Below are 143,799 nucleotides of genomic sequence, written 5' to 3' on the forward strand. Positions count from 1 at the left end.
TATCATGAGAACAGTGCAGGAAAGATCCACCCCCATGATTCAATCACCTCCCACCAGGTTCATTCCCACGTTCTTCCCACGTGGGAATTATGGAAGTTACAATTCAAGATGAGATTTGGATGGAAACACAGTCAAACCATAACAGAGCCTCACACTTCTCATTTTAAATCAAAAGCTAGAAATAATCGGCCGGGCGCGGTGGCTCAAGCCTGCAATCCCAGCACTTCGGGAGGCCAAGACGGGCGGATCACGAGGTCAGGAGATCGAAACCATCCTGGCTAACACGGTGAAACCCCGTCTCTACTAAAAATACAAAAAAAAAAAAAAAAACTAGCGGGTGTGGTGGCGGGCGCCTGTAGTCCCAGCTACTCGGGAGGCTGAGGCAGGAGAATGGCGTGAACCGGGAGGCGGAGCTTGCAGTGAGCTGAGATCCAGCCACTGCACTCCAGCCCGGGCGGCAGAGCGAGACTCCATCTCAAAAAAAAAAAAAAAAAAAGCTAGAAATAATTAAGCTTAATGAGGATGACACATCTAAATCCAAGACAGGCTGAAATCTAGCCCTCTTGCACCAAACAGCCAAGTCATGAGTGCAAACAAAACATTATTGAAGAAAGTTAAAAGTGCTGCTCCAGTGAACAGAGGAATGATAAAAAATAAATAAGTGAAAGAGCCCTATTGCTGATATAGAGAAAGCTTTAGTGGTCTAAATAGAATATCAAACCAGCTACAATATTTCTTTAAGCAAAAACCTAATCCAGAGCAAGATCCTAACTCTCTGTAATTCTCTGAGGGATGAGAGGGATGAGAAAGCTGCAGAAGAAAGTTTGAAGCTAGCAGAAATTGGTTCCTGAGGTTTAAGGAAAGAAGCTATCTCCATAACAGAAAAAAGGAAGGTGAAGCAGCAAATCCTGATACAGAAGTGGCAGCAAGTCATCCAGAAAAATCTAGCTAAAATCATTGATGAAGGTGACTACACTAAATAGCAGATTTCCAATGTAGAAGAAGCAGCCTTATTTTGGAAGTAGATAACAACTGGGACTTTCATAGTGAGAGAGAAGTCAATGCCTGACTTTAAAACTTCAAGGGACCATCTGATTCTCTTGTTAGGAACTAATGCAACTAGTGACTTGAATTTAAAGCCAGTACTTATTTGCCATTGTGAAAATCCTAGGGCCCTTAGGAATTATGCTAAATCACTCTGCCTGTCTTCTATAAATGGAATAACAAAGCCTGGACAACAGCACATCTGTTTACAGCATGACTTCCTGAATATTTTAAGACCACTATTGAGACCTATTGCTCAGAAAACAAGATTCCTTTCAAAATATTACTGTTCATTGAACAAGGCACCTGGTCACCCAAAAATGCTGAAGAAGATGTGCAAGGAGATTAATGTTGTTTTAGTGCCTTCTTACACAACATACATTCTGCAACCCATGGATGAGGGAGTAATTTCCACTTTCAAGTATTATTATTAAATAAATATATTTCATGAGGCTGTAGCCACCATAGATAGTGATTCCTCCAAGGAATCTGGGCAAAATAACTTGAAAATGTTCTGGAAATGATTCACCCTTCTAGAAACCATTAAGAACATTCATGATTCATGAAAGAAGGTCAAAATATTGATATTAACAGGAGTTTGGGAGAAGCTGAATCCAAATCTCATGGACGATTTTGAGGGGTTCAAGACTTCAGAGGAGGCCAGAACTTCAGATGTGATGAAAATAGCAAGAGAACTAGAATTAGAAGTGGAGCCTGAAGATGTGACTGAATTGCTGCAATCTCAGGATAAAACTTCAACAGAGGAGAAGCTGCTTCTTACGGATGATTAAAGAAAGTGGTTTCTGGAAATGGAATATATTCCTGGTGAAGATGCTGTGAAGATTGTTGAAATGACAGCAAAGGGTTTAGCATAAATAAGAAACTGCCATAGCCACCCCCATGAGGCGGCACATGCACGTCATGAGGTGGATGATGGTCTGGGCATGAGGTCCTGCACGTTCTTGTTGACAATGGCCACGTACGAGTCCACCAGGTTCTGAATGGTCTCCACTTGCTGCTCCAGCTGTGGTCCATGGAGTGCATGAAGCTGTCGGAGCCATTCCCCTCGGTCTTGCTGGCCTGTCATGAAGAACACAAGGGCATCACGGTAGGCAGGCCATGTAGCCAGGCTCCAGGCATCCCCTGCAAGGGTACCTGGAACACTGATGCAGAGAGAGAAGCAACTGGCCTAAACAGGCACCCAGATCCCCACATGCTCTAAAGGGTTTCAGGTCTCTGCCTATCCCTATATCTCTCAGGACCCCAGACTCCCCTGATTCAGCCTCATCTTGTTTCTGACTGTAGTACCCAGAGTTTGCCTCCATTTCCCAATCCAGAAATGAGAAAACAACATCTGCAGGTCCTTTGCTTAAAGACCTGGCCAGAGCTGGTGCCAGGCTGCAGACGCCTGGCAGGAAGCAAGAGAAGGTCATACTCCCTTTCTTCTCGTCCTGGGAGGCACACACACCAACATTGCCGCCACTGCTGGCACCAGGGAGCACAGCCAAAGTAGACACACACAGCGAGGAAAAGGGGAGAGGTTGAGTGAAGCTGGGACACTGCACCCCAACTCTAAGGCTCCGCTAGACAGTGCCACAGTGAAATAGGGGAGAAAAGAGGAGGCAGTCACAGGAAACCAGCATCATAGAAAGGGCATGCAGGAAATGCCATCTGTGGCAGAGATGGAGACACAAAACTGCCACTGGAGAAGGATGGGAGGACCAGAAAACTTAACTCTGATCTCACCCCCAGAGTAGATAGTGGGGAGGATTCCTGGTTATTTCTAAGCCAAATAAGGGCTCATAAACATGGCATGACTTGGCATCACTGTAGATGGTGCCCCAGGGCCCCCTAGTATCAGCAGCTTGCCCCTCCTCTCCTTGCCTTGCCGCTCACCCCAACACACTCAAGGTACATGCCAGCCCTCAGAAAGGAGTACTTCCAGCTGTTCACCTCCTCCTGTGTCTCACGGGCCAGCTCCAGCTGCTGATAATCCTTGTAGATATTCCAGCAAGACAGGGCAGGCAGTGAGGGCAGATGGGCAAAGCCCCACTCTCACTGGGGGTTAGGGGCATGCCTGGACTTTGGGGTCATCACACCTGAGGCAAGTCCTGGCTTGCTTATTTCCCAGCTGTGTGATTCTGGGCAAATCCCTTCCTTTCAGCCTCAGTTCCCTTATTGGGAAGATGGGTTAATAATAATTCCTGCCTTGTTACGGTTTGGCTGTGTCCCCATCCAAATCTCAACTTGAATTGTATCTCCCAGAATTCCCACGTGTTGTGGAAGGGACCCAGGGAGAAGTAATTGAATCAGGAGGGCTGGTCTTTCCTGTGCTAAATTCTCATGACAGTGAATAAGTCTCATGAGATACGATGGGTTTATCAGGGGTTTCTCCTTTTGCTTCTCTCATTTTCTTCTGCTGCTGCCAATGTAAGAAGTTCCTTTCGCCTCTCGCCATGATTCTGAGGCCTCCCCAGCAATGTGGAACTATAAGTCCAATTAAACCTCTTTTTCTTCCCAGTCTTGGGTATGTTTTTATCAGAAGTGTGAAAATGGACTAATACGGTAAATAGGTACCAGTAGAGTGGGGCACTGCTGAAAAGATACCTGAAAATGTGGATGTGGCTTTGGACCTAGGTAACAGGCAAAGGTTGGAACAATTTGGAGGGCTCGGAGGAAGACAGAAAAATGTGGGAAAGTTTGGAACTTCCTAGAGACTTGTTGAATGGCTTTGCCGCAAATGCTGACAGTGATACAGACAATAAAATCCAAGCTAAGGTGGTCTCAGATGGATACAGGGAACTTGTTCAGAAGTGGAGCAAAGGTGACTCTTGTTATGTTTTAGCAAAGAGACTGGTGGCATTTTGCCCCTGCCCTAGAGATTTATGGAACTTTGAACTTGAGAGAGAAGATATAGGGTATCTGGCCGAAGAAATTTCTAAGTAGCAAAGCATTCAGGAGGTGACTTGGGTATATTAAAGGCACTCAGTTTTATAAGGGAAGTGAGCATAAGTTTGGAAAACTTGCAGCCTGACTATGTGATAGAAAAGAAAAACCCATTTTCTGGGGAGAAATTCAAGCCAGCTGCAGAAATTTGCGTGAGTAGCAAGGAGCCTAATGCTAATCCCCAAGACCATGGGAAAAATGTCTCCAGGCCGTGTCAGAGACCTTCACAGCAGACCCTCCCATCACAGGCCTGGAGGCCCAGGAGGAAAAAGTGGTTTTGTGGGCCAGGGCCAGGGACCCTGTGCTGTGTGAAGCCTAAGGTCTCGGTGCCCTATGTCCCAGCCACTTAGCCGTGGCTGAAAGGGGCCAACATACAGCTCAGGCTGTGGCTTCAGAGGGTGGAAGCCCCAAGATTTGGCAGCTTCCATGTGGTGTTGACCCTGTGAGTGCATAGAAGTCTAGAATTGAGATTTGGGAACCTCCACCTAGATTTCAGAGGATGTATGGAAATGCCTGGATGCCCAGGCAGAAGTTTGCTGCCAGGGCCCTCATGGAGAACCTCTGCTAGGGCAGTGCAGAAGGGAAATGTGGGGTCAGAGCCCACCCCACAGAGTCCCTCCTGGGGCACTGCCTAGTGGAGCTGTGAGGAGGACAACTGTCCTCCAGACCCCAGAATGGTAGATCCACTGACAGCTTACACCATGTGCCCAGAAAAGCTGCAGACACTCAATGCCAGCTCATGAAAGCAGCCAGGAGGAAGGCTGTATCCTGCAAAGCCACAGGGGTGGAGCTGCCCAAGACCATGGGAACCCAACTCTTGCATCAGTGTGACCTGGATGTGAGACACAGAGTCAAAGGAAATCTTTTTGGAGCTCAAAATTTGACTGTCCCGGCCGGGTGCGGTGGCTCAAGCCTGTAATCCCAGCACTTTGGGAGGCTGAGACAGGTGGATCATGAGGTCAGGAGATCAAGACCATCCTGGCTAACACCGTGAAACCCCATCTCTACTAAAAAAAATACAAAAAAAAAATTAGCCGGGCATGGCACCTGTAGTCCCAGCTACTCAGGAGGCTGAGGCAGGAGAATGGCGTGAACCCGGGAGGCAGAGCTTGCAGTGGGTTGAGATCCGGCCACTACACTCCAGCCTGGGTGACAGAGCGAGACTCCATCTCAAAAAAAAAAAAAAATTGACTGTCCCACTGGATTTCGGACTTGCATGGGCCTTGTAACCTCTTTGTTTTGGTCAATTTCTCCCATTTGGAACAGCTGTATTTACCCAATACCTGTACCCTCATTGTATCTAGGAAGTACCTAGTTTGTTTTTTATTTTACTGGCTCGTAGGTGAAAGAGACTTCCTTTGTCTCAGATGAGGCTTTGGACTGTGGACTTTTTGGGTTAATGCTGAAATGAGTTAAGATTTTGGGAGACTGTTGGGAAGGCATGATTGGTTTTGAAATATGAGGAAATGAGATTTGGAGGGGCCAGGGTTGGAATGATATGGTTTGGCTGTGTCCCCACCCAAATCTCAACTTGAATTGTATCTCCCAGAATTCCATGTTATGGGAGGGACCCAGGAAGTGGTTACGAATCATGGAAGTTGGTCTTTCCCATGCTATTATCATGATAGTCAGTAAGTCTCACGAGATCTGATGAGTTTATTGGGGTTTCTGCTCTTGCTTCTCTCTCATTTTCTCCTGCCACCACCATGTAAGAAGCGCCTTTCACCTCCCGCCATGATTCTGAGGCCTCCCCAGCCATGTGGAGCTATAAGTCCAATTAAACCTCTTTTTCTTCCCAGTCTCAGGTATGTTTTTATCAGCAGTGTGAAAACGGACTAATACATGCCTCTTTGGATCACTGTGAGGATTCAGCAAAACATTATCCTAAAAAGAAAAAAAATAAGTTAAAAGTCTTGCTTAAATATGACAAGCTTATAAAAATTAACAGAAGCGTTATATTAGAATTTCTAAAGTCATTTCCATTGAAATCAAGAATAAGAAAAACATGCTGCTTTCCCCAGTGTTAATCAACGTTATTTAAAATGTTTAGCTAATTAAACTGAAAAAAACAATGAAAAAAAGTATGGTATGTGTATCATACAAAAAAGGTAAAATTGAATATTTTTGCATATAATAGAGAACAGAGAAAATTTGATTTTAATAAGATAAATACTATGCCATTAAAATAATTTAATAAAATACCATAATCAAGATATATACAGTACATAAAAAATATTAGCCTTTCTCAATATGAGGAATAACTAGTCATGGATATAAATTTATTTTTTAAATAACACAAAAAAGCATTATATATTACATAGGAATACATATAAATCCATTATCTATTATTTAGAAATGCAAAAATACATTTTAAAAATGTTTAAATGTCTGGGAATTATACACACTGGCTCCTAGACACTAGCCACATATCTAGAATGGGGGAAGATGAAAGAATGTCATCACATTCTATAAATATGTCAAAATGTTAAAATCTAGTGAGTATGAGAGGAGGGTACATGTTGACTGGAATATTTTGTATATTTCTCTGTATATTTGAAATATTTAATAATACAATTTTAAATTTGAAATATCTTCTTTAAAATCATGATAAGGCTGGGCCTGGTGGCTCATGCCTGCAAATCCAGCACTTTGAGAGGCCGAGATGGGTGGATCACTTCAGGTCAGAAGTTTGAGACCAGTTTGACCAATATGGTGAAACCCGTCTCTACTGAAACTACAAAAATTAGCCAGGCATGGTGGCATGCACCTATAGTCCCAGCTTCTTGGGAGGCTGAGGCAGGAGAATTGCTTGAACCCGGGAGGCGGAGGTTGCAGTGAGTCGAGACTGTACCACTGCACTGCAGGCTGGGTGACAGAGCAAGATTCCATCTCAAAGAAAAAAAAAAAAAATCGGCCGGGTGCGGTGGCTCATGCCTGTAATCTCAGCACTTTGGGAGGCCAAGGCGGGTGGATCACGAGGTCAGGAGATTGAGACCATCCTGGCTAACATGGTGAAACCCCGTCTCTACTAAAAATACAAAAAAATTAGCCAGGCATGGTGGCGGGTACCTGTAATCCCAGCTACTCAGGAGGCTGAGGCAGGAGAATGGCCGTGAATCTGGGAGGCGTAGCTTGCAGTGAGCCGAGATCCCACTACTGCACTCCAGCCTGGGTGACAGAGCGAGACTCTGTCTCAAGAAAAAAAAAAAAAATCATGATTAAAACCAACAATAGGCTGGGTGCGGTGGCTCACGCACGCCTGTAATCCTAGCACTTTGGGAGGTCGAGGTGGATGGATTGCCTGAGCTCAGGAGTTCGAAATCAGCCTGGGCAACATGGTGAAACCCCATCTTTACTAAAATACAGAAAAAAGAAAAAAGAAAAAGAAAACAAAAACAAAAACAACAACAATAATGGCTAAGAATGTTTGTATATGAAGTCATTTTTAAAGACAGAAAACAAGATCTAAGCAAGTGGAGTGACATGCTAGTACTCCAGAAAGGATAGTGTTAATATTAATTTTTAGAAAAATTAATGTATGTGATGCAATCCCCATTAGAATCACATCGAATTACGTCTTGGTCCATTTTGGTTACTGTAACAAAATACTATAGATTGGATAGCTACTAAACAACATAAATTGACTTTTCCTAGTTTTGAGGGCTGGGAAGTCCAAGATCAAGGCACAGGCAGGTCAGTGTCTGGTGAGAGCCCATTTCATTGTTTATTTATGGTGCCTTCTTGTTATGCCCTCAGTGGGGGAAGGTACAAGCAAGCTCCCTTGGGCCTCTTTTATAAGGGGACTAATCCTGTTTATGGGAGCTCTGCCCTCACGACCTAGCGACCTCCCAAAAGCTCTACCTTTTAATACTGTCACCTTGGGGGATAGGATTTCAACATAGGAATTTGGGGAGGGCACGAACATTCAAACCATAGCAAGCCATTTTACAAAAGTACATCAAATGAATGTAAAGTTCAAATAAAAAAATGAATAGGCAATAAAACTATGAAAATAAAAAATAGAAAAAGGGAGAATTGCCCTACTGAATTATTAACCTACATTATAAAGTCACTAAAATCAAAACAACATTAAAAGATGAATACAAATGTCTCTGTGGATCAGAAATTGATCCCAAAATCAATGTAAGTATATATATGAACATAAAATACAGGCAGGGTACTATTTCAATTCAGTGGGAAAAGGTTAATTTTTTAAATATAAACTGGCCATCAATCTAGAAGAAAACACAACTAAATCCACTATCTCATGCCATTCACAAAAACAAGGTTCTGATGGTTTAGACATTTAAATATAAGGAATAAAGAATATGAACAAACTGCGCAGCAGAGAAACATGTGTTTTATAATATTATGAAAATACACTCAATGTCATTAGAACTCAGGAATAAGCAAACTGAATAATCTGTGGTTTTATCAGTAACTTGGAATATTATGTAGTTCTTAAAAATATTGATCCAGAGTCTCACTTACTGGGACAGAGAGATGAAAAAATCACATTGCTTAAGTGTGATTTTTTTTTTTATCAATCATAAAACACTATACTTGGATATACCAATTTTTATAGGTCTGTACAAGTATAAGGGAAGATATGGACCAAGGGACATCGAGCTGTTACTATTGCTTGTTTATGGGGTGAGGATGGAAGGGACTGGAAGAAGGTTATTAATGTTATTCTTATATATATATGAATATATTTTACTTTTTAAAATAAGAAGACTTGATATAATTTTAAAATAATTTTAAATATTTAGGCATATTGAGAAAAGAAAACCAAGGAGGCTTTGCAGACGCCCCACCATCGGGAGCCCGGTACTATCAGCCATGGCTAACCCCACCGTGTTCTTTGACATCGCCCTTGACAGTGAGCCCTTGGGCCACGTCTCCTTCAAGCTGTTTGCAGACAAGTTTCCAAAGACAGCAGAAAACTTTCATGCTCTGAGCACTGGAAAGAAAGGATTTGGTTATAAGGGTTCCTGCTTTCACAGAATTATTCCAGGGTTTATGTGTCGGGTGGTGACTTCACATGCCATAATGGCACTGGTGGCAAGTCCATCTGTGGGGAGAAATTTGATGATGAGAACTTCATCCTAAAGCATACAGGTCCTGGCATCTTGTCCACGGCAAATGCTGGATCCAACACAAATGGTTCCCAGTTTTTCATCTGCACTGCCAAGACTGAGTGGTTGGTTGGCAAGCATGTGGTCTTTGGCAAGGTGAAAGAAGGTATGAATATTGTGGAGGCCATGGAGCGCTTTGGGTCCAGGAATGGCAAGACCAGGAAGAAGATTACCATTGCTGACTGTGGACAACTCTACTAAGTTTGACTTAGGTTTTATCTTAACCACTAGACCATTCCTTCTGTAGCTCAGAAGAGCACCCCCCACCCCATTTGCTCACAGTATCCTAGAATCTTTGTGCTCTCACTGCAGTTCCCTTTGGGTTCCATGTTTTCCTTGTTCCCTTCCATGCCTAGCTGGATTGCGGAGTTGAGTTTATGATTATGAAATAAAAACTAAATAATCAAAAAAAGAAAAAGAAAAAGAAAAAGAATGAATTGGCCTTAAGAGGTATAATGGCTATTATCCTAGTGTCGCGGTAGAAGAAAGGAGAGGATGGAGAGAGATTAAATAAATTAGTTGTTTATTGAACCTTTTTTTTTTTTTGAGACAGAGTCTCGCTCTGTCACCCAGATTGGAGTGCAGTGGTGTGATCTCGGCTCACAGTAAACTCCACCTCCCAGGTTCAAGCCTTCTCCTGCCTCAGCCTCCTGACTAGCTGGGACTACATGTGCCTGCCACCACAGCAAGCTCATTTTTTGTATTTTTAGTAGAGACAGAGTTTCACCATGTTGGTAAGGCTGGTCTTGAACTCCTGACCTCAGGTGGTCCACCCATCTCAGCTCCCGAAGTGCTAGGATTACAGGCATGAGCCACTGTGCCCAGCCTGAAACTTGTTAAGCCCAGGCAGAGTTCCTGGGGCCCAGAGGGATACACGAAATATAAGGCACAGACCTTACTCTCTATTGGCATAAAGTCTGATTGTGGATGAAATTAAAATACTTGAAACCATTTACATATAATGACACAAGCCCCTCCAAAACTGTCCGGTTATTCATGTTTTATATAACGGTAGTTTCCTTTTCAATAGGTGAAAACTTAAATTTTTTTAACATGTTATAGGGTTGAAAAATTGATATGTATGTTTTAGAATCAGGAGTTGTGGAAATAGGAAAACTTGATGAGACCTGAAGAAATAGATTAAAAGCTGTTTGTTTGGGGATCTTTTGGAACGTTCTTGAGCAGATGTGTTACATATGCACCCATTTTGTGGGACAGTGCTTTGCTAAAGTATAAATGATTATATTTCTGTAAATGGACTTTTTCCCCAAATTTTAATAATTTAAGTGTTCTTGGCATGAAAATGTGGAGGAATATTAAATTTTGCTTTTAATTTTAGTAGCATAATCAGAACCAACTCTGCAGTTCACCCCATGTGAACTACTTTTCCATGCATGATCAGGGAGCTGCTCCTTCACAGTTACTGTGAACTTTGCTTCCTGGGGAGAAGCTCAGAAGAGGGAGGTCAGATGAACCTCAACCCCCATCTCCTTGGTTAGTTTTGGAGTTGCAACTGGCACTCATTTCCTCTCTTCTCCACTATGCATTCTAACTGCCCTTTACCCTTGGCTATGACCTCTGCAAGTTTTGGATGCTTACTTGGTGATGGGTTCCAGACCACATTACTACAGAAGCTGAGTCTTGAGTAATCTCTGGCCGAAGTTGCTATACAAGGGGTCCCTTCACAGTACAGGTGGGCATGGGAATACTAAGAGGCACCCAAGTAGGTCACCTGAGTTCCATATGTACACCATGCCTCTGCCCATTGTATAAAAATGTTCTTACCTTTGCTTGCTGATCAAGATAAATTACTCCTGCCAGGATGGTGACTTCTTTTCTCACTTGCTGGTCTCAGGAGAGAAAGAGCCCAAGGTGCCCTGGAAGGCTGCCTTAACCGTGTGTTCAATGGAACTCTGGATTTGCTCCCTAGCTGGAGTGCACCCACTTTGAGGACCAGGAGCTCTAACCCTACAGAGACCACAGTTGTACAGCCAGGAAGTGAAATGTCCCCTTTGAGTCATTAGAAGGGATAAGAAGAGGGTAGAAAGGAAGGCACTCCTGCTCCTGCCCCTTGGTTCCTGGGTCCATGCATTCTTCTCACTGGAGATACAGCTGCATGCGTGAGGACAGGCCTCCACAGGTCTTTGATTCAGTGCATATGCTGCATCCTGGAGGATGACACCTGCTCTTACAGAATGTTGTGTCTGGGCTAGCACTGAAGTTGGGCAGTAAGAAGGTTATTGCAGTGCTCTTTCAGGCTGGCTGCTTCTGGATGGTTGTGGTACAACAAGTTGGCCCTGTGGACATGGGCTTCCTTTAGTCTGAAGTGGGTCTCCTGTTGGATGTTATGTTGTGTGGGATTCCATGCCTGTGGATCAGACATTCCATAAGCTCCCAAATAGGGAGCTTAGCAGGCTGAGGCTCCATGGGCAACAAATGCAGACTTTTACCAGTATAGCTATCTATTCCAATAAGAATTAATCACTGGCCCTCCAATGAGGAAAAGGAACCAATGTAGTCAACTTGTCACCAAGTGGCAATTTGGTCTCCTCAAGAGATAGCGCCATATTGGAGGGTCAGCGTTGGGATCTATTGCTGGAAGATTGGACATTCAGAGGCAGCCATAGCTAGATCATGGGAGTTCATGCCGTTGGGCCCAGCTCTGCTTCTGTGGCAGCTTCATTCATGGGCAGGTTGTGCTAATTCTGGGGCAACTAATGACAAAGGCTGGATAACACTGGCTGCCCAGGTCATTTTTGCCTACTTGCTTATTCAGTGCCTCTTCCTTGGAGAATGCTTTCTGGTAGGGTCATCACTTTCTTCATGCTTCCAAGAACCACACAGACATGAATCTGCCTATCTCCTAAGAGACATGGTGTTAAATCCAATGTCCTAAGACAGTGTCCCAAGACTATGAAGTCTTGCTCATCCAGTCTTATATTCTGGCCTCTTTGATATAACACCCTCAACATGAAATCCGAGGAGTTCTTCCCTTGGCTTCTGCCAGTCCACGGTGGCTAATTCTTCTAGCTGTTTTGGGATGTGATCTTTTTCTTCCATCATCAGGCACAGCATGTCCTTGGAAGTGGTATGCTGGGGTTTAGCCCTGTTTATCCATCTGGCACCAGGAGAAGAGGTAGTATTCTGAGGGGACACTTGTTCTATTGAAGAAAAGAGGCCTCTTCAGTGTCCTCCTTCCTGGGCAAAGATCTCAACTTGTGGGGGGTGGGGCACTTCTGCAGCCTCTAAGGGCTTGGGAGTTTGCAGAGCCACAGTCTTCAGGGGTCCTTCACCCAGATGTCCTTATCCCATGTTTCAGGGTCCCAGCTTTTCTCAACTAGGGCCCTGACCTTAGTGTAGCAGACCTGCCTTGCCTGACCACTCATTGACTTTGTAGTTCTGCAACTCTATGAAATGTTGACTTTATGCTACAGTTATGCCCATTTTGCACTGCTGAACACAAGAATGCTTTGTAAGCTACCAAAAAGGACCTTTGTCTATCATACTTATTTTTAAAATTCAGGTTAAGGTAAAATCTACATATAGTAAAATTTAGATGTATACTTTGATCAGTTTTTGACAAATGTATATATTTGTGTAAGAACCACCACAACTGAGATAGAGAACATAAGCATCAGCCCCCAATATTCCTTCAGGACGCCTCTTTGTAATTAATCTTCTTCCCAACCCTGGCGCCTGGCAACCACTGATCTGATTTCTGTAGCTGTGACTTTTTAGAAGTATCATATAAATGGAATCACTCCTGAGGTCTTTTGCACCTTGCTTTCTTCATTTTAACACATTTGAGATTCATTCACGTTGTTGCACGTATCAGTACTTCATTCCCTTTTGTTGTGAAGAGTATTCCATTGTATAGATGCATCACAATTTGTTTACCCATTTCCTATTAGATGGGCATTTGGGTTGTTCCAGTTTTGGGTAATTATGAATAAAACTTCTAAAAACTTTCACATTCAGGTCTTAGTGTGAAGCTATGCTTTCATTTATCCTGGGTAAATGGCCAGGAGTGAGACTGTTGGGTTATATGATAAAGTGTGTGTTTCAGTTAATTTAAAAATACTCCCAGGCTGGGGGCAGTGGCTCAGGCCTGTAATCCCAGCACTTTGGGAGGCCAATGTGGGAGGATCACTTCATCCCTGGAGTTTGAGACCAACCTGGGCAACATAATGAGACCCCCATCTCTACCAAAAATTGAAAAAGTAGCCAGATGCGGTGGCACATGTCTGTAGTCCCAGCTGCTTCAGAGGCTAAGGTGGGAGGATTGCTTGAGTTCAGAGGGTTGAGGCTGCAGTGAGCCCTAATCATGCTACTGCATTCCAACCTGGGCAACAGAGTGAGACTTTGTCATTTGTCTGTTTGTTTGTTTGTTGACAGGGTCTCACTCTATCACCCAGGCTGGAGTGCAGTGGCTCAATCTTGGCTCCCGGGGCAATCAGGGCAATCTCCACCTCCCAGGCTCAAGCAATTCTCCTGTTTTGGCCTCCCGCTGAGCCTTACTGCCTGGCTAATTTTTGTATTTTTAGTAGAGACAGTTTCACTATGTTGGCCAGGCTGGTCTTGAACTCCTGACCTCAAACAATCCATCCGCCTCCACTTCCCAAAGTGCCAGGATTACAGGTGTGAGCCCCCGTGCCTAGCCAGACCCTTGTCTTTATAAAAAAACAAAACAAAACCAAAAGAAAGAATGAAAGAACGAAAGAACGAAAGAAAGAAAGAAAGAAAAATGTCAGGTTAAAAAAAGTTAAAGACAAAGAGGGAAGAGATGCGGCTATAAAAGAATGGCAAGAGGGAGACCCATGATGATGGTCCAGTTTGAGTATCTTGATTAAGGGGGTAGTTTCACAAGGCTACACATGTAATAAAATTGCATAGAACTACACACACACACACACACACACATCACACAAATGAGTCTACACTGGTAAAATATGAATGACATTGTACCAGTGTCAATTTGTTTTGTTTTGTTTTTGAGACGGAGTCTTGCTCTGTCACCCAGGCAGAGTACAGTGGTGCGATTTTAGTTCACTGAAACCTCTGCCTCCCGGGTTCAAGCAATTCTCCTGCCTCAGCCTCTTGAGTAGCTGGGATTACAGGTGTGCACCACCAGGTCCCGCTAATTTTTCTTTTCCTTTTTTTTTTTTTTTTGGAGACGGAGTCTTGCTCTGTCGCCCAGGCTGGAGTGCAGTGGTGCAATCTTGGCTCATTACAACCTCCGCCTCCCAGGTTCAAGCAATTCTCCTTCCTCAGCCTCCCGAGTAGCTGAGACTACAGGTGCATGCCGCCACGTCCAGCTAATTTTTGTATTTTAGTAGAGACGAGGTTTCACTGTGTTGCCCAGGCTGGTCTTGAACTACTGAGCTCAGGCGATCCACCCACATTAGCCTCCCAAAGTGCTAGGATTACAGGCTTGAGCCACCGTGCCCAGCCTTTTTTTGTTTTCTTGAGGTAGAGTTTTGCTCTTGTTGCCCAGGCTGGAGTGCAATGGTGCCAACTCGGCTCACTGCAACCTCTGCTTCCTGGTTCAAGCAATTCTCCTGTCTCTGCCTCCCGAGTAGCTGGGATTACAGGCGCCCGCCACCATGGCGGCTAATTTTTGTATTTTTAGTAGAGACAGGGTTTCACTATGTTGGCCAGGCTGGTCTTGAACTCCTAACCTCAGGTGATCCACCTGCCTCAGCCTCCCAAAGTGCTGGGATTACAGGTGTGAGCCACCATGCCCGGCCAATTGTCACTATTTTTCTAATTAAAAGTGGCACATCATTGTTGAACATATGATTAGCAACCACAAAAACCCACTGAATGAATATCAAAGTGAATGTCCTGCCTGTAGGGATTCAAACAACATAATTTTTTCTTTTAATCAGTCTTGGAAGGATAAAGGGAATTTAAAATAATAGTACTTACACTTAAAACATGGAAAAATCACACATTATTTGCTAAGAGGTTTGGCAATAACTTGACTGTCGTTTGCCTTAAAGGTGTTTGCCAGCCTGCTCTCAGCGGGAAGACCAGGTTAGACCCTTGTGTAGGAAAATCAGATTATTTCCTGGGTCTCTCTCCTGATCATTAACAATGATTGTTGAATAAGGACTGCTCCTTTCCCTCATGATCAGGAAACCCTGAAGATAAATCTGTTCTGCTCTGTTTTCAAGGCTTTGTGACCACCCAACAGCCTTCAAAGAGACTGTGGCAGCCTCTGCTGATGGCTCTTTGCTTTGTATCGTAAAATCCCAAGAGAAAAGTGGTGTATAAGCTTAACATTTGCTCATTTCCCTTAAGCAGGCATAATACTAATATTCATGAAGGCCTGCGAAGAGCCACTTGATGCAGAAGCCAGGTGACTATAAGTGATAGAGGAAATTTGCCTGAATTGGTTCAAGATGTGTGTTGCTAGGAAACTATGTCCACAGGCGAATAATCACATTGATTCTAGGAAAATGGTGACACGAAGTAAGCGAACAGACAGGTGCAGCCACACAAACTCCATTCAGCCTTTTTATGCTCCTTAGATGAAAGGCTTGCTCTTGTTTTGTATTAAAGTCGATCTTGAGGAAAGAGAAGAACAAGGAATGATTATTTGCTATGATCATCATAATATTATTACTTAGATATATTTACCAAGGCCTTTTGCCTTGGGGTAATTAGATTGGCACCACACCTCCCACGTTTCACTGACACGAAGTAAGTGAACAGACAGATGTGGAGGGCAGGGCCATATCTCTGTTGTGTCCATGGTGCCCTATTGTAAAATGGGTATAACAAGGCTTCCAGGTTTGGAGCCAGCAGGCTGTCACTTGTTAACTATAATGACATTGGGGAAGTCACTTAGGCCATCTGAGCTTCATTGATATATATATGGGGATCATGGCACCCATGTTGCAGACATGTTTAAGGAGTCTGAATTTTATTGCACAATCCTGGGGGTAAGACTCACATTATTTTTCTAAATCAAATTTAACCTGACTTCAAACCCTATATGCCAGGGTGGGGCAATCTTTCCTTTGGAGAGTTAGGGGGCTGCTTTTGGGATGTATGGAAAACAGAGAAAGATCTTTATTACTCAGTCCATCTGATTGCCACTGAGATGCTTGTTGTCTACGCCAATGTTTCTTAGAGTTGTCTTAGAGTCTCCCTAAGGCAGGCAATTTCATCCGTCCTCTGAAGTTCAGATTCTGCTGTCTCACAGCTGCTCCCAAGGCCATGGCTCTTGGTGGCCAGTCCTCTGGTGGCCAGGAATACCACTGCTCAGAAGTGGACCAAGAGCTTCCACCACCCAAGGAAATTCCCTTTAAATCCCTTTTCCTCAGTCCAGGGCAACGCTTCCCAGTGTATAGTTGCCCTGTTATTACTGCAACATAACATGGTTTCAGAGGTATGCTGAGGGAGAGGCTTTTTTAAATTTCAAGAGTTATATATTTAATGTGTATTAACAATTTGAGCTAATATATTAAACCCATGATCTATACCTTCCTTTTAAAATAACTTTAAAATGTCAGTCAATATAAAGTGAAAAATAATAATTTCAAAATATTACCATCAGTAATAGCAGATATTGCAAAAATCTTGAAGAGCTACAGGGATTTCTGAGGTCTGGGAAACATTTGTCTAGACACAGTGCTATTCAATAGAAATACCACATGAAATCAAAAATGCAACCACCTATGTATATGTACTTAAAAATTTTCTAGGAGCCACATACAAAAGAAACAGGTGACATTAATTTTGATAATGTGTTTTATTTAACTCCATATACCCAAAATATTATAATTTAATATATAACCAATATAAAAATTATTTGAGATATTTTACATTCTTTTTCCTTTAATGCAAAGTTTTTGTTTTTTGAGACAGATTTTTGCTCTTGTCACCCAGGCTGGAGTACAGTGGTGTGATCTCGGCTCACTGCAACCTCCGCCTCCCAGGTTCAAGCGATTCTCCTGCCTCACCCTCCCAAGCAGCTGGGGTTACAGGCGCCTGCCACCACGCCCAGCTAATTTTTGTATTTTTAGTAGAGATGGTGTTTTGCCATGTTGGCCAGGCTGGTCTTGAACTCCTGGCCTCATGATCCGCCCTCCTTGGCCTCCCAAAGTGCTGGGATTACAGGCATGAACCACCACACCCGGCCGATGCAAAGTTTTTGAAACCTGGTATACATTTTATACTTATTGCACATCTCCTTTAGACTAACCATGTCCCAGGCACCCAACCGCCACACATGGCTGGTGGCTACTGTACTGCAGCATGCAGGTTTAGGGAAGTGAGGACAGATTCTGCCATTTAAGCCTCCAAATCCCACAATGGCTGTTGCCAAACATTTTTTGGCTCAGGTACCTCCAAAAGAGTTTTAGAAACCTATGTGTCCCCTCCCCACCCTCCTCTGTCTCACAGACACACATTGCTAGATTGATAATGACAAGTTCTTAAGATTAAATAGTTGTTAAGTGTATAATTTGCAGTATCTTCTAAATATTGACTTTAGGCCCGGCATAGTGGCTCATGCCTATAATCCTAGCACCACTCCAGCCTAGATGACAGAGCGAGACTCTGACTCAAAAAAATGAAATAAATAAAAAATAAATATTGACTTTAAAACAAAACTCTAACAGCATTTTTAGAATAGTCAATGGAATGTAAATATCATAGCACTCTGTTCCCTACCATCGTCCAGTTATACAAATCATTAAGGTCTTGCTTTTCTTCATTTTTCTTCTTACACTTGTATTTCTATTTCTCTTTCCTCTACCTAACTTTATCTAAAGTTCTCTTATTGTCTCAAATGAGCCTCTCTGCAAAAGGAATTTATATATAAATTTAAATTTAAGAACGAGTTCCTGTGACCATAAAGTTGTGTTATTTAAACAGTACAATTATTTTGGAAATTCTTATCTAAACAACAGAACTGGTCTTGCCTCCTGCTTTGTTCATGTAGCCGTGGATGAATATTTCAGGTGGGAACAAAGATCAGATCCTACTTTTACCCTGGGGTGTAAACTAAGCCCAGTGAAGGTAATCTTCAGAACTTGTTTAAAGATATGCTTCTGCTCCTTGATAGCTGTCTATTTTTGTTCTCAATAGGTAAGGTTTTGGTTTAATCTTGACACATTAGAAGGAGTCAATCTGAGAAGCTTGGATGGGAGGGTAAGGACAGTTAAGAGTCTAGGATGAGTATGTTTCTGGGTATTCTCTATCCCATTTTGTGGAATCATCTAATTACTAACATCCAAATAAATGCACACTGAAATCAATAAAATCCTATACCCAAACTGATTGGAAAGCTGAAAGCCGGAACAATGAAGGAAAAAAAAATATATATATATGTATGTATAAATGAGGACTTCATTTTAAATGTCTTCTTCCATGAGTTGCAAGAAGCAGGGCCACTAATCAGGATTTGATGAGATCAATAGGGCTTTGTGTGCCCCAACTTTTCAATGAGGAAATTACATAGTGGGAATGCAATTTTATTTAAAATGGACACATACAGACCTAAATGGTGGGTGGATCACAGACTACAGAAAAAAAAGATTTCAGGGCACCTCCAGTGGGACACAGGAACTAGGAGGAGGGCTACATAACAGTAAACTTGAGCCTGTTCTCTGTGCCCTCAGATGTTAATCTTCACAGCTTCCAGTTACATCCCTCTCAGATGCGAATAACGATATTTCTCAAATTCCCATGTGGGCTGTTAATGACATGTTATAGAAGCACAAACTATTGGAAATTTTTTGTTTTGTTTTGTTTTTTTGAGATAGAGTCTTGCTCTATCGCCCAGACTGGAGTGCAGTGGCGCGATCTCAGGACACTGCAACCTCTGCCTCCCAGGTTCAAACAATTCTCCTGTCTCAGCCTCCTGAGTAGCTGGAATTACACGCATGTGCCACCATGCCTGGCTAATTTTTGTATTTTTGGTAGAGAAGGAGGTTTCACCATGTTGGTCAGGCTGGTCTTGAACTCCTGACCTCATGTGATCCACCTGCCTTGGCCTCTCAAAGTGCTGGGATTACAGGGGTGAGTCACCGCGACTGGCCTGAAAGTTTTAAAATTGGATTTCATTCTTACTGATTTCTCAATTACACATATTTCAACAGGCTTTGACATCTAGAGTTAATAACAACCGTTGCTCACTAAGCACCTAGAATCTGTTGGGCACAGTGCTAAGCCATTATATGTGTTATTTCAGCCAGGAGCTTGGATATCAACACCTTGGAGAGAGTTTGATGCTGAAAACTGGCTCCCACAACCTAAACGCACATGATATTAACTGAGTCTCAACTCAGTGGATTCAGTTTCAATGGGGAACATGCCCTCCCGGTGATGAGAAAAGGGTTGTCCATGAGGCATCCCTCCAACCTGGAGTAATAATCAGAAAGTAGCAGACTGAACATGGAGCCAGGAGAGAGAGGTGGCTGGTGCTGAAGGATCCTTCAACCAGACAGGAGGACAAGTCCCCAAATAGCATTGGCTGACCCTCTCTTGCTTGCAATTCTTGGGCAGAATATACGGAGAATGCAACATGCTGAGATGAGGAGAAAATGCCCAGAATGCTCCAGGCTTCGTCTCTGTCATTCCTAGAAGAGCCTGTACTGCTTGGCCCAGCAACCCAAGTGGCCTCTGAGGTATAAAATCAGAGCAGAATGCTTTCAGGGTGCCTCAGCTGTGGTGCTATATTAGTCCAGTTTGTGTTGCTATAAAGGAATATCTGGATAATTTATACAAAAAAGAGGTTCATTTGTTTCATGGTTTTGCAGGCTGTGCAAGAAGCACGGCACCTGCATCTTCTCAGCTTCTGGTGAGGTCCTCAGGAAGCTTCCACTCATAGTAGAAGGCAAAAGGGGAGCCAGCATGTCACATGACATAAGAGGAGCAAGAGAGAAAGGAGAAGGCACCAGATTCTTTAAAACAACCAGATCTCATGTGAACTAACAGCGTGAGAACTCACTCATTACCATGGGGAGGACACGAAGCCATTCATGGAAGATCCGCCCCCATGACCCTAACACCTCCCACTAGGCCCCACCTCCAACAATGGGGATCACATTTCAAGATGAGATTTGGAGGGGACAAATATCCAAACTGTATCAGGTGCAAAGTAGGGCACACACAGATAAGTCTGCATCTACCGTGGGCAGCCTCCCTGAGCCTTGGGGGCCAGCACATCATGGATCCTAGACTTCTGTTGGCCCTTCCTGCCTGTCTGGGAGTACTAAGTTGCTAAGTACTAAGTCTCACCAACACTGGCAGCTGGGTTTGGGCAAAACCTCCTGCTAGATCTAGAAAACTGCTAGATCTAGGAACCTTTGTAGTAGTAGAAGTTGGTGAGGTGTTTAGAGTTCTCCCCTGGGATTAATAAGTACACAGAATTCCCCTGCAGGGATTGATACCCATACACAGTATTCTGTTTAACAGAGACCCTGGTGGTGCTGATGAGCACCTACTGCCCACACTCCACCACACCTTCAGGGAGTCCAGAATATCCATGCCCATCAGAAAGTCAGGCTCTTCTTTGGGACAGTATTAGACTCTAAAAATTATTATGATTTTTTCAGACACAGGGTCTCACTCTGTCACCCAGGGTGGAGTGCAGTGGCACAATCATAGCTCACTATGGCCTCCAACACCTGGACTCAAGTCATCCTGCCTCTTCAGCCCGCTGAGTAGCTGGTACTACGAGTGTGCACCACCAAGCTCAGCTAATTTTTTTTTTTTTTTTGAGAAAGGGTCTCACTATGTTGCCCAGGCTGGTCTCAAACTCCTAGCCTCAAGTGATCCTCCCACCGCAGCCTCCCAAAGTGCTATGATTCCAAGCATAAACTACTATGCCCAGCCCCCTGTAAATTCTTAACTCACAGCCATCTCCATCCTAAATTTGATGAGTTTAGATCTTCTTCCTTGTGTCTCAATCATTCCATCAGATTTTTCAACATATTTTTGCTCTTTTCTAAACATGTAGACAGTGTTACGTCATGTACTGACAAATAAGGATTATCAACGGACACACGTAATGCCAGGGATCCCACGGCTTTCCTGGGAAGATGAGTCTCCTGCCCCTTCCTTTGCAATGTCTTTCAGATTTCATCTCCACTGTACTTACAGAACTGATGTTCTCAGCCCTCCACTCATGGCTTCTGACTGATTCTGGCAGTCAGGACTGCCCCGGGATCCCCACAAATCTGACAGAAATTTATGTGACCTCTTTGCTAGGTCTCACTGGTTATTAGTGAATATATGGTGTGTTATCTTCTCTTAACTAGCTTGTCTTTGGGGGCAAATGCAAAGCAATTCTGTACACCTCACCTCTCTCCATCCAAGCCAAGCCAAGGGCCAGAGTCCTCGGGTGACTGTCCTGCCCTGTGATCAGGCACACCTTCTGGCTCTGCTACAAGGCAAATTTGATCTTCTTGTTTCTGCCAGCCTGCAAAAAAATTAATGATCAACTATTGCTGAGACCAGCTCAGTCAGGGAGACCCTAACCCAGTGGTGCTAGAGGAATTAAAGACACACACACAGAAATATAGAGGTGTGCAGTGGGAAATCAGAGGTCTCACAGCCTTCAGAGCTGAGAGCCTTGAATAGAGATTTACCCACGTATTTATTGACAGCAAGCCAGTGAAAAGCATTGTTTCTATAGATTAGAGATTAACTAAAAGTATTCCTTCCAGGAAACAAGATGGGCCAAAATAAAGTGATGGACTCTGGCTAGTTATCTGCAGCAGGAGCATGTCCTTAAGGTGCAGATCGCTCATGCAATTGTTTGTGGTTTAAGAATGACTTTAGGCCGGGCGCGGTGGCTCAAGCCTGTAATCCCAGCACTTTGGGAGGCCGAGATGGGCGGATCACGAGGTCAGGAGATCGAGACCATCCTGGCTAACACAGTGAAACACCGTCTCTACTAAAAATACAAAAACGAGCTGGGCGAGGTGGCGGGCGCCTGTAGTCCCAGCTACTCAGGAGGCTGAGGCAGGAGAATGGCGTAAACCCGGAAGGCGGAGCTTGCAGTGAGCTGAGATCTGGCCACTGCACTCCAGTCTGGGCGACAGAGCGAGACTCCGCCTCAAAAAAAAAAAAAAAAAAAAAAAGAATGACTTTAAGCAGTTTTCCACCCTGGGTGGGCCAGGTATTCCCTGCCCTCATTCCCGTATACCCACAACCTTCCAGCATGGGCATCATGGCCATCACGAACATGTCACAGTGCTGCAGAGATTTCGTTTATGGCCAGTTTTGGGGTCAGTTCATGGCCAGATTTTGGGGGGCCTGTTCCCAACAAACTATCACAACCTTTATGCCACATTTATCAACCTTAAAGGGATGCCTGGACTTTGAAAGCTTTTTAGCATGGTTGGCTGCCCAAGAAGTCAAAGACCAGACCAGCCAATTGTGTCAAAGTTGACCTCGTTCTTTAGAGCCATAACTAATACTTGTTTGTTTGTTTGTTTTGAGACAAAGTCTCGCTCTGTCACACAGACTGGAGTGCGGTGGTGCAATCTCAGCTCACTGCTACCCCCGCCTCCGAGGTTTAAGCGATTTTCCTGCCTCAGCCTCCTGAGTAGCTGGGACTACAGTCGCATGCCACCATACCTGACTAATTGTTTTGCATTTTTTTTAGAAGAGGCAGGGTTTCGCCGTATTGGCCAGCCTGGTCTCGGACTCTTAACCTCAAGTGAACCACCCGCCTCAGCCTTTCAAAGTGCTGGGATCACAGGTGTGAGCCACTGTGCCCAGCCTACATTTTTATTTAATATGTTTTAAGTCACTGTGCTCAAATAAGCAGTAAGATTTGGAATGTGAGCTACAGTTCTTACTTTGGGGCATCAAGGAAAATTTCCAGCTCAGTGAACAAACAGGCAGTTCAATGTGGTATAGAACAGTGGCTTTCAAACTGGCTTCACGATAAGAAATTCACGTTAAATGATAACCGAATGCATGCAAGTGCACACACACACACACACACACATACACACACACACTCCTACATCACTGAAACAGAAGTATCTTCAAGCAGTGCTGCACTAGAGGAAAATGCACATGAAAGTGATTTCTTAGGAAATATTCCCAGGAGAAAGAGAGAAGTGAGAAAGTAGGAGTAGAAAGAGGCCACGTAAGGATACAACATCAAGCCAAGTCCCAATTGGAAGGCAATTTTGATTCATTCCTGCAGAGGGCTTGGGGGGACATCATAGGTCACACCTCAAAGTCATCCCAGTGAGACGGCAAAAGAGCTGGAGTATGTCTGTCCCCACCCTCGTCAGTCATTGGTTAAGGGCTGTGCCAGGAGGGAAGGGACATAAGTCCTCAGGTGCTTCTGGCTCTTGCACCTTCCAGCAGAATGCTGGCTTTTGTGAAAGAATGCACACTGGAATTCAGCTGGTCTACAGAGAGATGGCAGAGGGATCCCAGATGACATAGGTAGAGCAGGGACAGCTTCTGCTACAGCGCCCTATATTACTTTTGTTTTCTGGTATTTTTCACAGCAAAGCAAACTTTCTTGTTGCTCTGCTAACTTTGTTACCGCTCACACATCTGCCTTCCATCTTCCAGCATTTTCTTGTTAGCTCTTGTCTGCTGTTGCCTCTTCTGTTCTCTTTATCCTTCCAGTTTTTATAAGATTGTTTTTTATTCCTTTTCAGTCACTTCAGAGAGGCTTCAGGATGGAGCTGTGATAAACACATGTGTTCAGTCCACGATGTTTAACAGGGACTGCCTCCTGATTTTTCCATATGAATTACCGAAGAGTAGGTAGCAGACCATCTTGATGCCCTTCCCCATGTCCTCTGGACTGAGCTGACCTGACCTGCAGCTGCAGTGAACTTAGGAATCCTAAGCATGCTGACGGCTTGCCCACTCAAGCACCTGCCTCATTCTGCTTCTCTGACTGAGGATTTCCTCCAGTATAACAAAAGCTTGCCCAATCTTCACAAGGCATCCTAGAATTGCTGGGGACAGAACACCCCTCAACCCATGAAGGATGAGGATCAGTGGATTAATATCCAACCATCCCATACCTTGGTGGGAGGCATTCTGTGTGGTTCCTCAGAGGTCCCAAATGGGAATGAGCCCAAATTGCCCACAGTAATAACCCATTCATCAATTCAGTTTTCTGTTTCACCTCTCTCACTTTCCACACTCACTCACTTGCTCTACCTGGGATCCTCTCCAAGATAGCCTCTTGTATCCAAAGCTTTGTCACAAGGTTTGATTTTAGAGGAACTCAAATTAAGGTAACGGGTACTGGAAGTGACTATAGAAAGTATATTCTCAATGGTATGGTGGCAATAAAAACCCCACTGGTGGTGGTGAGTAAGGTGGTGACAAACCCGGGCACTTCAAAGATTCCATATCTACACTTGACCCATGGTGTACTTGGATGAGGTAAAGGTGAAAGAGAAGCTTAGCTTATGCAATAGTGCTCATCCTCCTGAAGGATATGGGGTTGTGATAGTCACAGGAATTGAAGAGTTGTCTTGTTCTTGTTAACTGCCTTAGAAGAATTGGGAAAAAGAAAGACAGGTTTATATCATCCAACTATCCATTCAGATCATAGTAGTGAAAGCCAGAAGGCCTCCTTGGAAGGATCTAAAGTGATCTCCATTTCCTTAGCCAGGCGTGGGAGCTCACGCCTGTAATACCAGCACTTTGGGGGGCTGAGGCAGGTGGATCACTTGAGATGGGGAGTTCAAAACCAGCCTGGCCCACATGGTGAAACCCCATCTCTACTAAAAATACAAAAATTAGCCAGGCATAGTGGCGCACGCCTATAATCCCAGTTACTCAGGAGGCTGAGACAGGAGAATCTCTTGAACCCAGGTGGCAGAGGTTGCAGTGAGCCAAGAACATGCCACTGCACTGCAGCCTGGGTGACAGAGAGCCAGATTCCATCTCAAAAAAAAAAAAAAAGCCCCATTTCCTGCAATCGGGGGCAGACTGTTCTAAAAAATGACACTCAGGAGTTCATTGCAAGAGTAACAGAACTACAAAGCCGACTGAAGGCACAGTCCAGGCAGTCCTCTGATGTAAAAGACAAAGCCCTAGAGGAAGGAAATGGTCCCTAGAACTACTGGGGTGCAAGCAGGCATCTGGGTAGACATGCTCGAGAACCTTGAACCCCTAGATTCCCTGAACCCTCCAGGTTAGAAGTATCCTGCACCCCATTAGTTGAAGAGAACAGCTTCCCACTGCCTAGAGACTCTACACAGTCCTCCTCTGAAGCAGACACCACCAAGATTGCTTCAAGGTCTGCCACTGCCTGCCCTCATTGCCTCTATTCCAAAAACTAGGAACAAGTCTCAGCAGGCCCTGAGCAGGGCAGCATAGTTCTTGCTGTGAGAGATGTGACAGGTTGTATTTTCTAAAGAAGGCTGCAACAATATCTCTCATCCCAATTGCTTTTCTACGATGCAAACTTGTCATTCCCCTATCAAGAGATGAAATCTAATTTCTTTTTTCTTTCTTGGTTTTTTGAGACAGAGCCTTGGAGCCTCACTCTGTCACCCAGGCTAGAGTGCAATAGCACGATCTCGGCTCACTGCAACCTCTGCCTCCCAGACTCAAGCAATTCTCCTGCCTCAGCCTCCCAAGTAGCTGGGATTACAGGTAGCTGTCACCATGCCTGGCTATTTTGTTTGTTTGTTTGTTTGTTTGTATTTTTAGTAGAGATAGAGTTTTCACCATGTTGGTCAGGCTGGTTTTGAACTCCTGACCTGAAGTGATCCGTCTGCCTCGGCCTCTCAAAGTGTTGGGATTACAGGTGTGAGCCACCGCGCCCGGCCGAAATCTAATTTTAATCCCCTTGAATCTGAGCTGGACTTTACTTGCTTTGACCAGTAGTGTTCAGAAGGGATGCTGTGTGATTCTCACAGCTGAGTCATAAAAGGTGATGCAGCTTCTACCTTATTCCTGGGGACAGTTGCCTCTGTGGCACTGAGCTACTGTGTAAGAAGACAACCTACCCTGAGGCCACCATGCTGAAAGAAAGCAAAGCCACATGAAGACTGAGTAAGCTGGTTGCTTTAGCAAGATCCTTCATACTAATAGTGAATGTGTACTTCTATCTTTCTCTTGTGAATGCAAACTATTTTTGCAATAGTCTCACACTAAGTGCCAAAGACTGTTGTTTTAGTTGAATACATTCTCTTTATCATTCACAACCTGGTCCTAGGAATTTGTTAAATGCTCCTCATTTCTGTTACAATATAGTCTGCAGTCACCTTGATCATCTTGACCTTCTATAGAACATCATCCTGGCCCATTATATTAATGACAGAATAATAATTGGACTTAGTGTTCAGGAAGGAGCAAGTATTCTGGCTTGAAATACTTTATGCTGAAGGTTGAGAGATAAACCCTACAAAGTTCTGGAAGCCTGCCACATCAGGGAATATTTTAGAGGCCCAAAGATCTAAAGGTATGTTGAGACGTCCTATCTGAAGGAATATTTTACATTTCCTACCACTAAGAGAGAGGCACAGCACTTGCTGAGCTGCTTTGAATTCTTGAGGCAAAAGCAAAAACAAAAAGAAACAAACAAAAACAAACCAAAACTACCCTTGAGAGTAATGCTCTGATCCGTTGTATCAGAAGACTATTGGCTATGAGGAGGTCAGAGGAAGCATCTGAATAGCCTTGTAAGCACTTAAGGCATCAATTTAGAAATGACACCTCGCATGGCTGGGTCATTGTCCTTGAGGATGCAGTATGTTTGCTGAACCAATGATCACCATATGCAATCACTGTGCTGTTTCCCCAGCATCTCGAATACACAGGAACGCTAATTAAAGGGTGCAAGTAGGATGAACTTAAACACACTCCCTTTGAGCCACTAGTGGAAATTATGTTTTTAATTTTTATAACTTCAGGCTCTTCCTGATGAAAAGCCTTGGTCTCAGGGTGTGTGGACAGAGGGAGACAGTAAGTGTTTCACTGCATCAATACAGTGTCACCTGACAACTTGGGCATCCCCATGCTGTCAGATCAGCAGGCAAAATGGGCATGATTACACTGGCAGGGGTGACTGACTTTGATTATCTTGAAGAGTTGGAGTTGCTGCTACATAATGGGCCCAAGAAGGAAGATGTCTAGAACTTGGGGGATTCACTTGGGGACCCCTTAGTGTTTCTATGCCTGATGATAATAGCAGAGAAGCAATTGAAGCAACCATGGCCTGACAAGGGCAAGGTAATCAAGGCTCAACCAACTCAGAGATGAAGGTGCGGTCATTCACTGAGCAAGCAACGATGACTAACGATGACTAGTGGAAGTGCTAGCCAAGGATTCGGGAACTCTAGAAGAGGTGGTGGAGCAGAGGGATGATGAGTATAGATTATAGCCTTGGGACCAGCTGTAGCAGTGAAGATTGTGACTTGTTCCACATATTCTTCTATTTTCAGTCCTTTTTGGAGATTGCAGCCAGCTACAACCCTGAAATGTCAGTAACAGAGCAAACTCAGGGTGGGCATGAGAGGATCTGCTGAGAGCAAGGAGTGAACACAGTAGTCACTACTGATACCCTGCCCACGGCCCACCTGTTTGTTCCCCTGCAGCTTGCAAATATGTCCATACACACTGACATCTTCATAACACAAGTGCTGTAACTCTGCTTCTCTGCTGAGGCCCTTCTCAGCCCATAGTGAGAGTAGCCTGGAAGTGCTGAGGGCATAGTGCCCCCAAGGTCAACCTTTAATCAATAAGATTCAAGAGTTAGAAGACAAGTACTCCCAACTTCCCCATCCCTCAGTGAATTCCTCCTGAGGCATATTCTATACGGTTTCTCAGAGGCTCCCCAGTGGAAGTGAGCCCCAGTGGCTTAGGAAAATGGAACCTACTAATTAAGTCACCCCCTTTTTACTTTTCTCCTTTCTTCCTCTCCCTTTCCTCACTCCATCCCATGAAGTTCCTGGGATCACCAAATAAACCATCTGTAATCAAGTCTTTATCTCAGTCTGCATTTTGGGGAACCCAAACAAAGATGTAAGTTTTCATCATAAGTTTGCCTGTCTACATTTATTTCTTATTTGCTACAAATATTAGTAATTTTCTTGACAAAAGTAATATGCTGTCAGTTGATAGGCCCAAATAATACATACTTGTGGTGATACCTGCAGTGAAAATGTGAAGAGCGATTTTTAAAAGTTATTTTCACTAGCTTATGAAAAATAAAGAAATTGAACTTTGAAAAAATGCAACAATACATCCTAACATCATATAAAGAGGAGTATTTTCATAACTGTAGAAATGGTTGGCAGGCTGTCAACTATCCAGGGATTATTTTGAAATTGCTGTCATTGGCCAACTACTATGACCAATGAAATCAACATTTTCATGATGCAGGCAAAATAAACATCATAAGTCAAATTTAATAGGTGTATGTTTTTCCTTTAAAAGTTGTAGAACTATCTAGGATACTCAGCCCTTTATTTTTCATTTTACAGCAGAGTTTTTACATACACAAATACGCATACACACATTTGCATTCAGACATACATGCACACATCTTTTTGTATTTTAAATATTTTCAAAGTTGTAGCTCTATAGACTTATGCATTTTAACTTTGGTAATGGATGCAGTATTCCCTTTGGAATCCAGCTTATGAAGAAATTCATGCTGAGGGCAAGTATATAGTAATTCTTTATCTCCTGCATACTAGGAAACCCTTCAGGAGGGATATTACTAAGACAAATTTAGAAAGACCTCCACATTCAGAGACAAAAATGTCAGTGGCATACTGAAAAAGTCAGTGAGTGGTCAAAAATCAGGAATAAACAAGCTTTGCTCATTTGAACCTATATAAATATTTGTTGAATACATCCTGTTTGTTTTCACTTTTGATGGGATGTTAGTTTGTGAAACCAAATGATATCCAGATTCTTTCTTCCCACAGCCTTATGAATACCCAAATATGGCATATTTGCCTCCATATTACAGGCTTCATTGAACATCAATTGTTTCTCTCTACCTTTCTCCATTTCAATCATGTGATTCTAGTGCGAACTTCTAATTATGGACCCCTGATCTCTCTGTTCCAGTCATAGGGCAGGAACGTTGTTAATTACCATGCATCAAGCACTGTCTTTAGTGATTGTTCAAAGAGGCTATGAAAGCTAAACGAATCAGAAGCCTTCCCCAGAATTCTGAAGTGGAGTTCCACAGGCAGGAAGAGCTTTCTATTGTAGTGATGATGTCTGGAAGCAGCCATGTACCTCCACCACATGGAGAAGGCTGGTATGAAAGAATGAAGCCACATTGTATGGACACATGATACAAAGTGCCAAGTCCTCAGTTCTAGAGCTGGAGAATCCCACTGGCCAAATCTGTGCCCCCTGTCTTCTGGGGCTTGGTCCTTCTCTCCTCCCACTTTCTGGGAGCACCTCTTGTATCTCTCCCTTTGTTCCTCTGTGGTGCTCAAAGTGAGCCAACGTGGGTTCCCACTGTTTACAAACAAGAGCTCTGATAAATGTGCTGCATTTACTTTTGTTATTTTATCATATAGTTATAAACTCAACTGCTTACTTAGGCAAAGCATTCTGCTGCTTTTCCTTTTTGATATCTCAGTAATTGGTTTCTAAGGAATAGATGGCATCTTGCTGGAATTGTTTTCACCTGTTGCTCTTTCACCCAGCCTCACCCAGCTCAGATATTGACTAAAGCTGTTCAACTCAGCTGACCTGGCTACGGAGTACAGAGGTAGGTGGGCACCACGGCTTGGGTGCAAAAGAGACCTTAGTGTCCCAAATTGTAATGTTAGGTTACCAATGCCTAAATGCTATCTATATTTTGGGATTGCATGAGCAATTCCCAGGATACCCTCACCTTTTTACCTCAATGATAAAAACCAGAGATCTCAACAAAATAGCTCTTATCTACCATGCTGCAGACAGACTGACAATTCTTTTTTTCTTTTCTTTTCTTTTCTTTTCTTTTTTTTTTTTTTTTTTTTTTTGAGACATAGTCTCATTGTGTTGCCTAGGCTGGAGTGCAGTGGTGCGATCTCGGCTCACTGCAACCTCCACCTCCTGGGCTCAAGCGATTCTTCCACCTCAGGCTCGTGATTAGCTGGGATTAAAGGCGCACACCACCATGTCCATTTCATTTTTGCCTTTTGTATTGTTTGTAGAGATGGGGTTTCACTATGTTGCCTAGGCTGGTCTTTGGTTCCTGGGTTCGAGCAATCTGCTCACCTCAGCCTCCCAAAGTGCTGGGATTACAGGCATGAGCCACTGTGCCCAGCCAACAATTCTTACAACTATTTTTTGTTACAATTCTGAAGACCTGCTTCAATGTTGGTTTTAGGGTTTGGTTTTGTTTTATATTTTGCTGAGTACTTGCTTTGTTTTTAATCATTTTAGAGCCATTTTGAGGATGCATAAACTTCAACTGTTCTTTAATTGTCAATTTCTCCAAATTAGGCTGGGTGCAGTGCCTCACACCTATAATCCCAACTCTTTGGGAGGCTGAGGTGGGTGGATCACCTAAGGTCAGGAGTTCAAGACCAGTCTGACCAATATGGTGAAACCCCATTTCTACTAAAAATGCAAAAATTAGCTGGCATGGTGGCGTGTGCCTGTAGTCCCAGCTACTCGGGAGGCTGAAACAGGAGAATTGCTTTAATTCGGGAGACAAAGGTTGCAGTGAGCCAAGATCGTGCCACTACACTCCAGCCTGGGTGACAGAGCCAGATTCCATCCCATGAAAGAAAAAAAAAAAAACTCCAAATTTTAGGTTTAAAAGAGGCAGTATCTGATTGGCCTCGCTTGGGTCTTGTGGCCACCTTCGCTAGAAGATGTGCAGGGCACACCCAAAAATGTTATCCATTGGGGAGTGTAATTCTCTCTAAGGAAAGTCAGATGCTGTTGGTAAGAGGAATGGATGCTAAGCAGTAAAATAACCACAAATGCCCACTACAGGGAGCATATGAGAGTATTTTCACCAGAGCTAAGCAGAACATAATTGGATAGTAACTGCTTCCTAAAATACCACATTCACCTGCCATATACAAACAGTTGAGACTACTTCTCTTGAACTTCCCACTTTCATTTTTCACTTCATTTAGCCTAAGGCAGGATTCCTGGTTTCTTTTTTCCTCCCTTATTTATTTATTTTACAACAAAAAAAGACCACATTTTCTTTTTGCTTTCTTTTTTTTTTTTTTTTTTTTTTTTTTTTTGAGACGGAGTCTTGCTCTGTCACCCAGGCTGGAGTGCAGTGGCACAATCTCGGGTCACTGCAACCTCTGCCTCCCAGGTTCAAGCAATTCTCCCGCCTCAGCCTCCCAAGTAGCTGGGATTACAGGCACCTGCCACCATGCCTGCTAACTTTCTTGTATTTTTAGTAGAGATGGGGTTTCACCATGTTGGTTAGGTTGGTTGTGAACTCCTGACCTCGTGATCCACCCTCCTCGGCCTCCCAAAGTGCTGGGATTACAGATGTGAGTTACCATGCCTGACCAAAAAAGGCCACATTTTCTAAAAATTTCAGAAGAAAACCTTCCTTTAAAATATTAATAGATTTATCTTGTCCAATGTGGAAAGCTATGCATTATATACTGCCAAGTAAAAATAATCAAGCAGTAGAATAGTATGAAATTTCACTTTAGTAATTTAAAAAATATATTAAAAAAAAATTTTTAGAGACAATTTTTTGTTAATGTTGCCCAAGCTGGAGAGCAGTGGCTACTCACAGACATGACCAAACCACACTACAGTCTCAGACTCCTGGCCTCAAGAAATCCTCCTGCCTCAGGCTCCCAAGTAGCTGGATAAAACATTTTGAAATACAAATATAACTGCATATGTACCAAAAAGTCTTCCTAGGTATGCACCAAACACATAATGCTGGTTTGGTAAGCAGAATAATGGCCCCTCAAATATGTCCACGTCTTAATCTCTAGAATCTTTTTTTTTTTTTTTTTTTTGAGATGGAGTCTCGCTCTGTCCCCCAGGCAGTGCAGTGGCACAATCTCCACTCACTGCAAACTCCACCTCCCGGGTTCACGCCATTCTCCTACCTCAGCCTCCCGTGTAGCTGGGACTACAGGCGCCCGCCACCACGCCCAGCTAATTTTTATATTTTTAGTAGAGACGGGGTTTCACCATGTTAGCCACGATAGTCTCCGTCTCCTGACCTCGTGATCCACCCGTCTTGGCCTCCCAAAGTGCTGGGATTACAGGCGTGAGCCACTGTGCCCGGCCAATCTCTAGAATCTTTAAATATGTTATCTTACATGACAAAAGGAACTTTGTGGATACACTTAAATTAAGATCTTGGGATGGGAAGCTTAGCCTAGATTATTCAGGTGGGCCCAATGTAATGACAAGGGTCTTTAGAAGTGAAAGAGGTGGCAGAAGAGTCATTTCAGAATGATATAGTAGGAGAAAGATTCTACCACCATTGCCAGGCTTGTAGATGGAATGAAGCCACAAGCCAAGGAATGCAGGCAGCCTTAGAGACTAGAAAAGGCAAGGAAACAGATTCTCCCTTAGAGCCTCCAGAAAGGAACTCATCCCTGCCAGCACCTTGATTTTCATCCAGTGAGATCCATTTCAGATTTCTGACCTCTAGGACTAGGTAATCAATTTGTCATGTGTATTGTTTTTTTAAGCCACTAAGTTTGTGATAATTTGTTACAGCGCCAATGGAAGATGGATGCAAGTGGTTGCTCCTGAGAAGTGGGCTTTTGAGGGGCAGGAATGTAGGAAGAGAGATCAATGTATATTAATACTTCCAAGCTGGGAATTTTTGTAAGAATGTACTATTTGTAAGTTAGACACTAGTATATATATTTTTGATGATACTATACAAATAAGTTAACAACATATTTTCAGAAGGGTTTACTGAATTTGCTGAAATTATCAGTTTCCCTAAGAGAGATTTGCTACTTAATGTTCATAGATATTTTTAAACAAATATAGATGTGTATTAAGAAATGTCTCAGGTCGGGTGCGGTGGCTCATGCCTGTAATCCCAGCACTTTGGGAAGCTGAGGCAGGTGGATCATGAGGTAAGGAGATCGAGACCATCCTGGTCAACATGGTGAAACTCTGTCTCTACTAAAAATACAAAAAATTAGCTGGGCATGGTGGCACACGCCTGTAGTCTCAGCCACTCAGGAGGCTGAGGCAGAAGGATCACGTGAGCCCAGGAGGTAGAGGTTGCAGTGAGCCGAGATTGCACCACTGCACTCCAGCCTGGCGACAGAGTGAGACTCTGTCTCAAAAAAAAAAAAAAGAAAAAGAAATATCTATAGCTGTGTGGATGTGTATATGTATCTGTATGCATGTGTCTGCATGTATACACACCATATTTATTTACTTGACCAAGATGAATGCATGTGTTCATTTGTGATCATTAAGGGAGCATTTTGCTGGGGCAGCAAGCTCAAAACAAATCACCTGTTGCCTCTGACAGCTGAAAGCCAGATGATGCTGAGGAGGGCTGGACAGGTCAGCTGTGACTCTTTTGCTCAACTGTTGGACAAGAGAGTAGGCTTGAAGTTGATAACCTCTATTCCTCTCCTGGGTAGTGCTTCTCAAACTTCAAAGAGCATAGGAATCACCTGGAAAGCTTGTCAAATGCAAATTCGCTTCAGCTGGGCTGGGTGAGCTTGACAGTCCATATGTCTAACAAAGTCCCAGGTAAGCCGATGCTGCTGGCCCACTGACCACCCGCTGGGTAACAAAGCTCTATGGCAGTGGTCTTTACACTTTGCTGCATAATAGAACCACCGGGAGCACTTTCAAAAATCCCTTGCCCATGCAATACCCCATACCAATTAAATCAGAAAATCAGAATCCCTGGGAGTGGACTCCAGGTCCCGAGGTAATTCTAATGTGCAGCTGAGTTTGAGAACCAGAGGTCTAGTGCAGAGATTCTCAAACTGGAGTTTGAATCGGGATCACTTAGAGGGGTGCTGGGCATCACCCTCGAAGTTTCTGATTCAGGAGTTCTAGGGCGGAGTCCAGAGGTTTGTGATATTAGAGACAGAGGGAGAGGAAGAGGGAGTTGGGTGCGAGAAAGAGAGAGAGGAGGGGGAATGAGCAAGAGAAGGAAAAAGAGAGAGGGGAGGAAAAAGGACAGGTTCCTTGTCTTCTGGGATTTTACAGGTTCCTAGAAGAAATAAGACAAGTATTCACATAAACAGAAAACAAGATTAACTATGATACAAAAGCCAAGAGAAAGAATCCAAATGTTCTGGGGGAGAAGACTTCCAGCAGAGGTGATGAAAGGCACTCCCAGGGGTGTGGAACTGGGGACCAAGAAAAGGGACTGGGTTTAAGGAACGCTTTATGGAGAGGGTCTCCAAGGGTGGGCACTCAAACAACACCTGGGATGTTGTCACACAGAGATGGGACAAGGCTGTTCCACGCCAAAAGTTCAGGAGCAAGGGCCGGACACGGTGGCTCACACCTGTAATTCCAGCACTTTGGGAGGCCGAGGTGGGTGGATCACCTGAGGTCAGGAGTTCCAGACCAGCCTGGGCAACATGGTCTCTACTAAAAAGACAAAAATTAGCTGGGCATGGTGGCATGTGCCTGTCGTCCCAGCTACTCATACTCAGGAGGCTGAGGCAGAAGAATCGCTTGAACCTGGGAGGTGGAGGTTGTGGTGAGCCAAGATAGAGTCATTGCACTCCAGCCTGGGGTATGCAGCAAGACACTGTCTCAAAAAAAAAAAAAAAAAAATTCAGGAGCAAAAGGTGAATACTAGAAAACATAGGCTGTGTTCAAGAAACAGCAAGATCTGATCTAGAATGGAGTAGGGATAGAGCATGGGGGGCCGGGGGCGGGAGCAGGCTGCAGGGGAGGTCTGGGCCAGGTCCCATAGGGCTGCAGACTCCAAGCAGAACATGGAGGTCATGCTTGATTTGGTAGACAATGGGAAGCTCATGAAGATTTTTAAGAGGGGTGCCCTATCACTCAGGAAGCAGTGAAAGAGTTACAATGAAGGGGCAGAGGCTGTTTGGCAGCAGCTGCAAGAATTCAGGTGAGAAACACCAAGTGCCTGGATTAGGGCTGGGTATGGAGGTAAAACGTCCTCAGGAAACATTCACAGATAGAGATAAGCTCTGCCACTTAAACTGTTAACATAGGTCTGATCTTCATTAGAATTAGAAGATACATGAATTGTGAGTGCCTGGAAGTTCCTGCTAGATGAACATTAAAAAACCACAGTCTAACCAGTTCTGGAAACATCCCGAGCTGGGTGAATGTGTCCAAAGGTCCCAAGCTGGACAATTAGAATAGAGGTCAAGCAGCCTTATGTCGAGTAAATGTTTAAGAAGGAATGAAGACGAATGCACAGACTCCTGTGAGCAATCATGAGGAAGGTCAGGGGCATTTGTTAAAGACCAACAAAGACAATCTCAGAGGCAGAAGTCGGGGACAGACAAACCCAGGCACCTGGGATGGTCCCCAATGGGCCCCATCTTGGGTGCCCAGTGAAAGATGAAAGGCACAGAGGCCCTGCCACAAGCCAGGTGGGAAGAGCTGTAATCGCCTCTGACGCCTGCTGAGACCTGAACCTCTGCTCTGTGCCTCCCCAACCAAATAACAACCTGAGGCCTCTCCTCAGCCCTCCACCACTCTCTCCTCCACAGTATCTGACTGCAGATCCAAAGTTCATGACAAACTGGTCACCTCCACTAGGAAGGAAGCAAAGACAGCTGTAAAATAGGATGAAGGTTTGCTTATTTTAATAGGAAGAATACAATTAAAAGTTTTTTTTTTTTTCGGGGCGAAAGAAAATCAAGCACTTTGCTTCAAGCAAAACTGGGATCTCTATGCAGAAGGAGACAGGTCTGAGTTTGACTCCTGGCTCCACCACTTAACAGCTGTGTGAGCTTCCTGAACTTGCATTTCCTATCTGTGAAATGACAATGCCAGCCACTCACAGGATTCTTAGTGAGACAGGCATGAAGGTGCCCAGGGCAGGGCTGGGTCACTGCGGACCTTCGGCATCAGTCCCTTTCTCCAGAGGACAGCTCTACTCATTGTCCCAGTCCGTGGGAGTTGTCACAGTCTCTGCCCTAAACCCCCTTCAGTTTCCTTCTCTTTTCTTCTCTCTTCTGAATCCTCCAGGCCAGATGCTCCGGAGTTAGTCACTGTCTTAATTCCATCTGTATCCCCTCCTTCCAACACCCACTAGGAACTGTCACTTACAATCATACATGTGACAGGCTGGGCGCAGTAGCTCACGCCTGTAATCCTAGCACTTTGAGAGGCCGAAGCAGGTGGATCATGAGGTCAGGAGACTGAGATCATCCTGGCCAACATGGTGAAACCCCATCCCTACTAAAAATACAAAAAATTAGCCGGGCATGGTGGCACACGTCTGTAGTCCCACCAACTTGGGGGGCTGAGGTAGGGGAATCATTTGAACCCGGGAGGCAGAGGTTGTGGTGAGCTGAGATCGTGCCACTGCAGTCCAGTCTGGCAACAGAGCAAGACTCTGTCTCCAAAAAAAAAAAATACATGTGACAAAATGCTGAAAAACATAGGCTATGTCTTCAGACACGTGCATTCAAATCTTGATTCTGCCTGGTACAAAGACGCCGATCTTAAGGGATCTCGTGATAATCCTGCTTATATTCCAGGTTGGTGAAGATTACATGAGTTTTCCATATTAGATGCCAAGCATATTTCCTTGCTTGCAGAAAGAGCTTGGGAAATGCTAGCCATTGTGACTATCGGTTCTTTCTCACATGTGTCCCATCTGGGGCTGACCACCATCACTGCACACCTGATGACAAGCCAGCTTCCCAGCTGCTCTCCTGTCCCTACCTCTCACTACCCTAATCAAACCTACATCCTGTTGCCACACTCCGCTTCCTCCCATGCCCCTTGGGCCCTAGTTCAAGAACTGGCTGAGGCCAATGACATTCAGTCCAAGCCCTCACCCACCCTTCCCCTAAAATCTATGTCCTACCACTTCCTAAAACACACTTGCCATTCCAATCAGCCAGCTCTCCTGTCACCCAAAGGTATAAACTACCTTAGCTCTGCCCTTCTGAGCCTCTGCTGAGCACATCTCCTCTCAGCTGCTACACCCTCCTCCCTGCCCTATGCCTTTCCAAATTCTACTCCCTTCTACAACCTCCTGCTTTGGTGTCACCTCCTCCAGGAAGCCTTCTCTGACCTGACCTCTCCACTCCATGCTACCTTCTCTGAACTTCTGTAGTTCTCATCAGCACAAAGACAGCTATATCCTATGAACCCTCAGACTGCTCTACTGGCACAGGTTCATCTAAAGTAAATATTTGGTGATCAAGTGAGTCCAGTTTAAAATGGAAAACCAGGAGGGAGACAGGGCAGTTAAACAACAGGTCGGGATCCCAACACTTATTAGTAACATTGGAGACAAGTAGAGTAACTATTGCAAAGAGCTCAAGTTTACAATTACTATTTTAAGAGCCCAGGATGACTTCATACCACAGAAAGTCTCTAGTCATTAGCTGGGTTACTTGTCATTTATGTTGGTTTCATAAAAATAATCACTTTGAAAACATCAGATTGTTTTCTCTAATTGCAGGAACTATTTGGATGTTTCTTGCACAACGAAGTGAAGGTGACAGAGTGTGGTTTGCAGGGGTCTCCGGCTCCTCCCCGTATAACTTCCATCAGCTTTCCAACCTCTCTGAATCTAAGTAAAAACTGTGCTTACTATGCAAATGCAGCTCTAAGCCCCTCCTACACTGCAGTTCTGGAGCTGACACTACACACAGTGAGGACACTAAAAGGCTGATGAACACATTGATTGCCTACAGACAGAGCAGAGGGATGGTGCTCTCCCCCACTGTGTCTTGGACACCACCTTCTCCTCTGAAACAACACACTCCTCCACCTTGGAAGGGTGCTCCCGTCCTCTCCCTATGAGGTTCTATATCTCACCACTGTCCCGAAGGGTCTGGGTGAAGTCTTCCACCAGGGCTGCTGCCTCCTCACTGTTTTCAGGCCAGTGCTCTTACAGCCAAGCCTGAATTTCCTTGCAGCACAGTCAACATCTGCTCCTTAGTGTGTACCTCTGGCCTCAGCCAATGATGACAGAGCTCTCAGAGGTGGCCAAGTACATTCTGCAGTCCCCTGGTCGCCTCCGCCTGGGGGCTGCCCTTGCACCCAGGAGTCATCCTCCAGGATCATTATGGTGGCCTCCTCCTCTTGTCTCTTTTCCTCTTTGACAGAGCAGGAGCATCGCCATCTTGGACAAGCCCATTCTAAATCCAATCAAAAACCTAAATCCAAAGGGCATCAGCCTAATGGCTAAGGTCAGCATGACCATAAGCCACAAACTAACATCTCTCACCAGAAACATTCCAAACTCCTTCCCAACCAGAGACATGCTAGCCTTGAGATAACCTGCCTCTTTCCGGAAAGATGTCAGCCCCAAGATAACCTCCCTTCTGCCCAGAGACATTCCAAACCCGCCAAAACGTCTGCCCCACACAGAAACATTCCAGGCTTGTAATAAGCACCCTCACCCTAAAACCAATATATATTAGTCTGGAAGAGAAAGGGCTCCTGACTGAAATTGGCCAGAAGCCCCTCTCACGTTTTATCTAAAGTAAGCCTGTCTTTAATTGTCTAGCCATAGTTCATGTTTTTTTTTTTACTCTTTCTTTAACTCTTACACTCTTCAGGCACCTGGACCAAGGGCTCAGCGGAGTGGTCACTTTCGATATCTCTGTGGCCATCATCCAAGGTCCTGGGGCAATCACTTAGGCTTCAAGCCTTGAACCTCAGTCTTCTCCAGCCAGGCTCTGGGGTAAGACACCTCCCTCCTCAAATCGCAACAAGTAGTCCTGCTGAGAAACAAAAAAGAGAACCATAATCACTAAATAGACTGTCCTAAAGCAATCTAACTCACAAGAGCCCAGGTCAGACCACCAGGTGGTCCTCACATATGCAAACCAACAGATGCTTCCTGTCACTCTTAAAGGAAAAATCACTTATTCCTGAAAACACCTCTCTCTGTGGTAAGAGAAGTTAAGAAGTATTACAAGTGTCCAGGTGCAGTGGCTCACGCATGTAATCCCAGCACTTTGTGGGGGCTGAGATGGGTAGATCATGAGGTCAGGAGTTCAATATCAGCCTGGCCAACATGGCCAAACCCTGTCTCTACTAAAAATACAAAAATTAGCTGGGTGTGGTGGCATGCGCCTATAGTCCCAGCTACTCAGGAGGCTAAGGCAAGAGAATCACTTGAACCTGGGAGGTGGAGGTTCCAGTGAGCCAAGACCACGCCACTGCACTCCAGCCTGGGCAACAGAGCAAGACTCAGTCTCAAAAAAGAAAAAAAAAAAAAGTATCACAAGCACAAAAAATACAGCATTGTTCCTTCCAAAACACCAGAGAATGAGTATCAGAAATGCAAAGTCCCCAGAAAAACCCATGACTGAAATACTGAGGACTCTCCTAAGTCAGCTCTGACTTGCACTGTGTGACCTTGACCTAACATACAACTTAGGCACTCAATCTCAGTGACCACTGAATAAAGAGAGATAATAACACTCATCTTCTTATTCTTACAGGGGCATCTTAAGGATTAGCAGTGGATCAGATGTCAAAGCACTTTGAGCTTCATTGGAAGAAAGGCAATATCTCGACTGCATTATTACCATACTTTATGAAGATTAAGACATGCTCATATATCTCCAATCCAGTCTTGGCCCCTCAGTAATTTATCTTAAAAATGTTAGATATAAGTTCCAAATTTATCTTCAAAGAATCAATATGTTAGTATGTTCAATTCTTTGCCTTCTACTTTTAAACTTAACTTCCTCGCAAAGCAACCTTTTTTGCCTATTCCACCCTGACTCATTCAGATTACCTGCTACCTGCTCCACCCTGACTCATTCTCCATCCTGCATAACCATTTTTTCAGCCAAAGCACTCACCCTGTCACTCTCTTTAAATTAGCCAATCGGAATTAGTTTAGCCTGTGCGGTCTAACCCTAGCCAATAGGGGAACAACACAGCAGCAGGGGCCATGTGTGTCAGGGATAAGAACCCCTTCCCCTCCCTGATCCAAGTGTGTGCTCACCATTGCTCCATCTGTAAGGGTGCACCCTTCTATAGAAGTAACTTGCCTTGCTGAGAATTCAAAAGAAAATTTTTTTTTTTTTTTGAGACGGAGTCTCGCTCTGTCGCCCAGGCTGGAGTGCAGTGGCCGGATCTCGGCTCACTGCAAGCTCCGCCTCCCGGGTTTACGCCATTCTCCTGCCTCAGCCTCCCGAGTAGCTGGGACTACAGGCGCCCGCCATCTCGCCCGGCTAGTTTTTTGTATTTTTTAGTAGAGACGGGGTTTCACCGTGTAGGCCAGGATGGTCTCGATCTCCTGACCTCGTGATCCACCCGTCTCGGCCTCCCAAAGTGCTGGGATTACAGGCTTGAGCCACCGCGCCCGGCCTCAAAAGAAAATTTTATATTAGAGTGCTATTTCTTTTGCGGCACCGAAACTTTATATATAACAACAACAAAAACCAATCTTTGCAAAAAGAAATTTATTTGCAAGGACACAAAACCATAACATTATTTCTAATTCCAAAAAATTGAGTCCTTAAGGATCCACCAGCAGGGGAATGGCTAATAAACTACAGCACATCCATATAGTAGCACATATCAGAAACTGTGGTATAATAAAGGCTACTTTTGGGTGGTAATGACAGGGAAGGGGCTCAATGGAGCCATCTGGGATGCTGGAAATTTTCGATATCTTGATTTGGCAATGATTGCATAAGAGCAAACATGAAATTTAACATCTGTGCATTATACTATATGTATTTTTTAATATTTTAAAAATTATACTCACAAAGATTACTAATCACTAATGATTTAAGATAATCCTTCTGATATGAAAATAATGGATAAACGTCACTGGGCATGCTGGCTCACGCCTGTAATCCCAGTACTTTGGAAGGCTCAGGTGGGTGGATCACGAGGTCAGGAGTTTGAGACCAGCCTGAACAACATGGTGAAACCCTGTCTCTACTAAAAATACACAAATTAGCTCGATGTGGTGGTGCATGCCTCTAATCCCAGCTACTTAGAAGGCTGAGGCAGAAAAATTGCTTGAACTCAGAAGGCAGAGATTGAAGTGAACAGAGATTGCACACGGCACTCTAGCCTGGGAGACAGAGTGAGACTCTGTCTCAAAAAATAAATAAATAAATAAATAAATAAATAATAAGTAAGTAAGTAAGTAAGTAAGTAAGTAAAATAATGGATAAACACAAAACCAGCAAGGCAGAAAAACCACAGACACAGTAAGTCCCCAATTCCCTTTAAAAATGAACTCATACACAGGAAAAAAGAACCAGATGGCAGTTAGAAAATATTGAGCAGTGGAATTGCAAATGACTTAAAATAAATATTACAAAAGCAATACAAAATTATTTTTAGGCCAGGTACTGTGGTTCATGCCTGTAATCCCAGCACTTTGGGAGGCTGAAGAGGAAGACTGCTTGAGGCCAGTGTTACAGGAAAGGGGTCTGGATTCAGACCCCAAGAGTGGATTCTTGAATATCACACAAGAAAGAATTCAGGACAAGTCCACAGTGCAAAGTGAAACCAAGTTTATTAGGAAGGCAAAGGAATAAAAGAATGGCTACTCCATAGGCAGAGCAGTCCTGAGGGCTGCCGGTTGTCCATTTTTATGGTTATTTTTTGATGATACGCTAAACAAAGGGTGGATTATTCATGCCTCCCCTTTTCAGACCATATAGGGTAACTTCCTGATGTTGCCATGGCATTTGTAAACTGTCATAGCACTGGTAGGAATGTAGCAGTGAGGAGGACCAGAGGTCACTCTTTTTTTTTGTTTTTTTTTGTTTTTTTTTTTGAGGCAGAGTCTTGCTCTGTCGCCCAGGCTGGAGTGCAGTGGCCGGTGTCCGGAGCCATGAGGCCCGGAATTAGCCGACCTCTGTTGCTTGATCTCCGCAAAGCGGAGACAGGACGGCACATTCCCGGGTTCTTTATTTACAAACCCTTCCCGCGCGCGCCTAAGTTTTTCCCGCGCGCGCCAAAACTGTTGCCGCGGGCGCCCAAAGCTTTTCCCGCGCGCGCCTAAGTTTTTCCCGGGCGCGCCTAAACTGTTCCCGCGCGCGCCAACCTTTCCCGCGTGCGCGCAAACATTTTCCCGCGCAGGAAGATATGCAGCCTAGGGCGCAGGCGCGATCCCGCGCCCGGGAAAAGTACAAACCCACGGCGCATGCGCGATCGTAACTTGAGAAGACCGGCCCCCGTCACCGCCCTGGCCCAACCTCTTCCCCTGCCAGCCTATATAAGGCATGACCCTGCATTCAATAAACGAGACTTGATCAGGCTACTTGTCTTGTCTCCATTTCTTGTGTTTTCTTGTCTCCTCCATTCCCACTCCCCCTTCCAGGGTCTGTTCGACTGTCCTGCAGGTCGGGACAGGCCGAATCTCAGCTCACTGCAAGCTCCGCCTCCCGGGTTCACGCTATTCTCCTGCCTCAGCCTCTGGAGTAGCTGGGGCTACAGGCGCCCGCCACCTCGCCCGCTAGTTTTTTTGTATTTTTTAGTAGAGACGGGGTTTCACCATGTTAGCCAGGATGGTCTCGATCTCCTGACCTCGTGATCCGCCCGTCTCGGCCTCCCAAAGTGCTGGGATTACACTCTTGTCACCATTTTGGTTTTGGTGGATTTTGGCTGGCTTCTTTACTGCAAACTGTTTTATCAGCAAGGTCTTTATGACCCATATTTTGTGCTGACCTCCTATCTCAACCTGTGACTTAGAGTGCCTTAACCATCCGGGAATGCAGCCCAATAGGTTTCAGCCTCATTTTACCCAGCTCCTATTTAAGATGGAGTTGCTGTGGTTCACATTCCTTTGACATTAGGAGTTGAAGACCGGCCTGGGCAACAGCTTGAGAATCAGTCTCTACAAAAAGGAAAAAAAAAAAAATTAAAAATTACTACATCATAAAGACTCAGATGACAATCCCCCTCAATAAAAAGGTGGGGGGAAAGTAGAAAAAAAAGCTTAAAAAGAAAGAAAGATAGAAAGAAAAAGCTACTGGGAAAACTGAAGCTCTCAACATGTATTTTACTCAAATGACTAGAAGAAACAGTGGCATATGGTAAAAGAGAATCCTTCCTACTTGGGAGCCTGGGAAAACTGTGCCCAATCAGCTAAGTTGCCGTCTGACTTGGTGCATCACACGTCCCTTCTGAACCTCAGTTTCCCCATCTGTAAAACGCGTAGGCTGCGCGGGATGTCGTCGAATGTCCCTTCCGGTCCAAAGTCTGCGCTTCCAGGTAGGAGAGGCAAGGAGCGCTCCACCAAGGAGAAACGTCCGGGACGGTTCGCGGAGCGCAGCCGGGCGCGTAAATCGAGGCTGCCCGGGCCCGCGGGACGCGAAGCGCGACCCAGATGCCCCAGCCCAAGCAGGGCTGCGGGCAGCTGGCTCCAGGCCCACTATTCCCTTGCCTCGCTCTACAGCCCGGGGTCCGCGCGGCTCCAGACCTGCCTCTCCAGGTCACCTCTCGGGATACCAGGTCCTGCAGTAGCGGCTGCTCCCCGTGCAAAAGTGCCCCCGGCCTTTTTGATGATATGCTAAACAATCGGCCCGGCCCCTTGCACTCTAGCTCAAGCCCATGGAGCACGGAGAGCCCTGGGCGGGAGAGGTCCGCCCACCGCCGCGCTCATTGGCTGCCGAGAACGGCCCTGGGAATTCTGCCTTTCTATTGGTGGAGACAGCACCCAAAGCTGGAGGGCGGGAAGGAGTCTGGGCCCAACGCATTGTGGGAGACGTAGTCCGCCCGGAGACGAACCCGACCGCGGTCCCCTGAGCAGGGTTGCGGTTGATAGCCTGGGCAGTGCCCTCAGGCCAGAGGCAGGCAAATCCGCAGACTGGCCGTCAGGACCCCAGTGTTGGCCAGAGCTGTGACCTGAGACAAGCCGTTTCACTTCTCTAAGGCCTCAATGTATTTGTCTATAAAAACTGAAAGGTGGATGGACGGACTTGAAGGTCGTTTTCAGCTACGAACCCGTGGCAAGGATTATTGTTAGGCGCCCCCGACCAGCGAGAGAGGACCCTGGGCAGGAAGGGAATCCATGAAGGAAAAAACCCTCATCGTCCAAGCCTGGCGCCTCTTTCCCAGTTTGCAGCTGCACACATGCACCCGGCCTTCGCACACCCCTTTGTTTTCGCACGTGGTATACCTGTGTTTGGAGAAAAGCTCTGCCCGCCTCCTCTGCCGCGGAACTCCCATTCTTTCAGCTCATCCTGGGTGGAGCCTGCCCTGTCATCACCTCCCTAGGCAGAGACACTGCTCCAGCACACCTGTTGGACGTCTTCTAAATTTTATTTTAAAAAATTATATATATATATACACACACATGCACATAGAGAGAGAGCGCGCGCGCGAGAGGGAGACAAGATCTATTTATATATATATCTATAGATAGATGGATGGATGGATGGACAGATAGATAGATAGATAGATTCATCTCTCTCCTTGAATTCCTTGCTTGAGCCCAGAGTCTCCTCGAACTCCTGGGCTCAGGCAATCCTCCCTCCTTAGCCTCCCAAAATGCTGGGATTACAGGTGTGAGCCACTGCACCCGGCTGACTCTCCATTTTAGTACCGACCACCATGTTGCTTACCCGTCATTCTCAGCATGGGGGAACGGAGGGTGCCAGGGAGTGGGAGGCTGGCCTGTATCTTGGTGTTCCTAGGGCTGGCGCTGTTGAAGAAATGGTTGCCCGAACCCTGCTTGAAAACAGGTGAGAAACTGCCTAGAAACTCAAGTGGAAACTCTCAGAATGGAGAGAGGCACCTTTAATGGTCTGTGACGGAATAGTTGTATATTTTGCACAGAGCAATTACTGGAGGCACATTCAGTGAAATAACTGCCCTTTTTTTTTTGAGACAGAGTCTTGCTCTGTCTCCCAGGTTAGACTGCAGTGGCACAATCCCAGGTTAGACTGCAGTGGCACAATCTCGGATCACTGCAACCTCCACCTCCCGGGTTCAAGTGATTCTTCTGCCTCAACCTCCCGAGTAGATGGGATTACAGGCCTGCACCACCACGCCCAGCTAATTTAGTAGAGATAGGGTTGCACCATGTTGGCCAGGCTGGTTTCAAACTCCTGACCTCAAGTGATCTGCTCACCTTGGCCTCCCAAATTGCTAGGAGGCATGAGTCACCATGCCCAGTCCTTTTCCCATTTTTAATTGGATTTATTTGTAAGAGCTCTTGTATATTAAGAAAATTATCTCTTTGACACAATAGTTGCTATTTCTCAGTTTGCTTTTTGTTTTCTGCTATAGAAATTTGAAGTTTTTATGCAATCAAATTTATTAATCTTGTCTTTTTATAGCATCTGAGTTTTGTGTTAGAAAATCCTCTGCACCACTCCAAAGAAGTGAAATTCACCTGTTTTTCACGAATTAACCTCTTTAATCTGAAAAAGAGATGCAAAGTGAGGTTTAGCTAGTGAATCTTATCCAGTACCCTGGAAGCATCTTTATCAGTCCAGACTGACCACATGCAAACAGCACCACCTCCAGGTCAGCCTGAGAAGTCTGCACTAAGCCCCTGGATGCAGAACTCCAGGCCACAACCCGTCCAGTGATTTTTGGGGGATGACATTGTGTTAACAAAGATGAGTTTCCCCACGTGTCCATCCTTACCAGGAATAGAAATTTACACAAAAGAGAAAAGATGCAGGGGAGGGTGGGGATGCACAGCTGGAACTTTCCAGCAGCCCAAGAGTTCATTTACCTCTCTGTTCCTAACCCATGTCGACTCTTGACCACAAGAACTGGCACTAGCTAGTCACTGAAGAGTCCTAGAGAAGCGTCTCCTCTGTGTCTGATTCTGGGAGGTTGGTTCTTGCCAGTGTTAAGGACCCATCCTACATGAAACAGAGAGGAAGTCACACTTAAGATCAATATATGGCATAATGATCCCACTGAGAAGGGCCCTGGTAGCTGAGGCAGTACCCTAAGACCAGCCTACCACAGTGAGGCAAGCCTGGAAACAAAGCCAAGTTCAAGGTTGCTCCCCCAAGAGATTCCTTTCTCTGTTGGCCAAACCACAAGGGTGAGAGAGGCTCAGTTCCACCAGGAAGCATTCTTGGTTAAAAGCTTGAGAACTAATCTAGCTAACTTAAGTAAAAGGGACTTATTGAAAGACTGTCAGGGAACTGACAGAATAGAAGGAAGCTGATGGATCAGGCTTGAGAACAGTTAAGTTAGTGGCTCAATCTTGGCCTACTGCAACCTCTGCCTCCCGGGTTCAAGCAGTTCTTGTGCCTCAGTCTCCCAAGTAGCTGGGATTACAGGCATGTGCCACCACGCCCAGCTAATTTTTATATTTTTAGCAGAGATGGGTTTTCACTATGTTGGCCAGGCTGGTCTTGAATTCCCGGCCTTAGATGATTCACCCACCATGGCCTCCCAAAGTGCTAGAATTACAGGCCTCAGCCACCATGCCTCGTTTAAATTTTTGTTTTTTGATTGTTCTTTTTCCTGCTTTCTTTTGGGTTACTTGAACATTTTTGGAATTCCATTTCTCTTGTTGTATTTTTTTTTCTACCCCAATTCACTATGCCAAAACCATTTTTCTTTATTGTGTTTTACATCTGTTTATTTTAGTTCGTTGATATTGTTTGGATATTTGTTGAACTGAAATTGTTTTTCTTCTTTTTTTGAGACAAAGTTTTGCTCTTGTTGCCCAGGCTGAAGTGCAATGGCACGATCTCAGCTCACCGCAACCTCCGCCTCCCAGGTTCAAGCGATTCTCCTGCCTCAACCTCCTAAGTAGCTGGGATTACAGGCATGTGCCACCACACCGGCTAATTGTAGTAGAGACTGAGTTTGTTCATGTTGATCAGGCTGTTCCCAAACTCCTGACCTGGGGTAATTCACCCACCTCGGCCTCCCAAAGTGATGGGATTACAGGCATGAGCCACCGTGTCCGGCTGAAACATTTTTTTGGAGAGGCCAAGATGGGTTAGTCACCTGGGGTCAGGGTTTGAAGCCAGCGTGGCCAACATGGCAAAACCCCGTCTCTACTAAAAACACAAAAATTAGCGAGACATGATGGCAGCACCTGTAATCCCTGCTACTCAGGAGGCTGAGACAGGAGAATGGCTTGAACTTAGGAGATGAGCTGAGATAATGCCAGTGCACTCCAGCTTGGACAGCAGAGCAAGACTCCATCTCAAAAAACAAAAAACAACCACGAACGAATGAAAAAAGTTTTTTTTCAGTTAATTCTGATGTATCTGTGAGATATTAGAAATAAGATATATCAATGTTTGCATTTGTTTATTGCCTTTTTCCATTCAGTTTGAAATCTTCCAAATTCTTGGTATCTTTTTGGTATCACAAATAACTTTTGATTGAAACCTGCACATTTTTGTGTTGTCATGAGATTATGCGGCTTAAACAACTGTTTTAACTAGTGTTCTCTTACACGATCTAACAGGAGCCAGTGTTGGTGCCACCTAGTTAAGCCAGGTTGGGGATGAAGTTCAGGTTCTCTACCTTGTCTGTGTTGACATTTGAGGTAAACTCCCTTTTAGTTCCTTTTTTTTTTGAGACAGAGTATCGCTGTGTCACCCAGGCTGGAGTGCAGTGGCACGATCTCGGCTCACGGCAAGCTCCGCCTCCTGGGTTTACACCATTCTCCTGCCTCAGCCTCTGGCATAGCTGGGACTACAGGCGCCTGCCGCCACGCCCAGCTAATTTTTTTGTATTTTTCGTAGAGATGGGGTTTTACCGTGTTAGCCAGGATGGTCTCGATTTCCTGACCTCGTGATCTGCCCGCCTCAGCCTCCCAAAGTGCTGGGATTAAAGGCATGAGCCACCGCGCCCGGCCTCCCTTTTAGTTATTTGCAGAGGTGGAAGTTGTGGCTCCGCACCTGATCTCCGTGGTGGATGTGGCCTCATTTGTTACTGTGTGTAGGTGAAAGTTCTGACTCTCTCCTAGGTCTTCTCTGCTACCGCTCCAGTGGGAACAGGGAGGGATGCCTTATTACTGGCGGATGGTGGTGAAGGCCAGGCTTCCCCACGTTTCTCCACTGACACGGTGGGGAGGGGATGCTCATTCACTAGCCATTTGGAATGAAAGTTCCAGTGCCCTGCTTAATTTGCTCTGACACCACCTGTGGGAATCTCGGGTTGTTTTCATGACAGTCTCATAAGGGTAGATATCTAGGTTCTCCATGCGATCATTGCTGGTATGGGTAGGGCTAGGTTTTCTGCGGTGTTAAACTGGATTAGAGCAGTTCTTCTTCAAAAGTTTTCTTTCTGGTGAACATTACCACTTTACTGGTAATTTGGTGTGGAGAGAGAAGGCTTTTGTTGGGGCTTTTTTTTTTTTTTTTGGAGACAGTCTCTCTCTATCACCCAGACTGGAGTGCAGCGGGGCGATCTCTGCTCACTGCAACCTCCGCCTCCTGAGTTCAAGCGGTTCTCGTGCCTCAGCCTCCAGAGTAGCTGGGATTATAGGCGCCGGCCAACACGCCCGGCTTTTATTTTTAGTGGAGACGGGATTTTGCTATGTTGGCCAGGCTGGTCTCCAACTCCTGACCTCAGGTGATCCACCCGCCTCGGCCTCCTGAAGTGCTGGGATTATAGGCGTGACCCACCGCGCCCGGCCCTGTTGGGGATTGTTTTGGTCTGTGCCCATCGGTGTTCCTGATGTACTCACTTCTTGCATTTCAGGAGTAGGATACATTAGTCAAGAAGAATACCCAGGGAATTTACTGCTATACTGTGCCTTGTGTCTTGTGATCCTGAACTGATTTGCCTTCTCTCCACCTTTCAGAGAATATTCGTTTCATTTATAATATTCACTTTTTAAATTTGTACTTAGTGGGAGGAATAGGGAAAAGTATGTCCGTTCCATCCTCCCAGAAGTGTAAGTCTAACCTTTGATTTCATTGAGTGTGCCCTATTTTTCTGTTTCTGTTTCATTGACTTCTGCTCGATCTTTCTTTCTTTTGCTCTTCTAGTTTCTTAAGGAAAAGATGAAGTCACTGATTTGTTTCTTTTCTAATATAGTCATGTAATTGTATAAATTTTTCTTTCAATTACTGCTTTAACCGTCTTAAAAATACTTGATATTTTTGTCTTTTTTTTACCCGTTGGTTATTTTATTTAATTAACTAATTAATTAATTTTATATTTTGAGACAGATTCTTGCTCTGTCGCTCACGCTGGAGTGCAGCCGCCCGATCTTGGCTCACTGCAACCACCACCTCCCAGGTTCAAGCAGTTCTCTGCCTAAGCCTCCTGAGTAGCTACGGTTACAGGTGCCTGCTACCATGCCCGGCTAACTTTTGTATTTTTAGTAGAGACGAGGTTTCCCCATCTTGGCCACACTGGTCTTGAACTCCTGACCTTGTGATCCACCTGCCTCGACCTCCCAAAGTGCTGGAATTACAGGCGTGAACCACCGCTCCCGGTCCCCATTGGTTATTTTAAAAGTATGTTTTGATTCCAAATATTGGGGTTGTCTTATTGATTTTTTTTTTCTGTCACTGATTTCTAAATTAATAACACAGTGGTAAGAAAAAAACTCGTGATAAGACCTGAAACCTTTTAAATTTACCAAGAGTTGTTTTTCTGGTTCGAATATAGTATATCTTGGTAAGTATTCCAAATGCACTTGAACAGAATTTGTATTCTGGTAGTTTGTGCAGAGTATTCTATAGTTAGGTCAGTTTGGTTAATGGTGTTATTCAAGCTTCTGTATCCTTACTGATTCTCTGTCTACTTGTCCTATTATTATTATTATCATTCCTTTTCTTTGAACATGATGTCGCTCTGTCACCTAGACTGGAGTGCAGTGACAAGCACAATCATAGCTCACTGAGCCTCCACCCCCTGGGCTCAAGTGATCCTCCCACCTCAGCCTCCCCAGTAGCTGGGTCTACAGGCATATGCTACCACACCCAGCAAATTTTTTTTTTTTTTTTTTTTGAGATGGAATCTCATTCTGTCATCCAGGCTGGAGGACAATGGCGCGATCTCTGCTCACTGCAACCTCCGCCTCCTGGGTTCAAGCGATTCTCCTACCTCAGTCTTCCGAGTAGCTAGGATTACTGTTGTGCGCCACCACGCCCAGCTAATTTTTGTATTTTTACTAGAGACGGGGTTTCACCATTTTGGCCATGCTGGACTCAAATTCCTGACCTCAGGTGATCCGCCTGCCTCAGGCTCCCAAAGTGCTGGAATTACAGGTGTGAGCCAACACGCCTGGCCCACCCACTTAGTTTTTTAAAATCTTTTTGTAGAGACAGGGTCTCCCTGTGTTGCTCAGGTGGGTCTTGAACTCCTGTGCTCAAGCAATCCTGTCTCGGGCTCCCAAAGTTCAGGGATAACAGGTGTGATTCGCCACGCCTTACCTGGTTCTATCACATAGAGAGGTTTGCTGAAATTTTAAAATATAATTGTAGATTCTTTCATTTCTTCTTACAGTTCTTCCATTTTTGCTTTATTTATTTTGAAGCCCTGTTATTAATAGGTAAATAAATGTTTAGGATTTGTGTGTGTTCTTGACGAATTAAACCCTTAATGTGTATAAAATGATGCTCTTTTTTCCTGATAAAATTTTTATTTTTGTCTACTTTACATGATAGTATTATAACGATTTCAACTTTCTTTTTGATTTTGTAGTGTGTAATAAGATCTTTTTCTTTGGCCGCATTAGAATTTTAATTTCTGATTTTCGTTGTTTTGGTCATGGTTTACCTTATTTTTTGGAGATGGGCTTTTACTCTGTTGCCTGGGCTGGAGTGCAGTGTCACAATCATGGCTCACTATGGCCTCAACCTCCTCCTGCCTTAGCTGGAAGGACCACCGGTGTGTGCCACTACTTGTGGCTAATTTGTGTGTGTGTGTGTGTGTGTGTGTGTGTGTTTTTGAGACGGAGTTTCCCTCTTGTTGTCCAGGCTGGAGTGCAGTGGCACAATCTCGGCTCACCGCAATCTCCGTCTCCCTGGTTCAAGCAATTCTCCTGCCTCAGTTTCCCAAGTAGCTGGGATTACAGGCATGCACCACCATGCCCATCTAATTTTGTATTTTTGGTAGAGACAGGGTTTGTCCATGTTGGTCAGGCCGGTCTCGAACTCCTAACCTCAGGTAATCTGCTGGCCTTGGCCTCCCAAAGTGCTGGGATTACAGCAGGTGTGAACCACAGGGCCAGGCCATTTTTCGTGTGTGTGTGTTTTTTTGTTTGTGTTTTTTTTTTTTGTTTTTTTTTTTTAGAGACGGTGTTCTGCAATGTTGCCCACACTGGTCTCAAACTCCTGGCCTAAAGAGATTTTCCCACCTCGGCCTCCCAAAGTGCTGGGATTATAGGTGTGAGCCACTACACTCAGCCACTTTTCTTCATGTTTCTAGTGACTGATAGTTGATTAATAGAGTGCCATGTTATATATGCTTATAATTTCCATCAAACATGTGAACATTTTTGGCCATGATTTCTAAAGATTTTTTTTTTCTATATTATCTCCTGTTTTGTGGCTCTGGTTATAAGTATGTTTGGCCTCTTGAAGTTATTTCAATTATCACATATTACATTTTTTGGTGTTTTTTTTTTTCTGTGTTTCATTTAGGTTAGTAAGTTTGGTTTCATGTGTTGTAAATTTCAAAGTGTATTTTTCATCTTAGACTTTGTAATTTTTCATCTTTAGAAGTTCAAATTGGCCGGGCGCGGTGGCTCAAGCCTGTAATCCCAGCACTTTGGGAGGCCAAGACGGGCGGATCACGAGGTCAGGAGATCGAGACCATCCTGGCTAACACGGTGAAACCGCGTCTCTACTAAAAAAAATACAAAAAACTAGCCGGGCGACCTGGCGGGCGCCTGTAGTCCCAGCTACTCGGGAGGCTGAGGTAGGAGAATGGCGTGAACCCGGGAGGCAGAGCTTGCAGTGAGCTGAGATCCGGCCACTGCACTCCAGCCTGGGCGACAGAGCAAGACTCCGTCTCAAAAAAAAAAAAAAAAAGTTCAAATTTTAAAAATATTTCATATTTTACTTAATATGTTTGTTTCTTCTAGCCTTGTGATCACATGAAAAAGCATCATAATTGTTTTAAAGGACTTGTGTACTAATTCTATTTTCTGTTTCATTTCAAAATTGGTTTGTTTTTTGTTTCATTGTGGGGTGTAATTTCCTGCTTCTGTGTAAGTCTTATAAATTTTGATTGACTTTTTAACCAGTGGGAATTTTACCTTGTTTTCTCGTTTCTCTAGTTTTGCTTGCCTTTTAAAAATATTTGTGGACTTTGTTCTGTGGTATTATTCAGTTGCTTGAAAACAGTTTCTTTCCGTTGGGTCTTTTATGTTTTCTTTGATTGGACCAGGGCTGTGTTTAGGGTTAATTTTTTCCTCCTTCTAAAGCTTTTTCTTTCCTAGTACTCCAATGTCATATCTCCAATGTGATATAAATTACATCACATCATTTCCTTTTGGATTTTGGGTACGGGTACGATTCACATCCTTATGTCAGTTCTGGATGCTATTACCTCTAATTCTTTTGGTGACTTCTCACCTTGCCCTTGGATAGCTCCTTTACATTGCAAGTGCTGATTTGTCATTCAACCAAAAGTTCTAGGGTAAGCCTTTGTAGGTCTCTTCATTTCTCTCTCTCTCTCTCCAGCTGTCTACTCAGTGCTAGTCTCCCTTGTGAGCTCTAGGCACCTTGGCCTCCTTGGACTTCCAGCTCCATTTCCTCAACGTGGGGAGACCACATGCTCTGCCTGGGTTCCTCCTCCCTGTTCCACCACCTGGAAACTCTCTCGAGGCAGTAAGCTGGGCACGCGTGCAGCCCGTTTGTTTTTTGTCTTCCAGGGATCACTGTCTTTTGTTACTTGTCCAGTATCTTCAGTGTTGTTGTTTCATTCATTTTATTAGATTTTTATTATTTCACGCAAGGAGGCTAAATCTGGTCCCCTTATTCACGCCGTCTTGACCAGAAGTGGTATCATTATGGTTTCCATTTACATTTTCATGAGAACTGGTGATATCGAGCACCTTTTAGCTTGTGTGTTGACGATTTGTGTGCTCTCATTGGTGATGAGTTTGTTCATTTAGCCTTTAGTGTTCTTGGTTTTCTTTTTTTCATCTATTTGAGTTGCAGAAGGTGTTTATATGTCCCAAATACTCATCCTTTGTTAGATAAATGTTTTGTAAATACTTCTTTCCCCAAGTCTATGTGGTTTACCTATTTATTTTAACTGTACCTTTTGATGAGCAGAAATATCTATATCTGATAAATTTAATTTATCAGTGTTTTCTTTTGTAGTTACTGCTTGCTGTGAGCTAAGACACTTTTGCCTAACCTCGAAGTCTTGAAGGTAGTTTCCTTGATTTCCTCTAAAGGTTTTGTTTTCGCTAATTTATATTAGGTCTGTGATGCATCTGCAGCTATTTTTGTAGGTTTGAGTTTTTTGCATATGGCTGTCCAGTTGTTTTTCACCATTTGTTGAAAAGAGTCTCCTTTTCTTGCTGGGTTGCTTTGGGAACATCCTGTGGCTGTGGGATCTCTTTCAGAAATCTTTCTTCTGCTCCAAAAATCTGTTTGTCTAGCTCAGTTAGAGTATTCTGATTATTTTGTAACTTTATATTGTCTTGAAGTCAAAATTGCAAGTCCTTAAACCTTTTTCTTCTTTTTCAAAGTTCTGCATATTCTACGTCCTTCACATTTCCACATCAATTTTAATAATCTCTTTTCTCTCTTCTCCAAAAAAGGCTGATGGGATCATGATTGTAATTTTCTTGAATCTGCTGATCAGTTTGAGGAGAACTGACATCTTAACAACCATTAAGTCTTAATCATTAGTATAGTTTCTCTCTCCATTTATTAGGTCTTTTTTGTTATGCCTGAGCAGTCGTTTGTTGCTTTTAGCCTTTGGTCTGTTTTTAAAATTACTTATTTTTTTTTTCCTTTTGTTGAGACGGAGTCTCACTCTGTCGCCTAAATGGAGTGCAGTGGCACAGTCTTGGCTCACTCCATCTCCTGGGTTCAAACAATTCTCCTGCCTCAGCCTCCCAAGCAGCTGGGATTACAGGCATGTACCACTAAGCCCAGCTAATTTTTATAATTTTAGTAAAGATGGGATTTCGCCATGTTGGCCAGGCTGGTCAACTCCTGACCTCAAATGATCTGCCTGCTTCAGCCTCCCAAAGTGCTGGGATTACAGGCATGAGTCACCACGCCTGGCCTAAAATTATTTTTATTTTTAAGTATTTTGTCCTTTTTTGATGCTATTTGTATTTTAAAATATTAAATACATTTTTCAGCAATTATAAAGTATTATAACATTTTCTAATTTTTTGTTGGAAATTGAATTTTTGTATATTGACCTGTTTCTTACAACCTTACTTAAGTCCTATTAATTCTACTAGTTTTTTAGGTAGATTTCTTAGATTTTCTAATAGATGATTGTCATAAAACACAGTTTTCTCTCTTTTTTCCCTTTGTTAATTCCTTTTCTTCTCTTCCCTTACACAATGGACTTAATCTTGTTTTCATTCTTTGAGGAGAGCATTCAGTGTTACACCATTAATTATAAAACAGCTGTAGGGGTTTTATCGATGAACTTTATCAGATTGTTTTCAAATATAGGTTTTATTACTATTTAGATGTGACAAGGCCAACAGAAGCCCACATGACTCCCATTGAAAAGATAGTTATAGTCACAGACCCCAAGAGGAATAGTCATGCCATGCCATGGAGAATACACAGTTGAGTAAGGTCTAGCCCTCGCTTCCTGAGGGTTTATGTCATGAATGCATATTGAGTTTTCTCAAAAGCTTTTTCTGTATTTATTGAGATAATGCTATATATTTAAAGACATTAATGTAAATTTCATTGTTTTATTTTCAAATGTTATACTAAATGCCATTTGGTGTCATGGTATATTATTATTATTATTATTTTTGGAGATGGGTACAGTGGTGCAATCTCTGCTCACTATAACCTCCGCCTCTTGGGTTCAAGTGATTCTCCTGCCTCAGCCTCCCAAGTAGCTGGGATTACAGGCACGTGCCACCATGCTCAGTTAGTTTTTTTTTTTGGAGACAGAGTTTCACCATATTGGCCAGGCAGGTCTCCTGACCTCAAATGATCCTCCCTCCTTGGCCTCCGAAAGTGCTGGGATTACTTTCGTAATCTGTGTAGGCCACCGCAACTGGCCTATTCTTCTTATATATTGTTGGATTTAAATTGCTAGTAGTAAATACGTCCAGCGAATTTTTTGTATTTTTAGTAGAGATGGGGTTTTACCATGTTGCCTAGGCTGTTCTTGAACTCCTAACCTCAAGTGATCCACCCGCCTCAGCCTCCCAAAGTGCTGGGATTACAAGTGAGGGCCACTGCAGCTGGCCAGACTTTTATAAAAGGTTTATGGTTATAACTGGTTATATAAAATATCTTTGTACATATATTTTCATGTCTTGAAGATAAAGTATATAAATGATATAAAGGACACAAAGGTAATTTATAAATGCTATATCTTACATTATTTGCTTTGGCTCTCTAGAAGTGAAGTAATTATATTGAATTTTTTCTCGATTCTTATTGCTTAATTGCTGTCCAAAAGAATAGGATTATGGTGTCATCAAAATTATATAAAAATGAATATTGAGGTTTTTTTTTTTTTTGACAGAGTCTCTCTTTGTCGCCCAGTCTGGAGTGCAGTGGCGTGATCTCGCCTCACTGCAGCCTCCGCCTCCTAGGTTCAAGTGATTCTCCTGCCTCAGCTTCTGAGTAGCTGGGACCACAGGCATGCACCACCATCTAATTTTTGTATTTGTTGTAGAGATGGGGTTTCACCATGTTGGCCAGGATGGTCTCGATCTCTTGACCTTGTGATCCACCTGCCTTGGCCTCCCAAAGTGCTGGGATTACAGGTATGAGCCACTGTGCCCAGCCTAAGTTTTGAATTTTTAGTAGTGATGGGGTTTTGCCATGTTCGCCAGTCTTGTTTTGAACTTCTGACCTTACATCATCCACCCGCCTTGGCCTCCCAGAATGCTGGAATTACAGGCATGAGCCATCGAATCTGGCCTATTTTTGAAAATTAAAATTTTTCTTTCTTTTTTTTCCTTTGTTATAGCAGCAGTGGGATGTTTGTGGTTTTGTTCCTTTTATCCCTTCATCATGTAGTTTTTGAGTTATTGTGCCTGGAGACTGTGCCTGATGTTGGGGTAGCTACAGCCATAAAATGGAGCTTATAATCTAGCAGAGGAGTTAGCTTAATTGCATAAATAGTTAGTTGTAATTGTAATATATCCCAAGAAGGAAAGCATAGGTAAATCATCATATGGCACCTGACCTCATCTGGAGATTCAGAGACATTGTCTTTGATGGAGTGACTTTAAGCAAGGACCAGAGGGATACATAGAAGTTATCCAGCTGCAAAAGAGGGTACACTGAATAATAATATTCCATTTAGAGTAAAAGCAACCCGTTAAAAGCCTTTGAAGTGGGAATGAGCTCTGGAGAATTTATAGAATTGAAAGAAGAAAAAGCCAGTGTTGCCCATAAAGTGAAATGTTGGAAGGAGGGAAGGTTGTGGAGATAAGAAAGCGTTATATGATATAGGGAAACTATTGAAGTGTTTATTTTTATTTTTATTTTTTATTTTTGAGACAGAGTCTCGCTCTGTCACCAGGCTGGAGTGCAGTGGTGCAATCTCAGCTCAGTACAACCTCCTTCTCCTGGGTTCACGCCATCCTCCTGCCACAGCCTCCCGAGTAGCTGGGACTACAGGTGCGCACCACCACACCCAGATGATTTTTGTATTTTTAGTAGAGATAGGTTTTCACCATGTTGGCCATGATGGTCTCGATCTCTTGACCTCATGATCTGCCTGCCTCAGCCTCCCAAGTAGCTGGGATTACAGGTGTGAGCCACCACACCCGGCTGCTAGTCATTAATTTTATATCTTTTTTTCTGATGTGGTTAGGGAACATAATCTGTATGATATCCATTATTTTCATTTTATTGTGTCCTGCTTTGTGGCTCAGTATGTGGTCTTTCATGGGGAATGCACCAAGTTTACCTGATAAGAATGTTTATAGTGGTTTTAACATTGCTCAGATGATGATGATGATGATGATGATGATGATGATGATTATTATTTGGTCTGGTTTTGTCAATCACAAAGAGGAGTGTGAAAATATCTTACCTTGTTTGGGGCACTGAGTATTCCGAGTGTTTATGCCTTATGCTCATTTTTGCTTCATCTATTTTGAAGCCTTGTTTTTAGGTGCATACATTTATAATTATTATGACTTCTTCATTGTCTGACTTACTGTGAAATGCCCCTCCCTCTCTTTACTGTTTAGCCACTCACCATCTTTTTTTGTTGTTGTTTGTTTGTTTGTTTTGAGATGAGGTTTTACTCTATCACCCAGACTGGAGTGCAGTGGCGTGATCTCGCCTTACTGCAGCCTCTGCCTCCTAGGTTCAAGTGATTCTCCTGCCTCAGCTTCCGAGTAGCTGGGACTACAGGCATGCACCACCATACCCAGCTAATTTTTGTATTTTTTGTATAGATGGGGTTTCACCATGTTGGCCAGGATGGTCTCGATCTCTTGACCTTGTGATCCACCTGCCTTGGCCTCCCAAAGTGCTGGGATTACAGGTATGAGCCACTGTGCCCAGCCTAAGTTTTGCATTTTTAGTAGTGATGGGGTTTTGCCATGTTCACCAGTCTTCTTTTGAACTTCTGACCTTATATCATCCGCCTGCCTTGGCCTCCCAGAATGCTGGAATTACAGGCATGGGCCATCGAATCTGGCCTGTTTTTGAAAATTAAAATTTTTCTTTCTTTTTTTTCTTTGTTATAGCAGCAGTGGGATGTTTGTGGTTTTGTTCCTTTCATACCTTCATCATGTAGTTTTTGAGTTATTGTGCCTGGAGACTGTGCCTGATGTTAGGGATAGCTACAGCCATAAAATGGAGCTTATAATCTAGCAGAGGAGTTAGCTTAATTGCATAAATAGTTAGTTGTAATTGTAATATATCCCAAGAAGGAAAGCATAGGTAAATCATTATATGGCACCTGACCTCATCTGGAGATTCAGAGACATTGTCTTTGATGGAGTGACTTTAAGCAAGGACCAGAGGGATACATAGAAGTTATCCAGCTGCAAAAGAGGGTACACTGAATAATAATATTCCATTTAGAGTAAAAGCAACCCTTTAAAAGCCTTTGAAGTGGGAATGAGCTCTGGAGAATTTATAGAATTGAAAGAAGAAAAAGCCAGTGTTGCCCATAAAGTGAAATGTTGGAAGGAGGGAAGGTTGTGGAGGTAAGAAAGGGTTATATGATATAGGGAAACTATTGAAGTGGTTTTTTTTTGTTTTGTTTTGTTTTTTATTTTTGAGACAGAGTCTTGCTCTGTCGCCAGGCTGGAGCGCAGTGGTGCAATCTCGACTCAGTACAACCTCCTTCTCCTGGGTTCACGCCATCCTCCTGCCACAGCCTCCCGAGTAGCTGGGACTACAGGTGTGCACCACCACACCCAGATGATTTTTGTATTTTTGGTAGAGATGGGTTTTCACCATGTTGGCCATGATGGTCTCGATCTCTTGACCTCATGATCTGCCTGCCTCAGCCTCCCAAAGTGCTGGGACTACAGGTTTGAGCCACGGTGCCTGGCCTATTGAAATGTTTTTAAGTGGGCAGTGGTATATTTGGATTTGCATTTCTGAAGTTCGTTTTGTTGTGAAAAGTTCATTCTGCAGATTGGTGATAGTTGGTTAAGAGTGAATATTAAGAGACTACAGTCATTTTCCATTATCTGCGGTTTTTCTTTCCTTGATTTTAGTTCTCCACGGTCAACCTCTCTGAAAATAGGTGAGTAGAGTACAGTGAGGTAGAATCATGTGTTGTGTCATGCAGGAGGGAGGTATTTTCTTAGAAATACCTCATTAGGTGATTTTGTCATTGCACAATCATCTTAGAATGTTCTTAAACAAAGCTATATTGTATAGCCTACTACATACCTAGGCTACATGGTATAGCCTATTGCTCCTAGGCTGCAAACTTGTACATTTCATTACTGAATCCTGTAAGCAACTTAACATAATGGTAAGTATTTGTGTTTTTAAACATAGAAAAGGTACAGCTAAAATAATGGTATGAAAGGAAAAAAATGCACTTGTGTAGGACTTAACATGAATGAAGCTTGCAGGACTAGAAGTTGCTCTGGGTGAGTCAGTTAGTAAGTTGGTGAGTGAATGTGAAAGCCTGGGACATTATTGTACATTACTGATAGGGTTTGACTGTGTATCCCCACCCAAATCTCATCTGGAATTGTAATCCCAATGTGTTGAAGGAGGGAAGTGACTGGATAATAGGGGCAGTTTCCCCCATCCTGTTCTCGTGAGAGTGAGTGAATTCTCTTGAGATCTGATGGTTTTGAAAGTGGCAGTGTTTTCCTATGTACAGATTCTCTTTCTCTTGCTTGCTGCCATGTAAGACGTGCTTGCTTCCCCTCCCACCGTGATTGAAAGTTTCCTGAGGTCTTTTCAGCCATGTGGAACTGTGAGTCAATTAAACCTCTTATCTTTATAAATTGCCCAGTCTCGGGTAGTTCTTTATAGCAGTGAGAGAATGAACTGCTACAACTACCGTAGACTTCATAAACATTGTGTGCTTAATGTACACTACATTTAGTTTAAAAATTACTCTGTCATTTTACTATGGCTATTACATCACTACGTCACTAGGCAATAGGAATTGTTCAGTTCCATTTAATCTCATGGGACCACCATTGTGTATCTAGTTGTTGTTATGCAGACTGTATTTTGAGAGAGACCACATTCACGTAACTTTTTCATAGTAAATTGTTATAATTTTTTTTTTAATTTTTAAAATGTTTTGAGGTGGAGTCTCTCTCTGTCACCCAGACTGGAGTACAGTGGCACGATCTTAGCTCATTGCAACCTCCCAGGTTCAATTGATTTTTTGTGCCTTAGCCTTCTGCTTAGGTGGGACTGCAGGTGTGCACCACCACACTCAGCTAATTTTTTTGTCTTTTTAGTAGAAATGGGGTTTCACCATGTTGGCCAGGCTGGTCTCGAACTCCTGACCTGAGGTGATCTGCCCTCCCTTGGCCTCCCAAAGTCCTGGGATTATAGGCATGAGCCACTACACCCGGCCTGTTCTATTTTATTATTGTTGTTAATCTGTTACTGTGCCTAATTTGTAAATTAAACTTTTTTATAGGTATGTATGTATAGCAAAAAACAGAATCAAGTGCTCAGTACCATTTGTCATTTCAGACATCCACTGGGGTTCTTAGAATGTTTCTCCCATGGATAACTGGGTGACTACTGCATTTAGGAGGTGACTGAAGTGGTCCTGATGAAAGGCGATGCTGGCTTTAAGTAAGGTAATAGTGGAGATGGAGAGAGATAGGCAGATCTCACCAGTATTGAGGAAGAGGAAGGGCACAATATAGTTATGGATTAAAAGTGAGGTTAGGGCTGGGCGCGGTGGCTCACGCCTGTAATCCCAGCACTTTGGGAGGCCGAGGCGGGCGGATCACGAGGTCAGGAGATCGAGACCATCCTGGCTAACACGGTGAAACCCCGTCTCTACTAAAAATGCAAAAACTTAGCAGGGCATGGTGGCGGGTGCCTGTAGTCCTGGCTACTCGGGAGGCTGAGGCAGGAGAATGGCATGAACCCGGGAGGTGGAGCTTGCAGTGAGCCAAGATCATGCCACTGTACTCCAGCCTGGGCGATAGAGCGAGACTCCGTCTCAGAAAAAAAAAAAAAAAAAAGTGAGGTTAGGGAGTAAGGTTTGAAGTGGTCAAAGATTATGTATACTAGGTGTCTTGCATGAGCAATGGGTCATTGAAAATATCATTACCAATATATGGAAAGAGCAGGAAGAGCAGGTTTTGTCATAAATTGTGGAGCGTTTCAAGTGTCTATGTAGGCTGAGTGCAGTGGCTCACGCTTGTAATCCTAGCACTTTAGGAGGCTGAGGTCGGTGGATCACTTGAGGCCAGGAGTTTGAGACCAACCTGGGCAACATGACGAAACCCCATCTCTACTAAAAATAGAAAAAGTTAGATGGAAGTGGTGGCACACACCTGTAATCCCAGCTCCTTGGGAGGCTGAGGCAGGAGAATTGCTTGAACCCTGGAGGTGGAGGTTGCAGTGAGCCAAGATCGAGCCACTGCACTCCAGCCTGGGCAACAGAGCGAGACTCCGTCTCAAAATAAAATAAAATAAAGTGTTTATGTAGCATATAGAGTTTTATACCTGAACCTGAGGACAGATACAAATAGATAAAATTTGGGATTCTCTGTTATATTTTTATAATTTAGTTGGTAATGGAAATTTGGACAATGAATAAGATTGCCTAGCATTTCATGTGAAATAAGATGACATCTTAGGCCAGAGACCTGAGGAACTTCACCATTTAAAGGTTTGATAGGGTGATCAGAAAGGTGCTGCCAAAGAGGTAATAGGAAAATCAGGAGAGTGAAATACTGAAAGGCAAGAAATATAGCGGTATTAGTCTGTTTTGTGTTGCTATAAAGGAATACCTGGAACTGGGTAGATTATTAACATAAAGAAAAGAGATTTATTTGGTTCACAGTTCTGTCGGCTGTACAAGCATACCACCAACACCTTTGGGCTGAGGAAACTTTTACTCATGGGGGAGTGGGAATGGGGACCAGGAGTGTCACATGGTGAGAGAAAGGAGCAAGATGGCAGGCTCTTTTTACCAATCAGACCTCAAGTGAACTAACACCAGCAACAAACTCACTCATTACCACAAGGAAAACACCAAGACATTCATTAGGGATCTGCCCCATTACCCAAACACCTTTTGCTAGGCTCTACCTTCAGCATTGGGAGTATATTTTTACACGAGATTTGGAGGCACAAATATCCAAACTTTTTATCAATACGCTCTGTAATTTCTTTTTCTTTTTCTTTCTTTCTTTCTTTCTTTTTTTTTTTTTTGAGACGGAGTTTAGCTCTTGTTGCCCAGGCTGGAGTGCAGTGGCGCGATCTCGGCTCACTGCAACCTCTGCCTTCCAGTTTCAAGTGATTCTCCTGCCTCAGCCTCCCAAGAAGCTGGGACTACAGGCACGTGCCACCACGCCCAGCTAATTTTTTGTATTTTTAGTAGAGATGGGGTTTCACCATGTTGGCCAGGATGGTCTCGATCTCTTGACCTCGTGATCCGCTCGCCTCGACCTCCCAAAGTACTGGAATTACAGGCATGAGCCACCGCGCCTTGCCAATAGACTCTATTTTTTTAAAAATTAGTTTTTTGTAGAGATGAGGTCTCACTTTGTTGCTTAGGCTGGTCTTGAACTCCTGACCTCAAGTGGTCCTTCCGTTTTGGCCTCCCAAAGTGCAACGATTATATGTGTGAGGCACTGCACCCAACCTTAGTAGGCTTTTATGGTTTATGCTTTCTGTCCTTTTAAAACTATTTCAACTCAATTTTCTACTCTCATTTTTTGTTGTAATTCATATACGTATGTAAGTGTATATATATTTACATGTAGGGTGTATAATATAGTGTGTGTATATATATAGTATCTGTGTGTATATGTGTGTATACATATATAATGTGTGTGTGTGTCTGTGTGTGTGTGTGTGTGTTTGTTTATTTTCGTTTTTTTGAGATAGGGTCCACTCTGTTACCCAGGCTGGAGTGCAGTGGTGCAGTCATGGCTCACTGCAGCCTTGACCTTCTGGGCTCAATTGGCCTGCTCGCCTCAGCCTGCTGAGCAGCTGGGACTACAGGTGCGCCACCACCACATCCAATTAATTTTTTTTTTTTTTTTTGTAGAGATGGATTTTGCCATGTTGCCCAGGCTGGTCTCGAACCCCTGGGCTCAAGAGATCTGCCTACCTCAGCTTCCCAAAGTGTTGGGATTACAGATATGATCCGCTGTGCCTGGCCTATATTACTATGTCGTATGCTGCAGAACCTCTTTTGGAAACAAACTGGGGTATAAATAATACTCAAGTGCGACTTTCAGGAACTTATTCTTCATAGTAAGACAATGCCATTGAAACTTACTGATCCACAATAAATTTTGAGTACCATTGTGTTTGAACAATAATAGCTGATTAGCCTAATTCCTTTCAGAGGGGAAATCAGCATGCATGAGATCATTTCTTGCCACTTAAATTAAAATTCTAAATTCGTGAGTATGGCTCTTTAAGAGAAACCACACCTACTTGACTGCAGTCATCCTAGCTGGCCATAAGACAGGAAGTAAAGGGCCAGGCGCGGTGGCTCATGCCTGTAATCCCAGCACTCTGGGAGGCTGAGGCGGGCAGATCACAAGGTCAGGAGAACGAGACCATCCTGGCTAACATGGTGAAACCCCATCTCTACTAAAAATACAAAAAACATAGCTGGGCGTGGTGGCGGGCACCTGTAGTCCCAGCTACTCGGGAGGCTGAGGCAGGAGAATGGCGTGAACCCGGGAGGCGGAGCTTGCAGTGAGCTGAGATCGCCCCACTGTGCTCCAGCCTGGGCAACAGAGTGAGACTCCATCTCAAAAAAAAAACGAAAAACAAAAAAACCAAAGGACAGGAAGTAAACAGGTAACAGGCAGATGTTAAAAGCCTTGCTCCATTCTTGTGTTGAGAGGACCTTTTTGTTTTTTCCTCCCTCTCCCCAGGTAAATAATCCCAGCATCCTTGTGTTTTCATTAAAGATTTAAAAAATTGTGGCAGGAGTTTTTTGTTTTGTTTTGTTTCTTTTAGATGGAGTTTCGATCTTGTTCCCCAGACTGGAGTGTAATGGCATGATCTTGGTTCACCGCAACCTCTGCCTCCCGGGTTCGAGCAATTCTCCTGCCTCAGCCTCCCCAATAGCTGGGATTACAGGCATGAGCGGCCACTCCTGGCTAATTGTTTATTTTTAGTAGGGAGGGGGTTTCTCCATGTTGGTCAGGCTGGTCTCAAACTCGTGACCTCAGGTAATCCACCTGCCTCGGCCTCCCAAAGTTCTGGGATTACAGGCATGAGCCACCAAGCCCGGCCCGTGGCAGGAGTTTAAAAGTTAAAATGTACTTTATTTATTTGTTTATTTTATTTTATTTTATTTTTGAGATGGAGTCTCCCTCTGTTGCCCAATCTCAACTCACTGCAAACTCCTCCTCCCAGGTTGTCGCCGTTCTCCCGCCTCAGCCTCCGGAGTAGCTGGGACTACAGTTGCCTGCCACCACGCCCGGCTAATTTTTTGTATTATTTTAGTAGAGATGGGGTTTTACCATGTTAGCCAGGATGGTCTCGATCTCCTGACCTCGTGATCCGCCTGCCTCGGCCTCCCAAAGTGCTGGGATTACAGGCGTAAGCCACTGCGCCCTGCCTAAAATGTACTTTTAAAAAATAGCTTGTCCTCTGAAGAAGATCACATGTCGTCGGGAACAACTGTTTGTGAAGAAAGTTCTGAATATTCTTGGGGGACAGCTAGTACAAATGCTGCTCTCCCATTTTCAGGAGTTTTGAAGTTGTAGGGAAGATAGTACGTTTTTGATCATCTGAAATCTTTCTTCATTACCTGTTTCTTTTTTTTTTTTTAATAGAAATATGAACTGTGTCCCCATCAGGATGGAGCCTAAAAAAGAATAGATAATGGGGGTAAGTGCAGAGATTTCTTGAAAAAATTTTTATTGAAAACTGGGGCAGTGGAGTATCTTCAAATACCTGGTAGTTTATTTTATTTCATCAAATTAAACAGCGTTTTCTACTCATGTTTAACAGTAGTGGCTGTAATTTATGAATCTTTATTGTATTGACCCACAATTTTTCTACTTTGTGAACAAACAAGCATTGGATATTTTATGCAGAATGATCTATTAAATACATACTTCTAATTAAAATTCTTATTTTTTTGGCTGGGCAAGGTAGCTCACACCTGTAATCCCAGCACTTTGGAAGGCTGAGGGAGGCAGATCACCTAAGGTCAGGAGTTCGAGTCCAGCCTGGCCAACATAGTGAAACCTGGTTTCTACTAAAAACAGAAAAAAATTAGCCAGGTGTGGTGGTGGGTGCCTCTAGTCCTAGCTACTTGGGAGGCTGAGGCAGGAGAGTCGCTTAAAGTCGGGGAGTGGAAGTTGCAGTGAGCCAAGATTGCACCATTGCCCATTAGCCTGCGTGACAGAAGGAGACTGTCTCAGAGAAAAAAAAAAAGAAAAGTCTATTTTTTAAAATGGATATAGCTTCTTGTGTTAGGAATTTTTTTTGAAAAATGAGCCACATTTTGTTGTTGTTGTTGTTAGACCTAAAATCTGTTGTTTTAGGTTCTTTTTTCTCTTTTGTACATCTCTAGACAGATGATGTTTCTAGTGAATATTAATTTTATTTAACTCTGAGGATCTTTGTTGCTTGAATATAAAGAAATGTTGACTTTTAGGCTGGGTGTGCTGCCTGACACCTGTAATCCCAGCTCTTTGAGAGGCCAAGGTAGGAGGCTCACTGCAGCATAGGAGTCTGAGACCAGCCTGGGCAACATAGGGAGACCTTGGTCTCTGCAAAAGTAAATATAAAAAATAAAAATAAAAAGACTTAGTTACACATGGTGGCATGCACCTGTAGTTCCAGCTACTTGGGAAGCGGAGCCAGGAGGATGACTTGAGCCTAGGAGGTCGAGGCTGCAGTGAGCCATGGTCATACCACTGTACTTCAGTCCCTGGGACAGGTGAGAGTGACACCCTGTTTCAAGAAAAAAAAAAAAAAAAGAATGAAAGAAAGAAAGAAATGCTGACTTCTGTATCACGTTTTGGTGTGCTTTCCTATGGACTCTTGTGTATGCCTCATTTTCTTCTCCACTTTTAGTTATCTTTGTCAGAGAAACCATATTTTTCTACAACTCAGTACTATTCTGAAATGTGTACATGTGAATTTATTAGACCCTGGCATATGTGATGAGGCAGCTAAAAAAAGTAGAGGTTTAGCTATTATTACTATACCCTTCTCCAGTTTGGGTAGCCACCTCTAAAGTAATTTTGCCGTAGACTAGAGTAATGATGTGAGTAGATAAAAGGGAAAAATACAATGATTTTGGCTAGCTATATGTATTTTATGGTTTAATTTTCAGACTATGTTATACAGTCAGATTGTACAAAATTTGAAAATATATTCAAAATCCTTCCTGTTACTCCTCTTCCTCATCGGCCCAGTTTATCAATAGCTTTCCTGCTACCATGTAATTGTTACTTTCTTGCATGTCTTTCTAGGTTTCTTTTGCATATTCAAATGTGAATAGACAAACATTTACTCCCTCCATCTTTATACAAATAGGTTAATATTATATACTCTTCTGCATCTTAATTTATTTCACTGGACAATTTACCTTGTTTTTTTTTTTTTTGAGACTTTTGTTTTCTTTTTTCTTCAGTTTTTTTTTTTATTTGAAGCTTCGCTCATTCGCCCAGGCTGGAATCCAGTGGTGCAGTCTCAGCTCACTGCAACCTCCACCTTCTGGGCTCAAGCAATTCTCCTGCCTCAGCCTCCCAAGTTGCTGGGATTACAGGTATGCGCCACCACGCCCAGCCAATTTTTATATTTTTAGTAGAGATGGGATTTCACGATGTTGGCCAGGCTGGTGTTGAACTCCTGACCTCAAATGATCCTACTGCCTCGGCCTTCCAAAGTGCTGAGATTACAGGCGTGAGCCACCGCACCCGGCGTGAACAATTTATCCTGTTTTCAGTACAGAGCTTTTTTTTTCCTTTTTAACCATGTTATCTAATTGATCAGTTGTTGATGCACTTTCTGATCATCTACTTTGATGACTAACTCTTGTATATGTGTCATTTTGCTTGTATACAAGTATATCTATAGGATTATTAATTTCCATAGGTGGAAACATTGGGTCAAAGGAGTGTTGCAATTAATTTTGATAGATAGTCCCAAATTATTCTCCCTGTAGTTTTACGAATATATGTTCCCAGTTTTACCAATATACGAATAAAAAAGCTGTTCTTCATACCTTTGGTAATCTAACAACAGGTAAAAGTTTGTATATCCAAGCAGTAGTTTTGCATTTCTGCTAGTATTAGTGAAGTTGACTTTTTTTATAGTTTAAAGAGCAATTTGTTCTTTCTGTGGTCTGCTTTTTCACTTGGTTGTTGATATTTCTTTTTTTTTTTTTTTTTTTTTGAGACAGGATCTCCCTCTGTCAGGTATGCTGGAGTGCAGTGACTTGATCTTGGCTCACTGCAGCCTCTGCCTCCCCCATTCAAGGGACTCTCCTGTCTCACTCACCTGAATAGCTGGGATTATAGGCGCACGCCACCATGCCCAGCTGATTTTTTAATTTTTAGTAGAGACGGGATCCACCCACCTCAGCCTCCCAAAGTGGTGGGACTGCAGGTGTGAGCACCATGCCCAGCCACAGTTGTTGATTTTTTCAGTGTGATTTATTGGAGCATTCATAAGGACCCCCTCATATATTATTATACTGTTTTCATATGAGTTGGACTAATTTTTGCCCATCTGGTTAGTCTTTATCTATATTGTGATTTTTTTAAAAAAAATTTCACCATGCATGGGTTTTTACTTAATTTTGCTCAATTTATTAATCTTTCATGATATCTGTATTTTGAGTTATTAGTTAGAAAGGCCTTCACTATTCCAAACGTCTGTTTTTTCGTTTTTTTGTTTTTTTAAATGACAGGTTTTCATTCTGTTGTTCGGGCTGGAGTGCAAGTAGCAGGATCCTAGCTCACTGTAGCTTTGTAGTCCCGGGCTCAAGTGATCTTCCTGCCTCAGCTTTGAGAGTTTTGGGATGACAGGAATGAGCCACTGCACCTGGTGTAAACCTTCCATTTATTGAATGTTTTGTATTTGTCTTTCCTATTCTGGTTTGTTTCACTCATTCCATTCTACCCTCTCTAATAGCTTAAAAAAAGTTAATGTTACTTTGTACTTTTTTCCTCTTTCTGAATCCTCTGAATTTCTTAGGATACTGTAAATTCACTTGTCCGTCTCCTGACATGTATTTTATTTTCGTCATGTACTTTCATTCTCTGTTTAAGAATTATAGTGGTTTTGTCAGGTGCTTGTTGAGGATTATGCTTGTCACTTAAAATGAAACAGTTTGTGTAAATTTGGTGTTGTTTTTGTTTGAATTCTATATAGAACTTCATGACAAACTGAAACTTTTCTGGGAAAATTTCTGATAAATTTGTTTTTTGGCAAAATTATAGGGACATTCCCTTTTCTCTTCTTTCTTTTCTGTCTTCCCTCTCCTTTCTCTTTTCTGTCTTCCCTCCTGCCTCCTCTTTCTCTTTCTTTTTTCCTTTTTTTTTTTTTTTTTTTTTTTTTTAGCAGTGTATCACTTTGTTGCCCAGTGAGCCAAGATCAATAGGTGAGAGTGCGGAGATGTAGTTATAGCTCACTGCAGCTTCAAACTCCCGGGTTCAAATGATCCTCCTGCCTCAGTCTCCTGAACAGGTGGGACCACAGGCACACCATGCCTGGCTAATATTTTTTTTCTTTTTCCATTTTTTGTAGAGACAAGCAGTCTCGCTTTGTTGCCGAGGCTGGTCTCGAACATCTGGGCTCAACCGGTCCTCCTGCCTCATCCTCCCAAAGTGTTGGGATCACAGGCCTGAGCCGTGGGCCCAGCCTATTTTTATATGCTTAAGTCAATTTTGGTGTGCTCTATTTTTCCAAGAAATTTGACAACTTTGTACAAGTTGCTGAAACTGTTGGACTAACATTGCCAATAGTGTTTATTTATTTATTTATTTTTGAGATGGAGTCTTGCTCTGTCACCCAAGCTGGAGTGCAGTGGCATGATCTTGGCTCCCTGCAGACTCCACCTCGCAGGTTCAAGTGATTCTCTGCCTCAGCCTCCCAAGTAGCTGGGATTACAGGCAGGCACCACCACGCCCAGCTAATTTTTTTTATTTTTAGTAGAGAGAGGATCTTGCCATGTTGGCCAGTCTGGTCTTGAACTCCTGTCCTCAGGTGAACCACCCGCCTTGGCCTCCCAGAGTGCTGGGATTACAGGCACAAGCCACTGCACCCAGCCGCCAATAGTATTTTATTATTATTTTGTTAATTTTGCTAGCATTGGTGGTTATTACCCCATTGTTATTCCTGATGTTGGTGAATTTTTTTTTTAACTTAATTTTTTTTTTTTTTTTGGAGATGGAGCCTTGCTCTTGTTACCCAGGCTGGAGTGCATTGGCAGGATCTTGGCTCACTGCAACCTCCACCTCCTTGGTTCAAGTGATTCTCCTGCCTCAGCCTCCCGCGTAACTGGGAGTACAGGTGCATGCCACCACACATGGCTAATTTTTTGTATTTTTAGTAGAGATGGGGTTTCACCATGTTGGCCAGGCTGGTCGTGACTCCAGACTTCACGTGATCCACCTGCCTCAGCCTCCCAAAGTGCTGGGATTACAGGCGTGAGCCACCACACCCGGCCAGATGTTGGTGATTTGTGTTCTGGATTTTTCTTTGTTTTAATTTTAATTTTTATTTTTTTGACCAGTCCAAATAGAATTGTTCAGTTTTGTTAACCTCTTTAAAGAAAGTTTTGGGCTTTGTTAATTTTTTATGCCATCTCCCTGTTTTCTATTTTGTTAAACTTCTGCTCTTTATTATTTCCTTCCTACTACTTACTATGTGTTATATTTTCCTCTTCTTTTCTGACTTAGAAAGGTGGAACCCTAGGTCTTTTATTTTGGATATTCTTTTCTAATGGAAAAACATATGCTGTAAGTTCCTCTCTATTGCTTTTATTGAATCCCACAAGTTGTGTTTTTTTGTTTTTGTTTTTGCCATTGTTGTTGTTGTTGTTGTTGTTTTGAGACAAAGTCTCAATTTGTCACCCAGGCTGGAGGGCAGTGGTGTGATATCGACTCACTGAAGCCCCGACCTCCTGGGTTCAAGCGATCCTCCTGTCTTAGCCCCTTAAGTAGCTGGGACTACGGGTGCACACCACCTTATCTGGCTAATGTTTTTGTATTTGTCGTAGAGACAGGGTTTCACCATGTTGCCCAGGCTGGTCTCAAGCTCCTGAGCTCAAGCCATTAACAGGCGTCAGCCACCACTGCTCCAGCCTACATCTCAAGTTTTCATAAATTTCATATTTGTTGCCATTCCGTTCAAGACATTTTCCACTTGCCCTTGTGACTTTCTCTACACTATCTTAGTCTATCTTGGACAGAAGTAGAAGTCTTCTGCTGTTTGTTCTTAACATTGGTTTTCCCTCTTATTTCTCTTCTGTTTTTTTGTGATTATTTTTCAGTGCTGTATTTTAATCAGTTTAACAATGCAATGGTTAGTATTGCATTTAAATTTAATTAATTACATTAAATTGCCTTAAATTGCCTTTTTGGCCATATCTCTTCCTATATAGATAAGTATATTTATATAGTGGTTGCTGTATGGATTATAATTTTCTTATCAATAAATTGAGTCTACTGAGTGCATCCCTTTTTTTTTTTTTTTTTCTTTTGAGACAGAGTCTTGCTGTGTTGCCCAGGCTGGACTGCAGTGGCAGTATCTTGGCTCACTGTAACTTCCACCTCCCAGGTTCAAGCAGTCCTCCTGCCTCAGCCTCCTGCGTGGCTGGGACTACAGGCACACACAACTACACTCAGCTAATTTTTGTATTTTTAGTGGAGACATGGTTTCGCTATATTGGCTAGGCTGCTCTGAAACTCCTGACCTCAAGTGATCTGCCTGCCTTGGCTATCTAAAGTGTTGGGATTACAGGCATGAGCCACCTCACCCGGCCTGTGTGTACCACTTAACACGAAATGTAGAGTGAAACCATATAGACTTCTTTCACCTGTTGCTTTTCCAGATTTTGTTATAGTTTTATCAGAAAGCTACGTACATTCACAAACCAACCAGTGTTTTAGTATTTAATGTAAATGGTCATTTGCATTGTAAATGACTGTGAAAGCATTAATGTTTTATATGTTCATTATATATTCAGTGTGCCTCCATGTTTATCGCTCTTCATGTTTTTCTTCAGTTCTGAGCTTCCTTCTGGAATCATTTTCCTGTTACCCAAGGAAAATTATTTGGTGTTCCCTTTAATGGAAATCTTTTAAAAAATGTTTTCTGGCTTTATTTAGTTATCTAGTTTTTCGTTTGATAACTTGTCTTTTGTTTTTAAAATTTTCATTTCTTTCCCTTAGTTTTCTGTAGTTTTATTAACGTCCCTTGGTGTATATCTTTATTTACTCTGATTTATAGTGGTTCTTCAGTCAGTGGCTTTGTGTCTTCTGTTCTGGAAATTTTTCAGGTATTATCAATATATAAAAGAATATTAATATTGATAGTAAATGTTGGTATACATTTAGTGAATAAAATTAATCTGTAGGAAACTCTTTATATTTTTAAAACCTTTAGTTAGTTGGATTTTGGCCCCAATTATACATTTTGTGATGATCACTTTGTTTCTCATTTTCTGCTTAATTCCTATCACCCATTTATTTATTTTCATTTTTATTTACTGGGAAACAGTAAAATTGAAGTAAGGCTGTTTTGTGACTCGCTTAAAAACCTTCAGAAAAATATATTTCAATACAACTTTGGAAATTCTTTAGATTTGGTCACTATTTGCTGTCACATAGGATCGTGGTGTTGGTACCATTTGATTGGGTGTTACATATTTGTATCCATGTTCCTTTGAAGGGTCAGTATGTCTGACGTCCCGAGTGTCTATTTCTCATTCTTTTTAATGGTAGATATTCATACACTGAAGCTTTAAGGCTTATTTTTCTTTTAGTTTCTAATTTTTAAATTATGATCTTTCCCTTGTTGAATGGGGCTCTTTCTTTTTAAAATAAATACTGCAAGGGTCCCCTGTCTTACGAAATGAGCAGCTTAGGCCTCTAATACTCTGGTCCTTGTATATGAATTACTTAAGAGTGTGTATCTGTATATCCTTTGATGCTGAATGCTTTGATTTATTTTAATGACTAGCAAAAATTTTGAGATTATAAAATTGAACATTTTTCTTCCTAGGTGTAATAAGCATATTGAAATGTTCATTTTCTAAATGAGAGATGATATGTATAAAATTTTAAAAATGGACTTTGAAGATTGTGCAAATAGAATTTTCTTATTGCTAATTATAGACATGATGTTATCCCATTTGGTAGTTGGGAAAAAATGTCTAACAATAAGATTGTATAATCATTACATTTGCATGGAATTTGAACTTTTTTATAGTGATTTTTATCTAGTTTACACCAGTTAGATGTGGCACCACCAACTTTTAAACACCTCAAATAACTCTCATCTTCGTACTTAATTATGCAATGGTACAAGTGTTTTAAACAGAAATGTGAGATGCTCTTTAGTAATGCTTTGAAAAGTGCATGAGTCTAATACTGACATTTCCTTTAATTTTTTAAAATTTATTTTCTCTATCAAATATAATGTGCAGGAATTTTTTCTTATTGAACTGCAGAGATAAATTTTTAGAAAACTGTATACCTTAATACTGATGGTATAAAAGTCTTCTTGCTTTCCCTAGTGGCATAAAGTAGCACTTCAAATATTTACCTTTCTATTCTTCAGTGGTACAATCATGGCTCACTGCTTCCTGGAAGTCATGGGCTCCAGCAGTCCTCCTGCCTCAACCTCCTCACTAGGTGGGACCATAGACACATGCCACCATGCCTGGCTAATTTCTTTGACTTTTCTCTAGAGACAGGGTTCACCTGTGTTTCCCAGGCTGGTCTCAGACTTTTAGACTCAAGTGAACCTGAACCTCCCGCCTTGGCCTCTCAAATTGTTGAGATTACACGTGTTAGTCACCACATCTGGCCTAAATTTCTTATGTGCCATGGTACTGCAAAACGTCATAATTAGGGGCAGCTGGATGGAAGGTGTAGGAGGACACTGTAGTCGCCTTTTCAATATTTTATATCTAAAATAATTTAAACAGAAAACATTTATTTTAAAACATGAAGGGGGTTATCCTTCCATAAGGGTAGAGTATGAAGGCAGGCTCATGGTGTTGTTGGAATTCAGAATGCTGGTGGCAGGACTGGGGGTGCTGGGAGGGGCTGGACATGGTTGACTTTGTGATCTGGGGGCTGGTGTGTTCCATCTGTGAATGTCTTTCGAGCTGCACACTTTCTTAATACATTTTCATAAGTTTAACAAAAAATAAAATGAGGATGTGAAGCTGGCTTGGGTTGTTAAGTCTCGGGAAGTTATCCAGCCATCAGCCCTGCCCCAGATGCTTCTAGAAGCCTGGAGGGAACTGAGAACTTTCCAAGTAGAGGAGCAGGGGCAAGGCCCTGCGGTGGGAGCGCACTGCTGCTCGTCCCTAGCTGCGTAGGGGGTGTCCTATGGAATCAGTGCTGGGTGTAGTGCAGGGCTGGAAGTCCATGTCCACATTGTGGCTCAGTTCAGTGAAAGCCACTCTCACCCCCTCCGCAGGGTGTTCCGCCTGCCAGAAGGTGGCCAGCTGGTCTTCCTGGGATACGGTGCCATTGTGGAAATTAGGTGCAAGTCTCTTGTCCACAGATGGGGTACCCTGTTGCAGTGGGATGTCTCCCAACCTCCCTCAGTCCTGATGGGCCTGGGCAGGGTCTGGTGTCAGGGTTCCCATGGGCTTCCAGAGCTGGCCCTGTCCCACAGTCCTAAAGCTGTCCAGGACACATTCAGAAGGGACACGGACACAGCAGCTCTGTTCGAAATCATAATGGGGGAACCAAGGGCCCGCTACATCCAGGTCTGTTGGGAGCCGGGGCATCGAGTTCCACTCCAGGAATCTCCAGGAATCCTGAGTTCTTCCCTGAGCCGGGGCTGGGCTGGGCACACCCTGAGTGCTCACAGGGTATATGTCTTCCTGGACAGCCCCACCAGGACAGGATGTGGAAGAACTAGGTGCCCATGGTGGGGAAACTAACCAGATGGTCCACTGGAACAGGGCTGGTGGGCCTGGAGGGGCCTGCGTGTCCCCCTTGCAGAGGGTCGTCCTGCCACTTGAAGCCAGCACAGGCCTAGGTGCCGAGGACCCTTGCTTGGGTTTGGCTGAAAGGAAAACAGTCGTGGTCAGCGGCTCCACTGAGCCCATGCAGGCCTTTCCCGGCCAGGCCCCACCTGCCTGGGTCTCTGGAGTCCTCAGGGTCTCTGTGTGGCCCCGTGGTCTGACACTGAGGACACGCCTGGAGTCTGCTGATCCCAGGGGAGAGGTGTGTGCCACCTGGCATGGGGAAGCTGTTGGGGGATGGCAGGTGGCTCCTGGGACTGCCCCCAGGGTTTGGACTGGCTGGGGGCTTCCTACCACACACCCTCGTCCCAGGGCTGTTGGGCCAGGGATACAGCCCCCAGTGAGAACTCAGGTGGGAGGGGACTTGGATGTCACCCAGCCCCTTGTCACCTCACATGGGGACCCATCTCCACAGTGGGTGATTGGACATGGACGTGGGTCACCCTCTGCCCTCCTGGGCTGCCCAGTCCATGCCAGGACTGACTGTTCCCACATCTGCCTGAATTCTTGGCTCTGGCTCTCGCCCGGGGTCCCGCTTGTGCCCTCTCCCTGAATGCTCTGGGCGTGAGGGACACCCGATTCCCTTGTCTCCCTGGCTCAAGGCTGGTTGTCCTGGCAACCTTGGAGGAGCGTGCAGCAGTGAGGGGCCTCTGCTGCTCTCTGAGGCTGTGGGTGCTTGCAGGGAGGGGCGGGGTTTCCCACAAATGGGTCTGGCTCCTTTAGTGCCCTTGATGGCCTTGTGATGGGGAGACAGAGACACTGGAATGTGGGAGGGGACTTGTTGGAGGGTCATGCCCACATCCACCTCCTGTGTGCACAACACATCCAGTACACACGCACTGAGTGCCTGCCCTGAGGACCGGTGGGCCTCCTGTACTTTCTTAAGAGTCCAGGAGGAAGAGGAGGAGGAAAATGTGAAGAGGAAGGCCCAGGTAGTAGGGTGGCGGGTCTCGGGCACTCTCCCACTATTGACTGCCCCAGAGGGTGACATGGGAGGGGACATGGCACTGGAGCCCACCTGGGGGTGGCAGGTCCCCTTGCTTCCTTGTTAGTTTCTTCATAGAGGCCCTAAGATGCTTGAGCACGGTGTCATCATCCAACTCCCAGGTATGGAAGAACTGGTTCTGAAACCGTGCCCATAGGCCAGACCTGGATGTCTTCTTGAGGCGCTCTAGGGACAGGGTGGACATCAGGCCAGGAGAGTTCCCTGGGAGGGGGCACAGCTGATACCCCATGGCCACTTCAGTCTCCCACTGGGTGGTGCCAGAACGTTTTGTAGCCACCCCAGGGGTCCAGATGTGCACAGGAGCCTGTGGCTGGGGGATGACCTGGGCAAGGAAGTGCTCAGGACCCTCCTGACTTTCATCTAGGCCATGTGGGGTACGGGTTCGCTGTCACTGTGCCTTGCCCAGCCCACCTGACCAGACCTCCCTCTAGGCCAGAACAGAGAATCATGAGGACAGTGTGAGGAAGCTGCCCTCGGGTAAGTTGGGGTCTGACCCCAGGACTCCCCAGGCCCCACTGGGCACATGGAGACTTACTCCTCTGAACTTTAAAGGCAATGCTTGTCATCGGCATCAACACCTGTTCTCCTTCCAGCAAATACACATCCCACAGGTGCAGGGTGAGCCCAAGAGAGATGTGTGGGGATAGCAGGTGTGGGAGACTGTAGCCCTTCCAGGCTGGGGCTGGTGGCTCGAGCTGAGCCCTCTGGGGCTTCAGTCCCCAGAGTCAGTGATCTTCTCCATGAGGGCTTCCTGAGCCCTCCAGGATGCTGAGTCAGACAAGGTCTTGCAGCTCCTCATGGGGGGCACTCATTGGAGGGGGTGTGGCTCCTGGAGAGTGGAGCTTGCCCAGGGCTTGAGGCTTCCCTGATCCCTCCCAAGTTGGGTCTTGGCCCAGTCTGCCTGTAAGGCGGGGCCTGAGTCCCAGTTATTGCCCTGGGATGAGCAGAGGGTTTTGTTTGGGTGTCCTGTGGGGACCCCCCTGTGGGCGGAGCCTCCTGTGGGCTGTGGGTGAGCCAGACCCCCGGGCTGGGGAAGCAGGGCACTGCAGGGCAAGGAGGGTCCCTGAGCCAGGGTCTCCCTGTGCCTTCTTACCCCGTCATTCAACATCTGGAGAAGCCAGCCTAATGAGGAATCCTGCGCGCAAAGACCTTCCTTGTCCTGATGGGAGGAACAGAGGTGCTCAGGGCCCCCTGGGCTGCCCTAAAAACCTCCCTCTTCCAGGGCCTCTGAAGACCCTTCCCCTAGTGCAGAACACTGGGCGGTGTCCAGGGCTCCCCACAACACCGTCCCCTTCCCACACTCCCGATGGGCACACTGCCCTTTGCTCTGCTCTGCGGGAGCTGGGCCCCCATCCCAGTGCCTGTGTCATATAGACCAACTCCCAGACCATGGAGAACCCGACATCCCAGGTCAGGCAGTGGCTGGGACTCAGCCAGTCACCAGCCCCATGGGATGCAGGGCCTCTGGAGAAGAGCCCAAGCTTGCTCACCAGACACCATAAACTCACCAGATGCCACATGGTCCTGGGTTGTGACGTGGGTACCACATGCTCCTGATGGTCTTGGAGCCCCCGGACTGTCCCGCCATTTGGGCTGTGGAATCCTGAGAAGCCCCCAGCCCATCAAGAAATCAGAGCCTTTCCCCAAGATGTGGAGCCATCAGCTGGAAGAGCTGGGCAGCTGGAGAGGCCCCCAAACCGCAAGGCGTTTCACCCTCCCATCTGATGACCTCACCATGCAGCCTTTGCCCTGGGGACATGGGGCAGGAACATCCCCTGGAGCCTGGCTGGAGGTTCCCCTGGAGGCCTCCTGGACCAGGGTGCAAAAAGGGCAAGCCTGACTTGAGGCCACCACATGGCGGCCAGAACAGGGTGGGTGCTGGGCTTCCTGGTCGTCTCCTGGAAGTGAGGTCGGGCCAGGGGACACGGGATGGGAAGATGCTGCCACCTGGGCTTGGTCGGCCCATTCGTGGGCACCAAGGGCAGCAGGAGCCCAGGCAGCTGGAGGGCAGGAGGACTCTCAGGGAGGGGAGAGTCAGCTGTACAGAATCAGAGCCAGAGGGCGTGGCAGCAGGACACAGAGGGTGGCCACGGGGAGGATGAGATGCCCTCTGCTGATGGGGATGAAAGGCGTCTGACTTGGGCTTTGGGGGTCAGCTGCGGACTCCTGTGGGACCCTCAGCAGAGACATCCTAAAGACTCCCAAGGAGCTGGCCAAGGAAGGTGCCTTGGCTGAAAGCCGAGATCACCTGGCCAGGGTGGTGGTCCCTGGGTCTGGCTGCATGAGGTCCCATGGGCAGCTGTCCACCTACCCTGCAGGGAGTGCTTCTCACTGGCCAGCAGCTGCGCCAGTGCCCAGAATGCATCCTCTTCAGGCAGATAAAGGAGGAACAAGGCCGCGACGGGGCTCAGGTCCCTGCAGTAGCCCACCTCCTGCAAGAGCCAGAGTCACCATGGAAGGACATCACCTGGGAGGACTGAGGTCACCTGGGAGGACTCATGCCATTGGAGAGGGGAGAGGTGACTAGAGAGGCTTCCTCTGAAGAAGAGGCTTCCTCAGGGTGCAAATTCATTTCATGACAAGAGCCATGTCCATCAGGCACTTCAGCACCTTGTCCAAAATGTCTCCTGATGGCACCGTCCTGCATGTGACCCTGCCAAGCTCCTGGGCTTTAGGGCAGCCCCAGGAGGAGGGCATCATTTTTTGTTCTGAGAAGTGGTGATCAGACCCAGGTGACACCAGGAGTGCAGGCCCCAACTCCTTTGTGTCTCAGCTTGACCCCTTGAGGCCACCCGCTTGCTTGGAGGTTTATGCCAGCAGTGAGCTGGAGTCCTACATCCTATATCGGCACCCCCACCAGACACCCACTCCTGTGAACAGGGAAATACTGCCCGGGAACGTCACTGCCGGGAATACTCACCGGGTTATACTCCGAATATGCCAAGAGGATGTAGAATAGTTCCCGCTGCCTAGGAAACAGAAAGGGGGCTTTGGTTTGTTTTGTGCAGATGCCGTTAGTTTCACTTTGTCCACAAAGCCTAACAACAAATCCCATTTCAGGTTCAGATGATTCACCAGATAAGCAGTGAGCTCTTCAGGGTCTTTGAGGAAATATTTCAGTAAAATCCACATCTGTGACATGCAAATAGCCCAGTCGTACAGTGACTTACCTGATCTTTTTCACTCTGAATGATTTTCTTTTTTTTTTCAGTTTGCACACAGGCCAGTTCTGTCTTTAGATGTACAGTTCCTCCACGGTTCTAAACCAATGGGCAGAGTCTCCCGGCCACCGCTTCAGCCCCTCCTGGAGTGACTCCTTCATCTTCCAAGTCTCCAGGGTGGCCCCTATGCACCCGGCCTCTCCCCGATCTGTCAGCCCCTGGCCACCCAGACTGCTTCTTAGTCCCTATGATTTGGTCTTTTCCAGAATGGCCCAGGAATGGGAATCCTACGTGGTAGCTTATTGTGTCTGGCTTCTTTCCCTCAGCAAAATGCATCTAGGATCAACCCACGTTCATCCAGGCATGACTGGCTCTAGGATCAACCCACGTTCATCCAGGCATTCCCTTTTCTCACTGGGTCTTCCGTTTGGAGGGAAGACCAGCCTTGCTCTCCCCATTCCCGTGTTGAAGGCCATCCCCGAAGTCTCCGTGTATGAGTGACAATGAATTAAGCAGTGAACATCTTATGTGGATGCCAGTTTTCAAATCAGTGGGCTCAATATCTGAGACACTTTGGGGACACGTGGTTGAAGTCCGTTGAGCTTTGTGAGCCACTGCCCAACTGGCTGTCAATGTGGCTGTGCCATGTCACGTTCCCAGCAGACAAGGATGACAGTTTGCAGGACCCCTAATTGCCCCAGCATTTGGTGATGTCAGTGTTACCTCGGGAGGCTCAAGGGCTCTCTGTCCTGCCACCCTCCCGTGAGTCCTACCCTGGGTCCCCGTGGGTCAGGGAGAGCACTTTTCACCATTGTGCATGATTTTGTTGCTGCCTTCTGTCTCCTGCGGATCCCCCTGTGTTCTGGCCCCACGTGTTCCAGTCTGGCCCAGGGCTTGGAACCAGGGAGGTGCTTGTTTCATGGTACCGGCTGCTCCCTGGGCCAGGAGAGCTCTTGGTAGCTCTGTCATCCCTCTTAGGTGACCCTGGCTTCTGCTCCGGGGAAGCCCCCATCCCTTTCGTTCACTCCATGTCTGCTGGGACCCTGTGGCTCCCGTAGGCTTACTTGGCTCCATATCGATCCCTGAAGAAGATGTGAGTCCTTAGTGGGCGACTCAGCCCTGACAGGAGTACCTCAGGGAGTGACTGCATCACCCCACCAGGGTCAAGGCAGCCTGCCCTGAGACTTGCCCGGTGTACTCCTGGTGCACCAGGGGCCCATCCCACTTGGCAGCCCCAAGGCCCTTGCAGGTTCTGACCTCCCAGCATCCACCTGCTTCTCCCTGCACCTGACCCACACACCCTGCATTTCAGAAGTGGCACGGCTCATCAGCTCCCACCCTGCTTCCCCCAGGATCCTCTGTCTCTCCATCCTATGATCCCTAAGGGATGGTCTCCTGGCTGGGCTCCTCTTACCTGGCCCCAGATCCCTTCCCAGCACCAGACCCAGGGTCTTTAGCCACAGCCCTGCTACCTCCCTGGCCTTAACATGAGATGCCCAGAACGGGGCCCTGCCCGTCTTCTCCCCCATTCCCCTAGGGCCACAGCCCCCACTGTCTCCATGCCTTTCCATCTTCCCGATGGGGGCAGTGAGGGCTGTAGCTCTAGGGAAATGAGGGAGGACAGGGGCAGGTGGTCCCTCAGAGACCTGCTGGACAACAGCCCTGAGGCTGGGCCAGGCGTCCCCTCACCCTGTGGCCACAACACTTGGATCTCACTGGGGTTGTCTCCAAGTAGACAGGGCCAGACCCTCAGGCTGCCCCGCTCCTCTTGTGCTAACTTGTGGACAGAACTGCTGAGAGTCCAGGGGCCTGACCTAGCCCAGTCTCCATTCCCACTCCCTAGATGGGCCCCGCACCTCTGGCCTAACAGCAACCTCAGGCTGGACCTGCAGGGGAGCCAGGGAGGAGTTCTGACCCTGGAAAGGAGGTTGGCCCGACCCGGTGTGACAGTCCTGCCTCAGAAAGGCCTTTCTAAAAGCAAACCCATCCCTGAGCTGAGACAGGTGCTTTAGGGGTGAGGGGAACACAGAGGACTCACTGCACAATCCCGAAGCGATCAATGCTGCTGTAGATTCCAACAGGCTCAGGCCCCACGTCCTCTGGCAGCCCAGCTCGGTGTCCCTGTAACCCAGAGGGAGCCTGGGTGAGGGGTCCAAGGTAAAGAGTGCAAGGGCCTGGGGGTAGTGGCCACCCATCCCCGCCCTGTGATCCTAGGGAGTCCAGGACCATTTGACCAGGGCACACTGGAAGAGGCCTCCCTCCAAGGAGCAGACCGACCTGTACCTTCTCATACTTCATAATGATATTCTCTCGCTCCTGTGCCCGCAAACTATCTGCATCCTCTGCGATTTCCATCCTTTGAGCCAAAAATCATCTAAAAGTTACATTGTACCCGAGAGCTTCAGAGAAAACCTGAACCGCTCCCACCGGGCTCCCAGATGCTGGCTGGCTGCGTAACCCCCATTCCACCACCACCTCCAGGTAAAAAGGAGCCAGATCCAGTGGCCCATACCTGCATGAGTCTCTGGAGTCTCAAGCCCCAAGCAGGGGTGGGCATCATCCCAAGGACTTGAGGACAGTGCGACCTGGACAGAGAGTCCGGTCATCCCAAAATGCCATGAAATGGGGACACACCTGCCCCAGCAGGTTGAATAGTGTCCACCTGCCAAGGGCAAAGGGTCCATGGTGGGCTATTCCAGGGATGTGGAGGGAGACTGGGGTCAGCGACCAGAGGTCTCTGTACAATCGGCCTCCTGAGATGCTCAGGGACCACAGAGATGCCCAGTTTCCTACAGGGATCAAGATCTCTCCTGACTGCTCTGTTCTTCTCCGCTCATCACTTTGGCTCCTGTGGCCCTTCAGTGTGAACAGTGAAGCCACTTTAGGAATAATGCCAGCTGAGCAGGAGGGTGTTCAGTTTGGGGATGAAAATGATCTACTGTGCTCATGGAAACCCTCACTCAGGGAGGGACTGTGGACTTCACCATTCTGAGCTGTCCCCACAGGAGGGGCCTTCATTCTCCTGGGTCACCTTGGAAGGACCGTGGGTCCTTGATCCTGGAGAACACCTGGATGGACCGTCCCTCCTGGGAACACTCGGGGCAAAAGGAGGGCAAGGCCTCAAGAGGACCAGATAGAGCAAGAAATACTTGGAGAGAACCCCAGTGCCTGGACCCCTTTGAACAGAAAGGAAGATAGTCTCCCCCAGCCAGCCCTCCAGGGCTCCTTCATTTTCCACAGCTGCCCAAGGGCAGAAGGTTCCCCAGGACAAGGGACCATGTGTGTTCAGTGGGGCCCACAGCCACCATCAGGACCCAGCTTAGGGCACAGAGGTGTTCTGAGGACCCTCCTATCCCCCCCACCCACAGTGGATCCATCCCAGTGGCTCTGCCAGGACCAGGCTCTGCCCCATCCGGATAGGAAAACTGGGAAGACTTGGGATCTAGGGCAGGGAGGTCACAGGGTTCAGGCCTGAATTCCAGCACAGCACACGGCAGGGCTGAGAGCAAAACCCGGGGTCCTGTCTGGATTCCCAGGCCAGTCACGCCTCTCTGACCCCAGATGTCTCACCTGTCGAATGGGTACACTAGGGAACGGCACTCACTCTGTGAAGCCACAATGAAGATGAAAGAGCCAATCGTCTACACAGGCAGTGTAGAACAGGAGCCCGGTGGGTGCTCAGGGATGACCTTCCTTGGTAGCTGCCCAGAGGCCAACACCACCCACAGCATAGCCACTGTCCCCAAGTCAGCCTGGAGGGAAGAGAGCAGGTCACACTTACCTGATTCTGATGAATCAGCTGGCCTGGGTTATGCCTCTCAGGTAGAAACCTCTGAGTCCACAGAGTTGCTCACAGGTACCACTGTGTGTGTGTAACTGCCGTAGAACACAGAGGCAGGCCTGAGAGTGGATTGGTGCTAAGCACCAGTCACATTCTGAGGTCATGGCACGCATCACAATGGGGACTTGCCCGGGTCAGCAGGGCCCAGAGCCAGGGTCCTCCGCTGCCTGAGGTGGCCACACGCCTGCCTGCAATGTGTTTGCACACGTGCGTGGACACGTGTATGTGGGTAAACACGTCTGTGCACGTGTGTGTGGCTTCTCTGTCCAGGCCTGGCTGTCCCACTCATGTGTGCACCCTATTTCCTCATTACTGTCACCCCTGAGGCCCAGGGCCAGCATCAGAGCATACATGGATGTTCCCTAACTTCAACCCTCCCCGCCCAGGGTGGTCTGGGATACACTTGGGGTGGAGGAAAGTGACTGCTGCTGTTGAATTTCAGAACACAAATGCTAATACTATTACTTAATGGTCTTTTTAGTGTCTCTAATGGTATCTCTTTTTTCATTTCTGATATTTTAACTGGGTATTTCTCTCCATGACCCTTGGATATTCTAGCTAGAGGATCCTGTGGGGAAAGTGCTGGGCACACAGTAGTAGGGGGTGACACTTCTAGACATGTTATCTAAAATCTGGTTCATCTGTCCTTCCACCCAGGGCCTAGAGGAGATGCCATATTCCAGGCTCCAGAAAGAGCTTGGCATAAAATGAACCTTCAAGGGGAGGACTTTGACCTGGGCTTAGTCTGCCTGTGCCATCCAAATGGAGTCTCAAGCCCTGAGACACGGTGTCCAGATGCCCCATTGCAGGGTCCTCCTGATCGGCACCCGCTCCCCTGTACTCATTAGCAACCTCACCCACCCTGCTCTCAAAGTACACTTGGCCCTCGTATCCAGGAGCTCTGCATTTGTGGATTCAGCAACAGCAGATGGAAAATATTCAGAAAATAAATTGGATGGTTATGTCTCTACTGAACATGTGTAGACTTTGTTCTTGTCATCATTCCTTAAAGAATACAGTATCACAACCATTTATGTAGCATCTGCATTGTATTACGTATCATAAATAATCTAGTAATGGTCTAATGTATACGGGAGGATGTACAGAGCTTACATGTAAATACTAGGCCATGTGATTTCAGGGACTTGAGCATCCATGGATTTTGGCATCCCCGGGACCCTAGAACTAATCCTCCAGGGACACCAAGGGATGACTGTATAAACTCACTCAGGAAGCCTTCTTATTGAAGGAAGGACCCAGTTCAGGACAGACAGGGACATCATCCCTGGACTACTGTCCATCTGTCCATCCATTTATCCATTGGCACCACCCTCTAGGACTGTCCCAGTGACAGCCCTAGCAAGTGGAGACATTAAAAAAGACTGGCTCACGTTGTCCAGCTTTGAGGTCTTGGAAGAAGTTGCACCAGTATGAGAATAGGGGGTCAGTTTCCTCCTGGATCCAAAGAGCATGTCAGGCCCCCTCGGGGTGAGGAAAGGAGCCTGACCTCTCCAGCAGCCACACCGGTCTGCAGTAGGATGGGGCTGGGGCTGGCCCTGTTTATCACTTGTCCCTTATGAGGGGAACAGAAAGACCAGGGGGTAGAGGAGGAGCATGGGGGCAGCTGGTTGCCTAAGAATAAGGCACCTCAGGGAAAGGGTATTAGTTTGTTTTCACACTGCTGTAAAGAAATGTTTGAGACTGAGTAGTTTATAAAGGGAAGAGGTTTAATGGACTCACAGTTCAGGGAACTTACAATCATGGTGGAAGGTGAAGGGGAAGCAGGCACCTTCTTCACAAGGCAGCAGGAGGGAGTGAGTGGAGAACGAGGAAGTGCCACACTTGGAAACCATCAGCTCTCCTGAGGACTCCCTCACTCCCAGGGGAGCAGCACACTCCATCTCTCCACCATCTATGGGCTAACAGGCTGTGTTAGTTTCCTAGGGCTGTTTTACAGGACCACAGACTGGGCACCCTCAACAACAGAATCTTACTGTCTCACAGTCCTGGAGGCCATGAGTCCAAGATCAAGCAGGGTGGGTCCCTCTGAGGCGGTGCAGGAAGGCTCTGTTCCAGGCCTGTCTCTTGGCGTGTGGGTGGCCATCTTCTCCCTGTGACTCTTGGTTAAGGGTGACTCTGGTGAGGGCTCAGAAGACGAGAGCTGGATAGAATGTCCGTAGCCTATGGAGGGGTTCATGCATGGTGTCTCATGCCTGGAATCTTAGCACTTTGGGAGGCTGAAACGGCAGGATTGCTTGAGGATGAGACTTCAAGACCAACCTGGCCAACATAGGGAGACCCAGTCTCTTAAAAAAATAAAAATGTCATTCAGATGAAGTCTCAGATGGCAATGAAGAACATGTTATTGGAAACTGGAGGAAAGGTGACACTTGTCATAAAGTGACAAAGAACTTGGCTGCATTGTGCTCCTAGTGTTTTCTGGAAGGCACAACTTGCGAGTGATGAACCTGAAATTTGGCAGAAGAAATATCTAAGCAAAGTATTGAAGGAGCAGCATCATTCTCTTGAATGTTTCTGGGAAAATGAAAGAAAAGAGGAATGATTTAGAGACAGAACTTATAATCAAAAGGGAAGCAGAACTTAAAAATTTGGGAAATGTTTAGCCTTCTCAGCCTGTCCATATTGAACAGATAAGGAAGTGTGCTTGGGAGAGAACACGAGGGTGTGGGTCAGGAGGCCTGCATGGATCAGGGCTGTGCTCTTCACCAGGACAATGGAAGAGAGACCCTGAAGGCATTTTGTAGATCACTCAGGCTGCACTCTCACCAGAGGACCATGGTGCCAGGGAACTGATGGCCTCCCAAAGTGCTGGGATTACAGGCATGAGCCACCACGCCTGGCCTATTTTTTGTTTTTTTAGATAGAGTCTTGCCCTATCACCCAGGCTGAAGTGCAGGTGCCCTATCTCAGCTCACTGCAGTCTCTGCCTTCCAGGTTCAAGCAGTTCTCATGCCTCAGTCCCCTGAGTAGCTGGGATTGCAGGGGCATGCCACTGTATCTGGTTAATTTTTGTATTTTTAATAGAGATGGAGTTTCACTGTGTTGGCTGGGCTGGTCTTGAATTCCTGGCCTCAAGAGATCCACCTACCTCGGCCTCCCAAAGTGCTGGATTATAGGTGTGGGCCACGGCACGTGGCCCAACTCTGCTGTTTGAGCGAAGCTCCCGTACCCTAGGTCATCACTGATGTCCCAGTTGCTGAATCCAGTTGTCTTTACTGAGTTCGTCCTTAATTTAACTTTCTTTTGCATTGAAGCTACTGACCACAGCATTTTGAAACTCTGTTCCTTTGATTGCTGTGATTCTACTTTATTTATTTTTCATTTTATCTCAGTCTGTGGCTTCTCAGACTTCCTCACGATGATTTGCTTATTTTAAAAACTCAAAAATTTAAACCTCGGCTGGGCGCGGTGGCTCAAGCCTGTAATCCCAGCACTTTGGGAGGCCGAGACGGGTGGATCACGAGGTCAGGAGATCGAGACCATCCTGGCTAACACGGTGAAACCCCGTCTCTACTAAAAAAATACAAAAATTAGCCGGGCGAGATGGCGGGCGCCTGTAGTCCCAGCTACTCGGGAGGCTGAGGCAGGAGAATGGCGTAAACCGGGAGGCGGAGCTTGCAGTGAGCCGAGATCGCGCACACTGCACTCCAGCCTGGGTGACAGAGCGAGACTCCGTCTCAAAAAAAAAAAAAAAAAAAAAAAAAATTTAAACCCCTGAGTAGTTCAAAAATAATATACCTTTGACATTTTTTAAACTTTTCAAATAGTTGCAAGAATAGTTCAACACCAGTTGTTACCATTTTGCCATATTTTCTTTGTCTGTGTCCCTCCCTTTTTACCTGTTCCCACATATATGTGTATCTATGAATATTCACGTTTTTTAACTGTAATAAATTTTTTTCCTGTACAATTTGAGAGTTAAGTGCAGATTTCACAGCACTTCACCCTTGATTTCTTCTATATATCTCCTAACAATAAGGGAATTTTTTGTTTTTTGTTTTGTTTTGTTTTGTGTTTTGAGACGGAGTCTCAGTCTGTCGCCCAGGCTGGAGTGCAGTGGCGCAATTTTGGCTCACTGCAACCTCCATCTCCTGGGTTCAAGCAATTCTCCTGCCTCGGCCCCTCAAGTAGCTGGAATTACAGGTGCCTGCTACCATGTCTGCCTAATTTTTGTAATTATAGTAGAGATGGGGTTTCGCCATGTTGGCCAGGCTGGTCTCAAACTCCTGACCTCAGGTGATCTGCCCTCCTTGGCCTCCCAAAGTGTTGGGATTACAGACGTGAGCCTCCATTCCCAGCCTCTTTTTCCTTTTGTAATTAACAAGTGATCATCATTAACAATGATCTATGGAATGATAGAAACATTGTGAATATTCTGTTCCATAATAATCTTTACTTAATGGTTTCATCTGGATTGCTTCTTGCCCAAATCAAATATTACTATAGTGATTATAAAATGGAGACTTTTCTATTTTTTCTGTATTTTTTCTATGTTGTCATTCTTCTGTAAAGATTTCTTTATACTCTTGTTTTTTGTTTTTTTTTTTTTTTTTGAGATGAAGTTTTGTTTGTCGCCAGGCTGGAGTGCAGTGGTGTGATCTCAGCTCACTGCAACTTCTGCCTCCCGGGTTTAAGCAATCCTCCTGTCTCAGCCTCCAGAATAGCTGGGACTACAGGCATGTGCCACGGCACCTAGCTAATTTTTTGTATTTTTAGTAGAGACAAAGTTTCACCATGTTGGCCAGGATGGTCTCGATCTCTTGACCCGGCGATCCAGCCACCTCAGCCTCCCAAAGTGCTGGGATTACAGGCATGAGCCACTGCACCTGGCCCTATATTCCCTTCTTAATTTTTTTTTTTTTTTTTTTTTGAGTTGGAGGTTCACTCACCCAGGCTGGAGTGTAATGATATGTTCTTGGCTCACTACAACCTCTGCCTCCCAGGTTTAAGCAATTCTCCTGCCTCAACCTCCTGAGTAGCTGAAATTACAGGTGCGTGCTACCACACCTGGCTGATTTTTGTATTTTTAGTAGAGATGGGATTTCAGTATGTCGACAGGCTGGCCTTGAACTCTTGACCTCATGATCTGCCAGCCTCAGCCTCCCAAAGTGCTGGGATTATGAGTGTGAGCCACTGCACCTTGCCCTTTTTTGTTTGTTTGTTTGTTTTGAGACAAAGTCTTCCTCTGCTGCCCAGGCTTGAGTGCAGTGGCATGATCATGGCTCATCACAGCATTGGACCCCAGGCTGCCTCAGTTCACTGCAACTTCTGCCTCCTGGGTTTCAGTGATTCTCGTGCTTCAGCATTGGGAGTAACTGGGAGGACAGATGTGCACCACCAAGCCTGGCTGATTCTTGTATTTTTAGTAGAGATGAGGTTTCACCATGTTGGGCAGGCTGGTCTCAAACTCCTGGCCAACATGGTGATCCACCTGCCTTGGCTTCCCAAAGTGCTTCGTATTGTTAGCCCTAATTCTAGCCCAATTCCACAGCATTCGTCTTCTTTATTTATTTTTTGTTTTTAATTTTTGAGACGGAGACTCCGTCTGTCCCCCAAGCTGGAGTGCAGTGGTGCGATCTCGGATCACTGCAGCCTCCACCTCCTGGGTTCAAGCAAGTCTCTGCCTCCGCCTCCTGAGGAGCTGGGATTACAGGTGCCTGCCACCATGCCCAGCTAATTTTTGTATTTTTAGTAGACACGGGGTTTCATCATCTTGGCCAGGCTGGTCTTGAACTCCTCACCTTGTGATCCACCCGCCTCGGCCTCCCAAAGTGCTGGGATTACAGGCGTGAGCCACTGCACTGGCCACATTCTTCTTTCAGTTCATATTTGGATCTCCTTTTTTTCTACAGTGAGAACTCTGGTAACAACATAAATGAATGCCCTCATTTGTTCAGTTGTACAGTATATGCATAATGAAAATTTTAATACCAATAGTATTTCCAGTTACAAACCTACTAAGTTTGATTTAATATTTCTTTGCAATTTCTTGTGTGCTTACACATAGGCCACTAATGACGTGCAGTCTAAAATTACTTAAGCATCTTTTTCTCACCAGGCACAGTGGCTCACACCTGTGATCCCAGCACTTTGGGAGGCCAAGGCGGGTGGATCATGAGGTCAAGAGCGCGAAACCAGCCTGGCCAACATGGTGAAACCCCGTCTCTACTAAATATACAAAAATTAGCCAGGTGTGGTGGCAGGCACCTGTAGTCCCAGCTACTTGGGAAGCTGAGGCAGGAGAATCACTTGAACCTGGGAGGCAGAGGTTGCAGTGAGCCAAGACCACGCCACTGCACTCTAGCCTGGGTGGCAGAGTGAGACTTCATCTAAAAAAAAGAAAAAAAATCTTTTTCTCTTATGTATTTTTTCTTTCTCTTTCTGTGGTAAAGCTATTGGTGTAATAGTCAATTAAACTGATATATTCCTACTGTATTTAGTTGTACTCCCCACCCTTCATCCTTGTTGATTTTATTTTATTTTTGGAATATATTAAAGATTAATATGGTTCAAAAAGAAAAATCTACATTTTATAATTGCAGTAATATTTGATTTAGGAAAGAAAAAAGTGGATGATAAAACATTTTACTCAGAAGTCATTCTCAAAAGTGTTCTTTCTTGTCCTTCCCTTAGATTATCATTAGCTTTTAGTTTATCTTAGTTGTCTTCATTCTTGCAGGTATAAGCAGATACATATTTTATATATATATATTATATATTTTTCCCCTTTCTTGTACAAAAGATAGTGTAGTATCCATGCTGTTGTACTTTTAAATATTCTTTTGCATCTTGTTTTTATAGAGATTTTTCTTATTTTTATAGCTTTGTTACATGTTGTGTAGATTCCATAGGTTTTCAGCCAATATCCTGTGTCTGAGTATTTAGGCTGTTTCCAGTGTTTCACTTTCACAGATAATGTTGCAACCAATAACCTGTGTATTTGCTTTCCATGTTACTTGTGGAGATGTACCACTGGGGGAACTTCCTGGAACTGACACCTGGCATGTCTGAAACAGAGCATTGTTCTCCCAAAACGTTTTCACTTTCATTTGCCGATATTGAGTGGCACCATTATCTATCCTATTACTTATGCAGAAATAAAGGTATCATCATTTCCTCTCATATGTAGTTTGCCAGCAAATGCAAATTGTGTATTCTTAGCCTTTCATTTTTTTCTACCTCCATGTTCTTATAGATCTTTTTCGTTGGTTTACTATTCTAGTCTCCTAACTAGTCTCATTTCTTTCCTAATACTCCCTACTGCTACTAGATGTGTCTTTCGTAAAGCCAAAGATTTGTTCATTTCACCCAGACCTTCCTCTGCCCAGACTTTCCATTTCCTGGCCTCTACCTACTTCTCTAGCCTCATCTCTAACTGCTTCTAACCATACTGAACTACTTGCAGATTCCCCACACATATCATGTTCTATCAAGCCTCTTTTACACTGGAAGGCCTCTTTTTTTACCTTCTACATTTTTTTCTTTCTTTGTTTCTTTTTTTCTTTCTTTGTTTGTTTCTTTCTTTCTTTTTTTTTTTTTTTTTTTTTTTTTTTTTTTACCATTTGTGTGGACAATGGAGTCACGCTTGTTACCAGACAGATCTTGAACTCCTGGGCTCAAGCGATCCTCCTGCCTCTGCCCACTTAAGTGCTGGGATTGCAGACATGAGCCACCACATCCAGGCCACATTTCATTTTAATAAGTTTCAAGCAAGACTTTTTGCTAGGCCGTAGTTCCCCTGTTTACCCTTACTATCCTGCGCTTACCTACATTGACTTGTCTTTTTTTCCCTGAGACTTTGGGTTCCTATGGACAGGGCATTCCTTCTATTCTGCTTTCTTGGCACAGCCTAGAGCATAGCAGACACTCAATAGTTTGTGAATATATGAATAAACTTGATCTGATTACAGATTTCTTTTTTAAAAAGTCTCTTTAGGTATTCATTTATATGTTCACTGCAAAAAATCTAAACTACTCAGAGGCATATATAAAATGAACGTTTTCCATTACCCCATCTCACTTTCTAGTGGGAACTATGGTTAATAGTTCAATATTGGCAAGAAAAACACAAAATAGATTTTCCAGTTACTATAGAAAAAAGGATTCACTATTCTGTTCTTATAGATGATCCCCTTTCCTTTAGGCAATGATGGTAAGAAATGCCAAAGACAGAGCTCTCACAAAAGCAGAACGGAATATTCTGGAGGAAGTCAAGTGGATTTAATATATGCCTTTCAGACTGGTGGAAACCTCTACCTCATCCTTGAGTATCTCAGTGGTCAGTACACAGAGTTTGGTGTAATTATTTGCATTTGCTCCAGAAACTTGGTCAAAATGTTATTTTTCAATGGAAAAATACTTTTTCCCATTATGAGCAAATAGTGCTTAAAATTAATGAGTACACTGAATGACAAAATTCAGATGTGACCACATGTCTCTACTGGCAGACGAATATGGAGGAAACTAAAGATTTTTTTCCCTCATCTGCAAAATTTTATTTTAATTCCTTTATAATCATTCACTTAACAGAAAAACAAATACCTAAGTGATGCAGAGCCATCAAATTGTACTGGGGTAAGATACTGTACTTTAAATCATTGGGAGGATTATTTAACATACTGACTAGTTTTGGAATTGGGTGTTTAAACAAGATGTTTTAGTTTAATGTAGCCTTAGTGATGGGGTATGTAGCTTACAATGGAGATCATCCACATTTCCCAGGGCCTACCACCTCATAGGAACTTGTTACTTCCGTATCATTTCTAGATCACAGGTATCTATTTCTTTTTTTTTTTTTGAGATGGAGTTTTGCTCTTGTCACACAGGCTGGAGTGGTGCAATGGTGTGATCTTGGCTCACTGCAACCTCTGCCTCCCGGGTTCAAGCAATTCTCCTGCCTCAGCCTCCCCAGTAGCTGGGATTACAGGTATGCACCACCACACCTGGCTAATTTTTGTATTTTTAGTAAAGATGGGGTTTCACCATGTTGGTCTGGCTAGTCTCGAACTCCTGACCTCAAATGATCCACCTGACTCGGCCTCCCAAAGTGCTGGGATTACAGGTGTGAGCCACTGTGCCCGGCCACAAGTATCTGTTTCTACCAAACACAGTTCAGTTCTCTGAGAAAGATTTTGCAGTAACATGTAACATGGAACAGAAAGGTGCAGAATGTAGCCACTTTTTTGTGATTATTGCCATTGGAAAAACTTTTTTTTTTGAAGACAGAGTTTCACTCTTCTTGCCCAGGCTGGAGTGCAGAGGCGTAATCTTGGCTCACCGCAACCTCTGCCTCCCAGGTTCAAGCAATTCTCCTGCCTTAGCCTCCCATTTAGCTGGGACTACAGATATGCGCCACCACACCGGGGTATTGTTTTGTATTTTTAGTAGAGCCGGGCTTTCACCATGTTGGCCAGGCTGGTCTTGAACTCCTGACCTCAGGTGATCTGCCCACCTTGGCCTTCCAAAGTGCTGGTATTACAGGTGTGAGCCACTGTGCCTGCCCAGAAAAACTTTATTTTGACATAATTTCATACTTAAAAAGTTTCAAGAGTAGTATAAAGAATTCCTATGCCAGGCTCAGTGGCTCATGCCTATAATCTCAGCACTTTGGGAGGCCAAGGCGGTGGATCATGAGGTCAGGAGTTTGAGACCAGTCTGGCCAACATAGTGAAACCCCATCTTTACTAAAAATAGAAAAATTAGCCGAGCATGGTGGTGTGCTCCTGTAATCCCAGCTACTTGGGAGGCTGAGGCAGGAGAACTGCTTGAACCTGGGAGGTGGAGGTTGTGGTAAGCCGAGATGGAGCCACTAAACTCCAACCTGGGCAACAGAGTGAGACTCAGTCACACACACACAAAATAAAATAAAATAAATTCCTATATATTTCTCACCTGGATTCCCCAAATGTTGCCATTTCACCACATTTATTTTGTTTTATCCTTCTGTGTATATGTGTATATGTGTATACATATATATACGCATGCATACATAATTTTTTTTTTTTTTTTGAGACAAAGTCTCGTACTGTCGCCCCAACTGGAGTAGGTGGCCCGATCTGGGCTCACTGCAAGCTCCGCCTCCCAGGTACACGCCATTCTCCTGCCTCAGCCTCCCAAGTAGCTGGGACTATAGGAGCACACCATCATGCCCAGCTAATTTTTTTGTACTTTTAGTAGAGACGGGGTTTCACCGTGTTAGCCAGGATGGTCTCGATCTCCTGACCTCGTGATCTGCCCGCCTTGGCCTCCCAAAGTGCTGGGATTACAGACATGAGCCACCATGCCCGGCCAATTTTTTTGAACTGTTTAAGAGAGTGTTACAGACATGATATCCCTTTACCCCTAAAATTTCAGTGTATGTTTTCTTTCTTTCTTTTTTTTTTTTTTTCTTTTTTTTGAGATGGAGTCTCACTCTATCGCCCAGACTGGAGTGCAGTGGTGCAATCTCGGGCTCACTACAACCTCTGCCTCCTGAGTAGCTGGGATTACAGACACCCACCACCACGCCCAGCTAAATTTTGTATTTTTAGTAGAGATGGAGTTTCACCACATTGGCCAAGTTGGTCTCGAACTCCTGACCTTAGGTGATCAGCCCACCTCGGCCTCCCAAAGTGCTGGGATTACAGGCATGAGCCACTGTGCCTAGCCTATTCAGTGTATATTTTCTAAAATCAAGGACAGTATCTTACATGACTATAGTAAAATGATCAGAAATAGGAAATTAACATTGATGCAATTATAACTCTCCTTAGTTTCCTTTAATCTGGAACATTTCCTCAGTTTTTCTTTAACTTTCATGATCTTGACGTTTTTGATTAGTACAGGCCAGTTAATTTGTAGAATGCTTTGGGTGTAGCTGATGTTTCCCTAGTATTAGATTCAGGTTATGCAATTTTGGCAGGACCACTGAAGTGACATTGGTCTCCCCACCTTAGCTTCCCAAATTGCTGGGATTACAGGCATAACTCACCTCCCCCCTCCCCCACCAGAATCAGTTTATTCTTGCTGTTTGTTTGCAACAACAAACATAAACATCAGAGAGACTGATAATCTATACAACTACAGATACAGCACAGTGAGCCTTGACTACAACTGCATGCTGCTACAGACAGCTCAATTTACACTAATCTGGGCTGTGGGTAGACTTGGCAATTCACACCCCAGAGGAGCAACAAGCTGACCCAGGGTATCTAGAAGGTGGTAGCAGCTGCTAATCCTTGGATGTCTGCAGAATAATCCATGAGGTAGTTAATTGCTTCAAACTCTTAGAAAATGATGTATGAACAATCGAGGCTCGTAGAAACATTGCAGATTATGCTCCTCCACCCTCCTTTTTTTTTTTTTTAAGGAGAAATTATATACTTAACTAAATATATCATGGGAATCAGTGTGTCTTCCTTCCTCTCATCAACACCTTCTCACTCCCCAAAACCTGGATTCTGATCTGAATTCTAAGTCACAGGATAGAAAAGGGGAGCGACAGAATAGTTAACTTCTTTGATTCATAAGGTTGAGTGTATCAGATGGTTCTGTGAAAATAAAGGCCATATTTCTTCTGTATCAGAGTGTAATATATATTTCCATTTGAATCAATAGGTCATTGTACCTTTTCTGTGAAATAAACCTCAAATACTAGAGTCCCTGAGGTTGTTGAGCCACTTGTTATGACAGTCCAGTAAAGAAAGCTAAACTTGAACTGAAATGATCTTTGTATAAGGTGGTAAGTTTTTTACTTTCTGGATCAGTGATGATTGATTCATACTGTCTGGCAATTTTATTTCTTTCCTCTAATCGGTAGCATTGGGCACAATGAGTTACCTTGTTATAGTGACTTTCTGAGACCATTTTCAGAACTCTTCACAGTTCACTGTGATGAAAGCTAGATATTTGAAGTACTATCTCACAAAGGTATAGAATATGTTTTTGGGGGTCTGTGTACTTAAACTAGACTTCATAAAACAGTTTTCCCAGGATATTTCTTTTTCAGGATGGTAGAAGATTCTGTGTTTACTTCAAGCTAGAGCCTTAGACAGGTTACTTCACTTTTTTCTCTATCTTTATTTTCTCTTTAGTAGATAGATTATATCATTGGCAAAACGTGACTTCGCCCTAACCTTAAACAGCTAGTGTCCCATTTTATGGATGGTACCTTGTTCTTGACATCTGCGAGAAAAGTTTGAGGCAAGAAAAGTTAAATGGAAGGATAGATTAAGGTGTTATATGACATGTCCAAACACTGCACATACTTGGAATTCTGAGAATAATCATGCTATAATCTTTCATTGTAGGCCATGTGAAACTAACAGACTTCGGACTATGCAAAGAATCTGTTCGTGATGGAACAGTCACATACACATTTTGTGGAACAATAGAATACATGTGAGCTGCATGTTAAGCATAATTGGTTTGGAGGTAATAGCTAATTTTACCTGTTTTAAGGAATAGTATCTGTTTTCTGTACCCTCATTGACTCTGTGTATTGGTTTTAAAATTCTAATTCAGATGATATGCAAATGGGTGAAGTTTTAAGCATATTATTTTTCTCACTGTAGGGCCCCTGAAATCTTGATGAGAAGTGGCCACAACCGTGGTGTGGATTGGTGGAGTTTGGGAGCATTAATATATGACATGCTGACTGGAACAGTAGGTGCATGGTTAAAAGCTGCATGTATTATGGTCTGTGCTGAGTCACTGTAGCAAGAGACCTGTCCTGCGCTTTCTGAAAATGTTACCAGTGGAGTTTTCAAAGTCCAGAGATTTGTTATTAGCAGTTTAACACTAATAATGCTATATGACTATATGGGATCCTATACTTTCAGAAACATTTTCATTTATGATTTATGTCATGGCAGGCCTGTGAGATAGATGTTGAACAGATAATGTCCTTATTTTATAAATGGAAAAACTGAAGCATAAAATCACATAGCTCACTTATTATCACACAGCAAGTTAATGGTGGAAACACAGGCTTCCTTCCAGGACACTGCTACTTCCTCTGTCCTGTTGCTTAAAAACTGCACATCTGCCAGGCACAGTGGTGCATGCCTGTAGCCCAAGCTACTCAGGAGGCTGAGGCAGGAGGATCATTTGAGCTAAGGATTATTAATAGAATCTAGCCTTGACAACATAGCGAGACCCTGTCTCTAAAACAAAATAAAGGTCTTTAGCAGTTAGCCTATTTCACAGCATACATTTCTGATCTCCATAACTAGTTCAGGAAATATATAATATTGTTATTTAAAATTTGTTTCTTATATGCTAACATTTTTCACTCCCTGCTAATATTTTTCACTTGTCTTCTACTCTTAGCCCCCATTTACTGGGGAGAATAGAAAGAAAACAACTGACAACATCCTCAAATGTAAACTCAATTTGCCTCCCTACCTCACACAAGAAGCCAGAGATCTGCTTAAAAAGGTAAAGTTCTTAAATGGTCACCAACACTATAAGATTCAATGACTAGGATTTAACTAGATAGAATTTAATGTATATTTTGAATAATATATATTGAACAAAAAAAGTCTTCAGTTTTTGAAGGCGAAGTACAGATTTATCTAACGACTTTCTTTTCATATTGTTTTTTATAATTCCTTTTTTTTTTTTTTGTGACAGAGTCTCACTCTGTCACCCAGGCTGGAGTGCAGTGGCGTGATCTTGGCTCACTGCAACCTCAGCCCCCCAGGTTCAAGCGATTCTCCTGCCTCACCCTCTCGAGTAGCCAGGATTACAGGCACCCACCAGCACGCCTGGCTAATTTTTGTATTTTTAATAGAGACAGGGTTCCATCATGTTGGTCAGGCTGGTCTAGAATTCCTGACCGCAGGTGATCCACCTGTCTTGGCCTCCCAAAGTGCTGGGATTACAGACCCTTAAACAATTATTCAGTAGTAATTAGTAAACTATATTTTCTTTTCTTTCTGAGATGAGTCTTGCCCTGTCATCCAGGCTGGAGTGCAATGGCATGATCTTGGCTCACTGCAACCTCTGCCTCCCAGGTTCCAGTGATTGTCCTGCCTCAGTCTCCCTAGTAACTGGGATTACAGGTGTGCACCACCATGCCAGGCTAATTTTTGTATTTTTAGTACAGAAGGGGTTTCACCATGTTGGCCAGGCTGGTCTCGAACTCCCAGCCTCAGGTGAACCACCTGCCTCAGCCTCCCAAAGTGCTGGGATTACAGGCATGAGCCACCACGCCCGGCCAATAAACTATATTTTCTCAAGGCAAAGTAGACAAGCAAAGTCTAAAAAGGAAAAAAAATCCGTTTGACTAAGGTTCTTTACCCAGGCTTTTTTTTCCTCTTTCAAGCTGCTTCTCGTCTGGGAGCTGGGCCTGGGTACGCTGGAGAAGTTCAAGGGATTGGCATGTTTGGGGTTTTGTGGGGAAGATAGTGCTAGTTTTATGTATTTCTCAGGGTTATATGTAGTTGCTTATAAGTTTAGCTTATTTTGTGACTTTTAACCTCAAAAAGGTGATTAATTTATCAATCCAGCAAAGTCTATTCCCCTCAACTTTTCTTTCTGCTTTTTTCCCCCCTAGGCTCATCCATTCTTTAGACACATTAACTGGGAAGAACTTCTGGCTGGAAAGGTGGAGGCCCCCGTTTAAATCTCTGTTGGTAAGTACACATGAAAGCATATAATTGGGTGCAGGGGCTCATACCTGTAATCCCAAAACTTTAAAGGGCCGAGGTGGGAGGATTGTTTGAAGCCAGGAGTTCAAGACCAGCATGGGCAATATAACAAGGCTCCATCTCTACAAAACATTTAAAAGTTAGCTGGGCTGGGGGCGGCAGTTCACGCCTGTAATCCCAGCACTTTGGGAGGCCCAGGCGGGCGGATCACGAGGTCAGGAGATCAACACCATCCTGGAAAACACTGTGAAACCCAGTCTCTATTAAAAATACAAAAAATTAGGCGGGCGTGGTGGCAGGCACCTGTAGTCCCAGCTACTCCGGAGAATGAGGCAGGAGAATGGCGCGAACGCGGGAGGAGGAGCTTTCAGTGAGCGGAGATCTCGCCACTGCACTCCAGCCTGGGCGACAGAGCGAGACTCCGTCTCAAAAAAAAAAGTTAGCTGGGTGTGGTGGCATGTGCCTGTGAGTCTGAGTCCCAGCTACCTGAGAGGCTAAGGCAGGAGGCTCGCTTGAGACTTTTTTAGAATAAGAAAAATCGCGGCCGGGCGCGGTGGCTTGTTATGCCCAGACCGTTTATTCCCCGAAGAAAACCACCAGAGTCCAGAGTCAAAGCCAAGCGGCAAGGATCTTTAATACAAGTTCGAACTTGGTCCCTCCGTTCTACAACATACTAGAGGGCCCTGAACAATGCGTGCGCTTGCTTTTTATAGCTTGAGGTAAACAGGACTTGTCAGGTTACAGAGGAACAAGGCATTACAATTGGTTTACATTTTAAATTATGCTTTTAGCAGCTTTCTTATTGGTTCCTGCACTTTTACAAACAGTTGTAACCTTATCGGAGGTTCTCCAGGTGTTGTTTTTCTTTGAAATATACGGAGGAATGTGTTTGTGTCAGGCCCAGGAAGTGGAGGCATTGCTCAAGGCTGTGATGTGTTTGTGTCCGGCCCAGGAAGTGGAGGCATATGGGGGGATGTGATGTGCTCAAGGCTGTGATGTGTTTGTGTCCTTTCATTTCCCCCTCTCTCAGGTACCTCTGGAGCCAATCTTGGGTCCCATAGGTCTGACTCCGTTTCAGTGTCCACAGTTTGGTATTGAGCTCTGAGGACCATGAGCTGTATGGTGTCAAACTTTTCCTTGACAAACCGCAAAATTCTGTTTATAACACAAAGTCCTATGGTAAGCAGAAACAGCAGACTTAGCAGGGGTCCAAGGAAGGGGGCTAACAGAGAAAACATAGAGGAATTCCACCATTGGTTTGCAGCTGAGGCAAACTGCTGTTTTTTCATTTCTATGCTTAACCTGCATAACTGCTGGACCCGGTTCTCTACAAGCCCTGATTCATTGATATAAAAACAACAATCTTCCTTTAGAAACATACATGTACCACCTTTCTCAGCAGTGAGCAAGTCTAGGGCCCTCCGGTTCTGCAAGGCTACTTGAGCTAGGGATGTAAGCTGTCGTTGGAGGGAGGCAAGGGACTCAGCCGACTCCTCCATAGCAACAGCAAATTGTTGGTACAACTTGTTATTTTCTATGAGGGTGTGACCTAGGGCTCCCCCTGCCAGTCCGGCCGCAATGAGGGATGATGTGAGGGAGATTCCTGCAATGAGGGGGAGAAATATGGCTCGTGCAGGTCTCGGTCTAGGGACTGGGTGAATAGTAGTACTAGTCCAGTTACCGGTGTACCCCAGGAACTCACCGGCAGTTAGGAGAGTTAACCGGGGAACTAATGTAACGGGAAGACACAGTTGGTTAGTTACAGAGGGACCAGATAGGTTCTTAGATAATGTTCCATTACACCAAAAGAATATGCCCGGCAGGGCCCTCAGGTTGGTGTTGGGGGGCGTTACAGTGATGTTGCAGAGGCTGGAGTTGGTGCCTGAAAAACAGTAGGGAAACTTCTGCACCTTTGGTTCAGCTATTTGAAAACCAGTAAAATTTAGCAAAGTTGGGTCACTGCACCCTGACGGGGGGCAATCAGCACTGGCTAATAATTTTCCGGGTTTATGAGGTTGCCCAGGGTGGGTTCGGTTTTCATAAAGCCAGAATCTCCAGACAAAGGGATTAGAAACTGGTTTTGTGTTTGCCCCAGTGGCCACTAGGGCAGCTAACGCTAGGGTTAGACTGCTTAGCTGCATGTTTGCAGTGAGCTATGCTGCCGGCGCAGGGTGAGTTTTAAGGGGTTGTTCTTAGCTCTGTCCACAGTCCATGTGATTGGTGCTTCAGTCGCTGCCGTGAGTGGTCCAAGAAGGTCGGAGGTTGGGTCCACCGGTTTGATGTGGGTGTAGTGGATCCACGACGCGATGCCTTCTACTTTCAGGGCGGTGGGTGTGGTTAGGAGTACCTGGAGTGGTCCCTTCCACCTGGGTTCTAAGGTCTCTTGTCGGTGTCGCTTAACCAGGACCCAGTCTCCTGGCTGGTACAGATGGCGTGTCGGTGGGGGACCGGTCTCATATAGTTCCTTCAGCTTGGGCCAGACTTCCTGATGAATTTTCTGCAAGGCTTGTAGGGAAAATAAGAGTTCAGAGACATTTTCTGTTTCAGATTTGAGCAGATCATCTTTTAGGCTGGGAACCAGGGGTGGGGGTCTGCCATACATGATTTCATAAGGGGTAAGGCCCAGTCTGTAAGGGGTATTACGGGCCCGGAACAGAGCATAGGGGAGAAGGACCACCCAATTAGCGCCAGTCTCCATAGTCAATTTAGTTAAGGTCTCCTTTAAGGTCCGATTCATCCTCTCTACCTGTCCTGAACTCTGGGGCCTGTAAGCGCAATGTAGTTTCCAATTTGCCTCAAGGATGGAAGCCAAATCCTGACTTACCTTAGCAACGAAGGCTGGTCCATTATCTGACCCTATCTGGACGGGGAAGCCATACCTGCGAAGGATATCTTCCAGAATTTTCTTTGCTACAACCTGAGCAGTCTCCCTCTTGGTTGGGAATGCTTCAATCCACCCTGAAAAAGTATCTACAAAGACAAGTAAGTACCGATACCCGTACTTCCCTGGCTTTATCTCAGTAAAATCTACCTCCCAGTAGATACCGGGCCTGGTTCCCCTGAGCCTTGTTCCCGTTGCAGCCTGGGATTGAGGGTAGGCATTGTTAAGCTGGCAGACTTTGCAGTTGGTCACAATGCTGCTGGCTGTCTCGGCTATATGTCTGATTTTGAGCTTGGAGCGTCTGATCAGGTCTATCATCCGCCGGGCACCCAGGTGGGTGGTTCGGTGGATGTGTTCTAACACTTGTTGTCCTAATTTTTCTGGTAGGATGGTTTGGTCATTAGTATCAGTCCACCACCCATTCTGGATCTGTTTCAGGGGAAGTTTGTCGATCCACTGGAGATCTTGTTCTGAATAATCAGGGAGATATGGCAGGTCCTGGGGGCCCGGATCAGGGAGCTGGAGTGCAAGGAGTTGACTGGGAGCCTTTGCCACACTCCTTGCAGTTTGGTCTGCCAGAAAGTTGCCTTGAGCAATTGGAGTGGTTGGTTTCTGATGCCCTGGGCAATGTACAATAGCCAATTTTTCTGGTTCCCATAGGGCTGGTAACAGGGCTAGGATCTCTTGCTTATTTTTTATCTCTTTTCCTTCAGCCGTTAGTAACCCTCGCTCCCTGTAAATGGCCCCATGTATGTGCGCCGTAGCAAAAGCATATCGGCTATCTGTGTATACTGTCAGTTTCTTCCCTGCCCCTAGGGTAAGAGCTTGGGTGAGCGCTATCAGTTCGGCCTTCTGGGCCGACGTCCCCGGGGGCAAGGGTTCCGCCCAGATTACCTCAGTCTCTGAAGTCACTGCTGCTCCAGCGTACCTCTGGCCTTGGTGAATGAAGCTGCTTCCATCAGTGAACCAGACAAGGTCTGCGTCAGGAAGTGGGCGGTCCTGTAGGTCCTCTCGAACTCCATGCACCTGAGCTAGTATCTCAGTGCAATCATGGAGCAGGGCGTCCAGGTCCGGGTTAGGCAGCAGCGAGGCAGGGTTTAAGGTTATCGGGGGCAGGAAAGTTATCCCAGGTCTTCATGGAGGGCCTCATCAAACAGGGTGGGAGAGTTTTTGAATCCCTGAGGCAGTCTGGTCCATGTCAGTTGGCCACTTATGCCCCTCTCAGGGTCAGTCCACTCGAAGGCGAAGAGCTTTTGGCTCTGAGGGGCTAAAGGCAAACTGAAGAAGGCATCTTTCAAATCTAAAACAGTATACCATTGGTGTTTGGGGTTTAGAGTACTCAGGAGGGTGTACGGGTTAGGCACAGTTGGATGTATGTCCATAACCCTCTTATTGACTTCTCTTAAGTCTTGTACAGGTCTGTATTCTCCGCTATTAGGTTTACGTACCGGCAACAATGGAGTGTTCCAGGGTGAATGACAGGGCCGAAGGACCCCTTGGTCAAGGAGCCGACGGATGTGGGGCGTAATTCCTACTTTGGCCTCTAGGGGCATTGGGTACTGCCGTACCCGAACAGGATCTGTCCCAGGCTTGAGTTCGATAAACAAGGCAGGACGGTGTTTCACTAGTCCTAAGCCCCCTGTCTCTGCCCAAGCTCCTGGATATTGCTGGAGCCAGGTTGCTATGTCCTGGTCAGGGGTCACTTGCTCTTGGTGGAGCCGGTACTCATCTTCTAGGGTTATAGTCAGGATGGGCACGGGCTGATTTTGGGAATTGGTCATGATGGGCCCCTCAGGGAGGAAATGGATCTGTGTTCCCATTTTAGTCAGCAGGTCTCTCCCTAATAAGGGGCAGGGGCTCTCAGGGATGACCAGGAAAGAATGGGTTACATTCCTGGCTCCGAGGTTTACTGTCCTTTGTGTCGTCCAGGGGTACTTTTTAATTCCTGTGGCCCCTTGTACCCATGAGGACTTGGTGGATAATTTTCCATTAGTTTTAACTAGGACTGAATGCTGTGCTCCCGTATCGACCAAGAACTGGACTGGGGACCCCTCCACTTGCAAAGTTACCCTAGGTTCGGGGAGGGGGTCCGAACCCCGTCTTCCCTAGTCTTCGTCTTGAGTGACTAGTACGGGTGTAGGCCTAGGGGATCCCTGTCCTCGTTGTTTCTTCTTAGGGCAGTCTCTTACCCAGTGGCCAACTTCCTTACAGTAGGTGCATTGGTCTTTGTTCAGATTATCATGTCTGGGGCACTGCCTAGGTTGAGTGTTCTCTGACTGTAGATGCTCTTTCTGTACTACTGCTGCCAGGACCTTAGTCATTTTTTCAGTGGCCTTAAACTGCCTTTCTTCTGGAGTATCTCTATTATTGTAAACTCGCTGGGCTATCTGGAGGAGGTCCTGTATCTGTTTTCCCTCTAAGTTTTCTAATTTCTGGAGTTTCTTTTTAATATCTGGGGCTGCCTGATTTACAAAACACATTACAATAGCTGCCTGACTTCCTGGGGCCTCTGGGTCTATGGGGGTATACTGTCTAAAGGCTTCCATTAATCTTTCTAAGTAGCTGGCTGGGCTTTCTGTCTTTCCTTGCAAAACAGAGTATACTTTAGCCAAATTAGTGGGCTTGCGAGCAGCCGCCCAGAGACTCGCCATTAGAGTCTGGCGATAAAGGTGTAGCCGTCCCCTACCTTCTGCTGTGTTGTAATCCCACGCCGGTCTGGTCAGAGGAAAAGTCGCATTTATGAGGTCAGGGTTGGCAGTTGGTTGACCATTGTCCCCCGGGACCAGCTTTCTAGCTTCTACCTGTATTCTCTCTCGCTCCTCCGTTGTGAACAAGATCCGGAGGAGCTGCTGACAATCATCCCAAGTGGGCTGGTGGGTGAACATGACACTATCTAGTAAAGCCATTAAATCTTTGGGGTTGTCTGAAAACTGGGCACTCTGAGTCTTCCAGTTATACAGATCACTAGTGGAGAATGGCCAGTACTGAAGCCTGGAGATTCCCGTGTCATCTGGGGGTCCTATTTCCCGGAGGGGTAAAGCCACTGTGGAGTCAGGCGGCTGGGGGGGGCTAGCTCGCAAAGTGCGCCCCTGCGTCCACCCAGCCGGCCCTTCAGAGTTACTTTCACTTTCAGCAGATCCGGGAGGCTCCAGCCGCCTCCCGTTCGCCTGCTCCCTCCGTGGCTCAGCCCGGGGGGCTGGGGCCTGGGGCCCGGAGGGGTACGGAGGGGGTTCTGTGGACAGTGGGTCCTCGCTCTCAGGTAAAACAGGATGGGGGGGCCATCGGTTGCTTGGATTTTAGCGGCCGAGCAACCAGTGCCTTGCAGGGTTCCGGGGCTAATAGGAAGGGGGACAGCCAAGGGGGCGGGTTCTCAGCTAGGTCCTGCCATATAAGAATGTATGGGATATGATCCGGGTGGCCGGCACGCCCTGATAGGAAAACCTTGGACTTGACTCTAGTGATGACGGGAAGGCACAATGTCCCTCCGGATGGCCACCCTACATTAAAGGCAGGCCATTCGGAGCGGCATAGAGTAATTAGCCTTCCCTTCCTGATTTCCATACTGAGATCACGGCCCCTTGCTCTAACATCCTTGAAATTACTTGTAAGGAGAGACAGGGGAGTGCTCTGGGTATTACCCATTTTAAACGGTAGCGCCCGGAGAGGCGTCTGGACCAGGTCCTGCAAGGGAACAAATTATGTCAGCCGCAGGCGCGCACCAGAAACCTGGGTCAGAATCCGATCAGAGGGGAGCCGCCAGCGCGCACCAGAAACCTGGGTCAGAATCCGATCAGAGGGGAGCCGCCAGCGCGCACCAGAAACCTGGGTCAGAATCCGATCAGAGGGGAGCCGCCAGCGCGCACCAGAAACCTGGGTCAGAATCCGATCAGAGGGGAGCCGCCAGCGCGCACCAGAAACCTGGGTCAGAATCTGATCAGAGGGGAGCTGCCAGCGTGCACCAGAAATCTGGGTCAGAATCCGATCAGAGGGGAGCCAGGGGACGTCTCCCACTGGTCTCTGCTGGCCGTCCTATAGCGCGTCCGCCAGGACTGCATCAGCTTCAGTTTCAGACCTCGTGAGCTACAGATACAGGTTTAGAACAGACACAGACAGACAAACAGAGACGAGCCGCAGACTCAGAGAGCTGCAGATTCAGAACGGACCCAGACAGACAAACAGAGACGAGCCGGCTCACCTATTAGCAGATCGATCCTAGTAGATCCATTGACTGGGGGTGTGGTGGGCTTGGGGGAATCCTGGACGAGCCCCCAAATGTTATGCCCAGACCGTTTATTTCCCGAAGAAGACCACCAGAGTCCAGAGTCAAAGCCAAGCGGCAAGGATCTTTAATACAAGTTCGAACTTGGTCCCTCCATTCTACAACATACTAGAGGGCCCTGAACAATGCGTGCGCTTGCTTTTTATAGCTTGAGGTAAACAGGACTTGTCAGGTTACAGAGGAACAAGGCATTACAATTGGTTTACATTTTAAATTATGCTTTTAGCAGCTTTCTTATTGGTTCCTGCACTTTTACAAACAGTTGTAACCTTATCGGAGGTTCTCCAGGTGTTGTTTTTCTTTGAAATATACGGAGGAATGTGTTTGTGTCAGGCCCAGGAAGTGGAGGCATTGCTCAAGGCTGTGATGTGTTTGTGTCCGGCCCAGGAAGTGGAGGCATATGGGGGGATGTGATGTGCTCAAGGCTGTGATGTGTTTGTGTCCGGCCCAGGAAGTGGAGGGATATGGGGGGATGTGATGTGCTCAAGGCTGTGATGTGTTTGTGTCCTTTCAGGCTCACGCCTGTAATCCCAGCACTTTGGGAGGCCGAGGCGGGCAGATCACGAGGTCAGGAGATCGAGACCATCCTGGCTAACACGGTGAAACCCCGAATCTACTAAAAATACAAAAAATTAGCCGGGTGTGTTGGTGGGCACCTGTAGTCCCAGCTACCTGGGAGGCTGAGGCAGGAGAATGGCGTGAACCCGGGAGACGGAGCTTGCAGTGAGCTGAGATCCGGCCACTGCACTCCAGCCTGGGTGACAGAGCGAGACTCCGTCTCAAAAAAAAGAAAAAAGGAAAAAAAACGGAAAAATCTCAGAGCAGACAGAAACATTATTTTCATTAGCAGTTCAGAGATCTCTGGTTTATCCTCTCTTCAGCATCTTTGTTTTTATTTTTTATTTATTTTATTTTATTTTGAGACGGTGTCTCACTCTGTCACCCAGGAACCCAGCATGGAGTGCAGTAGCACGATCACAGTTCAACGCAGCCTTGACCTCCCCAGAATCAAGTGATTCTCTCACGTTAGCTTCCGGAATAGCTGCAACTACAGACACGTGTCACCATGCCTGGCTAATTTTTTGCAAAAACAGGGTTTCACCATGTCACCCAGGCTGGTCTCGAACTCCTGGACTCAAGTGATCCACCCACCTCAGCCTCTCAAAGTGCTGGGATTACAAGTGTGAGCTTCTGCACCCAGCCAAGCAGCTTTTATTTTTGTACTGTTTTTTAAAGAACTAAAGCCAGTGGCAGTTGACTGTATTAGCTATTTTTCAATCAGTTTCCTAAGACAATTAAATATTTCAGGTAGTTGGGACTTTTCTTTTTTGGTTTATTTTATTTTGCTTAATTTAATCATTTAAAATATGATTTTCTGGGAATTCTTTCTTCAAACTATAGAATATAAGTGCATTCGTTTGCTAGGCTTGCTGCAACAAAGTACCACAAACCGGGTGGCTGAGACAACAGAAATTTATTATCTCATAGATCTGGAGACCAGAAGTTCTACATCATGTTGTTAGAGTTGGTTTCTTTGATGACTGTGAGGAACTGTATGTTCCTTGCCTCTCCCCTGGCTTCTGGTGGTTTGCTGGTAATCTTTGTCATTCTTTGGCTTGTAGGTGCATCACCTGGATCTCTGCCTTCATGTTCACATGGTGTTCTACCTGTGTGCATATCTGTGGCCAAATTTCCCCTTTTTGTAAGGATGCCAGGCATACTGGATTAGGGTTCCTCTCTACTCCAGTAGGACCTCATCTTCACTAATGATGTCTGCAATAACACTTTCCAAATAAGGTCACATTCTGAGGAACTAGAGGTTAGAATTTCAACATAGGAAATTTTTTGGGGGGTGGGTAAGGCACACGCTTCAACCCATAGCAATATGTTTAAGAGTAAATGAGTTAGTGTGTTATTGTCTTTCTCCCACCTCAGAATCTGTGAAAATACAGTTTCTTTTTCCATTCCTTGGAATGTAGGTGGAGAAAGAGGATGATGATGATGGTGATTACTTTTTGGTCATGGAGCATAATGTGACCCACTTTAAAAAACAACAGACAATTGTAAGGAGGAAAACTGTCATACGCCTACCGTCCAGCTTAAAAAATGATTAGGTCATGTTGTTTAAACATAACTGCCATCCCAGCATCACACCTCAGAAGTTGACAGTTTGCCCAGTTTTTTTTTTTTTTTTTCGAGATAGGATCTTTCTCTGTTGCCCAGGCTGGAGTGCAGTGGCATAATCATGGCTCATGGCAGCCTCAACCTCCCAGGCTCAAGGGATCCTCCCATATAGCTGGGACCACAGCAGTGTATCACCACACCCAGCTGGTTTTTTGAATTTTTCTAGAGATGAGGTTTCCCTGTGTTGCCCCACCTAATTTTGTTGTTGTTTTCCCGTTCTTTTTTTTTTTTTCTCGTCCTGTTTGTGAGGATTTAATCAAGGTCTGTATATAACTTGGTTACTATGTCTCTTAGGTCTCTTGTCATTTGCAGATTCCCCTTGTGATTTTCTGACCAAACCGGGTCATTTGTCCTGTAGAATTCTCAAATTTTGATTTTGCTGATATTATCCCCATAGTTTCACTGACCATGTTCATCTGTTCCCTGAACTTCCAAAACTGGTAGTTAAATTTAGGTGGTTGATCTTATTCAGATTAAACTCTCAGTATTGCATGCTTTGATCAGAAGGCATAATGTGTAGTTGTGTGTGTGTGTGTGTGTGTGTGTGTTTTAGTGATGTTAGTGGTCACTGATCATTGCCTGTGTCAGCATTTCACTACCAGGGTAATTTGGCAATGTCTGGAGATACACTGATTGTCACAGCTTGGGGGAGGGAATGCTGAGGCACCTTTAGGGGTAAGAGTCAGCACAGCGAAGTATTCATAGGCCTGAAATGTCAGTAGCACTGAGGTTGAGAAAGTCTGGCCTACTTTTATAATTTCATCAGGTGTTGGTGAAATGGTCTTATTCTGTTATTTCTTCTTTCTTTTTAGCTTGAATTCTTCATAAAGAGAAACTCTTTGATCAGTTAGTTACTCAAGGTATACGTCATACAGGAAAGGCAGGATGTGTGTTTGATTCTTTCCTAGTTTTCAAAATAATGAGTTAGTTCCCTAGCATCTTCCAAAATTGACCAATGGACTTTGTGTATTTTTTTCTTTTTTAGTATATTATGAACTTACATGTTTTAGCATATTTGTGTTTCATTTCATTGCAGTTATTTTTATTTTATTTTTATTTATTCATTTATTGTTTTGAGGCAGGGTCTCATTCTGTCACCCAAGCTGTAGTGCAGTGGTATAATCTCTGCCCGCTGCAGCCTTGACTTCCTGGCCTCCAGCAATCCTCCCACCTCAGCCTCTTGAGTAGCTAGGACCACAGGTACACCACCATGTCCAGCTAATTTTTGTGTTTCTGGGAGAGACTGGGTTTTGCCATGTTCACCAGGCTGGTCATCAACTCCTGAGCTCAAAAGCAATCCACCTGCCTCTGCCTCCCAAAGTGTTGGGATGATAGGCGTGAGCCACCACGCCTGGCAGTTGTCTTTACTGATGCTCAATTTTTCCCTTTGTTGAATGCTGGGTGCAGTGAATGCTGGGTGCATCTTCATGTTGGTTTCTGAGTCCTTTTGACATGAGCACATGGGTTGGTGTTGTACCAGAGAGCAAAATAAGGAAACTGGTGTTCTATGCTTATCTTGTGCATTTCCCCACACTTGGAATCAACCGTTCCTCCAGGGAGTGCAGCTTCACAGTCCGGGCTTTGAGAGAATTATAAGGTCAGTGTGGTCACCTTTTAGTATGAGGTCAGATATTCTAAATTATTATTTACTTCCTACATTTGGCCCAAGAGTCTAACCAGATATTTTGGGAAAGAGAGAAGGAATTAAATAAATAAATGTCATGGTTAGAACTGAAGTGATAACTATACATTCACAGGGAAATATAATTTATAACCCATGCAGAATAGAGAATTATTTTTGCTCCTTTAGATTTCTAAAGGAATGAGATAATGTGTGGGAAGAAACTGTAACTGGAGCATCTTACCAGTTAAACACATGAATTAAAAAATTCATGTTTTAACTCAGCTTCAGTAGTTTTTCAGGTTTATTACAATCCTGCAGTAGCCAACTGAACTAATTATCTCTACACAGGGATTTAGCCAGTGGACTAGGGACACTGAAGCTTTGTGAGAGGGGAAATTGGTATTCACATTTTTTCCAGCTTGTTTTGAGTTCGATATATTCACTTTTTTAAAAAATTGAGACAGACTCTCGCACTGTCGCCTGGGCTGGTGTGCAGTGGCACGATCTGTGCTTGCTGCAACCTCTGCCTCCCAGGTTCAAGCAATTCTCCTGCCTCAGCCTCCCGAATAGCTAGAATTACAGGCGCCCACCACCACGTCTGGCTAATATTTTGTATTTTTAGTAGAGATGGGGTTTTGCTATATTGGCCAGGCTGGTCTCGAACTCCTGACCTTGTGATCTGCCAGCCTCAGCCTCCCAAAGTGCTGGGATTACAGGCATGAGCCACCATGTCCAGTTGATGTATTCACATTTTTAATAGGAATAACTGTATACTAAAATGTATTTCAGTGTATGTTTAAGATTTGAAGGTGTAATTTGACTCAGTACTTTCCACCTGCATTTTTTTCTTCATTCCATGCCTGCTAAGACTATTCTAATATTTTATTATAGTTAACCCCTGCGAAAAGAGCTCCCAGAGCTTACGGTGCATTTGATTGATGACATATGGACTATTTATCATTTTCTAAATTATTTTGTTTGTATAAAGCAATCTGAAGAGGATATAAGTCAGTTTGATTCCAAGTCTACACATCAGACACCTGTTGACAGCCCAGATGACTCAACTCTCAGTGAAAGTGCCAATCAGGTCTTTCTGGTAAGTGAAAGAATTTGCACGTAGTCATGGGAAATTTTAAGTATGAGGATGGGCTCTTGGATAAGAAAATTCAGTTTGCTTGCTTTGCGGTTCATGTGGGTAACCTGGCCCACTATTTTTTTTTAAATAAGCCATGCTTTTATAACTCATTGATACCTACATAATTGATTTTCATAAGGCCACATTGTATTTTAGCAATCAGAGTGGGAAGGTACAATTCTTTGGAGAGTATGATTCCCTTTTTTGGTTGGGCCACAGACTTAAAATGACGTCTGGCTTAGCGTCTCAACCAAAAATTAGTCATAGCAGTGGGGAGAAAAACCTCACTAACTGCATGTATTTTATTCCTGAAACAGCTATAGATTTTTGGTACTTCTTTTTTTTGAAACAGGGTCTCACCTTGTAGCCCAGGCTGGGTGTAGGGTGTAGTGGTGTGATCACAGTTCTCTGCAGCCTTGACCTCCCAGGCTCAAGCGATCCACCCATTTCAGCCTCGTGCATACCTGGACTACAGGTGTGTGCCACATCCAGCTAAGTTTTTATTATTTTGTAAAGACAGAGTCTATTTTACTCCCGAACTCAAGCTATCTTCCCGCCTCGGCTTCCCAAAGTGCCAAAATTATAGGAATGAGCCATCATCATTCCTGGCTCTATTTTTGGTACTCTTAACATAAGTAGGGGATTTTTTTTTTTTTTTTTTGATACGGAGTCTCGCTCTGTCACCAGGCTGGAGTGCAGTGGCGTGATCTCAGCCCAGTGCAACCTCCACCTCCTGGGTTCAAGTGATTATCCTGCCTCAGCCTCCTGAGTAGCTGGGACTACAGGCACACACCACCACGCCTAGTTAATTTTTGTATTTTTAGTAGAGACAGGGATTTCACCATGTTGGCCAGGATGGTCTCGATTTCTTGACCTTGTGATCCTCCCACCTTGGCCTCCCAAAGTGCTGGGATTACAGGCATAAGCTACCACACCCAACCTACAGATTATTGTCTTTTAAGACTCTAGGTTTGGGGCAATTGGTTTCATAACAAGATTAACTGATAGCCTAACTGACCAAGTATATGGGGCAGGTAAGAGGAATAGTCTAAGACGAACTTTCATTTTTCAGCGTGGATAGATGGATAAATCAACATTGGGAAGCTATATTAGAATAAGTAACTTGATGGCATTACCAGAGGAATAGGGAATTTTTTTGAAAGACCAAGTTTAGACAGATATCAATAATTTGGGCTTGGAAATACTGAGTCTTAGGAGTTCCTGGGAAACATATAGGTGAAGATATCCAGTTGGCAATTTGATATAAGGATCTGGAGATAGAAGATTTGATGTAAAAGCTGTGGCTTTGAATAACATTGCTCATTTATGCGTTTTCAGAACCTTTTTTTGTAGATTCTTTGTAGACAGTGTTGTCTACAAATAGAAACAGCTGCTTCCTTTCTGATGCCTATGCCTTTTATTTCTTGCTTTATTGTATTAACTGTAACTGCCGATATGACGTTATTAATAAACTAAAAGGGAATGGTGACAGTAGACATCTGTGCCGTGCTCCTGATTTTAAGGGGAATACATTCAACCTTTTACCATTAAGTATGTCAGCTCATTTGTTTGTTTCCTTTTTTTTGGGGGGGGGGAGACGGAGTCTGACTCTGTCGTCCAGGATGGAGTGCAGTGGTACCATCTCAGCTCAATGCAACCTTTGCAACCTTCATCCCCAGGGTTCTAGCAATTCTCCTGCCTCAGCCTCCTGAGTAGCTGGGATTACAGGCAGCTGCCACCACGCCCTGCTAATTTTTTTGTATTTTTAGTAGAGACGGGTTTCTCCATGTTGGCCAGGCTGGTCTCGAAATCCTGACCACAGGTGATCCACCCGCCTTGGCCTCCCAAAGTGCTGGGATTACAGGCGTGAGCCACTGTGCCTGGGCTGTTTGTTTCTTTTTTTTTTTTGAGATGGAGTCTCACTCTGTCATCCAGGCTAGAGTGCATTGGTGTGATCTTGGCTCACTGCAATTTCCACATCCCAGTTTCAAGCGGTTCTCCTGCCTCAGCCTCCCCAGTAGCTGGGATTACAGGTGTCTGCAAGCACACCTGGCTAATTTTGTATTTTTAGTAGAGATGGGGTTTCGCCCTGTTGGCCAGGCTGGCTGGTCTCGAACTCCTGAACTTGTGATCTGCCTGCTTTGGCCTCCTAAAGTGCTGGAATTACAGGCATGAGCCCTGCGCCCAGCCACGCCTGAGGTTTTAAAAAGACCCGGGTGTTTATCTGGGATGTGAGCCCCTGTTTCCTTTTACTGTTTTTAACGTGACTGCTAAAACTTTTAAACTACACATATGGCTCACGTAATGTTTCTACTGGCCCTCGCTGCTCTGAACTAACAGATGAGGACCATAACACTGGCTTTAAAAATTATGTAATATGGCCCGGCACAAGCCTGTAAACCCAGGAATTTAGGGGAACTTGGCCGGGCACTGTGGCTCATGCCTGTAATCCCAGTACTTTGGAAGGCCGAGGCAGGCGGATCGCTTGAGGTCAGGAGTTTGAAACCAGCCTGGCCAACATAGTGAAACCCCATCTCTACTAAAAATGCAAAACAATTAGCTGGGCCTGGTGGTGGACGCCTGTAATCCCAGCTACGTGGGAGGCTGAGGCAGGAGAATCGCCTGAACCTGGGAGGTGGAGATTGCAGGGATCCAAGATCGCACCACTGCACTCCAGCCTGGGCAACAGAGCACGACTCCATCTCAAAATATAGATAGATAGATAGATAGATAGATAGATAGATAGATAGATAAAAAGGGGAACTTGAAATGGGAGCCATGCGGGAGTAGTGCTGGGTATGAGGCCTGTGTATCTTGTTCCAAGGCTGTCTTGAGTCATGGTCCACCCACATGGGCTGCTGTCATCTCATCAATGGCCAGGTTGTAGATTAACTGCCTTGAGGTAATATCTGGAATTTAGCAGTTGGGCCTTCATGCCAGATGTGTTCCAAAATTAGCCCCTGGAATTTCTAAATAAGTTCATAATTATTTAAGCGAGCACTGTGCACAAGAGTGTCTATCTGGTGGGAAGGGAGAGAAACAAAGAGCTTTATTTATTGATTTATTTGTTGATTTATTTATTTATTTTCGAGACAGAGTCTCACTCTGTTGCCCAGGTTGGAGTGCAGCAGCATGGTATCTGCTACTTTTTGTATATTTAGTAGAGATGGGGTTTCACCATGTTGGCCAGGCTGGTCTCGAGCTCCTGGTCTCAAGTGATCCACCTGCCTCGGTCTCCCAAAGTGCTGGGATTACAGGCATGAGCCACCAGGCCCAACCAACAAATAATTTTAAAGTATGTTTCAAGGCTAAATGTAAGAAAGGAAAAAAGTTTCAAAATGCATTTTAAAGCTGAGCTACTTGGTTACAGATTGATGCTTTTATTTCTGTAGGATAGATTTCCCAAATAGACTGCTAGCTCAAATGTGATTTTCCAAATTGGCTTTAGCAATTTATATTCCCACCAGCATGTATGAGTGTCCTTTACTCATGCTTTCAGTATGAGGTATGATTACTCTTTTTATTTGTTTGTTTGAGACAGTTTCTTTCACTCTGTTACCCAGGCTGGAATGCAGTGGCATGATCTCAGCTGATTGTAACCTCCACTTCCTGGCTCAAGTGATCCTCCAGCCTCAGCCTCCCAAGTAGCAGGGACCACAGGTGTGAGCCACCATGGCCAGCCAATTTTTGTATTTCTTGTAGAGACAGGTTTTCACCATGTTGTCCAGGCTGGTCTCGATCTCCTGAGCTCAAAGTTATCTGCCTCCCTTGGCCTCCCAAAGTGCTGAGATCACAGGCATGAGCCACTGTGCCTGGCGCAGATATGGTTACTCTTTATAACTTTTGCCAATCATTGAAAAGTGGCATCTCTTTCTTATTTTAATTTGCTTTTTCCTGAATAGTGAGGCTGAACAGTGTCTTTTTATATTTTTATGGATTATTTGAATTTCCTCTTCTGCAATTTGCCTATTTGCAGCCTTTGTCCATTTTTCTATTAGTCACTAGTTTCTTTCTAATTAATTTGTAGAAACTGTATGTTACAGACTTTCATTCATATGTGTTACAAATATTTTCCCAATCTATTGTTTTTTTCTTAATTTTGTTTATGCTTTCACCATGGAAAAAACTTAACTTTCATATAGTCACTTTCCTTTATGATTCCTTTTAATCAAGTTGCCTTCATACACACTTCCTCACTTTTGTTTTTATTATTTTATACTTAGATATCTAATGCATTTCAAGTTATATTATCTTATGTTATATGACATAGTGGCTGATTGACCCAAATTTGCAATCAACTCTATAAAATAGAATCTCTACTACAATGCCTTAATCAAATAGGGGTCGGGCGTGGTGGCTTATGCCTGTAATCCCAGCATTTTGGGAAGCCAAGGTGGGCGGATTACCTGAGGTCGGGAGTTCAAGCCCAGCCTGACCAACATGGAGAAACCCCATCTCTACTAAAAATACAAAATTGGCCGGGCATGGTGGCTCACGCCTGTAATCCCAACACTTTGGGGGGCCAAAGTGAGTGGATCACGAGGTCAGGAGATGGAAACCATCCTGGCTAACACGGTGAAACCCCATTTCTACTAAAAAATACAAAAAATTAGCCAGGCGTGGTGGTGGGCGCCTGTGGTCCCAGCTACTTGGGAGGCTGAGGCAGGAGAATCACTTGAACCCAGCAGGCAGAGGTTGTGGTGAGCTGAGATCACACCATTAAACTCCAGCCTGGACAATAACAGCGATAGTCTGTCTCAAAAAAACAAACATGCAACCAAACAGACAATAGCCATTCTGACTGGTGTGAGATGGTATCTCATCATGGTTTTGATTTGTATGTCTCTAATGACCAGTGATGTTGAGCTCTTTCTCATGTTTGTTGGCCGCATTTATGCCTTCTTTTGAAGTGTCTCTTCATGTCCTTTGCCCACTTTTTAATGGGGCTGTTTGTTTTTTTTTGTGGTAAATTTGTGTAAGTACCTTATAGATGCTTGATGTTAGACCTTTGTCAGAAGGATAGATTGCAAAAATCTTCTCCCATTCCGTAGGTTGTCTATTCACTCTGATGATAGTTTCTTTTGCTGTGCAGAAGCTCTTTAATTATATCCCATCTGTCAATGTTTGCTTTTGTTGCAATTGCCTTTGGTGTCTTCATCATGAAATCTTTGCTTGTGCCTATGTCCTGAGCAGTATTGCCTAGATTTTCTTCTAGGGATTTTTTGTTTGTCTTTGAGAGGGAGTTTCACTCTTGTCACCCAGCCTTGAGTGCAATGGTGCCATCTTGGCTTACTGCAACCTCCACCTCCTGGTTTCAAGCAGTTCTCCTGCCTCAGCCTCCTGAGTAGCTGAGATTACAGGCACACGCCAGTATGCCCAGCTACTTTTGTATTTTTAGTAGAGACAGAGTTTCACCATGTTGGCCAGGCTGGTCTAGAACTCCCGACCTCAGGTGATCTGCCCTCTTTAACCTTCTAAAGTGCTGAGATTACAGGCATGAGCCATTGCGCCTGGCCCTTTTCTAGGGTATTTATAGTTTGGGGTTTAACATTGAGGTCTTTAATCTGTAAATTTTTTTTTGTTTTTATGTTTTTTTTTGTTTTTTTGTTTTTTTTGTTTTGTTTTGTTTTTGTTTTTTTTTGTGAGACAGGATCTCACTCTGTTACCCAGATTGGAGTGCAGTGGCACAACCTCAGTTTACTGCAATCTCTACTTTATAGGCTCAGGTGATTCTCCTGCCTTAGCCTCCCGAGTAGCTGAGATTAGAGGTACCTGCCACCACACCAAGCTAATTTCTATATTCTTAGAAGAGACAGGGTTTTACCATGTTGGCCAGGCTGGTCTCGAACTCCTGACCTCAAATGATCCACCTGCCTCAGCCTCCCAAAGTTCTGGGATTACAGCCACCATGCCCCACCTAATATATCTTGAGTTGATTTTTGTATATGGTGTAAGGAAGGGTTCCAGTTTCAGTTTTCTTTACATGGCTAGCCAGTTCTCCAAGCACCACTTATTAAATAGAGAATACTTTCCTCATTGCTTGTTTCGGTCAGGTTTGTCAAAAATCAGATGGTTGGCCAGGCATGGTGGCTCATGCCTGTAATCCCAGCACCTTGGGAGGCCAAAGGGGGTGGATCACCAGTTCAGGAGATCGAGGCCATCCTGGCTAACATGGTGAAACCCCATCTCTACTAAAAAAATACAAAAAATTAGCCCTGCATAGTGACATGCGCCTGTAGTCTCAGGTACTTGGGAGGCTGAGGCGGGAGAACAGCTTGAACCCAGGAGGCGGAGGTTGCAGTGAGCCAAGATCGTGCTACTGCACTCCAGCCCAGGTGACTGAGTGACACGCCATCTCAAAAAAAAAAAAAAATCAGATGGTTGTTGGTGTATGGTTTTATTTCTGGGTTCTTTCTTCTGTTCCATTGGTCTATGTGTCTGTTCTTGTACCAGTACCATGCTGTTTTGGTTACTGTAGCCTTGTAACATAATTTGAAGTTAGGTAGTGTGATGCCTCCAGCTTTGTTCTTTTTGCTTAGGATTGTCTTGGCTATTCAGGCTCTGTTTTGGTTCCATATGAATTTTATATTTTTATTTTATTTTATTATTATTTTTTATTTTGTTTTTTGAGATGGAGTCTCGTTCTGTCGCCCAGGCTGGAGAGCAGTGGTGCCATCTTGGCTCACTGCAAGCTTCGCCTCCCAGGTTCAAGCCAGTCTGCTGCCTCAGCTTCCCGAGTAGCTGGGCCTATAGGCACCCACCACCATGCCCAGCTAATTTTTTGTATTTTTTTTTTTTTAGTAGAGACGGGGTTTCACCATGTTAGCCAGGATGGTCTCGATCTCCTGACCTCGTGATCCACTCGCCTCGGCCTCCCAAAGTGCTGGGATTACAGGTGTGAGCCACCGCGCCTACCCTCCCCTTTATTTCTTAAGTCTGTGTGAATTGGTTGCTACTGCTTGCCACAGAAAGAGCCTAGACCATACAGCAGAGCCTGCCCCTATTTCTAAGAGTGACTGGATAAAGCTGTATCATGCACCCACTCCTGATCCCACGATAGGGCTCAAGTAGACTTAAACTACACAGACTTATCCAGAAGAAGAGCAGTTGTGCAAAGAAAAATTATATCAGAAGACAGGACCTTGGACAGACAAGTTTACCTTAGCCACGTACTTTAGTTAGATACAATTTTAAGTAATTCCTATGAGCCGGGAACTACTAGGGATAAAAAAGAAGTATAATATGCCTGTTATCAAGAATGGAGAATCAAGACTTACACACGGGAAAATAAATATAATGAGCAAATTAAGGCAGCATAATGTTAGCATTGAATTGCAGGTATGGGAAGCAGATGCTATGGTAGCAAGAGTTTGCTTCCTGAAGACTTTTGGCCATTTACCAAATGTGCCGAGCATTTTCAGGCTCTAGGTTTCAGTAGTCTGAAAAATGCCCTTTCCCCCGTCGAAATTCTGTGTATCCTTCAAGACTCAACTCAAAGACCACTTCCTTATGAAGTCTTCCCAGCTGGCTCTCTGCCAAAACTATCCTTCCACAGAACTTTCCTTGTGCTTCTGTAACGTGGCATTCGTTACATTCGTCTGTATTTCCTACTGTCTTTCCCATCACCCCTCAAGAATAGGGACTGTGGGCCGGGTGTGGTGGCTCACACCTGTAATCCTAGCACTTTGGGAGGACAAGGCAAGTGGTTCATTTCAGGTCAGGAGTTAGAGACCAGCCTGGCTAACATGGTGAAACCCCATCTCTACTTTTAGTAGCTTTTGTGTTTTTAACACAAAAAGTTAGCTGGGCATGGTGGATCATGCCTGTAATCCCAGCACTTTGGGAGGCCAAGGCAGGAGGATTGCCTAAGGTCAGGAGTTTGAGACCAGCCTGGGCAACAGGCAAAACTCTGTCTCTATTAAAAACACAAAAAATTAGCCCAGCATGGTCGTGGGTACCTCTAATCCCAGCTACTCAGGAAGCTGAGGCAGGAGAATTGCTTGAACCCAGGAGGCAGAGGTTGCCGTGAGCCAAGATCGCGAGGCAAGATCATGCCACTGCACTCCAGCCTGGGAAACAGAGTGTGACTCCATCTCAAAAAAAAAAAAAAAAAAAAAAAAAAGAATAAGAGTTGTGTAGCTCTCTTTCTTTTTCTTTTCTATGCTGTGAGGGTTAATTGTATGTGTCAACCTGGAACCCAGCTAGACTATCAACCCAGTTGATGGGTCAAATGCCAGCCTAGACGTTGTTGTGAAGGTGTTTTTCATGTGTGAGTAACAGTTACAGTTAGTGGGCTTGGAGGACAGCAGGTCCCCTCTGTAATGTGAATGGGCTTCATCTAAGCAGGTGAAGGCATTAAGAGTAAACACTGAGGTTTCCTGAAGAAGAATTTTCCTCAGGACTGCAACATAGAAGCCCTACCTGGTTTCCAGCCTGCTGCCCTGAGGAATTTGGACTCAAGACTGCAATGCAATATGAATTCTTTGCTGAAATTGCAGCCTGCTGCTTGCCCTACATATTTCAGTTTTACCAGCCCCCAGTATCATGTGAACTGTTTCCTTAAAATAAATCTCTCTCTCTCTGTCTCATCTCTTCTTCGGAGATGCAGAACCAGTAGAATGCAGGTGTATACATGCAGTTGTATATATATCCTATTGGTTCTGCATTACTTTGGTTCTGCATCTCTGAAGAACTCTAATACATATGTTCACCTTTAAAAAGAAATCTATGATGGGGTGCAGTGGCTCCCACCTGTAATCCCAGCACTTTGGGAGGCCGACTTGGGGAGGCCAAGGCAGGAGGATGGCTTGAGCCAAGAGTACAGGACCAACCTGGGCAATGTAGTGACACCCCCATCTCTATGAAAAAAAAAAAAATTGCTGGGCATGGTGACTCACGCCTGTAATCCCAGCACTTTGGGAGGCCGAGGCGGGCAGATCACCTGAGGTCGGGAATTCAAGATCAGCCTGACCAACACGGAGAAACCCCATCTCTACTAAAAATACAAAATTACCTGGGTGAGGTGGCAGGCGCCGGTAATCCCAGCTACTCAGGAGGCAGGAGAATCGCATGAACCAGGGAGACGGAGGTTGCAGTTAGCTGAGATGGCACTGTTGCACTCCAGCCTGGGCGACAAAGGTGAAAGCAGGCTCAAAAAAAGAAAGAAAGAAAAGAAAAGGAAAAGTAAAATTAGCTGAGCTTGGTGGCACATGCCTGTAGTTGTAGCTACTTGGGAGGCTGAGGCAGGAGGAACCCCTGAGCCCAGGAGTTTGAGACTGCAGTAATTTATAATCATTTCACTGCACCCCAACACCTAGGTGACAGAGTGAGATGCCGTCTCTTAAAAAAAAAAAAAAGGAAAGAAAATAATTCTAATAATTCTTTTGAGGTTCTGCATTTCCTCCCATATCCAGTGAGGGTTTCTTATGTACCTGGCTCTGTTTTAGGGCCTAGGGATACAGCAGTGCGCAAAACAGATGAAAACCCCTCTGGTCATGAGCTTGCATTCTAGAGACGCAGGCAGATCATAAACAGAGATCTGCATACACAGTGCTTGAGATGGTGGCATGTGTTTAGAATAAAAATAAAGCAGGGGGTGGGGGACATGTTGTGCTATTAAATAAAGTGGGCAAGAGTAGTTAAGGAAGACTTCATTGAGAAGATGTTGTTTGAATAAAAACAGGAGGGAGGTGAGGGATGAGCCATGGGGATGGACATTTGGAGGAGACTGGGTAAGAATGCTCCAGGAACTGGACGAGATGTTCTCAGCAGGGAGAACAGCAAATAAGACTCTGAGGTGGAAACATGATCATGCGTTTGAGAAATATTCAAGTGGCCATGGTGGCTGGAGTGTAATGGACAGGGAGAGAAAAGGAGGTCAGGGCTGGGCGTGGTGGCTCACACCTATAATCCCAGCACTTTGGGAGGCTGAGGCAGGTGGATTGCCTGAGGTCGGGAGTTCAAGACCAGCCTGATCAACACGGAGAAACCCCGTCTCTACTAAAAATACAAAAAAGTAGCTGGGCGTGGTGGCACATGCCTGTAATCCTAGCTACTCGGGAGGCTGAGGTAGGAGAATTGCTTGCAACCGGGAGGCAGAGGTTGCGGTGAGCCGAGATTGTGCTATTGCACTCCAGTCTGGGCAACAAGAGCGAAACTGTCTCAAAAAAAAAAAAAAAAAGGAAAAAGAAAAGCAAATGAGATGAGAAGGTCATGTGGGAGGACTTGTAGGCCACTGCAGAGATTTTTGTTTTAACCATATTGAGAGGGGAAGCAATTGGAGGGTTTTGAGCACAGAAGGGGTTTTTGTTTGTTTGTTTGTTTGGTTTTTGAGACAGGGTCTCTGTTTGTCCAGGCTGGAGTGCGGTACTGTGATCATAGTTCACTGCAGAGCCTTCAACTCCTGGTCTTAAGCAATCCTCCAGCCTCCGACTCCTGAGTAGCTGGGACTGAAGTGCATGCCACCACACTCAGCTAATTTTTTTTTATTTTTTGTACAGATGCAGGGTGGTGGTGGTGGGGTGGGTGGGGGGTCTTGCTATGGTGCCCAGGCTGGTCTTGAACTTCTGGTCTCCAGTGATTCTCCTTCCTCAGAGTCCCAAAATGCTGGGAATATAGGCATGAACCACCATGTCTAGACCAGAAGAGAGATTTTTTTTTTAAAGGAGCACTGACTGCTCTGTTAATTATGAATTCTAGCAGGCCAAGGACAGAAGCAGTGATGATGATGGTAGTAGTGGAGATGACAGGATGTTATAAATTCTAGAATTTTTTTTTTTTTTTTAGACAGAGTCTCACTCAGCCACCCAGGGTGGAGTGCAGTGGCGAGATCCTGGCTCACTGCAACCTCCACCTCCTGGGTTCAAGTGATTCTCCTGCCTCAGTGTCTCAAGTAGCTGGGATTTCAGGCACACGCCACCACACCCAGCTAAGTTTTGTATTTTTAGTAGAGATGGGGTTTCACCAGTTGGCCAGGCTGGTCTCAAAAGCCTGACCTCATCCACCTGTCTCGGCCTCCCAAAGTGCTGGGATCATAGGCATGAACCACCGCAACCAGCCCTAGAAATCTTTTGAAGGTTGAGCCAACAAGCTTTGCTAAGGTGGAGTATGAGAAAGAGTGGGGTAGTGGGTTTTATAATGAACATGGTAATAAATCAAATTGTATAGGAGTTCTTGCTATGAAAAACCAGTGTCCCACCCCTCCACTCTCCATAGACAGTCCCATTCCCCACAACCAACTTCTTTTTTAAAGGTTTCTGGTATTGATTACCTCCACAGCTCAAGATAAAATGTTTGTGGTTAACTTAGCAGCCATTCTCAACTCTCTTCTCACTTGCCATCTCTTACTGTAAAGTTTAGAAGACTAGACCTCATCTTCCCAGCCTCCCTTGCAACGAGGGTAGTCATGTACTCCGTTCTGGACAGTGACATATAAAAAAACCCTGCAAACCTCGTTCCTTTAAGAAAAAAAAAATAACAGAAAACAAAACCCTAAGCAAAAAGTTCTTGTAAAAACCATCAAGATGGCCGGGCACGGTGGCTCACGCCTGTAATGCCAGCACTTTCAGAGGCTGAGGCAGGCGGATCATGAGATCAAGACCATCCTGGTTAACAAGGTGAAACCCCATCTCTACTAAAAATACAAAAACAAAATAGACAGGCATGATGGCGGGTGTCTGTAGTCCCATCTACTCAGGAAGCTGAGGCAGGAGAATGGCGTGAACCCGGGAGGGGAAGCTTGCAGTGAGATGAGATCATGCCACGGCACTCCAGCCTGGGTGACAGAACCAGAGTCTGTCTCAAAAACAAACAAACAAACAAACAAACAAACCATTGAGATGTGTTTTTTCATTTTTGTTCTTTTTTCTTTTCTTTTTTTGAGGCAGATTCTCACTGTGTTGCCCTAGCTGGAGTGCAATGGCACAATCTCGGCTCACTGCAAGCTCCACCTCCTGGGTTCAAGCCATTCTCCTGCCTCAGCTTCCCAAGTAGCTGGGATTACAGGCATGCACCCCCACGCCCGGCTAATTTTTGTATTTTTAGTAGAGAAGGGGTTTCATCATGTTGACCAGGCTGTCTCAAACCCCTGATCTCAAGTGCTCCACCTGCCTCAGCTTCCCAAACTGCTTTGGGATTAAAATACTTTAATTCCAAAGTGCTGGGATTAAAGCGTGAGCCACCGAACCAGGCCAGGAGTTTTTCAAAAAAATGCAAATCCTTGGACTTTACTCTAGACCTGGAGTGACCTCAGAATCACTCCAGGGGTGGGGCCCAGAAAGCTGAGGCTTAAACCATCCAGGCGATTCTGATACACACAGTAGTTGGAGAACCAGCCTTAAACCAACGCTTCTGAAACTTTAAGGTGCACAAACATCACGTGGCGATGTTGTCAAAGGCAGATTCCGGTTCAGTAGGTATATTGATGCAATGGTCAGATCGGGATTTCCCCATGTTGGCACTGAGGCAATCATTCCGCAGTCTGCTGGGGGTGTTGGCAGATGAAAGCCCTCAGCTGAATACCTCTCTATGAAGAGAGTTATCTCAAGCAATATCACGTTCCCTGATATGAGGCAGCCTCCATCCAATGGCTGGTTGATGTGGAAAAATGAAGTCCTAGCTCCCCTTCCTCAAGGCAGGGCAGCTTTATTATTTTTTTTTTTTAATATTTTTTTCGAGACGGAGTCTTGCTCTGTTGCCCAGACTGGAGTGCAGTGGTGTGATCTTGTTTCACTGCAACCTCCGCCTCCTGGGTTCAAGTGATTCTCCTGCCTCAGCCTCCTGAGTAGCTGGAACTACGGGTGCCCACCACCATGCCCAGCTAATTTTTGTATTTTTAGTAGAGACGGGGTTTCGCCATGTTGGCCAGGCTGGTCTTGGACTCCTGACATCAGGTGATCCGTCACCTCAGCCTCCCAAAGTGCTGGGATTACATATGTGAGCCACCGCGCCTGGCCCAGGGCAGCTCTGAAGGACTCTCCAACCTATAGACGGTGCCATAGACTCAGTGGAAGCCTCTCCCCCAGCTGCTTCATAGTTTAACGTCTCCCCTTCATGAGCTTGCCTTCCTCAATTCTCATAGGTGTTGTTCTTTAGACAGAAGTTGCCAGATTTGGCAGATATAAACACCAAACACCAGTGAAATGTGAATTTCAGATAAGTAAGAATAACGTTTAATATAAACATGTCCCAATATTGCACTCTTCGTTTATCTGAAGTGCAAACTTAACTGGGCATGCTATATTTTAGCTGGCAACCCTGTTCCTAAAGCACTCCCAAATAAATTTCCTACGTGACTCAGAGTAAATCTCAGTCTCAGAGTCAGGTTCCCAGGGAACCTAATTTATGACAGTTGGTATCAGGAGTTCTCATGAGAAGCAGATGATGGGATTATGGAGTTGTTTCACCCAACAGCCGGCTTACAATAAACACCTCATCAAACCCGTGGCAAGAGGTTGTGGTGTGATTATTAAAACCTCCAGCTAGGTGCAGTAGCCCATGCCTGTAATCCCAGCACTTTAGGCAGCCAAGGCAGGTGGATTGCTTGTGCTCAGGAGTTCAAGACCAGCCTGGGCAACATAGCAAAACTCCATCTCTACCAAAAAAAAAAAAAAAAAAAAAAATTGCCAGGCACAGTGGCTCATGCCTGTAATCCCAGCACTTCGGAAGGTCGAGGCGGGTGGATCACAAGGTCGGGAGTTCAAGACCAGACTGGCCAACACAGTGAAACCCCATCTCTACTAAAACTATAAAAATTAGCCGGTGTGGTGGCACATACCTGTAATCTCAGCTACTTGGGAGGCTGAGGCAGGAAAATCACCTGAACCTGGGGGTGGAGGTTGCAGTGAGCCAAAATCATACCCCTTCACTCCAGCCTGGGCAAAAGAACAAGACTCTATCTCAAAAAAAAAAAAAAAAAAAAAGGAATGCATTGGCCAGATTGATGGCTAATAATAGCTACACACCTAAAGCCATGTTAACCTGCTCTAACAAAAATACCATTGGTTGAAACCAGAAGATGGAGGTTGCAGTGAGCCAAGATTGTGCCACTGCACTCCAATCTGGGCAACAAGAGCAAAACTCTGTCTCAAAAAAAAAAAAAATAGCCAGACATGGTGGCACACACCTGTAGTCCCAGCTACTCGGGAGGCTGAGGTGGATCATTTGAACTTGGGAAACAGAGGTTGCAGTGAGCCAAGATGGTGCCACTGTACTCCAGCCTGGACAACAGAGCAAGACTGTCTCAAAGAAACAAGAAAAGCAAACCAAACCAAAATAACAACAAAAAAACTCCCAGCAGCAGGGAACTGGAATGGGAAACTGATGGGAGAGAATAGACTGGAGAGGAATTTGAGAGTTTCAAGGGCAACAGTAATTATATTAATATAAGGACTTGAGAATTGGATGGCTGTTTCTTCTGGCTCTTGCTGCATTGGAGAAAGATATGAAAGGCTGAGGGTGATTAATCGCCTGTAAGTTGAAGTGTGAAAACCAGAGGCCCTCCTTAGCAGCACATAAAGAGACTCATCGCCTGCAACGGGAGAGCAGAAAAGGCTGAGGAACACGACCAGGCCTTCATTAGAAGAGCAGCAAAGTTCCAAAGAAGGCTGTGTTCTCTATCACGTTCAGGTCCAGTATACGCCAAAGGAGCTGCAGGACCTAGATCACAGATTCCCGCAGGAGCCAGGAAAGTACATCTGGCACTATATCTTGAGGGTGGTGGATCAAGGAGCACTGAATAAATTTGGTTAACAGAGTTTATCAATGTGGGACCAATAGCCCGTGATACAAAATTTAACAACTACTGAAGATCCCAGGAGATGGTGCTATTCAGCTGCTTGGTTGCCTCTCAAAATTTGGAAAGAGCAAAGGTCCATTGTAAGTGAAGTAGAAATGCTAGAACTATCATGGACCATGGTGGAGGAAGGGATCAAAAGGTTGAGTGCGGTGGGCACATTAGAGTGGATATTCTGTATAATGCCAGCCTACCATGGCATGGGAGGGTCTAGAGGGCACTCTATTTACAAAGCAATAAGGAATGCACTGACTGAGGGGCACTGGCATTGTTGGGAAACTCACTGTGGCTGTTACAAATAGGTCAGTGTTCATGGTAGCAAATGCTGCCACAGAACTGGGCTCCCTGAGAGTAACGGGCAGGATCCTGTCAGGGACTAGCATTTAACCCTCAGATGCAAGCTGGGCACACTTAGCACAATGAGTGACACCAGGGAGGATCTGATTCAAGGAGAGCTATGGAGAAAATTAATAAGAATATGAATTTTTGGCTGGGCGTGGTGGCTCATGCCTGTAATCCCTGCACTTTGGGAGACCAAGGTGGGCAGATCATGAGGTCAGGAGATCGAGATCATCCAGGCCAACATGGTGAAACCCTGTCTCTACTAAAAATACAGAAATTAGCTGGGTGTGGTGGCACATGCCTGTAATCCCAGCTACGCAAGAGGCTGAGGTAGGAGAATCACTTGAACCTGGGAGGCAAAGGCTGCAGTGAGTTGAGATTGCATCACTGCACTCCATCCTGGCAACAGAGTGAGAATCCATCTCAAAAAAAAAAAATTAATTTTTAGCATTTAACAAAAATGCCATTTCAAATCAGTGGGGAAAAGATGTGCTATTCAATAAAAGAATAAATCCAGTGATGGAATCAGGTGATGGTGGAGCAACTGGAACGCCATCAGGATGTAAACTAGAGCCATGGTTCATATCACACCCCCAAATCACTCCAATGAATCAAACAGAAAAAGTGAAACAGTAAAAGTGCCAGATGGAAACAAAAAAGAACATTATATTCCCAGGGTAAGATCGATGGAGCAGCCAAAAAGCCAATTGTTCAATCTGCACAACCAGAAGAAATCAAAGATGGGTGATTAGGAGTTTCAGGGTAGTCATCCCAATAACCCAGAACCCAGAACCTGACTGAAGGAGAGCGTAGGTTTCCAGGAAGAAGTACCACAGCAAATGTATATGATCGTGATTCCCCAAATCCTTCTCCAAAGAAACCAATAGCCATTTCCTCAGGAAAGGGTAATTCCCAGCCTTTTTGAGGGCTATTGGATATAAGGCCTGAGTTCACACTGATGCCTGGAGACCCAAAGCTTCATTGTGGCCTCCCTGTTAAAGTGGGAGTATATTGGGGCTAGGTAATAAATGGAGCCTTTGACCCAGGTCTAGTTCGCAGGGGGTCCAAAGACCCACCTGATTTTCTGTCTCCAGATGTATAATGCCAATGTAATATGACATGAAATACTTGGGTGTTGGAAGAACCACCTCTGCTCCCCATCATTGCTGTCAGGGACTAGGATTTTGCTCTCGTTAAAAGCCATTAGTCTGTTATTGTTTCACGTTTGCTGGTTGAATACGAGACTCTTGCGTCAGAGACAAAGGACTTTATCAGACCACGGCAAGCAGTATCAGCGTCATGTCTGCATCCACTCACCTTGCCCCCAGTTTCCAGAGAGGTGATGCAGAGGATCCAGATTGCTACCTATACATAAAGTGGGTTGTGTTACAGGGGAAAAATCACTGAGTTTAGGAAATCCACCATTTTTTTTCCTTCAACTTTTGTTTTAAGTTCCAGGGTACATGTGCAGGATGTGCAGGTTTGTTACAAAGGAAAACGTGTGCCATGGTGGTTTGCTGCCCAGATCAACCTATCACCTAGGTATGAAGCCCAGCATCCATTAGTTGTTTTTCCTGATGCTCTCCCTCCCCAAAACCTCTCCAACAAGCCCCAGTGTGTGTTGTTCCCCACCATGTTTCCTGTGTTCTCATGATTCAACTCCCACTAGAAATGAGAGCATGCTATGTTTGGTTTTCTGTTCCCGTGTTAGTTTTCTGAGGACAATGGTTTCCACCTCCATCCATTTCCCTGAAAAGGACATGATTGCATTCCTTTTTATGGGAATCCACTGTTCCTTCCCTTCCCCTCCCTTTCCCTCCCTTCCCCTCCCTTCCCTTCCCTTCCCCTCCCTTCCCTTCCCTTACCCTCCCTTCCCTTCCCTTCCCTTTCTTTTCTTTTCTTTCGAGACACAGTCTCACTCTGTCACCCAGGCTGGAGTGCAGTGGCTCAATCTCAGCTCACTGCAACCTCCGCCTCCCAGGTTCAAGCGATTCTTCTGCCTCAGCCTCCTGAGTAGCTGGGATTACAGACACCCACCACCACACCCAGCTAATTTTTGTATTTTCGGTAGTGACGGGGTTTCACCGTGTTGGTCAGGCTGGTCTCAAACTCCTAACCTCATGATCCACCTGCCTTAGCCTCCCAAAGTGCTGAGATTACAGGCATGAGCCACTGTGTCTGGCCGGGAATCTACTATTTTTATAAGCAGTATGCAAGTCTACTCTTTGTCCTGGAAGGAGATGTTAGCTCATCTCTCAAGGTTCATTGCTGTGTGTACAACCCTGAGAAATCTCCTAAGTAGAGAGAAGCAAGGTCTTGTCTTCCCAGCATATTAGTAAGAATGTGCAGGGATACTCAGAATCCAGGGTAGATTGCTTCTCCCAATAATTTCTTCTTTAGACTGTAAAATTAGGGCCATCATAGTGGAGAAGGCCAAGTAGAAACCTCTGAAACTACTCCCTCCTCCTCCATCCAAGAGAGTAAATACAAAACAGTATTACACTCCAGGGAACACAGCAGAGATTAAAGCCACCTTTGAAGACTTCATGTATGCAGGAGTAATGTTTTCCCCACTTAATTCTGACCTTAACCAGAAGCAATGGTCCATTGTAAGTGAAGTAGAAATGCAGGAATTTCAGTTCCTGAAGGATGTGGCAAACTCATCCAAGGAATAGCCCCAGTTGTGCTTGCTGGGTTACAAATGGTATTTTTGTTAGAGCAGATTAACATGGCTTTAGGTGTGTGCTATTGTTAGCCATTAATCTGGCCAACACATTTTCTTTTCTTTTTTTTTTTTTTTTTTTGAGATGGAGTCTTGCTCTTTTGCCCAGACTGGAGTGAAGGGGTGTGATCCTGGCTCACTGCAACCTCTACCCAACAGGTTCAAGTGATTCTCCTGCCTCAGCCTCCTGAGTAGGTGGGATTATAGGTGCTGCTACCATGCCCGGTCAATTTCTTTTTTTATTAGAGACAGGGTGTTGCAGGAAGTCAGAGACCCCGAACAGAGGGACCTGCTGAAGCCGTGACAGAAGGACATAAATTGTGATGATTTCATGGACATTTATCACCTTCCTAATCAATACTCTTATAATGTCCTATGCCTGTCTTTAATCTCTTAATCCCATCATTTTCATAAGCTGAGGATGTATGTCACTTCAGGACCCTGTGATGATTGTGTTAACTGCACAAATTGTTCACAAAGCATGTGTGTTTGAACAATATGAAATCTGGGCACCTTGAAAAAAGAACAGGGAACAAGGGAGATAACCATTAGGTCTGAGTGCCTGGGAGCCAGGTGGAACAGAGCCATATTTCTGTTATTACCGAAAACGGGTAAGAGAAATATTGCTGAATTCTTTTCCCAGTAAGGAATATTAATAATTAGCAGCCCTGGGAAAAGAATGCATTCCCAGGGCGGGTCTCTAAAATGGCCACCCTAAGAGTATCTGCCTTATGCAGATGTAGATAGGGATGAAACATGCCCTAGTCTCCTGCAGCGCCCCCAGGCTTGCTAGGATTAGGAAATTCCAGCCTGGCGAATTCTATTCAGACTGGTTCTCTGCTCTTGAACCCTATTAAGATGTTTATCAATGACAATGCGTGCACAGCGGGACATGGAAGTTCATTAGTGATCCTAGTTTCGCCCTGATCTTGTCATCTCCACCTGACCTTCTGCCTTGTGATCTTTTGTTGCCCTTGAAGCGTGTGATCTCTGTGATCCACACCCTATTCGTACACTCCCTCCCCTTTGAAAATTGCTAATAAAAACTTGCTGGTTTTACGGTTCAGGGGGCATCACGGAACCTGCCGACATGTGATGTCTCCCTCAGACAGCCAGCTTTAAAATTTCTCTCTTTTGTACTCTTTCCCTTTATTTCTCAGGCTGGCTGGCACTTAGGGAAAATAGAAAGGAACCTACGTTAAAATATTGGAGGCTGGGCCGGGCGCGGTGGCTCAAGCCTGTAATCCCAGCACTTTGGGAGGCCGAGACGGGCGGATCACGAGGTCAGGAGATCGAGACCATCCTGGCTAACATGGTGAAACCCCGTCTCTACTAAGAAAATACAAAAAACTAGCCGGGCGAGGTGGCGGGCGCCTGTAATCCCAGCTACTCGGGAGGCTGAGGCAGGAGAATGGCGTAAACCCAGGAGGCGGAGCTTGCAGTGAGCTTAGATCCGGCCACTGCACTCCAGCCTGGGCCACAGAGTGAGACTCCGTCTCAAAAAAAAAAAAAAAAAAAAAAAAAAAATATTGGAGGCTGGTTTCCCCTGATAATGGGGTTTTGTCATGTTGGCCAGGTCGGTCTTGAACTCCTGACCTCAGGCGTTCGACCCATCTCAGCCTCCCAAAATGCTAGGATTACAGGCATGAGCCACCACATCTGGCTTCATTCTTATCCATTCCTAACTGGAGGAAGTTTACATTCATGTGGGATGCACAACAGTACAGATTTACAGTCCTGCCCTGGGGTTGTGTTAACTCTCTTGCATTCTGTAGAAATACATTCTGAAAGGACCTTGACCATCTGAACACCCCAGAATATTACGTTGACCCACTATATCAATGACATGATGTTATTTGGACCAGATGAGTGAGAAATACAAATACTTGTTGGAGGCCTGGATAAGACGTGTGTTCCAGAGGGTTCTACAAAGGTTCAGGGGCCTGCCACACTAGTGAAGTTTTAGTGGCTTCAGGCATACTGGGATATCTCCTTCCAAAGTAAAGGTCAAATTATTCCATCCTGCACTTCCCACCACTAAGAAGCAAGCATAATGCCTACCAGGCCTCTTTGGGCTCTGGTGGCAGCATATTACCTACTTAGGAACACTGCTTTAAACCTTACCAAGTGACAAGGAAATCTATCAGCATTGTTCGAGGCCTAGGACAGGAAAGGGCTACATAGTGGTTTCAGGTTACAGTAGAAGCAGTCCTGCTTCTTGGGCTATGCGACCCATTATATCACATGGTTTTAGAGGTGAGATCAGCCTGGCCAACATAGAAAAACCTCGTCTGTACTGAAAACACAAAAATTAGCCGGGTGTGGTGGCACACACCTGTAATCTCTACTTGGGAGGCTGAGACAGAATGGTTTGAACCCTGGAGGCGGGGGTTGCAGTGAGCCGAGATGGTGCCACTGCACTCCAGCCTGGGTGACAGAGCAAGACTCTTGTCTCCAAAAAAAAAAAAAAAAGAAAGAAAGAAAAGAAAATGCATTGACCAGGCACAGTGGTTCACACCTGTAATCCCAGCACTTTGGGAGGCTGAGGCAGGCGGATCACAAGGTCAGGAGGTGGAGACCATCCTGGCTAACACAGTGAAACCCCGTCTCTACTAAAAATACAAAAAAAAAAAAAGAGCCAGGCTTGGTGGTGGGCGCCTGTAGTCCCAGCTGCTTGGGAAGCTGAGGCAGGAGAATGCCGTGAACCCAGGAGGTGGAGCTTGCAGTGAGCCAAGATCACGCCACTGCACTCCAGCCTGGGCAACAGAGTGAGACTCAGTCTCCAAAAAAAAAAAAAAAATGCATCATGTGAGGATTATGCCAGCCCCAATAATAGGCACGCACCACCACACCTGGCTATTTTTGTATTTTTGTGGAGACTAGGTTTCTTCATATTGGCCAGGCTGGTCTTGAACTCCTGACCTCAGGTGATCTGCTCGCCTCGGCCTCCCTAATTGCTGGGATTACAGACATGAGCTACTGTGCTGGCTGAGGAGGAACAATACTGAGACTGGTTCATAGATGGTTCAGGTTATACTCTAATGTGATTACAAGCTGTAAACAAACTCTGCTGACTACAGTCTCTCTCGGGACTAGCCCTGAATGAGGAGTGACAGGAAACCCTCCCAATGTTTAGAGATTTGGGGAGTGTGCTGATCATCTGCTTTATAGAGAGAGACACTTGGCTCGAGGCAAAAGTGTATATGAGCTCATGGTAGTAGTGAATGGCTTCACTGGTTGCTCAGAGGCCCGGGAAAGAAATATTAGAATATGGGAGGCCTGGGGGTATGGGGAGATATAGGTCCATAGATCTACAGGAACAGATATGAAATGTGAAAATCTTTGCATCACATGCTAATGCCTGCTCCTAGCAGCCACCATGGGAGAGGCACTGAACAACAGGAATGCACTAGGCAGAATGACCCAGCCAGCTGCTACCAGTCACCACAGGGCTGGCAGAGTGTGCTCATAAATGGAGTTTATTAATCCACTTAGGCTACAGCAAAATGCCACAAAAAATGTGGCTTCAACAACAGAAATTTGCTTTCTCACAGTTCTGGAGAAAGTCCAAAAATCAACCTGCCAGCAGGGTTGGTGACTGATTGCAGATGGCTGCCTTCATCCTGTGTGCTCACATGCCCTTTCTTCAGTGCATGGGAGGTGGAGGGGAGGGCTGGCGCATGCAAGAACAAGTGATCTCCATGTCTCTTATAAGGGCACTAATCCTTTTGGATCAGGGTCCTGCCCTTATGATCTTACTTAATTACTTTCTTAGAGGCCCCATCTCTAAGATGAGTGGATCACCTGAGGTCAGGAGTTCAAGACCAGCCTGACCAATATGATGAAACCCCATCTCTACTTAAAAAAAAAAAAACAAAAATTAACCAGGCATGGCGGCATGCACCTGTAACCCCAGCTACTCAGGAGGCTGAGGCAGGAGAATCACTTGAACCTGGGAGGCAGAGGTTGCAGTGAGCTGAGATCACACCACTGCATTCCACCCTGGGCAACAGAGCAAGACTCTGTCTCAAAAAAAAAAAAAAATTTACATTCTCCCTGCACCATGCTGATGCCCAGGGGACTGCTTGGAGGCTGCCTCTGTCTCACCTGCTGAGGTGCACACCCAGATATTTCTTCTGTGTCCTCACCACGGTGGGTGAGAGGACTGTGGTATGTTGAAACCTCCCAGGGTTTCATTCTGGGAATGCATCACAGCTTTCCTCTACCTTGGCTTCTTCATGCTTGTTGGTATGAGAGGAAGCTGGGGAAAGCCTTTTTTTCGTTTTTTTTTTTTTTTTTTTTGAGACAGAGTATCATTCTGTCACCCAGGCTGGAGTACAGTGGCACGATCTCAGCTCATGCAACCTCTGCCTCCTGGGTTCAAGCAAATCTCCTACCTCAGCCTCCCAAGTACCTGGGATTACAGGTGTAAGCCACTGGGCCGAGCTAATTTTTGTATTTTTAGTAGAGACGGGGTTTCGCCATGTTGGCCAGGCTGGTCTTGGACTCCTGACATCAGGTGATCCGTCACCTCAGCCTCCCAAAGTGCTGGGATTACATATGTGAGCCACCGCGCCTGGCCCAGGGCAGCTCTGAAGGACTCTCCAACCTATAGACGGTGCCATAGACTCAGTGGAAGCCTCTCCCCCAGCTGCTTCATAGTTTAACGTCTCCCCTTCATGAGCTTGCCTTCCTCAATTCTCATAGGTGTTGTTCTTTAGACAGAAGTTGCCAGATTTGGCAGATATAAACACCAAACACCAGTGAAATGTGAATTTCAGATAAGTAGAATAACGTTTAATATAAACATGTCCCAAATATTGCACTCTTCGTTTATCTGAAGTGCAAACTTAACTGGGCATGCTATATTTTAGCTGGCAACCCTGTTCCTAAAGCACTCCCAAATAAATTTCCTACGTGACTCAGAGTAAATCTCAGTCTCAGAGTCAGGTTCCCAGGGAACCTAATTTATGACAGTTGGTATCAGGAGTTCTCATGAGAAGCAGATGATGGGATTATGGAGTTGTTTCACCCAACAGCCGGCTTACAATAAACACCTCATCAAACCCGTGGCAAGAGGTTGTGGTGTGATTATTAAAACCTCCAGCTAGGTGCAGTAGCCCATGCCTGTAATCCCAGCACTTTAGGCAGCCAAGGCAGGTGGATTGCTTGTGCTCAGGAGTTCAAGACCAGCCTGGGCAACATAGCAAAACTCCATCTCTACCAAAAAAAAAAAAAAAAAAAAAATTGCCAGGCACAGTGGCTCATGCCTGTAATCCCAGCACTTCGGAAGGTCGAGGCGGGTGGATCACAAGGTCGGGAGTTCAAGACCAGACTGGCCAACACAGTGAAACCCCATCTCTACTAAAACTATAAAAATTAGCCGGGTGTGGTGGCACATACCTGTAATCTCAGCTACTTGGGAGGCTGAGGCAGGAAAATCACCTGAACCTGGGGGGTGGAGGTTGCAGTGAGCCAAAATCATACCCCTTCACTCCAGCCTGGGCAAAAGAACAAGACTCTATCTCAAAAAAAAAAAAAAAAAAAAAAAAGGAATGCATTGGCCAGATTGATGGCTAATAATAGCTACACACCTAAAGCCATGTTAACCTGCTCTAACAAAAATACCATTGGTTGAAACCAGAAGATGGAGGTTGCAGTGAGCCAAGATTGTGCCACTGCACTCCAATCTGGGCAACAAGAGCAAAACTCTGTCTCAAAAAAAAAAAAAAATAGCCAGACATGGTGGCACACACCTGTAGTCCCAGCTACTCGGGAGGCTGAGGTGGATCATTTGAACTTGGGAAACAGAGGTTGCAGTGAGCCAAGATGGTGCCACTGTACTCCAGCCTGGACAACAGAGCAAGACTGTCTCAAAGAAACAAGAAAAGCAACCAAACCAAAATAACAACAAAAAAACTCCCAGCAGCAGGGAACTGGAATGGGAAACTGATGGGAGAGAATAGACTGGAGAGGAATTTGAGAGTTTCAAGGGCAACAGTAATTATATTAATATAAGGACTTGAGAATTGGATGGCTGTTTCTTCTGGCTCTTGCTGCATTGGAGAAAGATATGAAGGCTGAGGGTGATTAATCGCCTGTAAGTTGAAGTGTGAAAACCAGAGGCCCTCCTTAGCAGCACATAAAGAGACTCATCGCCTGCAACGGGAGAGCAGAAAAGGCTGAGGAACACGACCAGGCCTTCATTAGAAGAGCAGCAAAGTTCCAAAGAAGGCTGTGTTCTCTATCACGTTCAGGTCCAGTATACGCCAAAGGAGCTGCAGGACCTAGATCACAGATTCCCGCAGGAGCCAGGAAAGTACATCTGGCACTATATCTTGAGGGTGGTGGATCAAGGAGCACTGAATAAATTTGGATAACAGAGTTTATCAATGTGGGACCAATAGCCCGTGATACAAAATTTAACAACTACTGAAGATCCCAGGAGATGGTGCTATTCAGCTGCTTGGTTGCCTCTCAAAATTGGAAAGAGCAAAGGTCCATTGTAAGTGAAGTAGAAATGCTAGAACTATCATGGACCATGGTGGAGGAAGGGATCAAAAGGTTGAGTGCGGTGGGCACATTAGAGTGGATATTCTGTATAATGCCAGCCTACCATGGCATGGAGGGTCTAGAGGGCACTCTATTTACAAAGCAATAAGGAATGCACTGACTGAGGGGCACTGGCATTGTTGGAAACTCACTGTGGCTGTTACAAATAGGTCAGTGTTCATGGTAGCAAATGCTGCCACAGAACTGGGCTCCCTGAGAGTAACGGGCAGGATCCTGTCAGGGACTAGCATTTAACCCTCAGATGCAAGCTGGGCACACTTAGCACAATGAGTGACACCAGGGAGGATCTGATTCAAGGAGAGCTATGGAGAAAATTAATAAGAATATGAATTTTTGGCTGGGCGTGGTGGCTCATGCCTGTAATCCCTGCACTTTGGGAGACCAAGGTGGGCAGATCATGAGGTCAGGAGATCGAGATCATCCAGGCCAACATGGTGAAACCCTGTCTCTACTAAAAATACAGAAATTAGCTGGGTGTGGTGGCACATGCCTGTAATCCCAGCTACGCAAGAGGCTGAGGTAGGAGAATCACTTGAACCTGGGAGGCAAAGGCTGCAGTGAGTTGAGATTGCATCACTGCACTCCATCCTGGCAACAGAGTGAGAATCCATCTCAAAAAAAAAAAATTAATTTTTAGCATTTAACAAAAATGCCATTTCAAATCAGTGGGGAAAAGATGTGCTATTCAATAAAAGAATAAATCCAGTGATGGAATCAGGTGATGGTGGAGCAACTGGAACGCCATCAGGATGTAAACTAGAGCCATGGTTCATATCACACCCCCAAATCACTCCAATGAATCAAACAGAAAAAGTGAAACAGTAAAAGTGCCAGATGGAAACAAAAAAGAACATTATATCCCAGGGTAAGATCGATGGAGCAGCCAAAAAGCCAATTGTTCAATCTGCACAACCAGAAGAAATCAAAGATGGGTGATTAGGAGTTTCAGGGTAGTCATCCCAATAACCCAGAACCCAGAACCTGACTGAAGGAGAGCGTAGGTTTCCAGGAAGAAGTACCACAGCAAATGTATATGATCGTGATTCCCCAATCCTTCTCCAAAGAAACCAATAGCCATTTCCTCAGGAAAGGGTAATTCCCAGCCTTTTTGAGGGCTATTGGATATAAGGCCTGAGTTCACACTGATGCCTGGAGACCCAAAGCTTCATTGTGGCCTCCCTGTTAAAGTGGGAGTATATTGGGGCTAGGTAATAAATGGAGCCTTTGACCCAGGTCTAGTTCGCAGGGGGTCCAAAGACCCACCTGATTTTCTGTCTCCAGATGTATAATGCCAATGTAATATGACATGAAATACTTGGGTGTTGGAAGAACCACCTCTGCTCCCCATCATTGCTGTCAGGGACTAGGATTTTGCTCTCGTTAAAAGCCATTAGTCTGTTATTGTTTCACGTTTGCTGGTTGAATACGAGACTCTTGCGTCAGAGACAAAGGACTTTATCAGACCACGGCAAGCAGTATCAGCGTCATGTCTGCATCCACTCACCTTGCCCCCAGTTTCCAGAGAGGTGATGCAGAGGATCCAGATTGCTACCTATACATAAAGTGGGTTGTGTTACAGGGGAAAAATCACTGAGTTTAGGAAATCCACCATTTTTTTTCCTTCAACTTTTGTTTTAAGTTCCAGGGTACATGTGCAGGATGTGCAGGTTTGTTACAAAGGAAAACGTGTGCCATGGTGGTTTGCTGCCCAGATCAACCTATCACCTAGGTATGAAGCCCAGCATCCATTAGTTGTTTTTCCTGATGCTCTCCCTCCCCAAAACCTCTCCAACAAGCCCCAGTGTGTGTTGTTCCCCACCATGTTTCCTGTGTTCTCATGATTCAACTCCCACTAGAAATGAGAGCATGCTATGTTTGGTTTTCTGTTCCCGTGTTAGTTTTCTGAGGACAATGGTTTCCACCTCCATCCATTTCCCTGAAAAGGACATGATTGCATTCCTTTTTATGGGAATCCACTGTTCCCTTCCCTTCCCCTCCCTTCCCCTCCCTTCCCCTCCCTTCCCTTCCCTTCCCCTCCCTTCCCTTCCCTTACCCTCCCTTCCCTTCCTTCCCTTTCTTTTCTTTTCTTTCGAGACACAGTCTCACTCTGTCACCCAGGCTGGAGTGCAGTGGCTCAATCTCAGCTCACTGCAACCTCCGCCTCCCAGGTTCAAGCGATTCTTCTGCCTCAGCCTCCTGAGTAGCTGGGATTACAGACACCCACCACCACACCCAGCTAATTTTTGTATTTTCGGTAGTGACGGGGTTTCACCGTGTTGGTCAGGCTGGTCTCAAACTCCTAACCTCATGATCCACCTGCCTTAGCCTCCCAAAGTGCTGAGATTACAGGCATGAGCCACTGTGTCTGGCCGGGAATCTACTATTTTTATAAGCAGTATGCAAGTCTACTCTTTGTCCTGGAAGGAGATGTTAGCTCATCTCTCAAGGTTCATTGCTGTGTGTACAACCTGAGAAATCTCCTAAGTAGAGAGAAGCAAGGTCTTGTCTTCCCAGCATATTAGTAAGAATGTGCAGGGATACTCAGAATCCAGGGTAGATTGCTTCTCCCATAATTTCTTCTTTAGACTGTAAAATTAGGGCCATCATAGTGGAGAAGGCCAAGTAGAAACCTCTGAAACTACTCCCTCCTCCTCCATCCAAGAGAGTAAATACAAAACAGTATTACACTCCAGGGAACACAGCAGAGATTAAAGCCACCTTTGAAGACTTCATGTATGCAGGAGTAATGTTTTCCCCACTTAATTCTGACCTTAACCAGAAGCAATGGTCCATTGTAAGTGAAGTAGAAATGCAGGAATTTCAGTTCCTGAAGGATGTGGCAAACTCATCCAAGGAATAGCCCCAGTTGTGCTTGCTGGGTTACAAATGGTATTTTTGTTAGAGCAGATTAACATGGCTTTAGGTGTGTGCTATTGTTAGCCATTAATCTGGCCAACACATTTTCTTTTCTTTTTTTTTTTTTTTTTTTGAGATGGAGTCTTGCTCTTTTGCCCAGACTGGAGTGAAGGGGTGTGATCCTGGCTCACTGCAACCTCTACCCAACAGGTTCAAGTGATTCTCCTGCCTCACCTCCTGAGTAGCTGGGATTACAGGCATGCACCCCCACGCCCGGCTAATTTTTGTATTTTTAGTAGAGACGGGGTTTCGCCATGTTGGCCAGGCTGGTCTCAAACTCCTAACCTCATGATCCACCTGCCTTAGCCTCCCAAAGTGCTGGGATTACAGGTGTAAGCCACTGGGCCGAGCTAATTTTTGTATTTTTAGTAGAGATGGGGTTTCACCAGTTGGCCAGGCTGGTCTCAAACTCCTAACCTCATGATCCACCTGCCTTAGCCTCCCAAAGTGCTGAGATTACAGGCATGAGCCACCACATCTGGCTTCATTCTTATCCATTCCTAACTGGAGGAGTTTACATTCATGTGGGATGCACAACAGTACAGATTTACAGTCCTGCCCTGGGGTTGTGTTAACTCTCTTGCATTCTGTAGAAATACATTCTGAAAGGACCTTGACCATCTGAACACCCTGGAATATTACACTGGCCCACTATATCAATGACATGATGTTATTTGGACCAGATGAGCAAGAAATACAAACACTTGTTGGAGGCCTGGGTAAGACATGTGTTCCAGAGGGTTCTACAAAGATTCAGGGGCCTGCCAAACTAGTGAAGTTTTAGTGGCTTCAGGCATAGTGGGATATCTCCTTCCAAAGTAAGGGTCAAATTATTCCATCTTGCACTTCCCATCACTCAGAAGCAAGCATAATGCCTACCAGGCCTCTTTGGGCTCTGGTGGCAGCATATTACCTACTTAGGAACACTGCTTTAAACCTTACCAAGTGACAAGGAAATCTATCAGCATTGTTCGAGGCCTAGGACAGGAAAGGGCTACATAGTGGTTTCAGGTTACAGTAGAAGCAGTCCTGCTTCTTGGCTATGCGACCCATTATATCACATGGTTTTAGAGGTGAGATCAGCCTGGCAACATAGAAAAACCTCGTCTGTACTGAAAACACAAAAATTAGCCGGGTGTGGTGGCACATGCCTGTAATCCCAGCTACTCGGGAGGCTGAGGTGGATCATTTGAACTTGGGAAACAGAGGTTGCAGTGAGCTGAGATCACACCACTGCATTCCACCCTGGGCAACAGAGCAAGACTCTGTCTCAAAAAAAAAAAAAATATTGGAGGCTGGTTTCCCCTGATAATGGGGTTTTGTCATGTTGGCCAGGTCGGTCTTGAACTCCTGACCTCAGGTGATCTGCTCGCCTCGGCCTCCCTAATTGCTGGGATTACAGACACCCACCACCACACCCAGCTAATTTTTGTATTTTTGTGGAGACTAGGTTTCTTCATATTGGCCAGGCTGGTCTTGAACTCCTGACCTCGTGATCTGCCCACTTTGGGCTCCCAAAGTGCTGGGATTACAGGTGTAAGCCACTGGGCCGAGCTAATTTTTGTATTTTTGTGGAGACTAGGTTTCTTCATATTGGCCAGGCTGGTCTTGAACTCCTGACCTCGTGATCTGCCCACTTTGGGCTCCCAAAGTGCTGGGATTACAGGTGTGAGCCACCACTCCTGGGCCCCTCTCTTTCTAGAAACTGAAGAAATCCCTCTTCCTGCTGAAAGAGCTTACCAGCAAATTCAGGTAAAGCTTTTTCCCTCCTCCTACACCTTCTAGCCCTGCCCTATGTACCCAATGTCTGGGTTCAGGGGACGGAACTGGCTGTGCATACGGGGTCTTCCCAGAGATAGCCAGGCACAGAGGGACCCTGGGTCAAAGGTTTGCCCTTAGACTGTCACAGGTCAAGTCACGGAAAGCAAGTCCCTCTTACAGGTCTGCAGGCCAAGCACGGGGTGGTCTTGGGAGTTGGTGACAAGGCTGGGGGGTCAGAGGGGACCAGAAGGGGGTCCAGCTCCATGTTCCAGCTGGAGTGGGAGAGTCTGGGCCTGGCCCTCCATGCTGTTGTTGCTGGGTGCTGGGTGCCAGATGTTGCTTGCATGGGACATGTGTCTCTGTGTACGTCCTCGGGCAGGTATGCCGCGTTCGGCCTCGGCTCCAGCGAGTACCCTTAGTTTTAAGCCTTTGCTCATGACATCATCCAGAAGCTGTCCCACCTTGGGGCCTCTCAGATCACCTCAACGGGGGAAGAGGATGAGCTCAGTGCGCAGGAGGACACCTTCTGCAGCTGGGCCGTGCACATTTTCAAGGTCGGTTCCTAGCCAGAGTTGCCTCACAGCAGGGACATGACAGGGGATGCGCGGGTAAAGGTTGTACAGGCACGAGGGGATGGAAGGTACAACTGACTCACAATACGTGAGTCAGCACTTCTCTTCCTTCTTGTGCTCTGTCTAGATGCATTACAATTTGCAGACGAATTCCTTTGAGATGCTCCCATAGACTGAGGCCATGTGTGTCGTCTGCATTCTCCATCTCCATTATGTTCCTGGATCAAGTAGAATTTGACCAATTTAAGGAGTAGACAATACAGGGGGAACAGAAAGGAGAGAAAGGAAGGGAAATTCTTTGCAATCCTCTCGGACACCATGGACACCAGGAACAATTTCATCATGCCACATCATTTGTAGGCAATTGCCAATTGCTTGGGATATGGAACAACCAGAACTGTCATTCACAGCAGACTGGAGAGTAAAATAATCCAACTTAGAAAACCAGGCAGGGCGTGGTGGCTCATGCCTGTAATCCCAGCACTTCGGAAGGTCGAGGCGGGTGGATCACAAGGTCGGGAGTTCAAGACCAGCCTGGGCAACATAGCAAAACTCCATCTCTACCAAAAAAAAAAAAAATTGCCAGGCACAGTGGCTCATGCCTGTAATCCCAGCTACTCGGGAGGCTGAGGTGGATCATTTGAACTTGGGAAACAGAGGTTGCAGTGAGCCAAGATGGTGCCACTGTACTCCAGCCTGGACAACAGAGCAAGACTCTTGTCTCCAAAAAAAAAAAAAAAAGAAAGAAAGAAAAGAAAATGCATTGACCAGGCACAGTGGTTCACACCTGTAATCCCAGCACTTTGGGAGGCTGAGGCAGGCGGATCACAAGGTCAGGAGGTGGAGACCATCCTGGCTAACACAGTGAAACCCCGTCTCTACTAAAAATACAAAAAAAAAAAAGAGCCAGGCTTGGTGGTGGGCGCCTGTAGTCCCAGCTGCTTGGGAAGCTGAGGCAGGAGAATGCCGTGAACCCAGGAGGTGGAGCTTGCAGTGAGCCAAGATCACGCCACTGCACTCCAGCCTGGGCAACAGAGTGAGACTCAGTCTCCAAAAAAAAAAAAAAAATGCATCATGTGAGGATTATGCCAGCCCCAATAATAGGCACGCACCACCACACCTGGCTAATTTTTGTATTTTTGTGGAGACTAGGTTTCTTCATATTGGCCAGGCTGGTCTTGAACTCCTGACCTCAGGTGATCTGCTCGCCTCGGCCTCCCTAATTGCTGGGATTACAGACATGAGCTACTGTGCTGGCTGAGGAGGAACAATACTGAGACTGGTTCATAGATGGTTCAGGTTATACTCTAATGTGATTACAAGCTGTAAACAAACTCTGCTGACTACAGTCTCTCTCGGGACTAGCCCTGAAATGAGGAGTGACAGGAAACCCTCCCAATGTTTAGAGATTTGGGGAGTGTGCTGATCATCTGCTTTATGTAGAGAGAGACACTTGGCTTGAGGCAAAAGTGTATATGAGCTCATGGCAGTAGTGAATGGTTTCATTGGTTGCTCAAAGGCCTGGGAAGAGAAATATTAGAATATGGGAGGCCTGGGGGTATGGGGAGATATAGGTCCATAGATCTACAGGAACAGATATGAAATGTGAAAATCTTTGCATCACATGCTAATGCCTGCTCCTAGCAGCCACCATGGGAGAGGCACTGAACAACAGGAATGCACTAGGCAGAATGACCCAGCCAGCTGCTACCAGTCACCACAGGGCTGGCAGAGTGTGCTCATAAATGGAGTTTATTAATCCACTTAGGCTACAGCAAAATGCCACAAAAAATGTGGCTTCAACAACAGAAATTTGCTTTCTCACAGTTCTGGAGAAAGTCCAAAAATCAACCTGCCAGCAGGGTGGTGACTGATTGCAGATGGCTGCCTTCATCCTGTGTGCTCACATGCCCTTTCTTCAGTGCATGGGAGGTGGAGGGGAGGGCTGGCGCATGCAAGAACAAGTGATCTCCATGTCTCTTATAAGGGCACTAATCCTTTTGGATCAGGGTCCTGCCCTTATGATCTTACTTAATTACTTTCTTAGAGGCCCCATCTCTAAGATGAGTGGATCACCTGAGGTCAGGAGTTCAAGACCAGCCTGACCAATATGATGAAACCCCATCTCTACTTAAAAAAAAAAAACAAAAATTAACCAGGCATGGCGGCATGCACCTGTAACCCCAGCTACTCAGGAGGCTGAGGCAGGAGAATCACTTGAACCTGGGAGGCAGAGGTTGCAGTGAGCTGAGATCACACCACTGCATTCCACCCTGGGCAACAGAGCAAGACTCTGTCTCAAAAAAAAAAAAAAATTTACATTCTCCCTGCACCATGCTGATGCCCAGGGGACTGCTTGGAGGCTGCCTCTGTCTCACCTGCTGAGGTGCACAACCCAGATATTTCTTCTGTGTCCTCACCACGGTGGGTGAGAGGACTGTGGTATGTTGAAACCTCCCAGGGTTTCATTCTGGGAATGCATCACAGCTTTCCTCTACCTTGGCTTCTTCATGCTTGTTGGGTATGAGAGGAAGCTGGGGAAAGCCTTTTTTTCGTTTTTTTTTTTTTTTTTTTTGAGACAGAGTATCATTCTGTCACCCAGGCTGGAGTACAGTGGCACGATCTCAGCTCATGCAACCTCTGCCTCCTGGGTTCAAGCAAATCTCCTACCTCAGCCTCCCAAGTACCTGGGATTACAGGTGTAAGCCACTGGGCCGAGCTAATTTTTGTATTTTTAGTAGAGACGGGTTTTCACTAAGTTGGCCAGGCTGGTCTTGAACTCCTGACCTCGTGATCTGCCCACTTTGGGCTCCCAAAGTGCTGGGATTACAGGTGTGAGCCACCACTCCTGGGCCCCTCTCTTTCTAGAAACTGAAGAAATCCCTCTTCCTGCTGAAAGAGCTTACCAGCAAATTCAGGTAAAGCTTTTTCCCTCCTCCTACACCTTCTAGCCCTGCCCTATGTACCCAATGTCTGGGTTCAGGGGACGGAACTGGCTGTGCATACGGGGTCTTCCCAGAGATAGCCAGGCACAGAGGGACCCTGGGTCAAAGGTTTGCCCTTAGACTGTCACAGGTCAAGTCACGGAAAGCAAGTCCCTCTTACAGGTCTGCAGGCCAAGCACGGGGTGGTCTTGGGAGTTGGTGACAAGGCTGGGGGGTCAGAGGGGACCAGAAGGGGGTCCAGCTCCATGTTCCAGCTGGAGTGGGAGAGTCTGGGCCTGGCCCTCCATGCTGTTGTTGCTGGGTGCTGGGTGCCAGATGTTGCTTGCATGGGACATGTGTCTCTGTGTACGTCCTCGGGCAGGTATGCCGCGTTCGGCCTCGGCTCCAGCGAGTACCCTTAGTTTTAAGCCTTTGCTCATGACATCATCCAGAAGCTGTCCCACCTTGGGGCCTCTCAGATCACCTCAACGGGGGAAGAGGATGAGCTCAGTGCGCAGGAGGACACCTTCTGCAGCTGGGCCGTGCACATTTTCAAGGTCGGTTCCTAGCCAGAGTTGCCTCACAGCAGGGACATGACAGGGGATGCGCGGGTAAAGGTTGTACAGGCACGAGGGGATGGAAGGTACAACTGACTCACAATACGTGAGTCAGCACTTCTCTTCTTCTTGTGCTCTGTCTAGATGCATTACAATTTGCAGACGAATTCCTTTGAGATGCTCCCATAGACTGAGGCCATGTGTCGTCTGCATTCTCCATCTCCATTATGTTCCTGGATCAAGTAGAATTTGACCAATTTAAGGAGTAGACAATACAGGGGGAACAGAAAGGAGAGAAAGGAAGGGAAATTCTTTGCAATCCTCTCGGACACCATGGACACCAGGAACAATTTCATCATGCCACATCATTTGTAGGCAATTGCCAATTGCTTGGGATATGGAACAACCAGAACTGTCATTCACAGCAGACTGGAGAGTAAAATAATCCAACTTAGAAAACCAGGCAGGGCGTGGTGGCTCATGCCTGTAATCTCAGCACTTTGAGAGGCTGAAGTGGGAGGATCACTTGAGTCCAGGAGCCTTGAGACCAGCCTGGGCAAGATCGGAAAACCCTGTCTCTACATATAATTTAAAAAACAAATTAGCCAGTTGTGATGGTGCACAGCTGTAGTCCCAGCTATGTGGGAGGCTGAGGTGGGAGGCTCACTCAACCCCAGGAGGACAAGGCTGCAATGAAGTGTCATCCCACCACTGCACTCCACCTGGGCAACAGAGCAAGACTCTGTCTCAAAAAATTAAAAAATAAAAAGAAAGAAAAACTGCTTGGTGAGTTGTAATACAGTCAAATATCTACGTCTGTGTTCTGGCTTTTCTACTTCTAAAAAGTTAGCCAAGAGAAAGGAAAACATGTTTGTCTGTTTTTAACAGCTTTACTCACCATAGCCCCAGGCTGGAAACAATGCAAATGGTCACCAACAGGAGAAAGGAGAAATGAATCTTGGTTTTCATACAACAGAGTGGCCCTCAGCAATAATAAGGAGCTAGGCCACCGGAAACAGCAATGGGCCTCGCAAATGAGCGGAAGAAGCCAGATCCAAACAGACACACGCTGTGAGAATTCCATTCAAGTCAAGTTGAACAACAGGCCAGAATGGCGTCACCCTTGGGGGTCACTGACTGGGAGGGGCACGAAGGAGTCTTCCAGAGGCTGGAAATGTTCTGGATCTGGTTCTGGGTGGTGGTCGCACAGGTGTTTACCTCCATTAAAAATAGGCTGAGGCTGGGTGCAGCGGCTGACATCTCTAATTCAGCACTTTGGGAGGCTGAGGCGGGAGGATTACTTGAGCCCAGGAGTTTGACACCAGCCTGGGCAGCATGGCAAGACTTTGTCTCTACTAAAAATCAAACAAATTAGTGGAGCATGGTGGTGCACGCCTGTAGTCCAAGCTACAGGGAGGCTGAGGCAGGAAGACTGCTTCAGCCTAGGAGGCTGAGGCCACAGTGAGCTATGATCGTACCACTGCACTCCAGGTTCGGTGACAGAGCAAGACCCTGTCACCAAGCAAAACAAAACAACACTCAAACAGAAAACCAGGGTCTACATTTTCCTCTACCTAGACAATATCTCCGGAAAATACTGCTAAAAGAAAAATTCTCCCAGAGCCCAAGGAGACACAGGCACAGCTCAGAGTTCCAGCAAATCAGCACCTTAGCATCAGCTTGAGCCTGGGAGGTGAGTCACAGGTAAGCAATCCACTAGTGAGTCCAGCCCATAAAGGAGGGCCCTGTGCACCAAGCCTTGCCACAGTCA

General features: G+C 45.3%; 1 protein-coding gene, 2 long non-coding RNA genes and 2 pseudogenes across 5 annotated transcripts; 2 read left to right on the forward strand and 3 right to left on the reverse strand.

The window, feature by feature from the left end:
- Positions 1–8,799: 8,799 nt before the first annotated feature.
- LOC117071238 lies at positions 8,800–9,334 on the forward strand (annotated as a pseudogene).
- Positions 9,335–35,756: 26,422 nt separating this feature from the next.
- LOC117071092 lies at positions 35,757–38,922 on the reverse strand (annotated as a pseudogene).
- A 24,752-nt stretch (positions 38,923–63,674) lies between these two features.
- LOC117071248 lies at positions 63,675–72,731 on the forward strand. Of its 2 annotated transcripts, XR_004432207.1 has the most exons (4): positions 63,675–63,724; positions 64,711–64,765; positions 71,127–71,399; positions 72,683–72,731. It is a non-coding gene; the product is annotated as an uncharacterized LOC117071248 (long non-coding RNA). The 2 variants fall into 2 exon arrangements; XR_004432206.1 differs by lacking the exon at positions 72,683–72,731 and having other exon boundaries at positions 71,127–72,542.
- A 311-nt stretch (positions 72,732–73,042) lies between these two features.
- LOC117071093 (TBC1 domain family member 3D-like) lies at positions 73,043–79,804 on the reverse strand. The gene is made up of 9 exons (XM_033190864.1): positions 79,690–79,804; positions 79,340–79,394; positions 78,035–78,083; positions 77,426–77,546; positions 76,623–76,717; positions 76,208–76,273; positions 75,650–75,749; positions 75,127–75,279; positions 73,043–74,149 (listed from the first exon to the last, which is right to left on the reverse strand). The coding sequence occupies exons 1-9, from the start codon at positions 79,802–79,804 to the stop codon at positions 73,680–73,682; spliced, it is 1,224 nt and encodes a 407-aa protein (XP_033046755.1). The 3' UTR covers positions 73,043–73,679.
- A 66-nt stretch (positions 79,805–79,870) lies between these two features.
- On the reverse strand, positions 79,871–82,199 carry LOC117071245. 2 transcript variants are annotated; one of them, XR_004432203.1, is made up of 4 exons: positions 82,057–82,199; positions 80,910–81,064; positions 80,559–80,631; positions 79,871–80,396 (listed from the first exon to the last, which is right to left on the reverse strand). It is a non-coding gene; the product is annotated as an uncharacterized LOC117071245 (long non-coding RNA). The 2 variants fall into 2 exon arrangements; XR_004432202.1 differs by having other exon boundaries at positions 80,559–80,649.
- Positions 82,200–143,799: the final 61,600 nt, after the last annotated feature.

The sequence above is a fragment of the Trachypithecus francoisi genome, unplaced genomic scaffold (assembly GCF_009764315.1).
Source record: "Trachypithecus francoisi isolate TF-2019V2 unplaced genomic scaffold, Tfra_2.0 Lachesis_group3, whole genome shotgun sequence".
Taxonomy (NCBI): Eukaryota; Metazoa; Chordata; class Mammalia; order Primates; family Cercopithecidae; genus Trachypithecus; species Trachypithecus francoisi.

Excerpts from the sequence above, each read along its gene's own strand:
- LOC117071093 (XM_033190864.1), bottom strand. The coding sequence starts at position 79,804 with ATGGGGGAGAAGACGGGCAGGGCCCCGTTCTGGGCATCTCATGTTAAG. Across the intron at positions 77,547-78,034 it reads CATATTCGGAGTATAACCCG|GAGGTGGGCTACTGCAGGGA; the intron begins GTGAGTATTCCC and ends TGGCTCTTGCAG. Across the intron at positions 75,750-76,207 it reads TCCAGATGTTGAATGACGGG|ATCTCTCTTGGGCTCACCCT; the intron begins GTAAGAAGGCAC and ends CTATCCCCACAC.